Source organism: Nycticebus coucang, chromosome 4 (genome assembly GCF_027406575.1).
Source record: "Nycticebus coucang isolate mNycCou1 chromosome 4, mNycCou1.pri, whole genome shotgun sequence".
Classification (NCBI taxonomy): domain Eukaryota; kingdom Metazoa; phylum Chordata; class Mammalia; order Primates; family Lorisidae; genus Nycticebus; species Nycticebus coucang.
In genome coordinates, this window is record NC_069783.1 from 23,301,827 (window position 1) to 23,445,207 (window position 143,381).

Consider the following 143,381-nt stretch of genomic DNA (forward strand, 5'->3'; position numbering starts at 1 on the left):
CCTGACCAAAGAGTGGCTGAGAGGATTGCAGCTGAGGGCTGGAGGGCTTCAATAGAGAATGGGGTTTAGGGAGGGGAGCCACGGGAGGGCAGAGATTGTTCCCCAATTCCTAGTCCTTGCGTCCCCCGCTCAGCAGACTCAGACTGGACAAAGTCAAGGAAGGGTACACCTGCAGCTTCAGTTCCCCTGCTGACCTCGGGGCCTGCAGATCGGGGCCTGTGAGCAGGGAGATCCGGTGGGTGCCCCTCTGGTGAACGATGCACCCCAGACGACGCCTTGGGGGTTGGGAGTTTCGCTGGGGGCTGGAGCGGGGCGGGGCGCTCGGAGCGGCCGCGCGTTGGCCGCGCGGGGAGGGCGGGGCGCCAGATTAGCATATCCCCGCCCCTGCCCGCAGCCCGCCGGGGAGCCCGAGCTCAGGCGGCCGCAGGCAGCCGGCGCTGAATGGGCTCGCGGCACCCGGCTCCGTCCCGCCCGCGGCCGGCCCCAGCCCCTGCTCCCGCCCCGCCCGGCCCCCCGCCGGCTGCCGCCAGCCCCCGCCCCGGCTGTGAATGAAAGACAGGCGCCGCCGGGGGCTGGCTGGAAACGACGCGGCGACGCCGGCCTCCGGGAGGCGCGCGCCCTGCCGAGATGTACGGTAAGGAGGGCTCCGCGCCCGGGCTCCGGCCCGCGGGGCCGACTCCGCAAACTTCCAGGGCGCGGACCATTGTCCGCCTGCGTGGCCCCGGCGTGGGGCGAGGGCGCCGGCTCGGAGCCCGGCTGGGCTGTTTCGGCCGCTCTGTGAGGGCGCGTCTGTGCCGAGAGGACAAAGATGCCCGGAGCCCGGGGGCCCTGGGATCCTCCTTCGGCCCGTCGTGTGCAGGCGCTGGGAGCGGTGGGCGGTGGTCCGTCGGGGGCCGGGGACCCTGGGGGAAGCCGATCTCCCATGGAGCCGAGCAGACGGGGAGTGTCGTGTGACTACATTTGCAGAATTGACAAAAGCGGTTTGTGCTGGGGAGTTTTATGCGGGAAGCTGGTCTAGGGCAGAGGGCAGACGCTCGCTGCCGGCCTTGTGCCCGGCTCCGAGGATGCGGGAGGCGGCGGCAGCCGTGCATAGGGCGGGAGAGCGAGCTGGTGCCAGCAGCCTCATCTCGCCTCCCTGGATGGACCTGGCCTCTGCCTGCCTCTACCGCCTGGCCAGGGGATCCAGGTTCCCTAACTTCCAGATTTGCTCTCCGCAATGATGGAGGGAGGAGCCGCTGCTGAGAGGGCGCAGCTGGGCTCTGACCTCTCTCCCCCTAGTCCGCAGCCATCCCCTCAGTTGCTGTGCAACAGTTAGCCAGACAGACCCTCAGGATGCACTGCTCTGCTTGATAATTTGCCAGGAATTCTGGTTTTGCAGGTGGTGTGGGTGAAAACAAAGCAAAACAAAACAACACGTTGCCCAGTGGAGTACTGGAGACCCAGACCAGTCCAGGAATGGACTGCATTACCCAGCCCCCAGTCTCTCTAAGGACTTACGTGTGGTCCCAATGGACACGAGTCCATTATAACCCAGGCCTCTGGCAGCTATTCTAGGGACGGCCAAAATTGGAGCTGTGCTCGACTCACACCCCCACTGTGAGGTAGGGGGCTCAGCCTGCACCTGAGGGATGAGTGTCTGGAGAAGAGCAAATTCCCAATTTAACCCATCACTAAGGCTGCTCAGCTGCCTCACTCTGCGAACAGACTGTGAGTCACAAAGTTTGCTGGAGGCAGAGGAAACTGAGAGTGTGATGGAAAGATTCAGCAATTGGTGGGCCTCCCTATTTAGAAAGAGAGAGCAAGGGACTCAACTTTTTAACCTGTCTCCTTCCCTGCCCGGTTGACCATACATCAGCATTTCCCATTCAGGGTGAGACATCAGCAGGTCCCCTTGGCAAGTATTATTTCTCTTGGAAGGACCAGGTGGGTGGGGGAAGGGGACGGAGACTTCAGGCTGTGCTGCTGTCCGGTGCAGACTCTGGGGAGAGGTAACAAGGTGCCTATGCTTTATAAGCTGGGAGGTTGTGAGGTTTCCAGAAGAGAGCTATATATATATATAAGAGAGCTATATATATATATATATATATATATATATATATATATATATATATTTTAACTGTTTTTCCCTCTATTCTTTTCTGCAGAGGGAGCAGTCTGAAGCTGCAGATCTTTTGACAAAAGCATGTGACTGCAGGGGGACCCGCAGTGGGGAAGGAGTTAGGACAGGCTCATCAGAATGGGGCAGAACTGGGAACCCTGGTTCTGCCAGGCCCTCTCATTGCATTTAGACTGAGATAATTCGCTAACCTCTGAGATGCTGAGAGCTGAGGGTCCCAGCCTGCTTCCATTCTATGAAGCAAGACAAGCAAGAGCCAGATAGTACAGAAAGGTGAACTGGGAGGCCAACATATCTGGGTGCTATTTTTGGATATACCACAGATTTTCATTTCTCTTTTATGTTTTTATTTCCCCAGATGCAAACAGATGGTACTTACCCTGAATGATTCATAGAAAGATTATAATGAAGGAATCCTCTGGGCAGGTGCCTGCAGCAAAGGAAAGTCACAGGAGTGCTAGGTGGGAGATTAGTACTGAGGGCACCCAGCCTTGTCTTAGGAGGTGTGAGAGGGAGCCCACTCTCCCTGAAGATGTTAGGATGTTCTTGACTTTTATGAAAAGAAGGGTCTGTGGGATACTTAAAATCATTCTTTGCCCAGAAGTCAATGGAGTGGTGGAAAAAACGTGAGTAGGGAAGTAGGCCTGGGATCACAGACATGTTATAATTATTCTTAGTTTCCCCTCATTTTCCAAGAGATCTGTCTAATGTGAGTAGGGAGGTGGGCATAGGATCATAGACTTCTTATAATTGTCCTTGTTTTCCCTCATTTTCCAACAGATTTGTCTAAGATGACAGAGTTAGAGGGAATAGGGCAAAATGAAGACTGGGGGCTCCTGACATGGCGCTTCCCAGCCCTCTACTCATCACTCATCCCAATGCCTCAGGTGAACCCTCATTAGGAAAACATTACCAGGGGGGTTATTAATTAATAGTCAGTGACCACTGCACCTCCACCCCCATGAAGCTGGAAGTCCAGGAAGAGCTTTAGGTGAAGGTCCCTTGTCCATGCAGCTTGGTGACTTGATCTGTTATGAGTCCGTATACTCTGCCTCTGTCTTCCCGCCTTATCAGCTGAGGACAGTCCTCCCCTCCCCTCTGCTCCCTTCCTTACCTTACCTCTGCCCTCCACAGCTCAGACTTCTTCCTTCTACCTGTGGGAGGCTGAGCTCCTTGGCTTTTCCAGAGGGCACAGTGCTATCTGGGAGAGAAAGACTCTTAGATCTAGGGTCAGCCTGTCTCAAACCAAGAGCCATGTCACAGCTGTGTGACCTTAGGCATCTCTGAGAATTAAATCTCTGTGTAAGATGGTGAAAGCCCTTCTACCGCCCAGGTCTGTCATGAGGCTCAAAGCCAGGCAATGTTGTGATGACCCATCACTAGGGGTTCTGTGCTTACAAGACAGGTTGCTCGAGAGCTGGTCCCCTAGGTCCTCGTAGGCTTTTACTCTGTTGTCTCCTCTCTGCCAGCGCCTGCACCTGCCATTTATATCCTATTCCACTGATACATACAGATCACCTCGTTTTGCCAGCCGCCAAGCCTGTGAACTACATCTCTCTTTTCCTTCACCAAACTCCCCCCTGCTGTCTCCTCACTACTCAGTCATTCCTAAATCTCAGCCCCTTTCTGATATTGGCTCTCCAAGAGGACACAGCGACTTCCCACAATCTTGTGTGGGAATCCTAGGAACATGGATTGACAAGGGACGTGGGAAAATGAAAGTACTTTTTATTGGAGTGGGAAGATGATTGGCAAATTCTCTGCAAAATTAGATTCCTATTCGGTTTCCTTTTTGTTAGAATTATGTAATGAAGAGTTTCCCTGTTCTTCTCACCTGGGCTGGAGCCATCGGCCTTGCCCAAGAGCATCCAGTTTACCCACTGAGGTGACACAGCACTCTGAGAAATGGTGCCCTCCAGAATTAGAGCAGCCAGCCATGAAGAATGATGGGAAAGGATCACCCCAGCCACAGTCTGTGCACCCTGATCCCACTGAAACAAAAGATGTTCTAAAGATTCCCCCTCACCCCTGAGCGCTGCTCGTCCTCTGCACATATCCTTCAGCTTTGGGATTGAGAATATGGACTATCAGGAAATAGCAGTGGTGCACAATGTTTTGGACATGTGCTTGACAGAGCATCCTACTTGATGGGTGAGACTTTTGTGAGTGAAGTGGAGAAACTACAGGACCAGGCAGGCTGCAAAAGCTCACCTCTGCAGAACTCTCCAGAGACAGCTGCCCCATAAGCATCTGTCACAGCACAACATGTGCACACACACATGCTCTGAGCTCTCCCCCAAATCTTGAGGCTTCTGCAGCCCCATGGTGCTGTGTGCTTGTGTATGTGGGGGCTGCGTGGCCTGCCCTCTCTCACGCCCCCTGCCCTAGCTCCTTTATTCCCTATACCAGGGGGCCTGGGTGAGCAGAGCCTTTTTCTCTCTTGCTGCCCACAGCTCAGTGGATTCAAGTGGCTGAAGTGTTCTTCTTGCACATAAATAAAAAGTTTATATCATCTTACAGGAAATCTGGAGAAGGGAGGAGGAAAAAAAATCACCCACAATTCTGCCCACTAACACCAACCTTTTTTATTACAATATAAATTACTGGTGTGATTTTGAGCTCACCTCTTTTTGCCCTTTTCTTTCTCTTTCTTTTCAATCCTGGCTTTGGGGAGCACCAAGATCCCCACAGCTTGGATGTGAACCCCAACTCTGCTATGTGGGTAACCTTAGACCTGAGTATTTCTGAGCCCCTTTCTTGGCTCTAAAAAGATAATGATAGTGTCCACCTTATAGTAGACAATTAGGTTAAAAGAGCTGCTCCTACCTTCCTCCCTCCTTTCAACTCTCTCTTCTCTGTTTCTTGGGGTTTTTTTTCTTTATAAAAGCAAAAATAAAGCAACAACATAAAACTTACATTCTGTGAGATTAAGACCAGTGTCGGTGATACTGTTCCTTATATTAAACAAAGGAAAACTCCAATTTAAAAAATTCAATCCTTCTAGAAAATCTGCAAAATACTGTAAACTATAAACAAATATAATGACTTCTACTGTTTTAATATCTTTCCTTCCTTGCATTTGTTTATAAATCATTTATAAAATTTATAATCATTTATAAAATCATCCATTTTATATAATTTTGTATTCTATTTTTTAATTAGCATTTTATTTATTTATTTATATTTATTTATTTTTGAGACAGAATCTCAAGCTGTCGCCCTGGATAGAGTGTCCTGGCATCACAGCTCACAGCAACCTCTAACTCTTGGGCTTAAGCAATTCTCTTGCATCAGCCTCCCAAGTAGCTAGGACTACAGGCGCCCGCCACAATGCCCAGCTCTTTTTTGTTGCAGTTGTCACTGCTATTTTAGCTGGTTGGGGCTGGGTTTGAACCCACCGGCTCCTTGAAATAGCATTAAAAAAATTTTTTTTAATTAGCTTTAGAATATAAGCATGCACCTCAAGTTAATAAAAACTCCCTGGCTATTATTTTTAATGGTTATATAACAGTCCACTGAATGGATGTCTAATTTCCTAAGAGTACATTCAGGGGTACTCATAAAGTTTCTGTATTTTAGCCATTGGAGAAGTAACTGGTGCTTAACGCTTTCTCTAAACTTTGGAATTTTCCCCTGAATTTTTTTCCCTATGCTGTAGCCTTCCAAATGAATTGATCAAGGTATATAAACATTTTGAAGAACTATGAAGTATTGTCAAATTGCCTTCGATTTGTGTTGATTACAGTTCCACTAGCAGCTAGGAGAGTATATAGCTCCCTCTACTCTCAAGAGAGTTAAATATTGAGATTTTTTTTCTCTAATTTTTGCTAATTTAAAAGAAAATGTATATCACTTTTAACTTACGTTGTTTATTATTAGTGAAGCTAAATGCTTTGTTTTTAACCATTTGTATTTTAGTAACTTGCCATGGGCGTGTGAGTGCTCTATTAGTTGAAGATATTGAGTATTTGCTTGTTTGCTTTATGCTCTGTGTTTTGAAAAAAAGTAGACACAAGCTATTACATATTTGTGGAGTACCAGCTACGTGTGCTAATACATAGGGCTCCACAAGGATACAAAAACGTACGAAGGTCCTTTCCATCCAAAAGATTAGAATTTAATCTTGGGCATACAAGTTGTAAAACATGCAAAAAATTAAATGAGATAGTTGTTGCAGCCGCAGGTGGTGGAGTGAAGGCTGAGAAAGCTTTGAACTATGGGTTACTGTGCATCTGCAGTGGAAGATGTTGGCTGCTTTAAAAAGAACCTGCGCCTGGGTGTGCATGCAGACGTGCCTGCGTGCAGACGTGTGTGCACAACACACACCAGAAAGAGGAGGGATAAAGCCAATTGTATCTTTAAAAAAAAATTTTCCACGGTTCATAAATGTGGGTTATATAAGCAGATATAAAAAAAAAACAGTTGATTTTAAAATAGATACTAAATTACCTACAGCTATAAATTTATTATAATCTAACTTGTTCTAAAGATGATTTGGGGCATATGTTTTATACACACACATACCACAACAAATAGAGAGATTAAAGCTAAGAAAATCTTAAACAGAAAAAAAAGTCAAGAATAATCTTATTTCAGAAAAATAATACGTACAAGTGGGTCCTATTGCAAATTCAGTTTTGAGCTTCCTGTAGGCCGAAATTAAGAGAGGTGAGAGCCATTATTCATTGGCATCATTTTAGAGCCAAAATGTTTCTAATGCAATTGCCTGGGACAAATATTGCTTTTTGAGATGCTAAGACCTGAGAGGAGTTCATCCTGAAAGAGGCAATATTTCAGAAACCTTGTTCTAAATTAGATATTTCTTTTGAAAATGCAGTCACCTGAATCTGTTCTATATCCATTTGTAGGGTATTATGATTAGTTTAAATGTGAGTTTGCAGAGTTTAGTAAATGATTCCCCACAGTGAAATCGCCCCTGGTCCTGCCCCTGGTTCACCTTTGCCATAAGGTGAACTCACTGAGGGTCTTGGCTCCTTTGCAGCCATGGATGTTATTTCTTTTTGGATGGGTGATGTGGTCTGAGAGTCCATCCCCCGAGAAGCTGTCCCTGCCTTCACAGGAGTCCATCTGGGTGCTCTAATTTATGTACCTTGTTTTAATTCACTGCATGGCCATTCATCACTATCTAACATTTCTTTTGTCTGTTTCCCCCAGTGGACTATAAGGTCCTTGAAATCAGGGAACTCATCTCTCTTGTTCTCTCTGCAACTTTAGGGCCGAGAACACAGCCTGATACGGATACGCAGTAGGTGCTCAAAAACCTGTTGAATAAATGGATCCTGAGCTAGATGTTATCTTTTTAATTTGCTTCTTTGTAACTTCTTACCCTCTATACATTCCAGCCTCAGATATATTCTGAATAATGGTACAATTACTGTTACTGTACCTTCCATTCTCATTCTCGGGGCACATGCCCAGAACATCCTAACCAATTTAACGTCCCCCAAACACTGTGAGGAAGGATTATTTTTCCCACTTTAGAAATGAGAAAAACCGAGGTGTTGAGAGTTTTAATAACTTGCCTATGGCCACACAGTTATGTGAGAAGGCTGGGATTTGATTCTAGGCATTCTAGCTCCAGAGCATGAAAAACAAGGAAGCCTGGGCATATATTTCAGAGACAGACAGACAGACAGGCAGACAGAACAGATTAGGGCTGTCACAGGGCTGAGTCACACACATGCCTGGATTGGCAGTGTTCTTAAAGATGTGTTCCATGGTCAGTGTATGGCCTAGACAAGAGCAGCGTCCAGGAAATCTATGGCAGGAGGAGCTTCTGCTTCTGTGATAGTTTGGCTATGAATTAAAACTCCTTGCCTATGTTTTCAGGGCCCGGTGGTCTGAATGCAGCAACTGCTGCCTCTAAGGGGTAGAGTTGGGACTGGGCTGTATGGTGCAGGCCCTGTTCGGAGCGCATCTCTCATGCTTCAACAGTGAAGCTGTGTTGCATATGGGCCAGATTGGAACTGAGGGAGGGATGATGGTTCAAGTACCTGGTGACCATCTTTAAGCCATAGGTCTCTGGGCAGTTGGTTCGTCTTTCTATGAGCCCATTCTTTCCCCCAGAAAGGGGATAAATAGTCTGCCTCACTCACGAGGGTATAGTGAGGGGGTCAAATGACATGATGTCTCTCTCTGTGTACTTAGATTGCAGAATATTGCACCTAGCAAAGGTAATATTATTGCTGTCTAAGCAGTTCTTATGGATGCTTCTGAGACATAGCTATACCCTTTCCAGAAACTGACAATCCCTGCATATAAAGATGGATGTGTCATATTTAGACTATGTATGTTAAAATCCTTAGACAGAAGAGTCTTCTAGTAAGAATGTAAAAATAGAAGGCTCCTGCAATACTGGTAAGCCTGCCTCAGTGAGGTCTGACCACCAGACTGGTCTTCTGAGAAGGGACAGTCATGACACTGATTACCTTGCACACTTCCTTGTCTCCCAGAAGGCCACCCACAGATCAGTGGTCCATGACTGTGTACTTCTCAACATTGCACTGGGAAGACAAAAAATAATCTCTTAGGACACAAAGAGGACAGAGGTGACATCTTTATCTTCATTCTTACGTAATTTTAAATCTGCATGCATTACTAAAATTTGGCAATGTTTATTCTGTGTCATTCTATTCATTGTCTCCATGGAGGACAACCCTTTCAAGGGGGATGCCATTATTTTGGTGGTTGAGTGGAGAATGCTGAGATTCAGAAGTTCAATAACTAGCTCAAGGTCATGCAGTCTGTTCGAATCCATTCATTCCATTGCCTCCTGAGCAGGCATTCACCGAGCTCCATTTGAGATGAAAACACCGCATTTGTACCCGATGGCAATTACAAATGTCTTATGCCAGACAGCAAATTTCATTATAAAAGAATTCTAAACTGAATGTTTTGTTAGACTTGACATTGTTTACATCCAGGACTTGCGTTATACAGGCTCTCATCAGGCACACATGTAGACTTTTAAGCTCAGTACCCTAAAGGATGTCCATTAGCCTGACAGAGTAGTCTGTCTGTACAGGCAGTCCCCGGGTTACAAACAAGATAGGTTCTGTAGGTTTGTTATTAAGCTGAATTTGTATGTAAGTCGGAACAGGTACATTTGCCTATTGCCTGTAATAGCCCCTGTTCATAATTGCAAGTCATATGTCAGTTGGATGTTTGTAACTTGGGGACTCACACAAATGCAAGTTGGATGTCAGTTGGATGTTGTTTGTAACTTGGGGCTGCCTGTTTAACTGAGATTCCTGGATTTAAATGCTGACTTTCTCAGTACTGTGTATGAAGGATAAACCCTGAATTACAAAAATGTTTATAAAGATCCTGCCTGACGATCTCTTAGAAAGAACGATTCACAGTAAAGTGCTGCGTTCCCAGCACCTCATAAGCTCCGCGACACTGCACAGGAGGGCTGCTTCTAGAGCAGAAGCAGACAGCACAGATGCTAGAAAAATCCAGAACTCTGCAGCTTCCACCTAGCCTCCTTCCTGTCCCCACTGGATCTTATACTTCACTGGTTTTTTTGTCATTTATTTCTCACGCCGGATGTTATTTACTCTCTACACAGTAGATCTGTGAACCTCTTGAGGATGCAATCTCGATCTTAATGGCCTTTGTTTTCCCTAGCATCTAGCAGAGAACTTTGGCGTATAGTAGTAAGAGCTCAAATGTTTACCTTGAACCGTAAAATAATTATATATCATCCATTTTATACCTACCTACATAGCTGCCTGTATTTTCAGGCTGTAGTGAGGGTGGGCTGGGGATTTTTTTAAGGTCAAAGAGAGTCCTGTAGTGATAGCAGCAATATTTTATCATCTTATTTGCCTTCCCACATTGATCATAATCCCATAGAAATAAAGAACATGCCAGAATATAGCATTTGACTTTTCCTCCACACTTTGAGGGTTAGTTGTGAGAAACAGCCCCGTGGCCTACCTTCTGAAATGGGTAAGGCAGTTAGAGACTCCTCCCATACTTGGTTTGTGGAGCTCAGGATATATGACAATCTTTTCTTCAGAAAGGAAGGTTATTTAATGGTATAACTATAAGTAAATATTTATTTTGATTTCCATTCATATCGTTTGTGCATTATTCTTTCACAAAACAAGACAGATGAAATGGCCCTTTAACACAAAGTCAATAAATGTCTGTTTCTCGTTGCCTGGAAGCGCCTGGCCAGGCTGTTCCTGATAAGCCACACGCAGCCTTGTGCACCGTCTGTTGGAGTGTGGAGCACTGCTCAGAAAAGCAGGTCTGCGCACCTCTGCTGCAGGCCGTGTACAGACAAAGCAAAAAGACGAAAAAAACAGCATGTCTTCCTGTTACTGTCACCCAACTCTTAACTGTGCCTGCTCCTACCAGCAGGTCTGGGCCCAGTGGCTGGTAAATACGATGAACACGTCTGACTGTGAAAAAGCTATGCCTTGGGACTGCTGAAAGCATCCTCTTCTCCCCCTGTTCTCAGAGAACAGGGCTGAGTGTTCCAGAGAGGTGTAGGCAGCACTGGGAGGCAGCCACACTGTCCTGCTGCTTTCTCAAGGACATTTCTGGACTGGGGGATGGGGGAGAGTTGGCCCTGGCCTTCAGAGCTGACTCAGGCTTCATTACTCTGTGAACTGGGGCAAGATTCTCAACCTTTCTCAGTTTTGATCCACCATCCCTAAATTGGTAGAGCTGGACTGAATAAACTTGGAAGGTTTCCCAGCTCTTACAGTCCGTGAAGGGGCTAGGGCAGCTGGGCTGCCCCATGGCTAAGGCAGCAGGAGCTTGTGGTGCCCCCAAAGATGAGTTATCCAAAGGTCCCTGGGGGATGTAAGCACTGCCATCTCGGTTTCTTTATGTAAGCTGGCTACGCATCAGCTTCCTCACTGGGAAGACAGGGATGATGCTCCCTTTGCTCACTCAGTGCCTGTCCCAGGGTCCTTGCCGATGGCATGACCCATGCTGACAAGTATGTTAGAGTAGGGGTTGGGTGAAAGTCACGTGTCTTCCAAGTACCAGGTATTACCATTCTTGCTTTACATACATTCGGGTTTCACAAAAATCCCGTGTGGTGGGTATTCCTTTCCCCATTCTTCTCCCATTTTCAGGTAAGAAAAATAAGGTTCAGAGAACATAAATGTTTTATCCAAGATCACCCAGCTCCATAAGTGGCATGGCTAAGAAAAGAACCAGATCTGTTTTATTCTAACACTACTCTCTTCTATTCCACCTGGATGCTTATTTAGAACACCATTATCAATTGGGCTACATCAAAATTTAAAACTTTTCTGTAGCGAATCACACTATCAACAGAATGAAAAGGCCACCCACAGAATAGGAGAAAATATTTGCATATGATATATTGGATAAAAGCTAAACCTCGAATACATAGGGAACACCTATAACTCAACAAATCCAAACAACTTTAATGAAAATATGGGCAAAGCAGGCGCCTATAGTCCCAGCTACTTGGGAGGCTGAGGTAAGAGAATCGCTTAAGCCCAGGAGTTGGAGGTTGCTGTGAGCTGTGATGCAACGGCACTCTACCCAGGGTGACAGCTTGTGGCTCTGTCTCAAAAAATAAATAAATAATAAAAAGAAAATGAAAAAATATGGGCAAAGGACTTGACTAGACATTTCATTAAAAAAGATACACAGCTGTGTGTAGTGGTGCACACCTGTAGTCCCAGCTACTCAGGAGCTTGGGACCCTGAGGCAGGAGGATCTCCTGAGCCCAAGAGTTTGAGTCTAGCCTGGGCAAAATAGTGAGGTTTCATCTCTTTAAAAAAGAAAAAAAGAAGAAGAAACACTAGGCTCTGGGCATGGTGGCTAACACCTGTAATCCTAGCATTCTGGGAAGGTGAGGCAGGAGGATTGCTTGAGCTCCCTCTCTACTAAAACTAGAAAAATTAACCAAGCATCTGTAGTGCTAGCTACTTGGAAGGCTGAGGCGGGAGAAGTGCTTGAACCCAGTCTGAAGTTGCTGTGAGCTAGTCAGACATCACGGCACTGTAGCCTGGGCAACAGAGTGAGACTTGGTCTCCAAAAAACAAAAACCCACCAAGGATGATGGCTCAAACCTATAATCCTAGCACTTTGAGAGGCCAAGACAGGAGGATTGCTTGAGCCTAGGAATTTGAGACCAATCTGGGCAACATAGTGAGATCCTATCTCTATAAAAAAATTAAACATTAACCAGGCATGGTGGCAAATACCTAAAGTCCCAGCTACTCCAGAGGCTGAAGCTGGAGGATGGCTTGAGCCCAAGAGTTTGAGGTTGCTGTGAGCTAGGCTGATGCCACAGCACTCTAGACTGGACAACAGAGCAAGACCTTGACTCCAATTAAAAAAAAAAAAAAAAAAAAAAGGGCAGTGTCTGTGGCTCAAAGGAGTAGGGAGCTGGCCCCATATGCTGGAGGTGGTGGGTTCAAACACAGCCTGGCCAAAACTGCAAAAAAAAGATACACAAATGGCCAAGCTACACATGAAAGATGTTCAACATCACTAATAATTAAGAAATACAAATCAAAACATTTCACACCCATTAGGATGGCTACTATCAAAAAGCAGGAAATAGCAAGTGCTGGTGAGAAGATGGAGAAATTGGAACCTGCTAATGGGAATATAAAATGATGCAGCTGGAAAACAGTATGGTGCTTCTCAAAGAATTAAAAGTTGAACTATCATATGTTCCAGCAGTTCCATTTTTTTTTTTTTTTGAGACAGTTGTACTATATCACCCTAGGTAGAGTTCTGTGGCATCACAGCTCACAGCAACCTCAAATTCTTGGGCTTAAGCAATTCTCTTGCCTCAGCTCCCAAGTAACTGAGACTACAGGTGCCTGCACAATGCCCGGCTATATTTTTGCTGCAGTTGTCATTGTTGTTTAGCTGGACTGGGCCAGGTTTGAACCCGCCACCCTCAGTGCATGTGGCTGGCGCTGTAACCACTGTGCTACGGGCACCAAGCCAAGCAGTTCCACTTCCTAATGTATACCCAAAAGAAGTGAGAGCAGGGAGTTGAAGAGATATTTTTACCCAAGTGTCCATGACAGATGAATGAATAAACAAAATGTGGAATAATCCTACAGTGGAACATTATTACTCAGTGTTAAAAAGGAAGGAAATTCTGATGCATGATACAACTGGATTGAACCCTGAGGACATTATGCTAAGTGAAAAAGCCAGTCACAGAAGGACAAATACTATATGATTTTGCTGGTATGAGACAGCTAGAATAGTCAGATTCATAGAGACAGAATGTGGACCAGAGGTTACAAGGAGCCGAAGGAGAGAGGATAATGGCGAATTGTTGTTTAATGGGTGGAGTTTTAGTTTTGTAAGATGAAAAGGGTCCTGAAGATAAATGCCAGTTATGGTTGTACAATGTAGATGTACTTAACGCCATTGAACTGTGCAATTAAAGATGGCTAAAATGGGCCGGGTGCAGTGGCTCATGCCTGCAATCTCCACTCTGGGATACCAAGGTGAGAGAATTACTTGGGACCAGGAGATCAACAACAGCCTGAGCAAGACCCCCGCCCTGCCCCCCCCATCTCTACAAAAACTAGAAAAATTAGCTGGGCTTAGTTGTGCCCACTTATAGTCCCAGCTACTTGATAGGCTAAGGCAGGAAGATAGCTTGAGCCCAGGAGTTTGAGGTTGCAATGAGCTACGATGATGCCAGTACACTCTAGCCTGGACAACAGAGTGAGACCCTATCTGAAAAAAAGAAAGAACCTTTACATAAATAAGGCTAAGGATGTGTCTGTTCTTTATGGGTGAAAGTGGCTAAATGGATGCTGATCAAATGTGAGGTACAAGGTGCATGTGAGGGGCAGTTTGAGTTAATGGGGGTAGATAGGCTTCAGCTTGGGAGGGGGTGGTTCCAAAAAGCAAGCCTTGTCCTCTTAGCAGTAAAACTGAGGCACCAAGAGAGTCCTGTGTGGCTGCAGGGAGGAGAAGAGAGCAACACAGATTCCACAGAAGAAAATAAATGTCTATTCAAATGTTGGCTCCACCTGAGCCACAGGGCTGGCAGCCTGAGTCGTAGGTTTGTTTTTGACTAAGCTGCCTCTCACACGGGCAACTCTGCATGGCTTATTCTGAAGTGAGCAATAGCAAGCTTTATGTATTTAATTTAAAAAAAAGCTAATGTCACACGGGGAGCCAGCCTGTAATACATACATATGTACTAGCCCCGAAAGAAACTGGAACAGTACCAGGTGGTAGTTTCTGGGTGATAGGATCACACATGATTTTAATTTTCTTTTAAAAAATGTTTTTCACACTTTGTATAGTGTTTTTCTTCATCAGAGGCCTTGTGGGTAGTTGTTATCTAGACTCTTCTAATTATGTTTTAGAAATGATTACGTAAGAATGCATGCAAAAACAAGTCTGTGATGATAGAGTGGTTGGGCCAGTGGATTCCCTGGAAAGGGGAACTGTGTGAGGGGATCAGAAACATTCAAGGTGCTGAACTCTTAAGATCTGTGCGTTTTACTGTATGTAACTTACAATGCAACAGAGCAGTAAGAAACCCAGAAAGAGAAGAAAATATGCATGCAAACAACCCCAGGCTGTCTTGTGGTGCTGGCAGAGGGTAAACTAGGAGGCAGTCCAGGGCCTGTGCCAGCCCACACCAAGGCTTTGACCCACAGCCTAAGATGCTCCCCGGCACCCCAGTGAAAGGGCTCATTGAGAGCTGCTTGGCAAGGCCACATGTTACAGGGCGGCTTACTGCTAAGCAGCAAGTGGAGGGAATGGCCCAGGGAAGTCCAGCCCGTGGCAGCTGGGAGGCTGATGGTGCCAGCAGGGCAGTGGGCAAAGAGCTCATAAGGCAGGGCCATCGGGGGTAAGGCCTGTCTTTTGAGCACTGCCCTTGACATTGCTGACTCACAGGGGACCTTAAATGACAAAACAAAGCCCTACTCTACCAGGCCTCCGACATTGCCTCAGCACAATGGCAGGCAGAGCTGGGCGTGTGTGAAGGATTGATTTTTCCGTTTCCTCCTTGGGGCGTCTGCGCCCTTGCAGCCCACAGTCCAGTCGTTCTTCTAAGAACACCAAGCCTTTAATGGCCTTATTATGCACTTGTTTCTTAATGATGTGCTGCTGGCTGTGCGACATCTCTGCACTCTCTGGCTGAAAACGGATTTCATTTTTCCTAATGACATACTGAAATGAATAAATCTCAGTGTCTCCTTTGCAAGGGGTAAGTGTGAAGATTCTGTCAGTTTGAAGCAGTTATGTGATTTTTGGAACAGTTACTCAGCTGTCCTAAGCCTCATTGTCCTCTTCTGTAAAATGGGGACAGACAGACCCCCACCTCAACCTTGTTGGGAGGATTAAATAAAAATGCATTCAAACATCCTAACAGTTCCTGACCCATAGCGAGAGCTTAATAAATGTCAGCTGATGTTGATGTTAATTGGAGATACAGTAATACAAATTTTACAATCAACCAATGCTTTCTGATGACAACATAGCAGGAACAGAGCCACGCTCTCCAGAGGCCGGAGGCTCTGCTTTGGAGGACGGATTCTCCACTCCTGCTTCTCGTGCACAGCCTTTAGAAGAGCTGTCCTTTTCCAGCTGCTTTCTCTCTCCGCCTGCCCTTTGCTTGTCACGGTGGGCAGAATCTGCTTCAGGGACTTTTCATCCTGGTGCAGGTGTGTCCAGAATGCGCGTGCGCACTAGAGCTGCCTCGTTAAAAATGGGTCTTGGCTCCGTTTGGGCCGCTGCTTACTTGGCATTTTTAGTAGGGCTTAACCTAGAACTTGTTTGCATTTTTAAACAATTCTGGTGCCTGCTACTGATTCTGTTTTGCATTTCAAAAGCGTTGCTTCTGAAATTTCCCTCTGGAGCCACGACCACCCTGGTCCTGGCTCTACATTTTAGCCGCTCTGGGCACAGAGCCTGTTGTGTTCTGGCGCCCGGTACACGCTGCGACTGTCTCTCTGATGAGACATTTGGGCGTTCGAATGACTGATCTTGGATTCTTAGCCTTTAAGAGTCTGCGTCTTAAGTCTGTGAGTCTGTATATTTAAAGCCCTTACGTTTGCTCCCAATCACTTTGGCTCCATAACAATGAAGCTTCCTCTGTTTCTATATTTGCTACTGTGTGTTCATTTGGAAACATAGAGGTGAGTAACCCTGCTTTTTATAGGCTGCCTGTTGACCACAATAGGAAACTGGGCATATTTTGGGAAAGGGGAAAGCATAAGTGTATTGTGAATCCCAAATCCTGATCTCTAGTTCTTAGCCCCAAACTTAAGCCAAATCACTGCTGAAATTTCTAACACTGTCTTGTTTTCAGTGATAAGATTCTACTGTCTAGGCGATAGATTCTGTGCTGGAAGGGCTTTGAGAGTAGGAGTTATTTATTGGAATGTTTCTTACCCCCATAGTTCACTTAAAGAAAAAATAGAATGCCTCAGAGTGCCAAGTAGTAGGTATTCAGATGAATGAATTCCCCCGAGGAGCTCAGATCACCTTAAACAGAGACACACACATAAGCAGTAACTTTTTAAAATTCCTTTTCTCTCATTTATTGGGATTCCTGGAGCAGAAAAACCCACAAAGCACTTTCGTCCATAAGTGTAACCAATACATTACTTATACTGATAAATAATTTTTTTTTTTATTTTTTGGTTTTAGATTTTTTTCTTTTTTTTTTTTTTTTTTTGAGATAGGGTCTTATTCAGTGGTGTAGTGGCACAGCCATAGCTCACTGCAACTTCAAACTCCTGATCTCAAGTGATCCTCCCACCTTATTATAGGCATGTGCCACCTACCCCACTAATTTTTTTAATTTTTTTTTTTTTTTTTATTGTTGGGGATTCATTGAATTTTTTTAATTTTTGATAGAGACAAGGTCTCACACACTACACTGCCCACACTGGTCTTAAACTCCTTCCAAAGCCCTGGCCTCCCAAACTGCTTTGATCACAGGCATGAGCCACTGTGCTTGGTTTAACCTGCCTTCTTGTGAGTTGATTTTTTTTTTTTTTTTTTTTCAGCAAACCTTCAGGAGGGCCGAGGGCCTTGACTCCCACACGTAAGGCACCAAGTGGGGTTGCAGTGGGTTGTGATGCACTCTGTACTCTAGCCTGGGCAACAGAGTGAGACCTTGTCTCCAAAAAAAAAAAAAAAACAAACACAAAGATTAATAAGAGAAAAGGGATACGAATTTTTTAACCATGTGCTTGAGGAGAAGCATAGAGCTATTGTCCAGTATCTCAATGGATCCAGAAGGTTCTATACCATCTCAAGTTTACAACAAGAGTAGGGGCTTGGAATCCTGGTAAAATAGGCTATGGGAGAGGGAAAAGAAGAATTCTATTGAGGGGGAATAAATAATTATTTAGAATGATTGGATCAGGGTACAGAAATTGTAAATAGTTTTCAAGGAATTTATTGGAGACAGTCATTATCTTATAAAGGGTCTGTTCAGATATGGTTACATTTTGGATTTTCTTTCCTGTAATGGATAATGAGATAACAGGGATGGGAATAAGAACAATTATTCTTGGAGGGTCTATCCTATCTTTATGCAGATAGGGGAAAAGTCTATTCCAAAGCCTGTTGATCTCTAAGGGATTTTAATTCAAAATATTCATTTTCCCAGGAAGCCATATTGTGGGGTGAACTTTCCTTCCCTTCTTCACATGAATAAATGAAATGACTTCTGGATCTTTAATCAGCTCCTTGGCATCAAAAGCCCAGCAAGAACAGAGCTAAAAGAAAAAAAGAACAGAGCTAAGCAAGTGCAGAAAACAGTCTCTGTGTGTGTATAACTCTAGGATTCCAAATCTTTGAACTAAAAAATTTTCCATCAGATTTTATGAGGAGTTTTGGCCTGAAGAAAAAAATGGGGAAAACATTAAAAATTATGCTTATTTAAAATTAAATGAGTAATACATAAAACATTTTTTGGGGGGGAGAAATTAACCTAAAACTAAAAGTCTAAAGTCAGAGCTATACAAGAGGATCTTCTGCAGTGATGTTAATGCTCTATATCCGTGCTGTTCAAAATGGTAGCCACCAGCCGCATGTGGCTGTTGAACACATAGAATCTCCTAGTGGCTACCATATTGGGTGGTGCAGCCTAAGTCCCTTCTTACCTCCTCTCCCTCAGCCCTGGGCCCCAGCCCCGGTTGGTAACACTGTACCGTGTATCCCTGCAGATCTTTCTTTATGCACGACAGCCTGTTTTACACACATATTTACATATGGGCCAAATTTGTTTGGCCTGTGAGTGCCGCAGACAAATGGTATCATAGCATGCGTGTTCTGCAGCCTCCTTTTTTATTTTTACTTTTTTTTTTTAATTTTTTTTTAGAGACAGAGTCTTACTTTATCGCCCTGGGTAGAGTGCCGTGGCCTCACAGCTCACAGCAGCGTCCAACTCCTGGGCTTAGGCAATTCTCTTGCCTCAGCCTCCCGAGTAGCTGGGACTACAGGCACCCGGCTATTTTTTTTTTGTTATTGCAGTTTGGCCAGGGCTGGGTTTGAACCCAACACCCTCCGTATATGGGGCTGACGCCCTACCCACTGAACTACAGGCGCCTCCTTTCTAATTTACAGTATGTTTGGAGAGCTGTCTGGGGCAGTGCTCATAGGTCTCCTTCATTCATTTCAGTTGCTGCCTAGTGTCCATTGCATGGATGTTCCCTGGTTTATTTCGGTTCTCTGTTGATGAATATGTAGGCTGTTTCCGAACAAAGGCACCAGATCCATCTCTTACCTTTTTCCTCATGCATATGAGCAGGTGCAGACACAGAGACATGGATCTTCCCAGCGAGGGGAGGAATACTATCCGTATTCTGCCTGTGGTTCTCCGATCCCTGGTTCTCCTGGACTGTGTGTGCAGGGGCAGGGCTGCCGTGAGTGTGAGCCCCTATGTCTGAGACCCTGCCCAGGAGCCTTTATTTATTTTTTCGGAGGAAGCTGACAGCCATGTCCTACTCTGCCCACGCTGAGAAGCTGAAACTTAGATTTTATCAAACAGGCTGTAATGAGTCCTGAAAATACTGAGATATTAATAACAATTTGAAGATGACAGACACAGACAGCACTCATCTGCAAGCTGCGACAAATGCAGACTGGAGGAAAATCTGGAAGGCTCAGAGCCTCATTTTTTAAGTTAGAGTTCTCAAACCATGCTCATTATTGCTCATCGTGGTGCTCTACTATAAGATAACTGGGTTTAAAGGCCCATGTATTTGCTGGCATTTGAATATTAGGTGTTGAGCAGTGAATAAAACAAAGATTCACCAGCGGAGTCCCTTTCTTTCTTTCTTTTTTTTTTTTGAGACAGAGTCTCACTATGTTGCCCTCGGTAGAGTGCTGTCGCATCACAGCTCACAGCAACCTCAAACTCTTGGGCTTAAGTTATTCCCTTGCCTCAGCCTCCCAAGTAGCTGGGACTACAGGTGCCCACCACAACACCCAGCTATTTTTTCATTGCAGTAGTCATTGTTGTTTAGTAGGCCTGGGCCGGGTTCGAACCGCCAGCCTGGGTGTATGTGGCTGGCACTGTAACCACTATGCTACAGGTGCCAAGCCAGAGTTACTTTCTACACAAGGCAAGGGAGGTGCATTAATTAAAACTGTCACCTGGTTCTGGTGGCTACAGTGTGCCTTGTCTAATGCTTTATTTCCCTCTCGATTTCAAACCATGCCGAAATAAAGATTATTAAATATTCCATTCCAAGTTTTTTTCCCCATGATTATCAGGGGCTTCTGATGATTTCAAAATTGAAACTGGAGGAGTTATGATGGCTGGTAAAATATAAAAGAAAGACGTGAACAGCCAGTAGCATTCTTTTAATTAGAAATGTCCCCCCAGCAGCAGGGTGCCGGAGACATTTGGCAGGAATGGGCCATTGTGCAACAAAGCTCCGAGGAAGGAAGAAAGGGGGGAGCAGGAGGAGGTGAAGGGAGTGGAGGCTCAGAGGGACAGAGCCCACTAATCAGGCTCAGGGACAGTCTGCGAGGGCGTCACACAAAGTTGGGGGAAAGTGCAGATATCCACACAGCATTAATGGAAATTGGGACAAAGAAGAAGATTCTCTGTGGTTTGATCCTCCACAGGCCAAGCCATTTCCTTCTCTGCACATCCCTGTCCCTGTCCTAACGTAATCACGACTTCCATAGTTTGGGCCCTTCTGTGGATACAGCTTAGCACACACCTTTCTCATTAAACACTCTGGTCTAGGAATTTTTCCATATTGTCACTTAGTCTCTAAAACATGCCATGAGGCTTGCGCTCAAATTATCTATTCAATACATTTCAGCCAGCTGGCTAAATTTTACTCCAAGTTCCTTTGTTTACAAACATCACAGAGAAGTGTATCCTGTGCCTGTAGTTAGTAGACATGTGGAAAATAGAGTGCTGATTCTGGAAGGCACCTGTCTTGCTGTCCATCTCCAGAATAATTTTTTTGGTATTTTTTTAGTTGACATGTGATAATTGTACATATTTATGGGGTACACAGCGATGTTTGGATATGAATAATGTATAGTGATCTGATCAGGGTAATCCACATATTCATTGTCCAAACTTTTGTCATGGTTTTAGGAACACCCAATATCCTTCTGGCTACTTGAAACTATTTAATATATTGTTACTGATAACTACAGTCATCCTACAGTGGATGACTACATCCTACAGTTCCTGGAACTTACTCCTCCTGCCTAGCTGTAATCTTGTGTCCTTAACAAATCTTCAGATTTTTGATCAGCTTCTCAGTGGGTTGATTTTCATGGGCAGTTTTCAGACTCTGGCCCTAGTCGGTCTGGTTCCTTGTGGTTGATCCGTTTCAAACCTTGCACATCCCTCTGGTGATGTGATGTTATTGATACCCACATTCCTCAGTGGTGATGTGAGTTTCTAATCCCGTTTCCAGGACCAATGTGTCTACTGAAGCACCACTGAAGTGGGGTCCACATTTCTGTCACAAGTCCAAGTGTTTCGTGTCTCCTTCTGGTTTCTGTCAGTGGTGACTGTGGGTGGTTCTTACTCAGCATTCAGCCCATCTGGCCCTTTCTTTCTGTTCTTTTTGGCCACCACCTGGCTCTGGCCCATATTTTCTTATGCCTTGATTTCTGCTTTTCTATTGATGGTTCCCCTTTCTCTGATGTCTCTAAACTCAAATTCAATTAGCCAGACCCTTAACTACCTATCCTAACACACTATTGTCATCCTCTCTTCCCTCTTTTCCAAAAAGCCCGTGAGTAACTCTTCTCACCTGCAGGATGAAGGGTGAGCTCCTTACCTGGGCAGCCAGAGCTTCTCGAAGCCTTGAGACCTCCCACAAGCCTGCTACTTGGAGCCCCCCTCCAGTGTGCTCAGGCATTTCCTGTCCCTGAACATTGACCTTTCAAATTCTTGAGTCTTAAAAATAGCTGTACTGTTTGACTCTGTTTCCGAAAATCCATCCTAAGGAAATAATCCAGAAAACAAAAAAAGCTGTAATGTACATATGTTCTTTCCAATTTTATTTTAATAGCATGAAAGTGTAAACAAGATAAATGTCAAATAATATGAAAAAGGTTCTGTAAATTATTGTGGATCTTCTCACTGGAATTTTCAGCACACATTCGAAATGATAATTATGATGACAGTTAAACAACAGGAAAAATACTTCCGAAATAGGATGAGGAGGACCGGAGCGCTCCCCTTGGTGGAGCTTACTGGGTGCCAGCTTGTGCTAGGCAAGACATCTCCCAAGACAAGGAAACCGGCTTGGAAGACCTTGCTGAGGTCATGTAGCTCACAGACCCAGTTTGGCTGAACTCCAAGGTGTGTTCTTTCTATGCTATAAAATATGATCTACATTTTGGTATGATTCCTATTTGGAGTGACAATATTGAGGATCACTCTTTAAAAGTTGCCTCTGTGAATATTACTTAAGCCCTTTAACAAATGTTATTGAATGCCTACTCTACACTGGGGCCGAGGTGCCAGGTGCCTGCAAGGAGGTCCTAACAAGCTTAGCTCCTGAAAACACTTCCACGTGTGGCCCTTGGCCCAACTGTTCCTCTTGCTAGGACTGCGTCTCCTCTCCCCTTCTGCCAGGCCCATGTCCTCCAAGGCTCAGCCTAAATTCTGTCTCACCTGGGAAGTCTTCCTTGACCAACTCAGTCTAAGGACAAGCGCCCTCCTTTGGCTCTCTGTAACACGTGAAACTTTTTGTAAGAAACATCAGTAGACCCAGACCACTGTTCTATGTATTGATTGTGCCTTCCCTTCCAACTAGACTGTGAGAGCCCCCCAAACCAGACCTGTGTCTTCTTGATGTTTCATATACCCAGGTAGCCCTTGGCACAGTGTGGGGGGCCATGGTGAATACTCAGAGTATGAGTTTGTACACATCTACTTCTCCCTCTAGCTGTGGCCAACCTAACGTGGGAAGGGGTTGGCAGGAGAGGCTCTGGCATGATGCTGGCACACTCTTGTGCCCTGTGAACAGATCGGGGTCCTCCACCAATCATCACCTCAACTTAAAAGGAAGCATCTTTGCCATCATCATATGCCAACTTTTAGAAATCCTTTTATTTTGAAATACAGATTCATAGGTAGTTTTGCAAAGAAACGCACAGAGAGGTCCCATGTACCTTTCACCCAGCCTTCCCCAGTGCTAACATAACTATGGCTCAGTACCAATATCAGGAACTTGGCATGGATACAATCTGCAGAGCTAATTCTGATTTCACCAGTTAGACATGACTTTTTAAAAATAATCCATCCTGGAAATTGTCTTTCTCTACTTGAGCACATTTTCTTCCTGTCCCTACCTGACATATTTATTCCCACTTCAGATCTATGCACGGTTGCTCTAGAGTTGGAGGGTTTCCCTTGCTCTGTTCCTGGCTCTGTTCCTCGCTTCTTTGTGACGTTGGGCACATTAGCCAGCTTCTCTGAGCTCTGGTTTTCTCATGTGAAGAGTGATAATACTAACCTCATGTTTTGTTTTTAAAGTAAAATGCTCGAGTTAGGCACATATAATAATAGTCTCTAAAGCCCTGTTTTTCATTCAATGGAATCCTTCTGTTTTAAATAATGTTCAAAAATTAATCTCCTCTGACACCTTCCCATCCCATCTCCAGTGTCCTCAGCCACTCTGCTCTGTGTGTAGCATTTAATTTATATGATCCTGATTGTGTGTTCCGTGTTGCTCTTGAATATATTCTCATTTTTATTTTTACCTATCAACAATACAAGGTACTCGAAGGCACAGACCTCAGTTCTTTAGTTTCTATAAGTCAACATATTGGAAACAAACTAGGTTTGGCGCCATCTATAAAACAGTGATATTTGTTTTTTTTTTTTTTTTTATTTTTTTGATTTTGGCCAGGGCTAGGCTTGAACCCGCCACCTCTGGCATATGGGACCGGCACCCTACTCCTTGAGCCACAGGCACCACCCAAAAACAGTGATATTTGTATCAACAGCTTCGACTTTTGTAAAGGTTAAAGGAAAGAATTCACAATGCCTGGCACAGGCAAGCTCAAAACACTTCAGCCGCTCTCAGTGGTCACGATGACGCCCTTTATGTGGGTTTTCCCAAGGAGCTTTGTTCTTGGGCACCTGAGAGGTGATGGTGTGTCTGTTCCCATGTGGATTTAGATTTCTTAATAGCTATTCGTGCTTTGCTTTCCAAGTATAACATAAAGTTGAAAGACTTTAAGATCCATTCTTGTTCTGACACACCATTTTATTTTATTACTTTTATTTAATTCTTTTTTTTTTTTTTTTTTGAGACAGAGTGTCACTCTCCCTGGGTAGAGTGCCGTGGCATTATCACAGCTCACAGCAACTTCAAACTCTTTGGCTCAAGCAATCCTCATGCCTCAGCTTCCCGAATAGCTGGGACTACAGGTACCCATCATAATATCTGGCTAGTTTTTCTATTTTTAGTAGAAACAGGGTCTTGCTCTTGCTCAAGGTTGGTCTTCAACTCCTCAGCTCAAGCAATCCACCTGCCTTAGCCTCCCAGAGTGCTAGGATTACAGGCGTGACCCACCGTGCCTGGCCCTGACACTCCTTGTTATTCTATCTTGCTTTCTTTCTCCTAAGTTGGGAAAGAGATTTCAATAATAATTACCACAGTAATACTGATGATGGTGGTGGTGATGATGATGATGAAAGCTAACCATTATTGAGGGCTTATTATGTGCCAGGAAATTCTAAAAACCTTGCCTCGTGTTAATTTATCTAGTCTTCACCACGACCCTATGGACCAGATCCTCTTATTCCCATTTTGCAGATGAGGAGGGAGAGCTTGTGTGCTTTGCCTAAGTTTGTACAGCTTGTCAGAGTAGGAACTGGTGTTTGAAGCCAGGCTTTCTGGCTCCTGGAGATGGTGAAATTTTTCCTGCTGTTAGTGGTCCCAAGAGAGAAAATGAAAAAAACATTCTATTTATTTTTACCTATTATTTGGTTGAAGAGCTGTTACCAAAGCCCAGGGAAGCCTACAGTTAGTAAAAAATTGAAGCCCTGACATTAAATCAATCGGACACCCTTTCTCGCTTTTTAAATCCCCCATCCTCAATTAAGGTGGAAATCAGATTAACCAAGATTGGCTGGAAAGTAGTGAGCGTCTTAGAAGCTCACAAGCTCAGAAAGGTCAGACTACTGACAGCTACTGGCTTGTCTGTGATTCAGATAAATCTCACCCAAACCATCTCCCTGGGGAGAATCCAGCTGCTATTTGATTCTACTCCTAGTCAGATCTGTCTGGAAACTTGAACCCTGCCTCCTTCCCAAATTCATTTTCATCAGCAACTCCTCTTGATCTCTTCAATCCTGAATCTTCCCCAGACAAAAAGAGATGGCTCCTAGCCCCTGTCGACGTGCCACTCTGCTGCATACCAGTCCTGCAGCCACCCGGCAGCTGCCATTTGATTTCCTTATCACCAGTAAAACAAAACCAGGCCCTGCCTGTATGATTCCCAGCTTTAATTACTGAAGGCAAATTGCTGCGTCACTCAGAATAATGAGAAATTGGAAGCAACAGGGAATGCTTACATAAATCAGGGTTTAGTCAAAAGATAGAATAATAAGTCGCCATTAAAATGAAGTTTTAAAAAATATTTCATAAAAAAGTAAATGCCCACAATATAAGAAGAAAATAGCTTTTAATACTATGCTGTAGGATCCCAATTTTATGCATATATTTCAAAAATATGCATAAACACAGAAACAAAAACTAGAACAAATACACTAACATTTTAATGGTTGTCTCCAAGTTATGTGATTACAAGCGATGTTTATATTCATTTTCATTTTGTCCTGTTTTATGACTATACCCATGAGCATGTATGTATTCCTATTAAAATCAGAAGCAAAGAAAAAGGGAAGAAAGAGAAGAGGGAAACTCTTTGGTTTTCTTAAGTTTGTCCTTGTTGAAGAGCTGTTGGTTCTTTACAGGTTCTCCAGTACTCACCAGCTCTCTCCACCCCTAGGGGTCCAGCTCAGGTCCTACTTCTTCCAGGAAGTCTTCCTGGACTCATTGAGCTCAGAGACTTCTTCAGTTTTATGGGCTCCTTAGTCTCATTGTGACACACCATCGACTTTAAATTAGTGTAGGTCTTGTGTCCCCAATTACAGAGTAGGTTCCTCGATGGCAGAACCTGTATGTTTTAAACTTCCTTCTCTTCCCCACACCACCCAGCAAGTCCTGTACAAACTGTTAGAGTTCAGTTGATGTCAGTTGAACACAAGGCCTGCTCCTCATGGGAGGCACATGAGTTGGACGCACCTCTCTGTCTGAACTTTGTTCCATTTCCTCCAATTCTTCTAAAAGGGGTGTCTGTGCCATTAGCCCTGAGTTAAACTGTATTGTAAATTGTTTAAAAATAATTCCATTCGAAAAAAGAAAAAAATAATAATTCCATTAGCGTAGGAACGATCAAGTCCAGTCCTTGTCTTCACAAGGAAACTGTAAAGCAGAGAAAATAAATATGGTCTATTTTGAGCAAAAAGGCATTTTTCTTGGTGAATGGGGATAATGGAGTTGATGTTTATAAAAAGGAAACCAAGGGCAGGGAGAGGCGCTGACTTCCCTCAGTTTCATGCTGATCAAAGGCAGGTGAAGTCACATGTCACACAAGCTTTCCTCGGGTCCTGCTGGGCTCAGGATACCATATCGAGGTCAGGAGAAAATGAGACCCAAGGAATTTACAGTTTATCTGGAGGGAAGAGAAGATGAGTCATGGAAATAACTTGGCCTGAACAAGCAGTGGCAGAAGATTACATAAGGAATACAGTGCAAAGGGCATCCCGGGGTGCAGCTGGCAGAGGGTGAGTGATGTGTGTTCATGGAGGGTTTCCGTTAACACAGCAGGTGTCAGGGTCCAACAGGCCCCCACGTGCATGGCTCTGACTCTCCTGCCCCTTCACCATCTCCAGTTTGTGCCCAGTCCCTGTCACCCAAACATCCTCTAACCGATAGCTGTGGGGCTCTGCCATTCTGCTCCTCTAAAGACTTCCCAGCCCTTCTCACTCTGGACTCTGAGGTGGCCCTTGACTGTTGGACAAGGGCTGGCTGTTCTAGGAGGCAGAGCATGGGCAAGAGGACCGCCTACACTGAGGGGAGACTTAAAAAGACTGGAACAATACAGAGAAGATTAGCATGGCCCATGCACAGGGATGACATGCAAATTAGTGAAGTGTTCCATATTTTAAAAAAATAAATAAAATAAATAAATAAAAGTCTATTGGGACATCCATTGTTAAATATTAAGTTGAAGGGTTGGCATTTAATGCATGGTGAACCACACTCCCGCTTGACAGTGAAGCACACTAAACCAAGGATTTGCCCTAAAGCTACATATAGCATGAATTGAAGCTGGCCAGGTTTACAAGGACTGAGCATCAGGTGTGGAGGAGGCTTCCAGCTCAGTGGCTGTGGCAAAGGAGAGCACAGGATGGACTTGAGATATTGTTGGAGATATATTTTGGTGCAACAGACAGGAGAATTAGGGGAGCCTCATGGCAGTCAAATGCTGTGTGACTTTGGACAGGCCACACAACCTCTCTGATCCTGCCTCTTTTTCTGTAAAATGAGAGTGATAGAACCCAGGTAACCGGGTTGTTGCAAGTATTATATGAAATATTTGAAAGGCACATGGCCTAGTAGTGCTTGGCACAGAGCAGGTAGTAAACCTGAGTTTTTTTTAGATGTTTAAAGATCAGCACAAGGAAAGGAAGGAATCCAAAAGATAACATCATATCTCAATGGGTGGGGCTGGCAGGCAATGCTGGGATAGTAATGGGGAATTTAGGGAAAGGGGCCTAGAGTTTTAAATGCATGACATGTCTGGCTTTTGAGGCCACCAAAAGGGGCCTAGAGTTTTGAATGCATGATATGTCTGGCTTTTCAAACCACCAATCGCCTTGGGTGGTAGGGAACTCTGATCAAGGGGACCACTCAGTTAAGGGAACATGATCAGGCGAGAAGAGCAAAGAGAAACAGGGCTGCAGTGCATAGGAGTCACAGGGACATACTAGTGCTGGCAGCCCAGGATAGAGGTCCTGAGTCCTCCATGGGGAGCTGCCAGCAACTGTGAGATCTGCTATCACATGCTGGGCAGCCAAAGAGCTAGGCCAGTGCTTCTCACCCTGGCTGTACAGTGGAGCATTTTAAACCCCTCTGGCCCATCTTCAGGACACAAGGGCCACTCTGATAAAGTCAGGATTAGGACCACTGGCCAAGCCAAGAGCCAGCAAGGGGGCTGGGAGAGTCGGGACAAGGCAGGCAAAGGGCAGTATGTGGCATGGGAGGAGTAGAAGGAACCCTGACCCCAGGCTCCCTGCTGTCAGACATGTCTACCCTGGAGAAAGACTGGCCTCAGGGAGCTGGGGCTTGGGTTACAGGCGGTGGCAGCCCTAGCAGATGGGCTGGCACCAGGTTCAGGAGTGGGAACCAAGGATTCTACAACAGGAACTTTTCCCTGAGGTTGCCCTAGGTGCACTCTCTTGCAAGTACCAGAGATCTTTTGCTAAATGCCTTGAAATTCATGATTGTTTTTCAGTTCAATCACACTGTCATTCCTTCATTCAACAAATATGTGTGAGCACGACCTACCACCACCACCCCTGGGTTGGACCCTGTTCCAGCCCTGGCATGCAGCTCGGACAAGCAGAGGTCCCACTCTCGAGGAGCTCACTTTCACGTAGGGAGGCAGTATCTACAGAGGAAATGTGTCAGTTGGTGGAAAGTGCTGTGAAAAGGAATAAATCAGGCCAGAAAATTAAAGAGAAGTGCTGGTTAGGGAAACTCTTTCCAGCTAGGTGGAAGTTGGGCAGAGACAGTAGGGAAATAAGAGTGGAAGCCCAGAAGATATTGGGAAGAACATTCTGGAAGAACATTCAGTGCAAAGGCCCTGAGGCAGGGTCCTGCAGGGAGGTCCCTATGGTCAGGGCAAAATGAGCCATACAGGAATCACATACTGGTGAAGGTAGCACATCACTTTTCCCTGTCTTAAAATAGCTATAAAAATGTCAGGTAAGGCAGGTCCTTGTGGCAGAAGAGGATTCTTTATAAATCTGCCCTCAAGTTTCTGGGATTGGATATGCCAGTTGTGATCCCCAGAGAAAAAGAGAAGACTATGGTGGGAAGCGCGTCTCTCTTAGAAATAAAATGGCTCAGAATTAAATGAGTCTGTTATAGGCATATAGCTATGAGTAGCACCTGCTGCTTCTGTGTACTAACATTAAGAATAAATACCCTCGGGCGGCGCCTATGGCTCAGTGAGTAGGGCGCCAGCCCCATATGCCGAGGGTGGCGGGTTCAAACCCAGCCCCGGCCAAACTGCAACAAAAAAATAGCCGGGCGTTGTGGCGGGCACCTGTAGTCCCAGCTGCTCGGGAGGCTGAGGTAAGAGAATCGCTTAAGCCCAGGAGCTGGAGGTTGCTATGAGCTATGTGATGCCACGGCACTCTACCAAGGGCCATAAAATGAGACTCTGTCTCTACAAAAAAAAAAAAAAAAAGAATAAATACCCTCAAAAGCAAGATTAAAGGAATACATATGTAAAAATATGTTCCTTAATCTCATTACAATGAACTGTTTTTGATTTCTTTTTTATGTTTTCTGGGTTTCTTCCTCGCTAGGTTTTATAGCTACTTTGGATTCACCTTCTTTGGGTTGGAAGCTTTCCAAAGGTGCTTGTGGGTCCCAGCACCCCAGAGGCTGGGTGCTGTGCTCCCGACCGAAGCCCTCCCCACTCTTTGGCTAATCTGAGAGGGGAATTTTTATCACCTGCTCTCAGTTCGGATTACCCGTCCGGGAAGTGTGGATGGGCCTTTCTGTCCTCTGGCTGAGATTCCAAAAAAATCTCTTTTACTATGCAGTAGAAAGTTCCTTTCTAAAGCAGAGCAAATGAGATGGTAAAGTAATAGTTTTAGGTTTGTTTTTCCTAGTGATTTTTTCCTGTATTTCTTTCCTCCAGTAGGGATATAATCTGCTCTGTGGCTCTATAGTTACCCACCACATCCTCTTTTGAAATAGACTCTGTGGTATATTGCTTCAAACAAACAAACAAAAAACTATTAATTTTTTTCTATACCTCCCCTCCCGAAAAGAAGGCTATTATTTTTTTCCTCTCTACCTTATTTTCCTCAAAACTAGGTTTGTAAAGGGTTAAAAACAAGCAAACAATACTCCAGAGCCCAATATAGTATCATAGAACAGTTTGTAGACACTTGTATACTGGTTTCCTCAAATAAACAGCCTGACACCCAAGTGTCTTTAAGGTTTTACTGTTAGGGATTATTTTCTTTGGCATCAAGACTTATTTAAAAAATGCATATACCCTGCAGAAACTATCAGCTTCCAGCATCTCAAGGGTTAGATAATCAGATCACTAAAGTAGGGGATTTGGGTTTTTAAGGAAGTGCTAATAAGAACATGTTTCCTAACCAAAGTAAGCACCCTGGAGGCTCCAAATATCTTCTCTTAAAGGACCTTGGTGGGAAAGAAATAAGGACAAAGGTGAAAAGCTTTACAAGAAAGCAGCTGGCAGAGGGAAAGGAATAGACAACCATCTGGGAGGCTCTGCCTTTTGTCCCTCCTTCCTGTTGTCCCTGAGCAGGTGGACCCTCTCTCACAGCCTCAGTGGTCCTATCCAGACAGGGGACCTTCAGAGCTTCAGCCCTGGTCTTTCTCTCGAGCCTTCGCCCTCCTCACCAATCACCTGCCGGATGATCCCATCCAGATGTTCCCACTGCTCCTCCCCAGCCGCCTCTATGTCCCCATGCTGCTCTCTGGATACTGCCCGAAGACCCACACGCGTCTGTCCTCCTCTTGCTCCCTACAGGCTACTCAAGTCTCACTTGATTCTGCCCCTTCTTTTCCTAACAACATCGCCTGGTCCAGACCTTTGTTCCCCAGCCTTGAGTGATTCACTCAGACTTCCCTCAGCCTGAAATCCCTGAGTCTGGTCCCGTCTTACCTGCCACTTCTGGATGGGTTGATACTGTCAGCCTCTGCTCAGGAGGCTCCCAGAACTCCCTGCTCATTTGTGCAAAACTGAACTCTTCAGCCTGTTTGAAGCTGTCCTTAGTCCGGCCCCACCCTGGTCTTCGGTGTCTTTCCTTCGTGGTGTGGGGAAAGGAGGAGGCGGCAATGGGATGCATTATCCCATTCAACCCTCACCACAGCCCCCTGGGCAGGAACCTATATCACCTTCATTTTTTTTTTTTTTTTGCATGAGGAAACTTGAATTTGGGTTAAGTAACTTATTCAAAATCATACAGTAAGAAATTAGAAGACCTGGGATTTCATCCTAAGCTTGTTTGACCTCTGATCCCAACTTCTTAGCCACCTTGCTTTGGTGGTTTGCAGACTCACAGTGGATCACCTGGGGGCCTGGAGGACACACAGAGTCAGGCCACACCCCAACCTGCTCAATCAGAATTTGCATTTTAACCTGATCCCCAAGAGCCCCACAGGTACCTCTCTTTCCATGTGTTCCTTTAGCCTTTAGTTCCCTAGCTCTGTGACAATGACAGTGGTAACCCATCTTTTCCCTAGTTATTAAGAAAATGGCCTAACTTCTCCATGTCTTAATTTCCTCACTCCCTTAAAATGCAAAGGACCATGTTCCTGTTCTAGAGAGGTTGACGAAGGAGGTTGCTGGGAGAGTGTAGACTGTGTCCTGCCTAGCAGTTTGGGAAGAAGCATCCTGACAGCCACTCCAGGCAGAGGACAGGGACAGCCCAAGGTTTAAACCATGGGCTTCAAGGCCCAAGGGGAAAGTGTCCCTCGGGAGCTGTCCCTTCTGGAGAAATAACCCCAAGAGCTGACTTGCCAGAGCCCAACACCTCCTTCCTGGCAGGGGCAGGGCAGGGGTGCAGAGATGCCAGCAGTGAGGTGGGGTGGCCAGATTGAGCCTGGGGAGCCCGAGCTTGCAGCTGGCCCACTCACTGGCCTGTTCTCTGCCGGGTGACAGGCGCTGGTGGCTGAGGGTCACACAGCTACCCCTGCAGGGGAGGGTATCACAAATCAGTTACCTGACACCCACGCTCTGGTGCCCACTGCCCTCCTGCCGCCCTTTGGCTTTGCCAAAGAACACATTCCCCAGTACCCACACCAATCCTAGAACAAAAATCTCTTCTCTTGCCTCCTCCCGGTGGTGCCCGCTCCACACCCCTCTCAGAGAGCTGCTTTTCTTACCCTGCCTAAGCCTCTTTGTGTGATTAAAGTAATTCCCACTAAAGGAATTCATTCTTTTCTGAATGACCCTTAGGCTTACTCTTCCTAAGATGCATTTGCATTTCAAGTAGAGAAGTGCTCTTAGAAACAGAAGTAATTTTTAATTGATAGAATGAAGGAGCACTGGTTTGGGGGAGGGCTTTCTTCAGGCCCCTCCCTGCCAGCCTCCTCTCCCCACTTCACCCTGCGGATGAGGGGTAGAGCTGGGATGTGTAGAGTAATGGTTCTCATTCCTTTTTAATGAAAACTTTTTCTGGCAGGACCCAGAGTCATCAACTTTTAATTTTGCCAAAGTTGTGTTATCATTGATTTCCTAAAACCAATGCTTCGCAGCACCAAAAGATGAAGAAAGACGTCTTCTCCATGGAATACAATTACTTTTATAAAATCGTACCCCATGGTTCTTAGTTTTATCACTTTGCCACAGATTGGTGAAAACCTTACCAGGAGGCTGGCATTTGAGAACCACAAACTGGCTGGCCCTTAGGGGCCTGCCCAACTCTAAAATGCTGTTTTCAAATACCAGGTCATACTACATTAAAGATGCATTTTCAACTCTTAATAATTAATGGTGACGTTAATTTATCATAGTTGCACGTAACATCCTATAATGGAAGTGGCCCCAGGAGACAGGCTGGTAGAAGGAGATTGAGGAGCAGAGAAGAAAGTTGGGAGTGAATGAAGGAGGTGGGTAGGGAAGAGCAGCTGCTCCTGGCAGTTGTGTCCATCCAATAGTCCTGTCCCAGAAGTGTGCACTGTGCAGTGTGTGCGTGCACGTGTGTGTCTATGTGCGTGTGTAGCGGTGGAATGTGAGGGCGGCCCCGGACCTGATGTCTGCTCCCACACACAAAACCTCAAGATGCTCTGTGGCCTGGCTTCACCCTGGCATGTGTATCTGTGCTTGACTCCCAAGCAAGAGACGTGAAACAAGATGGCAAATGTCTGGAATGTGGGGGTAGGGAAGCAATGAGAGATGCCAGCTCCAGGGGACCACGAGGCCTTGGCACTTCGAGGGGGACCATAAGCTACCCTCCTTGTTCCCAGGTCTCCCTAGGCTGACCAGGAGATGCTTGGGTTTGCTCATAGGCTTGTAAAGGGTTAAAAACAAATGATACTCCAGAGCCCGATATAGTATCTATCATAGCACAGTTTGCAGACACTTGTATACTGGTTTCCTCAAATAAACGCCCTGACACCCAAGTGTCTTTGAGGTTCTACTGTTAGGGATTATTTTCTTTGGCATCAAGATGTATTTAAAAGATGAATATACCCTGCAGAAGACTATCAGCTGCCTACATCTCAAGGGTTAGGCTTTGCTCATGGGTTTCTCTCATTCCCATTCCAGGTGTGTGTGGCTGCTGCGGCGCTTTACGCCCCAGGTACAAAAGGCTGGTTGACAACATCTTCCCTGAGGATCCAGAGGTGGGTCTCATCTCTGGCAGATGTCCCTGAAACCTACATGTGTCTGGCACGTGCATAATGGGCACTCTGTAAATGCTGATTAGATGGGATTATTATTTACCTCTAGACTTGAACTTGCCTCGCCCTGCTCTTCACATCATGGCTCTTCACATCTAGGCTGGGCCTCTGAGGGCTGCTGGGTGGGGAAGGCAGGCTCTCAGGGCCCCGGCCACTGGGCCCTTTCAGACAAACTGAGACATCAGCCACAGCCCTGGGTAGCGGTGAGAGGCTACCAGGGGACACGAGGGATGAGGAAGATGTTTGGATCCCTCTGAACTCAGGATCTCCAGGAGGTAGTTGGAAGTTGGGTTTGGCCTGCTTTGGGCTATTACAGCCCAACTGAGACATCTTTCCCACACACATCTCTCTGGGTGATGGTGCCTTGAGCTGCAGACACTCTGGATGGTGAGACTTCCCTCCTGTTTAGTGTGAGCGCTCTCCTGTCCTGGGTTTGCTCAGGAGCCTACAGCTCTCCCCAGATCCCTCTGGAGTCTGCCAGTGTCTGGGGTGCACAGACCATGGGAGGCCCAGCTCCTTGGGTTCCGTGCCGCCACTCTACCCACCAGGCTGCTTCCTGGGTTGTGGTCTGAGAAACATCAGGGTCTGATGTAACTTGACTTCTTCTCTGGGAATCAATGGACGCTTCTTGATGGGCAGGCAAAGGATCTTGTTACCAGCATCCTCTGGAGAATTCCCTAAAAGCTACAGAGCTGCCTTCTTCCTGTGTGTGTCTTGGTGCCTAGAATGTTTTAATTCTGAGTCATTTTTAATGAAGCCCTGTCATTCATTCATACACACGAACACACGAACACACTCATGTATGTATATGCACATATATATCCACACACGTGCACACACATATATACATTTATAGCATTTGCTATTATAGCGAGCACATTTTAGGTTAGATTGGGAGTCCCTAGACAGCAGGAACTATGTTTTAATCACTTCTGTGTCCCTGAAACCTACATGTGTCTGGCACATGCATAATGGGCACTCTATAAATATTGATTAGATGGGATTATTATTTACCTCTAGACTTGAACTTGCCTCGCCCTGCTATGGCCACAGTGAGCATGAACTGTCATCTCTTGTAGGATGGCCTAGTGAAGACCAACATGGAGAAGCTGACCTTCTATGCTCTCTCAGCTCCAGAAAAGCTAGATCGCATCGGTGCCTACCTCTCTGAGAGGCTCATCCGTGATGTGGGTCGTCATCGATACGGGTAAGTAGTATGGGAAGGAGGGAGAGAGATTTTCAGCAACTACGTTATTAGGTTAAACAAGGGGTCCTTTTAAGAAAATAACAGTAAACTGGATTATGGAACAGAGCAAGACATTGGTGACTGGGATGAAGAGTGTGTTCCGTGTGCTAGTCCAAGGGCGGGGTAAAGTTTGGTGCTACTGCCAAGGTTTAGGGAGAAGGGGATGCTGGCTTCCCAGGAGCTCCTCTTTTCACACCCATTCACCCCTTGTGTTTCTGTCCAGAAGCCCTCACCCCAGAGGCTGGGGCCTTGAAAGTTAGTGCAGCCCAGAATGTGAGGCTGTCTTTATCAAATGTTTCCTGCCTCCTTCCACTTACTGCTCTAAAAGGTGAGGAGAACCTGTCTAGTTCTAGTCAGTAAGCAAGGTTGGGGCAATTTCTGCCTTAAAAATACACCGAAGTGAAATATTTATCAATCTCTTGAGAGGAAGGTCTTTCTATGTTTAGAAGAGAGAAGAAATCCTAAAGAAAGTGACTGATCAATAGATTTAAGGGCTTAAAAATGTAAGTATTTTGATGTCGAGAAACACTCAAAATTTTAAAAGACAAACAATGAAAAAGTACTTTCAAAAAAGAAGACAAACAATTCAAACTTAGATATTTGTAGCTCATAACAAACCGTGAGAAATAGTGGGGCAATCGAGACACCAGAAGGCTGAGGCAGGGCCCTTAACAAGCAACTGACGGTAGAGGAGACAGGACTTGTTGTGAACGCGATATGACCGTCAACAGGCTTGTAACCAAAGATGTGTGTTGAAGTACTAAGATACTGTCATATCAAATTAATAAAAAAGTATTCATGTGGTATTTCTGGTATTAGCCAAGAGATGATAAACTGGGAGGCATTTTCATACGTTTGTAGAAAGAGGGCAAATGGGTTAAAACTTTCTAGAAAATAATGTTGAAATATGTGTCAAGAGCTTCAAAAACCCTGACGCTCTTTGATTCAGTCATTTCATTTCTATTTGTGTATCCTAAGGAATCAGTCTTAATATATACGCTACCTTTATACATAAAAACGTTCATTATGGTGTTTTTTTTTTATAAAAATGGAAATAACTTATATATCCAGCCAGAGGAGAATGGTTCAGGAAATTATAGTGTGTGTATCATTTGATAAAATGTGATCTAGTCAATAAATACGGTGTTTATAAAGTTGCTTTTCATATAATACGGAATACGCCTTAAGTAAATGAAAAATAAAATATACAATTAAACAACAAAAAATTTCAATGGCTAGAAATGACAGTAAATACAAATATATACAAATAAGAATATTCATTTTATGAGCAGTTTAAAAGACTGAGGTTTTTTCGTTTTGTTTTCTATCTACTTTTTCCTGCGTGTTTTCCAAATATTCTCTTTTGAGCATGTGTTACTTTCACAATACAAAAAAGGAAAATTGAGTGGCGGAGCACACCGTGCTTGCCTCCTACCATCATGCCAGGATCGGGAGAGACTGAGTGTGAGAACGCTGAGATGTCCCTGGTGGCATTGCTAATGGGGCTGAGGGTTAGGAGATTCGGGGCAGCTGTTCCCAAGTCCAGTTGGTTCTATTCTCCACAGAGTCTTTTATATCCTTCCTCCATTTGGCTCAGCTCCCGCCTTCCTCCTGCTCACACTCTCATTCTTTTAGTTCGGATTGTGGCAATAGCCTTGGAAATTGTCTCCTCCCATCTTTCCTGGGCTGGTCCTTCCAGCTTAATACTGCTAGACATGATCTTCACACACAGATCCCCAGCCGTACCTCCTGTCTCCTTTAGAATAGAATCTAGGCTCCTCAGCTTGACTTTTAGGGTCTTCCACAACCTGCCTCTGACCCAGCCAAGCCCACCACTCCCACCATGTCTGTCGTGAACCAGCTCCAGATGGACTGGCTGACCCAGCCTACCCCAGGCTCTGGGCCTCCTGCCCCTGGGCCTTTGTGGCACTCTCTCACCTTGACCTCCCTTGATAAACCCTCTCACCAGTGCCCATCATCCTCCAAGACCGTTTCCTCCTGGTGGGAAAGACAGAGTGAGACTTTTAAGTAGAGCGAGTAGGTTTGCATGGTGCTGACAAGGTGTAAAGTTCCATGAAGCACAAGCCCCACCAACTAATCTTAAATCAAGCTGTCCCTGGTGTAAAAGTAAGACCCAAACCAATACGTTCCCATGATCATTTCATATGATAAATTTAGGTTACATGCTCAATAAGAGAAGTATGAATATACTACACGTGTAGATTATACAAAAGGACTTGATACATGATTGCAAGGCAAACAAGTAAAAATGGCTTTATCCTAGGTTGAACCTAAAACTAATCTGCTAGCTCTAACATTAAACATTTAATACTAATTTTGCCTGCTGTCATTGCAGTGATGGTTCACTCTGTAAAAATGTCCTATCGCCGGCAGAGCCACTAAGAATCATTCTGCTGCCCTTAGAACTGCAATTCAAAATTAGTATCATTCTGTTAAAAATAGCCATTGCCGCATCTCAGTATTTAAAACCTAAAGGCCTCACTGAGGACTTTATTCATAAACATTTGGAGAAGAAAAATCTGTTCGATCTAATCTCTTGTTCTCTCTGCCTGCCCTCCCTGTCTTTCCCTACCCAGTGCCACATACGTCATCATTGTCTTCCTAGTCATTGGTGGCAGCAAAATATTCACACACAGACAGGGTGAGGAGCTGTGTCTGCCTGCTGTGAGGCAGGGGTCTGAGTTTGTGGTTTGACTGCATGGACATGAACTTTGGACCCAGTAGAAGAACCACCCTCCTCCAGCCCTCTGCCTTCCTGCACTGTTACCTCATTCCTGTCGTGTGTGGACTCGGGTGTTTAGTCCTGGGGGCTGGCGGGGAGGGAATATGGGCAGAGAAGTGAATTTCAAGGTGTTGTTCCATGGCGTGGAATATGATGGGCATTGTATACAGAGCAGCAATAAGCAAGCAGTCCTTATATTCTTCTCCTTCCCTTTTGTACATTTCCTTTCCAGGTCAGCCCAAATGCTAGCATACCCCTAAAAGCTGGAGATCAGAGGGGGAAACAGCAGTGCTGGGTAAGATCAGGGTCAGTTGACAAGTGCAGAATGCTGTGTTAGATGATGCCAGGATCCCCAGTGCCTGAGGCTCTCATCCAGCCCAGGGCCACGCCCTGGAGGACAGAGATGCGCATGCCAAAGATAGTCGGGCTACTCTAACCTGAAGACCCCGGCCTAAGAGATACACCTTCCCCAAAGGACCCTGAACCTTATGGGAGGACAGGCTGACCTTCAGTGTACCGCAGACTCCTAGATGAGGAGGCTCATCCTTCCCTTCCTTAGCTGATGTCAACCCCCTCCTCCTACTCCTGGGCTCCTGAACAGGCTGACCAAATACAACCAAACTGCCCAGAATAAGAGGTTCTTTGTCAAGGCCACTGCTCTTTGTGTGACTGCTGGGCAATAACTGGCCCTACTAAAGCTGCCTCCTTCTTCCTGCCGATCCTCATCCCTGACCCTGGATCTGCCTGTCCTAAGTCTGGCTCCCATATTTCCCATCCTGCTCCTCCTTCCATGGAGGCTCAGGGCCTCCCCTGGTTTCTACGGCCACTCCTGACTGAGTACAAGGTGTTCAAGCAGAGCCAGCCACCTGTCCTGGGACTCAATACAAGGTACTTCTCACCACTCTCCTAAGCACCAGGACCCCTGTGTCTTTTCCTCAGTTGTGACTTACCTTCTGTCTTGGTCCCTGACCCTGAGTTCTTCTTGATGTAACCTGCCATGTGTCCTCTCCTGGACTCCATTGCTGCCCGTGAACCTCTGTCCATCCCAGATCCCTAGAGTTCTGACCTCTTCACCTTCTGGGAAAACCCACAGTTGCCCCCGGGACCCTTGTTGTCAGCTGCTGCTGTGGTCTGTAACCTGCTCTCCCCCTTGCCAGCAGGCTGAGCTCCTTCCTACCCGATCCTGCTTCAAGTACCCAGTTAGGCTACTTCAGATTCCCAGACCTTTTACTATTTGGACCCTTACAGGACCCAGCCCCATATAGGAAAGTTCCGAGCCTAACCCCATTGAGTGGACATCCCCGTGGGCATCCCTTGCTCTATTCCTTGTGAAAGTGTAGGACTAACAGAGAGGACGTGCTTGGGAAGGTTATGGCCAAATAGCACACAGAGAGCATTGAACTGGGGGCTCCCAAGGTCCCGTTGACTCCTAATTTTCTAGGATTTTTGAAAAGCTCAAGTTCATAATTACAAACATTCCGTCTGTAGTATGGGCTCAGAGGTGGGAACAAAGGATACTAGTGTATTCAAAGAACTAGGCCTTATACGTCTTTACTTTTCAGTTTCACTTCTACCATAATGTTCACCTTCCACCAAAATGGAAACTTTCCACTTTCTGCTCCTGGTAAGTAGCCAATTTTTTTTTTTTCCTAGCAAAGGATGGTTTTTCCATATCAGGATTTTCTGGAATTTTTTTGCAGGAAAAGGAAAAGCAGTAATCTCAGCTCTGGGTTATGGGAGGCCTTCTCATTTCTTCTCTTGCCTAGCCCCACCCCACCCCTTCCTTGACGTCACTTAAACCTGTAATAATAGTGAAATGCTGCAGACCCCTCCATACAGAAGGATACCAGGGTGATTCATAAGGGAAGAGAATCCCGCTCCACCTGCTCACATTTCCTGCCCACCGGGTCTGGCTGCCTGAATGCATCCAGGGGGTTGCATCCAGGTCTCTCTTCAGGACAAGTTTGTCCCCTTTGGAAGGGCTCCAGTCCAGTCTGCTTCCCCTACCCCACAGGATTCAGTCTCTGCCTCACGGCTGTACAGTGGACCTAAAACATGCCAGGACTAGGTCTGCAGGGCACAGCAGGATTCCTGGCCTGTGATTGCGCCCTTTTCTGAAGGGCAAGGTTGCAGAGCCAGGAATGGCTGCCCCTACCCCGGCGGGGAGGGACAGTGGGTGTGGCTCCAGCTCTGGGCTCACGGATTGCTTACCAAAGGAACTCAAAGACCCAAGGCTGCCTTTGTACTTGGAAGCTGTATTGTAGAGAGAGCTTGACATGATTCATTTGTGACTGTGCCAGAAACAACTATTTACTTCTTATTAATTAATTAATTAGTTTATTTTTCATCCTTCGCTTTTAATCTGTGTGTGTCCTTATAGGTGAGATGAATTTCTTATGGACAGCATATAGCTGGGCCTAGATTCTTTTTTTTTTTAATTTCAGATTAATATGAAGGTATAAACGATTAACTTACAATGTTTGCATTTGTTAGGTAAGGTCCCTGTTGTAGTTGTGTCCCTTACCCCGGAGGTGTGCCATATACCCATAGTGCCCATTAGGAGCTTACCATTTCCCTCCCCCCTCTCCCCCCTCCTTCCTTCCTTCCCCCTCCCCCCAGATTGAATTAAACTGAGTTTTTCTCTTGTGTGGGTGTGTTTTAGTTTGTCTACTGACTTCTTATTAGTATTGAGTACACTGGATACTTGCTTTTCCATTCTTGTGATCCTTTACTAAAGAGAATTTTCTTCAATTCCATCCAGATTAATACAAAAGATGTCAAGTTTCCATCTTTTTATGGATGAATTATATTCCATGTTATACATATACAACAGTTTACTAATCTATTCATAATTTGATGGGCACGTGGGTTGATTCCACATCTTGGCAATCAAAAATTGAAAACTAGATTATAAACAATCTAGTGCAAATGTCCTTATGATAAAATCTTTTTTTTTCTTCTGGGTAGATACCTAGTAATAGGATTGTGTGATCAATGGAAGGTCTATTCTTAGTTCTTTGAGGATTCTCCATACTTCTGTCCAAAGAGAGACAACTATTTAATATTTAATCATATTTTTATTTAACTTAGTATTATTAAATAATAATTTACTAAGAGTTGATGCAACTTATCTAAAAGGAAAAATTCAGAGTATAAAAGCCATTTTTAAATTATGGTTACTTGGAATAGAAGTTAGCTTAAGGGTACCTAAGAAATAATATTTGATGTCTTTACAAACAAACAAACAAACAAACAAAGAACATTTAGAGGAAATTGTGACTTCAGTTACTTTATTTATCTGGATTTCGCAAAGCCCGCAGCTCATGTCTGAAGCAGTTTGGCTCATGTCTGAGGCAGCTGGACCATGTGATATCTGGAATTGGGCTGATATCCCAAGAAGTATTGTGGAGTCTCATATTGTGGCCTCATGATAGCTCCAGAAAATGTCCTATAGTTATTCTTCCCCAGCTTTCTTTTTTCTTTTTTTTTTTTGTAGAGACAGAGTCTCACTTTATGGCCCTCGGTAGAGTGCCGTGGCCTCACGCAGCTCACAGTAACCTCTAACTCCTGGGCTTAAGCGATTCTCTTGCCTCAGCCTCCCGAGTAGCCGGGACTACAGGCGCCTGCCACAACGCCCGGCTATTTTTTGGTTGCAGTTTGGCCGGGGCTGGGTTTGAACCCGCCACCCTCGGTATATGGGGCCGGCGCCTTACCCGCTGAGCCATAGGCGCCGCCCCCCAGCTTTCTTTTTGTTTGTCCAAACTTTGTTTTGTAAAAAAGAGACAAAGACTAGCTAGTCAAGAATTTTTAATATCTTTCCAACATTCAGTGATGGATGTAATTTAAATCAAGGCATAAAGAAGAACAATCTTTCAACTCATCCTGTATTGCATTTACAGCACGTGAACCTGACTTTAGAGCTTCAGGCAACTGTAACATCTTAAAAGCCTGTGATGATAGCTTTACTACCATCTTATAAGAGAAGCCTTTGCTACATGCTCTTGACTTATCCCTAACCTGATTGTTCGGTGCCCCAACAAGGTTTTGGAGTTCTCAGGAAGTACTTTTCTATTCCACATAATTTGACTTTACAAGTAGAAGGATCACTATCTTGTAAGGGGCACAGAAGTCAAAACTCTGCATTCATGAAGTCTAGCACTAATCTCACCCTAGCACAGTAGAAAACATTTCCAACTCTTGCTTCTCGTTCCTATGACATCAGTCACTTGATCTGCTTTGGATTTCTCAGGATTCACCTTTATTTGAATCACCAGTCACTAAAGCACCCCTAAACCTGAGTATTAGGTGCCTGTACTATTTATGGTACAAGGAGACCCAAAAAGACAGTGGCTCCAGCAATGTGGAATAGTTTTTCCTTTCTTTCCCATCACAGTCTGGCGTGGGGTGGTGGGCTGTGCTCCATATGGTCATTCGCATGTGGCTTTCCTGTCCGGGTCTCCAGTTGTTGCCACTTCCCAGCTTTCAGGAAGAGGGAAAGAGAGGACACCAAAGGCAATTCTGTCTCAGAAGCAGGAGATGCTGACAGTGTTCCCATCGCTGCCCCTCACTTTCACAGCATTGTTTTCATCATGGGGCCTCACCTACAGCAGGAGAGACTCGGAAATGTGGTCTCTAGTGAGCAGCCACATGCACAGGAAAAATTCTAACTTACTGGGGAGAAAGGGGGCAGCAGATGGTAGGGGGGACATTAGCATCCTGCCCCAGAAACCTACCTCTTAAAGAAAACCATGAAGATTTTAACCAAAAGAATTTGTGACAGATTTGCCACAGCTTCCTCCTTAGCAAGTTGTTAAAAAAAAGAAATACATCTCTTTTTTATGACCATCTACCTTGGTTTTTTTTTTAGCATGCAAATGCTTTCTAAGTGAGAGATGTATCTTTTATGATGCAGACCTTACTGGTTATGTTATTACCATGGAGCAAGTGTTGAGTTTGAGCTCAGAGGCGCCTTTCTAATTCTCATTAGGAAGGAGAATGATTCGTGACATTTTTCTTGGAACTTAGGAGAAGCACTGAGGATGAGGACAACCAGGATAATTAGGGGTTGTCCTGTGAGGACTAGTTCAGGAGGGATTGGATTGGAAATATTTCACATGGAGAAGAAAAGAGCAAGAATCTGCAATCCCAGACTCTGGGAGGCTGAGGCAGGTGGATTGCTTGATCTTAGGTGTTTGAGACCAACCTGAGCAAGAGTGAGACACCATCTCTACTAAAAATAGAAAAATTAGCTGGACATCATGACGGGTGTGTATAGTCCTAGCTACGTAGGAGGCTGAGGCAGGAGCATCGCTTGAGCTGAAGAGTTTGTGGTTGAGCTATGATGACACCATGGCACTCACCCAGATGAGTTAGACTGTATCTCAAAAAAAAAAAAAAAGAAAGAAAGAGAAGAATAAGAATCATAAACAAGATTGTTATTTTCTGGTGTTTGAAGAGCCAGCGGGTAAGAGACGATGTAGCCCTTTTTTTGCTGCTCTTCAGAATAAATTTATGAATACAGGATAGAAGTTATCATGCTTTTGCTCAGCGCTCGTAGCTCAGTGAGTAGGATGCCGGCCATATACACCAGGGCTGGCGGGTTTGAGCCCGGCCTGGGCCTGCTAACCAACAATGACAACTGCAACAAAAAAATAGCCAGGGGTTGTGGTGGGCGCCTGTAGTCCCAGCTACTTGGGAGGCTGAGGCAAGAGAATAGCTTAAACCCAAGAATTTGAGGTTGCTGTAAGCTGTGACGCTATGGCACTCTACCAAGGGTGACATAGACGCTGTCTCAAAAAAAAAAAAAAGTTATGCTTTAAATTGAAATATAAAAAAGTTTTTAGTTGGTTGTCAAAAATCTAATGGGCTGACTTAACTAGTAAACTATCCACCATCTGATGCCACATATCCCTAGTTACTGAAGGTTTTCACTCAGGTTTTAGACTTCAAAGGAATTATTTATGTGCTTATAGTTCACACAGATCATCTTCTTCATAATGAGAAAATCAAATTTATTCTGTGTCTGTCTTGTCTTTCTTGTTCCCTAGGTAGGGTATGTCATCTAAGTATGGTACTATTGTCAGCCGTATTGTTTGCACAGTGTTTCATCCGAGATCTTCCATGATTTTCAAACACAAAACTTGCGAACTTTCTATTCTTTAATCTTTGCAGTAGCTGGCCCTCAGGCCAATCTCAGATACTTCATAAAGTTCTGGACTCCTCCCCTCTGGAGCTGTCTCACTCCATCTTTGGAAGCCTCATGGGACATCATGCATGATTTTCTTGTATCGTTTATTTTCTCTTTGAAGGAAGTACCTGTGTATTTATCTCATCCACCAACCTCTTTACTCGTTAAGCTGAAGGACTGCCTTCTTCGACCTTGCACCTCCTGCACTGATTAGGACAGAGTCTTTCCTCAGCTGGTGCCCAATAAACACATCTTGACTCTAGGCTCACAGGGGCTAGATTCAGAATTTGCTTTTCTGAGCATCTGTCCTTCTGCTTGTGTTTACTCATGAAATGGTACATTTCTGTTCTTAATCTATAACATGAGGGGCTGGACGAGTTGACCTCTAGGCTCCCTTTCAGTTCTGATTCATTCCAACTCCCAGCTCTGAGGCCCAACAGTGGCAGCCAATGGAGGAGCCTCTTCTCTAGATGCTGCTCAGGAGGGCACCATACTGACACCCAGCTTGGCCCCGTCAGGCTGTGGGGGTGGAAGGGCTGCGAGGCCCAGTGAAGGCCATGCTGCTGCTTCCCTAGGTATGTGTGCATCGCCATGGAGGCCCTGGACCAGCTGCTCATGGCCTGCCACTGCCAGAGCATCAACCTCTTCGTAGAGAGTTTCCTCAAGATGGTGGCCAAGCTGCTGGAGTCAGAGAAGCCCAACCTTCAGATCCTCGGCACCAACTCGGTAAGGAGCCCCAGGGGCTCTGGGTCTCCCACCGGGATCCTGGGGGTGGGGGCACAGGCTTGGGAGACCTGTGGGTCAGCGTTTGTCGTGTTCTGTTCCTGTGTGGTTTCCAACCCTAACTACAACACACTGCGTGTTTTAGTTCCTGCCTTTGTGTGAATAAAGGAGTATTTCATTTCCTAATTTAAATAAATAAAATACAAGTTATATGTTGTGCCTTATATAAATAGATAATAAAATGGAAGTTGCCATTTTAGAGCACATGATCTATTTATTTTTTTATAGAGCATATGATTTAAAAACCTAATGGATTTAGTATATTTACAATGTCGTGCAACCAGCAACACTCTCTAATGTTTAGAAAGGTCATCGTTAGACTGATTATCTTCAGACTTGACTGATGATGTTCAAACTTTTTTTACTAATCCTTTTTCCCCTTAAATGATTTTAAGTGGGGCCTCAATAAATATAAAAAGCAATTGAAACAGAGGTATTCCTTTGAGAGCAAGGGGGTACCTAGGGCCTTCACAACTCAGCACTCCATGGGGCAGTCTTTGAAAGCTGATCCAGGGTAGCCCTCTTTCAGAGGTAGAGTAAACTGATGTCCACAGGACAAGGGCAGCAGGTCAGTGGAGACACAACGGGGAAGCAGGAAACAGGGCTTCTGGCTCAGTTCTGCACCTCCCTAGCTGTGTAACCCTGAGCACATTACCTTTTACAGGCCTCGGTCTTTTCATCTATACCATGAGCAGGTTGAATTTGTTGTAATGCTGGTCTCAGTATAAATACCTGCAACCATGAGCAGTTACATTTTGTGAAAGAAGAGCCATCAGATATGTCAAGAACTTCCAGCGCCACCCGTGTATCTACATGCGAATGTCCTGTTTGCTTTCTCTAATTTCTCGCCTTCTCTCCCTTTCCAAGCATACTTTAAGCGCCAGGTCTTCAAGCAGCTTAGATGCACAAGTCTCAGGCAAAGGCTTTATCTATCTGCAGATATCACAAGAGAAAAGTTGAAAGCCTGCCCCTTGGCATTCCCACCCTGAACTTCTATTGCACAGGTTACTTTGGTTTCCTATTCTACCTAAGTGGATTTGATCAGAGGAGTGTCTTCCAACTTCTCTTTCCAGGACCAAGAAGACCAGCCGGTTCCACTCTCTGTCCTGTCCCTGTGAGCTGGCTGCCTTTGACAAATTACACACCCTGGGGCTGGGGGTGGGGGAGCCCTCTGTCAGGTTGCCCTGGCAACAGCTTCAGATACTGTTTTAGTTGTCCTGTTTGAGATAATTACAGTCTAGAAGAGAACATCTGAATGAAAAATAAACCAGTCATCGTGTATCTGTGGGGGACACAGAAGCAGGTGGCTGCCAGCTTTAGCTTTTCCCACAGCAAATCCTAGCCAGGGGTAGGTGTTTCGTTAGCTATAGCTCCAAGATTCAGTGTCCTGCAAATTCCCTGTCAGGGTGAATCATTACATCAGCCACAGAGCAAGTCGCCTGGTGACAATGAAGGCTAGACAAGGACAGGCCGTCATGAGCAAGTTCGGTCAAATCCTCGCAGTAGATTCAGAGTCCAGCCTCGGAGGCAGCCTCTCCTGGCATTGCCCCTCATCCGGGTGCCCTTCCCAGCTCCCTAAGCCGCAGACCTTCTCGAGCCTTCCTGAGCCGGGTGTGTTCTTTTGCTCTTCATCGTTTCAGACTGGCTAGACTTGACGCTGTCTCTGCAAGTCTAGCCTGGGAGTTCCAAGCTGATCTTCACAGGGACTCAGGGCTTTGCAGGGACAAAGGGGGCCTATAGGGACAAAGGGGGCCTGGGGGAGGAGAAACAGAAGGCTCTGGGTCTTTTATTCCTGCTTTATCCAGCAGCCAGCTCCTGTGTACAGTTTGTGTAGAAATTGGCAGTGTTTTATTTGGATAAAAGTTTTGCTGCCAGGAAATTGAAAGAAAGAGGAGAGAAAGAGAAAAAAAGAAAAAAGGGAAAGAGAGAGAAAATGAGAATCCTCGTTTTGCTGGATTTCATTACCTGGAAATGGGCTATGAGAAGTGAAGTAACTTGTCTGTGCCTGCACAGCCTGGGCACTAGATTTAGGCAGTGATTCATTCAGCCCCGGTATGTCTTGTTCTCCCTGGAATCTGACAGTTGACAAGTTCAGAGGCCTCTCTGGGCCACGCCCACCGTGGGGTCCTCTCCCTGGATCCCACCGTGGCACCCAGCCTCTGCAGATGCCCTCTGCAAGCAGGCTCTATCACAGGCACCCACAGCCTCAGGGGTGAGAAGGTAGGAAAAAACCTCACCCCGAGCCATCTCTCCGTCCCAGCAACTTTCTCCTCTGACCTGGTTTTGCTCTTTGAAGCTTAGAACAAATCTCTCTTCTGCAGAGTCTCTCTTCAGAATCCCTACCCTCTTCAAGGTTTCCAAACCTGACAATGATATAGTCCCCCAAAGAGCTTTGGAAAACCACAAATTCCCAGGTCTCAAGCAGACCCCACTGATCAGCATCTCTGGATGGGAGACCCGGGAGTCTCTAAGTTTTAGTTTCCCATGTGATGCTGTTGACCGAGTTTGGGAACCACTGACCTCCTACAGTGTTGTGTTTTGGAGGTGTTTTTTCTTTCTTTCTTCTTTCTTTCTTTCTTTCTTTCTTTCTTTCTTTCTTTCTTTCTTTCTTTCTTTCTTTCTTTCTTTCTTTCTTTCTTTCTTTCTTTCTTTCTTTTCTTTCTTTCTTTCTTTCTTTCTTTCTTTCTTTCTTTCTCTCTCTCTCTCTCTCTCTATCTTTCTCTCTCTCTCTCTTTCTCTCTCTCTCTCTCTTTCTTTCTTTCTTTCCTTCTCTCTCTCTCTCTCTCTTTCTGATAGGGTGTCACTCTGTCTCCCAACCTGGAGTGAGGTGGCATAGTCATAGCTCACTGCAGCCTTGAACTCTTGGGTTCAAGTGATCCTCCCATCTCAGCCCCCTGAAGCTAGGACTACAAGCACATGCCACCACATCTGGCTATCTTTTTTTTTTTTTTTTTAGAGATGGGGTCTTGCTATGTTGCCCAGGATGATCTTGTAGTCTTGAATTCCTGACCTCAAGCAATCTGTCCCTTCAGCTCCCAAAGCACTGGGACTATAAGTGTCAGCCACCGTGCCCAGCCCCCACTCTAGACTTAGCCTGCACAGGATTTCTTCCTTTTTCCCCTCCTTCTACTTCTCACAAAATCCAAATTTGTTAATATCACTCCTACACATTACGTGCAGCAAAGTATAATTTTAATAATTTAAGTGATGTTTTCAAGCCCTTAATAAGAATACCTCAGCTCTGGATGATGGTGAGGGGCTGGAAAATCCAGGAGAAGGTGGGAGCCAGGGCCAGCTAAGCTCACGTATTGCACAGGATTTGTTTCTGCACACCTGCCTCATGCACGCTGGGTCCACATATGGGTCTTGGGGACTGTGTAAGTGACCATGTGTCCTGACATTTTAAGGGAATGCACTAAAGATAAACTGAAAATATTCAATTTGATGGCTCCATGGTCCTTCACATAAATGATGTAATGTATTAGCCTACTGTATACAAGTAGTAAAGTAGGATAAAGATTCATAGATTTAAAGTTTGTACTTCTACCCCTACCTCACACCACATGTAAAAATTAACTCAAAAGTGATCAAAGGCCTAAATGTAAAAGCTAAAACTATACAATTCTTTTTTTTTTTTTTAATTTCAACTTCCTTGTTCATTCTTCTTCATTTGAAGTACTCTTTTTTGTCTTCCTCTGGTGATGTTCTTGATGTTAGTAGAGATGGGGTCTTATTCTGGCTCACTGCTGTTCTTACTGGTCTCGAACCTCTGAGCTCAGGCAATCCACCCGCCTCGGCCTCCCACAGCTCTGGGACTACAGGCGTGAGCCACCACGCCCGGCCAAAACTATACAATTCTTTATCGGGTTAAATCATTATGATTCTGGATTCGGCAATGAACTCTTATATGACATAAAAGGTAAAGCAACTAAAGAAAAAAATATAGATAAATTTAAAACTTTGTACATCCAAGGGTATGATGAAGGAAGTAGAAAGATAACCCAAAGAGTGGGAGAAAATATTGACAAATCATAAAACTGATAATAGCCCACTAACCAGAATATATAAAGAATTCTTACAACTCAACAGAAAAAAGACAACCCAACTAAATATGGCCAAAGGACTTGATATACAAATGGCCAATAAGCACATGAAAAGGTGGTTAAAGCACAATGAGGTACCACCTCTCACCCACAGGATGGCTATTAGAAACACTCACGTCAGAAGATGACAAGTGTTAGCAAGGATGGGTAGAAACTAGAACTTGCATACTTTGTTGGCAGAAAGGTAAAATGGTGCCCCTCCTATGGAAAACAGTTTGGTGGTTCCTCAAACAGTTAAAAAAAAAAATTTTTTTTTTTTTTTTGAGACAGAGTCTTATTTTGTTGCCCTCAGTAGAGTGCCATGGAAGCACAGCTCACAGCAACCTCAAAATATTGGGCTCAAGCAATTATTTTGCCTCAGCCTCCTGAGAAGCTGGGACTACAGGCACCTGCTGCAACACCTGGCTATTTTTAGGGATGGGTCTCACTTTTGTTCAGGCTGGTCTCGAACTGCTGAGCTCAGGCAATTCACTGCCTTGGCCTCCCAGAGTTCTAGAATTATAGGCATGAGCCACCGTGCCTGGCCTATAGAGTTAAACATTATTCTAAATAATAGAAATTATTCTAATTTCTCAAATCAACCAGGCCTAGTAATTCCTCAAATACTTATACACAAATGTTCATAGCGGTACTCTTCATAGTTGCCAAAAGGCAGAAATAACCCCCCCAAAATCACATATTCTATGATTCTACTTATATGGAATATTCTGACTAGATGAATCTATGGAGAGACAATCGATTGGTATTTGCTAAGAGCAGGGGCAGAGAGGAATGAAGAGTGACTCTATGGATACAGGGTTTCCTTTATGAAAGGAAACTGATGAAAATGTTTTGGGTGCAAAACATTGTGAATGTATCAAATGCCACTGAATTGGGTTCTTTAAAATGGTTAATTTTATGCCACGTGAATGGCACAAAATTACCACAACCTTAAATCAAGCATACTCCAAGGCTGGGACAAAGATGAGTGACTTAGCTGGCTTAGGGAAGGGCAGCTTCCCCACAACACGTAAGAATGAGACGGGACCCTGGAGACAGGCTGGGCAGTGCTCTGTCCTTCCCTGTCTCACTCTCTCCTCACCCCCCACACCTCATTGAGATCTCTCCTCCACCAATCTCTTTGTTTCTCTCTGAGGTTCAGCTCTTGCCAGCCTCTTGGACCCAGCGGGACCACTGTCTGCCTTGCCCTCCATGGTCCCGTGCAGCTACCCCCACCTTCTCTACCCAAGTGTCCCCAGCTCAGAAAAACACATGACCTGTGGGTCAGGGCCTCAGATATACGTGCCATGCAATGTTACCGGGGCCTTACGCCAGTTCCTTAGCCCATTTTTGGCCACCTCCCTCCCGCATCCTCAAGGTAGTTGTTACAATCTCCCATTTTCCCCTTGAGTCCCTTCCCAAATCTGCCAGTTCAGCCTCAGAGATGGCTTTGCCCTCTTCTCCCACTGAGGAAATAAGGGCTGTCCCAGGGGTTCGCTCTACTTCCCATGGCCATCTTTCTCCTCTCCAAGGGGAGGGTGGCCTTCAGGAACCTCCTCGCTACATCCATTTTTCCCGTCACTCTCTGTCTCTAAGTTCCAATCTCCTTCAGTGTAGGAACAAATAAATAAGAATAAAAAAACCCAAATAACATTCTCCTGAATAACCACCAAGCACCTTTAGCTCACCTAACAAAATTGACAACCATCCCTGAACATTATTTTAATCTGTAGCCCGAAATTCAATTGTCTCTATTGCTGTCCTTTTCCAAATCAGGGCCCCATGAGGACTGTGCGTTTACTTTGTTTTCCATGTCCCTTCCCTCTCTCTGCCCCCCTTTTTGATGACACTGATACTTGGAAGACAGCAGGTCAGGTGCCCTGTCGGATGCCCCACATCCTGCTCTTGTCTGCTTGTTTCCTGTGGTGTCATTTATCTCACTCCTGTCTCTTGTATTTCCTGCAAACTGGAATTAGATCTGAAGGTTTGATCAGTTGCAGGAGACTACTTTTGGCCACAGTACTTCATGGGGGATGCTGGGACCTGCCATGCGTACAACAGCAGGCACGGATGTCTGGTGTCCCACTTTTATGGGTGCTAATTGTGTCCTGGGTTAGGGAGGTGCCAGCCCACCTTCTCCATTATAAAAGCATGCTTTTGTCTTTGCAGTTAGAAATCTGTGGGAAGTAACCCACTCCCCACCCACCTGTCACCTGATGTTTTTCTCTTTTGGTGGTATTTCTCCCTGTGACTGCATCCTTCATGCTCCCTCAACTTCCATGGCCTGTTGCTCCAACTCTTGACTCTTCCCACCTCCCCTACTGTATAATGCCTCCTCTCCCCCTCGCCCAGGATGTCTATATTCTAATCCCTGGACCCTGTGATGCTACCCTATATCGCAAAGGTGACTCTGTAAGTTAAAGATCTTGAGCGGGGTGAGGAGATTATCCTGAATAACCCAGGTGGCCATGATGCAATTACAGGGTTACCATAATGAGGGACACAGGGGATCAGAGTCAGGAGAAGGTGATGTGATGATGCAAGCAGAGGCACAGAGAGAAAGAGATCTGAAGATGCTATGCTGCGGGGCCTGAAGGTGGAGGAAGGGGACATAAGCCAAAGGAAGTAGGTGTCTTCTGGCAACTGGAGAAGACGAGGAAACAGTTACTCCCCTGGAGCCTCCAGAAGGAACGCAGCCCTGCAAACCCATTTTAGACTTCTGAGCTCCAGAACTGTGAGATAATAAATTTGTGTTATTTTAAACCACTGCATTGTGGTGATTTGTTACAGCGGCCACAGGAAACTAAGTCAGTTTCCTTTAATGATCCTCTTCCTCATGCCCTGAACTGGCTGCAGTCTCCAAGGCTCTGCACTCGACCCTCTCCCACTCCATATGCTCCCCCTGGACAATTCCGTCAATGCTTGTGGTTGTAACTGTCACCTAGACACCAGAAATGCTGCGGTCTCCATCAGCAGTCCAGAAGTCAGCACCGCTGGAGACCGGCAGGCTGGGGGCAGATTCCATAAAGACTGGCCAGAGCGGGACAGCTAGGCCCATGAGGCAGCTTGGGTGTGGCACTCAGCACCAGCAGAGGCTCAGAGAGCACAGGCAGCTGGTGCTTCCTGGGTGCAGTCCTTGGGGGCCAGAAGGGATGGCTTTTCAGGGCCATCAAGGACTAGACTCTCCCAGAAATCCCTAAAACCACAGCGAGATTTGGAAAGAAGGACAGCATAATGTGGGTGGCTGGGAGAGGATGGCAGAGGTGCAGAGAGTTACTGTGCCTTGGCTGGTAATCAGGAGGTTTGCAGGGCATGGTCAGGTCAGGTTACTGTGGTGCTGTTCCCCTGGCTGTAGTGAAAACCGCTCCAGGGAGTGGCAGTAAACAAGGGCAGCAGTGAGAAAGGGGCTGGCAGTGCTATGGCCAAAGCCCCGTGGCTTGGAAGATCTGCATTCCCACTAGGATTTGTTGTTCCCATTTCTCCTTGTGCAGGGAAACACAGCAAAAAGCCCTGCAGTCCTCAAGCTGCGAGAGTCGGGAGTCTACCTATGCCCAGTATTTTGAACCGCTGTTCTGCTGTTGACAGCAGGAGGTTGTCTGGCTCAGATGCTATAGAAGGGGAAGGGTTGCCTTCTGCCTGGGGAGGCTTGGCTGGTGCTAAAAGCCAGCTCAGCCTGCCTTCCCCACCAGGAGAGCTCTCTTGGCAGTGTCAGGAAAACAAGGTTCTTTGGAGCTTGTTTTCTCTTTACTGACCCTTAGTAACCCTGGTTCTCACACAACTGTGGCCCCTGCCTGCCTCCATGGGAGGTCGGGTGACCTGTTCCAGCAAATTTGGCACCCTTTGTTATGTTTAAAGAGCTGCAACTTTGATCTTGAAAAGGTGGCCCTGGCAGTGCCCCTGGCCTTTGAAATGTCACATGTTCAGAATCACCAATTTGTTGCTATGGAGACTGCTATCTCTTAAAAAATGAGACAAAACCCCCAGCTTTATTCTTTCAAGACCTTGCACATTAGCAACTAGCATTTTGATAAAAGCCATTGATGATGTAGAATTAGCAATGATAGGAGTGAGGCAGACAGGAAGTTCCTTCTGTATCACGCATTTTAAAAATGGTGACCTGAGTGTGGTGGCCCTGCACCTCTAATCCCAGCCTCTTGAGACGCTGAGGCTGGAGGATTGTTTGAGCCCAAGAGTTAATTCCAGTCTTGGCAACATAACAAGATCCTGTTTCTATTAAAAAAAAAAAAAATAGTGACCAGTTACACAGGTAAATAGGCCTGGTAAAAACTCATAGTGTATTGACAGCAAGCCAAAAATGCACTGGGGGAAAGAAATGAGGAGGCAGCTATTAATTGTGATAGGCAGGGCAGGTAGAGTTCTGGTCATACCAAGCCTATAAGGCAGGTGCTTGCATTATATTATTCCCACTTTACAGATGGAGCAACTGAGACACAGAGTGCTTAAGTAACTTGGCCCAAGACACCCAACCTCATGTATGTGTGGAAGCTAGAAAATGCAAACACACAGAGATCGAGAGTGGAAAAATAAATAATAGAGCCAGGGAAGGGTGAGTGGGGAGGGGCGTGGGGAGTGCTGAAGAGAAGTTAAAGGGTACAAACACACAGCAAGATGGAATCAATTCAGTGTTTGATAGCAGAGTAGAGTGACCATACTTAACAAAAGTATACGGTACTTAGTTGATGGACAACCTAAATGCTCTGACTCAATCACTACACATTATATACTTGCAACAAAATTTCTCATGCATCCCATAAATTTGTACCCTCTGCCCCCCAAAGCTATCAAACCAGGGGTCCTTAAGGATGTTCATAGATCCTAGTACTCAAAAGGTGCTTATTTTATTAGATAGCCCTGTTGTCACCCAAAGTTTATAAATGGGGTGCTCGCCCTCTGCATGAGAGGTCCAAGGTTGACATTAAGTTCAGTCTTATTAGAGCCCAAGACAGAGCAAGAGTCATAATAAAATGAAGGGATGGAACAGGCAATGCCAGCGTCCCATGCAATCCTGGGCTCCACGGGGGAGACAGTGTCTTCAGAGATGGCGCTGTGCTGGGTCATCCATCCAACCCTGAACCACTCCAGTCCTCCCCTTCTAAGGACATGGCCATCTATCTACCCAGCCTTCACTGACTTCCATCACCAAGGACACAGAGAAATTTGCATTTTAACCAGCTCCCCAGGTAGTTTTGATACATGTTAAAATTTAAAGAGCAAAGAGCAACAGACCTGGTGTCATAATTCCCAAGTTTGTGCCTGGTGTGGTGGCTTAGGTCTATAATCCTAGGACTCTGGGAGGCTGAGGCAGGTGGATTGCTTGACCTCAGGAGTCTGAGACCAGCCTGAGCAAGAGCAAGCTACTCTACTCTACTAAAAATAGAAAAACTAGCCAGGTATCATGGTGGGTGCCTGTAATCCCAGATACTGGGGAGGCTGAGGCAGGAGGATGTCATGAGCCCTGGATTTGAGGTTGCAATGAACTATGATGATGCCACTGCACTCTACCCAGAGGGACAGAGTGAGACTCTGTCTCAAAAAAAAAAAAGAAAGAAAGAAAGAAAGAAAGAATTCCTAAGTTTGAGACTCAGTTCTACCTATCACAAGCTGTCAGTCCTCAAATAATTCACTTACTCCCTTAGAGACTCCATTTCCTCATCTCTACAATGGGAACAATATATGTCCTGCTAAACCTATTTGCTGAAAATTATATGAGATAATGGATGCTATAATAGGCTGAAAATAGTACTCCAAAAGATGCCTGCGTCCTAATTCCTGGAACCTGTAAATGTTACCTTATGTGGAAACAAGGTCTATGTAGGTGTGATTAAGTTAAGGATCTTGAGATTAGGAGATTATCCAGGATTATCCTGGTGACCATAAAGAGATAAGCAGAGGGAAATTTGACAGACAGAAGATGGTGTGAAGGTGGAGGGAGAGATAACACAGTTGCAGACAACTAACACAGACATGTAAGCAGCAAGTGCCATGGAAATATGTGATGTTCTTATTCCTCAGAATGTAGGTGTTAACTGGGCCTGGTGTGGCCACTCCTGATAAAAACCCCTGGTCTATGAACAGCTTCTTCAAGGGCTCACGCCTTTTGGTACCTTTTAGATATTTCAAGAACTTGCATCATAACTAGGGAGGGCACGAGCTTTCCTACAACCGTATTTGAAGTGTGTTTTTCTGATCCAGTGGGGAGGGAAAGCACAACATGTGGAGTGCCGTCAAGTTAAGAGTAGATTGCTGGTTTGAGCTGTGCTGGGAGCGTGTTTGCAGGTTGTCCCTGAGAACACAGGTTACTCAGAGATTGCGCGGTGCTGAATCCTGGGGGGGCCAGAAAAAGTTTAAGCTTCTTAGAATTAGAACCTTTCTAATGCCGGGTGTGGTGGCTCGCACCTGTAATCCTAGCACTCTGGGAAGCCAAGGTGGGTGGATTGTCTGAGCTCAGGAGTTTGAGACCAACCTGAACAAGAGAGAGACCCTGTCTCTAAAAATATCCGGGCACTGTGGTGGGCACCTGTAGTACCAGCTACTCGGGAGACTGAGGCAAGAGGATGGCTTGAGCCCAACAGTTTGAGGTTGCTGTGAGCTATCACACCACAGAACTCTACCAAGGGTGACAAAGTGAGGCTCTGTCTCAAAAAAAAAGAACCTTACTAATTCTATTCCTTGAATTCCCAGAGTTCCTGTTACTCCAGGCGCTGTTGGGGCAGGAGCTCTTCTGAATCTTCTCTACTTTAGTCCTAAGAAGGAGGTAACATGTACATTTTAAAGAAAAGAAAAACAATGTTCAGCCCTCTTCCTCCCAGCTGTGGGGGGTCTCCCCTCCTCCTGCCCTGGGGCTGGGCACTGGCCCACCCTGTCACTCCTGGGACCCCCCCAGCCCCTGAATGGCACTTGAGGGCGCTTGGCTGTCATCTTCCAGCTCCTGCTGCCTGTCTTCCCCTCCCCTACTCCCACCCTCAACCACCTGGAACTCCTTTCCTGTTCCCTACACAACCCCAGACCATGTGTGAGGTGTGTCTCCTGTCACAGTCCATGCTACCCACCTGGGCTCCTGCTGGGCCCATATCGGTGCTATGAAAAGGACAAGGGTCAAACTGCCTATAAGCCCAGCCCAGAGTGGATGGAGCTGACCATAAGTGACCACTGCTACCATGGCTTTGGTGGTGCTGCTTCCTGAGCAGACCTTAGTCACTCTGCATGCATCCCCCCCATTGAGTCCCAGTGACCACCTGTGACACAGATCCTAGTGTCCCCATTTTACAGATGAGGGAGCTGTAACACAGATGTTACCTAGCTTGTCCACAGTTGCATGGATGATGAGAGAGAGTGAGGAGACAAGTGTCTGACATGGGCCCAGCAGATGTGGAGGGAGCCCTGTCTGGGTAAATGGGTGAACAACTAGGTCAGCAGAAATATTGGGAAAAACTCAAAACTGTCTATTACAATTTGTAAAAGGAAACAAAAAGGAGACTCAAAAGTAAATGTACAGAGAAGAAGAGTACAGAAGAGCAAAAGCCCAGGGATGAATAGAGTCACAGAAGAAGAGAAAGAAGGAATGTTCAGTGAGGTTGGCATGGAGGCTGGCCAGGCTGGGACAGTGTCAGAAGAAACTGCTGATCCCATCTGCAACAAGCTCTGGATGGTTTTAGAAAAGGGATTCCCGTGCATGTTTCCTACCCTGCAATACCTCAGGGACTGTCACCGAATTTTCTTTCTTTTTTTTTTTTTTGTAGAGACAGAGTCTCACTGTACCGCCCTCGGGTAGAGTGCCGTGGCGTCACACGGCTCACAGCAACCTCCAACTCCTGGGCTTAAGTGATTCTCTTGCCTCAGCCTCCGGAGCAGCTGGGACTACAGGCGCCCGCCACAACGCCCGGCTATTTTTTTGGTTGCAGTTTGGCCGGGGCTGGATTTGAACCCGCCACCCTCGGCATATGGGGCCGGCGCCCTACTCACTGAGCCACAGGCGCCGCCCTGTCACTGAATTTTCAATTACAAAAAGATTGATTTTAATCTGTTCTGATCTTATAGCCAGGGTGTAATAGTCTAAATATTTAACAGCAGATAATATAATGACCTTACGGCCGGGGCGGGGTATTAGTCTAAATATTTAACAGCAGGACAGTGCAGATAATGGTCAGCCAGGACAAGTACTGGATGGGAACAGCTGTGATACCACAGTCCTGCTATGTCCTGAGGAAGATCTGGTGTCACAGTCCCACCTGTGATCTGGGGCTGGGGACAGAAAACAGAGTGGATAACAACCCCCCACTGACTCTGCTGTCTGGTAGTGTTTGAAAACCAGAGTCCTGAGGGAGCAGCAAGATGGCGGCCGAGTAACAGCTTTCCTTGCAACTGGGCATGGTGAGACTGGGGAGAGAAGACTCAAGGCATCTCTGGCTGGTAGGATCTGCCCAGAAATATCCTTTGGGGGATACAGGGAGTCAGTGAGAAACTTCTGGACCCCATGAGGAGGACAAAAGCAGTGTATAACTGGCAAGTGGTTGTCTGTGTTCGTTCAGTCTAATCCCGCCAGCAGCTGACTCATGGAAACCCTAGGCCAGAGGCATGCTAATTTAAAGAGGAAGAGGAAGTGAAAGGAAAATTAGGGCAAGGAAACAGGTAAAAAAAAAAAACACTCATGAGGAAGAATCAGCAGAAAAATCCTAGCAACATGAAAAACCAGTTCAGAGCACCACCACCCCCAAGGGACTGTGAGGTAGCTACTGCAGAGAATTCACCTACAAAGAAATGTTAGAAATGACAGAAAGGGAATTTAGAATACAGATGATGAGAACAATGAAGGAAATAATGGAAACAGTGAAGGAAACTGCTGATAAAGTGGAAAACAACCAAAAGGAAATCCAAAAACAGAATCAAATAAGAGATGATATGAAGAATATAGAAAGGATATAGCAGAGCTGAAGGAACTGAAGCAGTCTATTAGGGAACTCAAAGATGCAATAGAAAGTATCAACAACAGATTAGACCATGCAGAAGAAAGAATCTCAGAGGTAGAGGACCAAGCTCTTGAGATAACTCAGATAGTTAAAGAGGCAGAAAAGAGGAGAGAGAAAGCAGAACATTCACTGACAGAATTATGGGACTATATGAAGCATTCAAACATTCGAGTTATTAGTATCCCAGAAGGGGAAGAAGAATGCCCCAGGGGAATGGAAGCCATACTAGAGAATATTATAAATGAAAATTTCCCACACAGCACCAAAGATTCTGACACACTCCTTTCAGAGGGATATCAGACCCCAGGTCACCTCAACTCTAACAGAGCTTCTCCAAGATACATTGTGATGAACCTGTCCAAAGTCAAGACAAAGAAAAGATTCTTCAAGCTGCCAGGAGGAAGCACCAGTTGACCTACAGGGGCAAATTCATCAGGATGACCGCAGACTTCTCTAATGAAACTTTTCAAGCAAGAAAACAATAGTCATCTACCTTTAATCTACTTAAATAGAACAATTTCCAGCCCAGAATTCTATATCCTGCTAAGCTAAGCTTTAAAATTGACAGAGAAATCAAATCATTTACTGATATGCAAACATTAAGGAAATTCGTCACAACAAGACCAGTTCTACAGGAAATACTTCAACCTGTTCTACACACTGACCATCATAATGGATCAACAGCAAAGTGAGATCAGAAATTAAAGGTCAGAACCTAACTTCCACACTGATGCAAAAGATAAAATTAAGCAATGGACTGACACAAAATAAGATGAATAGAACACTACCACACTTACCAATTATCTCAATAAATGTTAATGGCTTGCATTCCCCACTGAAGAGGCATAGATTGATTGGATTAAAAAACACAAGCCATCCATTTGCTGTCTGCAGGAAACACACTTAGCTTCAAAAGACAAATTAAAACTCTGAGTTAAGGGTTGGAAGGCAATTTTTCAGGCAAACGGAATTCAGAAGAAAAGAGGGTTTGCGATCTTATTTTCAGATACATGTGGATTTAAAGCAACTAAAGTCAAAAAAGACAAAGATGGTAACTTTATATTGGTCAAAGGAAAAATACAACAAGAAGACGTTTCAATTCTAATATTTATGCACCCAACTTAAATGCTCCCAGATTCTTGAAACAGACCTTATTCAGTCTGAGCAATATGATATCCTATACCACCATAATAACTGGGGACTTTAACACTCCTCTTACAGAGCTGGACAGATCCTCTAAACAGAAATTAAATAAAGATGTAAGAGACTTAAATGAGACCCTAGAACAACTGCGTTTGATAGACACATATAGAACACTGCATCCCAAAGATAAAGAATATACATTCTTCTCATCGCCCCATGGAACATTCTCCAAAATCGATCATACTCTAGGACACAAAACAAACATCAACAGAATCAAAAGAATTGAAATTTTACCTTGTATCTTCTCAGACCACAAGGCACTAAAAGTGGAACTCAACTCCAACAAAAATGTTCAACCCCACACAAAGGCATGGAAATTAAACAACCTTCTGTTGAATGACAGTTGGGAGTAGGAAGAAATAAAAGAGGAAACCATTAACTTCCTTGAGCATAACAACAATGAAGACACAAGCTACCAAAACCTGTGGGATACTCAAAACCTGTGAGAGGAAAATTTATTGCTTTAGATGCCTACATTTAAAAAAACAGAAAGAGAGCGCATCAACAAACTTACAAGCCATCTTATGGAATTGGAAAAAGAAGAACAATCTAAGCCTAAACCCAGCAGAAGAAAAGAAATATACAAAATTAAACCAGAGATCAATGAAATTGAAAACAAAAGAATCATTCAGAAAATTAACGAAACAAGGAGTTGGTTTTTTGAAAAAAATAAATTAAAAAAGGATAAATAAATAAATAAATAAAATAGATAAACCTTTGGCCAGACTAACTAGAATTAGAAAAGTAAAATTTCTAGTAACCTCAATCAGAAATGATAAAGGGGAAATAACAACTGGTGCTACAGAGATACAAGAGATCATCTATGAATACTACCAGAAACTCTATGCCCAGAAATTTGACAATGTGAAGGAAATGGATCAATATTTGGAATCACACCCTCTCCCTAGACTTAGTCAGGAAGAAATAGAGCTCCTAAACAGACCCATTTCAAGCACTGAGATCAAAGAAACAATAAAAAATCTTCCAACAAAAAAATGCCTTGGTCTGGATGGCTTCACACCAAAATTCTGTCAAACCCTCAAAGAAGAGCTTATTCTTGTACTGCAGAAATTATTCCCAAAAATTGAGGAGGAAGGACTCATCCCCAACATGTTCTATGAAGCAAACATCACCCTGGTATCAAAACCAGGGTTCTGGAAAAGACCCATCTAAAAAGGAGAATTTCAGATCAATTTTACTAATGAATATAGGAGCAAAAATTCTCAAAAAAATCCTAGATGATAGATTACAGTTTATCATTAAAAAAGTCATACATTATGATCAAGTAGGTTTCATCCCAGGGATGCAAGGCTGGTTTAGCATACTCAAGTCCATAGACGTTATTCACTGTATTAATAGAAGCAAAAACAAAGACCATGATACTCTCAATAGATGCAGAAAAAGCATTTGATAAAATCCAGCATCCTTTTCTAATTAGACCACTGAAGAATATAGGCATAGGTGGCATATTTGTTAAACTCATCGAAGCTATCTATGACAAACCCACAGCTAATATTTTACTGAATGGAGTAAAACTGAAAGCTTTTCCTCTTAGAACTGGAACCAGACAAGGTTGTTCTTTGTCACCATTACTTCAACATAGTGCTGGAAGTTCTAGCCAATACAATTAGGCAAGACAAAGAAATAAAGGGCATCCAAATGGGAGCAGAGGAGGTCAAACTGTCCCTCTTTGCTGACGATATGATTTTATACTTTGAGAACCTCAAAGATTCAACCATAAGACTCGTGGAAGTCATCAAAAAATACAGTAATGTTTCAGGATATAAAATCTATGTCCACAAGTCAGTAGCCTTTGTTTATGCCAATAACAGCCAAGATGAGAGGCTAATTAAGGACACAAATTCCTTCACCATAGCTTCAAGAAAATGAAATACCTAGGAATATACCTAACAAAAGAGGTGAAGGACCTCTATAAAGAAAATTACAAAACGCGAAGAAAAGAAATAGCAAAGGATATTAACATGGAAGAACATACCATGCTCACCGCTAGGAAGAATCGATATTGTTAAAGTGTCTATACTTCCCAAAGCAATCTACTGAATCAATGCCATCCCGATTAAAATAGCAACATCGTACTTTCAAGACTTGGAAAAAATGATTCTGCGTTTTGTATGGAACCAGAAAAAAAAAAACCTCTATCGCTAAGGCAGTTCTTAGTAATAAAAACAAAGCAGGGGTCATCAGCATACCAGATTTTAGGCTGTATTACAAAGCCACAGTGGTCAAGATAGCATGGTACTGGCACAAAACCAGAATCATAGACATTTGGAATAGAAAACCAGGAAATGAAACTAACATCTTACAACCAACTAATTTTCCATGAACCATATAAAAACATACACTGGGGGAAAGACTCCCTATTTAATAAATGGTGCTGGGAGAACTGGATATCCACATGTAAAAGACTGAAGCTGGACCCACATCATTCTCCACCCACAAAAATTGACTCAAGATGGTTAAAGAACTTACATTTAAGGCATGAAACAAAAATCCTCAAAGAAAGACTAGGAAAAACATTGGAAGATATCGGCCTGGGGAAAGACTTCATGAAGAAGACTGCTGTGGTAATTGCAACAACAACAAAAATAAATAAATGGGACTTAATTAAACTGAAAAGCTTCTGTACACCTAAGGAGACAACAACCAAATAGACAACCTACACAATGGGAAAGGATATTTGCATATTTTCAATTAGACAAAAGCTTGATAACTAGGATCTATAGAGAACTCAAATTAATCCACATGAAAAAAGCCAACAATCCCATATATCAATGGGCAAGAGACATGAATAGAATCTTCTTTGAAGAAGACAGACGAATGGCTAACAAACATATGAAAAAATGCTCATCATCCCTAATTATTAGAGAAATGCAAATCAAAACCACCTTGGGATACCATCTAACCCCAGCGAGAATGGCCCACATCACAAAATCTCAAAACTGAAGATGCTGGCATGGATGTGGAGAGAAGGGAACACTTTTACACTGCTGGTGGGACTGCAAACTAATACAACCTTTTGGGAAGGAAGTATGGAGAAACCTCAAAGAACTCAAGCTAGACCTCCCATTTGATCCTGCAGTCCCATTACTGGGAATCTACCCAGAAGGAAAAAAATCCTTTTATCATAAGGACACTTGCACTAGACTGTTTATTGCAGCTCAGTTTACAATTGCCAAAATGTGGAAACAGCCAAAATGCCTACCAACCCAGGAATGGATTAACAAGCTGTGGTATATGTACACCATGGAATACTATTCAGCCATTTAAAAAAATGGAGAGTTTATAGCCTTTGTATTAACCTGGATGGAAGTGGAACACATTATTCTTAGTAAAGCATCACAAGAATGGAGAAGCATGAATCCTATGTACTCAATTTTGATATGAGGACAATTAATGACATGGTGGAGGTGGGAGAAGGGGAGAGCAAAGAGAGAAAGAAGGAGGGAGGGGTGGGCAAAAGGAAGAGCAGAGAAAGGGAAGGAGGGAGGGGGTGGAGCCTTGGTGCATAACACACCTTTGGGGGGGCAGACACATTGTAAGAGGGACTTTACCTAACAAATGCAATCAGTATAACCTTGTTTCTTATACCCTGGATTCTGGTTTTAATGAATCACCAACAATTAAAGAAAAAAAAGAAAGAGGGTTTCCCGAAGATGGCTGACTGAAGCCAGCTTTCCACAGAGGCTCCCGTCCAGAAGGACAGTTAAAGGACAGAAATTTAGCAAGTAACCTGGCGGATTAGAGCTGCACCAAGAGAGAAGGTTGAAGAACGCACATCAACCCTGCTGAGGCAAGCTGCAACCCCAAGCATACAAACAAAAGGTACAAAATCCATCACCAAGTGGACAGGAGTCCCCTCCCCCATGAGAATGGCTCGGAGTACCCCATAAACAAATGAGCAGAGTTCAAAAGTCCTCCCATTATACTCCACGGGAGAGACCCTCTAAAAACTGGACCTACTTCCCCTTCTAGGATGCCATGGTGCTCTCCTGCCAGGCATAAAACTGTGTAAAACTGTATATATTCTCTACCTGCAATCTGAGCTTCCAGCACTCCCCTCTACTCTCACTCTGAGGTCTGGAGGCCTGTCCCCCAGGAGTCCAGATTCTTGGGTGATTTCTCAAGGGGTGTGGACAGGGCCTGGACTGCAGCTGGTCAGTGCTGATTCTGTGGCACGGGAGTGAGGAGAGGACGGTCAGCTGAGAGGGAACCACCCGGGTACAGCAGTGCCCCGAGGCGCAGAGCAGCAGCCGTTTTTGGCAACAATAGGGCTCACCCCTGGATATTCTGGAGTCACCCCCCCTGTCTCTCTGGACAACCAGAGGAGGCCAGGCATCTTCTCAGGTGGCAACCACTGGTGGAAGATCAGGGACAGAAATGCAGGCCCCATGAGTAAAGGATTTGCCTGAGGCAGTACTGGCCTGGGTGGAGTGCAGGGACTAGAAAATGCATGCTCAGTGCCGGCTGACTCCCAAGGCTGCCCTGACCCAGAGGACCGCTTTACTGAGCCTAAGACGCACCCGGCCCCCAGGAGATCATCAGCCTAGACAAAGGAGGGCAGGAGGCTAGAACTGACAGCTAACCGTGCTACGAATACAAACCTTTGCAGCAGCAAAGACAGGGCCTTAGGTGCAGGTTCTGTGAACTCAAAACAGCTTCTCTTCTGCAGGAGAATTTAGCCGGGACAGAAACAAATTCCGCAAAGTTGTTCTGTTCGGTCAGTAACATCAATCAGGGGTGCGGCTGGAACTGAGTGAACAATCCCCAGCCTCCATCAAGCCTCTGAGATTGTCAGACCTCACCTCCCCCTGCCAGATATAGGCAGAGAGCAGTGGCCTGGCTGAGGAGACATAGAGTTCCTTGTGATTCAGGCAGGTGCAAACCCCTGGAGTATCTGCTCATTGGAGGCAACTGGGTCACAGTCCTGTGGGGTTATCAGTGACTGGGTGTGACAGAGGTGCAAGGTGGGGTGTGACAGAGATGCATCAACTTTCCCAGACTAATCTATTTGCTGCATGGGTCCTCCTGACCTCACAGAGCACCAGAGCAAGTCATATTTGAGTTGTTAGCAGACCCCTGCGATCTAGTTGCCAGAGACCTTTTAAACTCTTCCACCTGAAACAATTGATTTGGACCCTTTGAACTGAGCCAATTGCCCGAGGACTATCCAAGTGGTGTCCTGGGTGTGTGGTTGTAGGAAGATTTGATTTTCCGTTTACAATTGTAGGAAGTGGTTGTAGGAAAGTTTGATTTTCCTTTTACAATTGCTGCTGTAAATACCCAGGGTGACTTAACTGCTGGTATTTCTCCACAGCTGAGACTTCAACCCACAGTAACTGTTTCACTAGGGTTGGACAAGAGAAAACAAGACAGAGCCACTTAGCCCCACCACACCAAACAGGTCCCCAGTTTCTCAGGCCATAGCACTGTATGGGTCCTCAGCAAAGCTCCAGGGGAAAAGTCAAACCGTGTAAAATAATCATGGGGTGGAATCAGTGGAAAAACTCTGGTAACATGAATAACCAGAGTAGATCAACCCCCCCCCCAAGGAAAGATATGACAGATGTAACTGAAGATCCCATTCATAAACAGACAGCTGAGATGTCAGAAATCGAATTCAGAATTTGTATTGCAAACAAGATTAATAGAATATATGAAAATTTGGAATTAGAAATTCGAGGAGCAATTCAAAAGTTGCAATTAGAAATTCGAGGAGAAATTCAAAAGTTGTCTCAAGAATTCAATGAATTTAAAGACAAAACCACCAAAGATTTTGACACATTGAAGCGAGAATTTGCAGTCCTCAAAGATCTGAAAAATACAGTAGAATCCCTCAGTAACAGAGTGGAGCAAGCAGAAGAAATTATTTCTGACATTAAAGACAAAGCTTTTGAATGCTCCCAAAAAGGAAGAGGAAAAGACTCTCAAAGAGGAAGAGAAATGGAGAGCAAAAATGGATCATTCTCTCAGACAGCTCTGGGATAATTCAAAGAAGGTTAATATCCGCCTCATTGGAATCCCTGAAAACGATGAAGTAGCTTCGCAAGGCACAGAGGCCCTTCTCCATGAAATTATGAAAGAGAATTTTCCAGACATGCCAAGAGATTCTGAAATTCAGATAGCAGACAGTTTCAGAACCCCAACATGACTCAACCCAAATAAGACATCCCCCAGGCACATCATAATTAACTTCACTAAAGTTAATAAGAAGGAAAAAATTCTGAAAGTAGCCAGATGTAAGAAAACCATTACCTACAAAGGGAAGAATATTAGAATGACTGCAGATCTCTCTGCTGAAACTTTTCAAGCCAGAAGAGGGTGGTCATTGACTTTTAATCTCCTAAAACAAAATAACTTTCAACCCAGGATCCTGTATCCAGCTAAGCTAAGTTTCATTTATAATGTAGAAATTAAATACTTTAATGACATTCACATGTTGAAGAAATTTGCCATAACCAAACCAGCTCTTCAGGATATTCTCAGACCTATCCTCCAGCCCAATCTTCTACCACAAAAGTAAACTCACTCAGAAACTTTTGATCAAACTCCAACTTCCACAGTGGCGAAAGGATAAAATGTCCATTGGACTTTCGAAAAACTCAATACCCAAAATTTTACCAGACTTATCTATAGTCTCCATTAATGTGAACGGCTTAAACTGTCCTGTAAAGAGGCACAGGTTAGCTGACTGGATACCAAAACTCAGGCCAGATATTTGCTGCATACAAGAGTCACATCTTACCTTAAAAGACAAATATAGACTCAGGGTGAAAGGATGATCGTCCATATTTCAGGCAAATGGTAATAAGAAAAAAGCAGGTGTTGCAATTCTATTTGCAGATACAATAGGCTTTAAACCAACAAAAGTAAGAAAGGATAAGAATGGTCACTTCACATTTGTTACGGGTAATACTCAATATGATGAGATTTCAATTATTAATATTTATGCACCCAACCAGAATGTGCCTCAATTTATAAGAGAAACTCTAACATACATGAGCAACATGATTTCCTCCAGCTCCATAATAGTCGGAGATTTTAACACTCCTTTGGCAGTGTTGGATAGATCCTCCAAGGAGAAGCTGAGCAAAGAAATTTTAGATTTAAACCTAACCATCCAACATTTGGATTTAGCAGACATCTACAGAACATTGCATCCCAACAAAACTGAATACACATACTTCTCATCAGCCCACGGAACATACTCCAAAATTGATCACATCTTAGGTCACAAGTCTAACCTCAGTAAATTTAAAGGAATAGAAATTATTCCTTGCATCTTCTCGGACCACCATGGAATAAAAGTTGAGCTCAGTAACAACAGGAATCTGCATACTCATACAAAAACATGGAAGCTAAATAACCTTATGCTGAATGATAGCTGGGTCATAGATGAGATTAAGAAGGAAATTGCCAAATTTTTGGAACAAAACAACAATAAAGACACAAATTATCAGAACCTCTGGGATACCGCAAAGGCAGTCCTAAGAGGGAAATTTATAGCACTGCAAGCCTTCCTCAAGAGAATGGAAAGAGAGGAAGTTAACAACTGAATGGGACATCTCAAGCAACTGAAAAGGAAGAACATTCCAACCCCAAACCCAGTAGAAGAAAAGAAATAACCAAAACTAGAGCAGAATTAAATGAAATTGAAAACAAAAGAACTTTATCTAACAAAGGACATGAAAGATCTCTATAAAGAGAACTATGAAACTCTAAGAAAAGAAATGGCTGAAAATGTTAACAAATGGAAAAACATACCATGCTCATGGCTGGGAAGAATCAACATTGTTAAAATGTCCATACTACCCTATTTTAATGCAATCCCTATTTTAATGCAATCCCTATTAAAGCCCCACTGTCATACTTTAAAGATCTTGAAAAAATAATACTTCGTTTTATATGGAATCAGAAAAAACCTCGAATAGCCAGGACATAACTCAAAAATAAAAATAAAGCAGGAGGAATCATGCTACTGGACCTCAGACTATACTATAAATCAGTAGTGATCAAAAGAGCATGGTACTGGCACAAAAACAAAGTAGATGAGAACAGAATAGAGAACCAAGAGATGGATCCAGCTACTTACTGTTATTTGATCTTTGACAAACCAATTAAAAATATTCAGTGGGGAAAAGATTCCCTGTTTAACAAATGGTGCTGGGTGAACTAGCTGGCAACCTGTAGAAGACTGAAACTGGACACACACCTTTAACCCACACCATTAACTAAGACTCTCACTGGATTAAAGATTTAAACTTAAGACATGAAACTATAAAAATAGTAGAAGAGAATGCAGGGAAAACTCTTGAAATCGATCTGAGCGAGTATTTTATGAGGAGGACCCCCCGGTCAATTGAAGGAGCTTCAAAAATACACTACTGGGACCTGATCAAACTAAAAAACTTCTGCACAGCCAAGAACACAGTAAGTAAAGCAAGCAGATAGCCCTCAGAATGGGAGAAGATATTTGCAGGTTATGTCTCCGACAAAGGTTGAATAACCAGAATCCACAGAGAACTCAAACGTATAAGCAAGAAAAGAACAAGTGATCCCACCACAGGCTGGGCAAGGGACTTGATGAGAAACTTCTCTGAAGAAGACAGGTTCACAGCCTACAGACATATGAAAAAATGCTCATCATCTTTAATCATCAGAGAAATGCAAATCAAAACTACTTTGCGATATCATCTAACTCCAGTAAGATTAGCCCATATCACAAAATCCCAAGACCAGAGATGTTGGCATGGATGTGGAGAAAAGGGAACACTTCTACACTGCTGGTGGAAATTAATACATTCCTTTTGGAAAGATGTTTGGAGAACACTTAGAGATCTAAAAATAGATCTGCCATTCAATCCTATAATTCCTCTACTAGATATATACCCAGAAGACCAAAAATCACATTATAAAAAAGCTATTTGTACCAGAATGTTTATTGCAGCCCAATTCGTAATTGCTAAGTCATGGAAAAAGCCCAAGTGCCCATCGATCCACAAATGGATTAATAAATTGTGGTATATGTACACTGTAGAATATTATGCAGCCTTAAAGAAAGATGGAGACTTTACCTCTTTCATGTTTACATGGATGGAGCTGGAACATGTTCTTTTTTTTTTTTTTTTTTTGTAGAGACAGAGCTTCACTTTATTGCCCTCGGTAGAGTGCCGTGGCGTCACACAGCTCACAGCAACCTCCAACTCCTGGGCTTAGGCGATTCTCCTGCCTCAGCCTCTCGAGTAGCTGGGACTACAGGTGCCCGCCACAACGCCCGGCTATTTTTTTGTTGCAGTTTGGCCCGGGCTGGGTTTGAACCCGCCACCCTCGGTATATGGGGCCGGCACCCTGCTCACTGAGCCACATTCCTCTTAGTAAAGTATCTCAAGAATGGAAGAAAAAGTATCCAATGTACTCAGCCCTATTATGAAACTAATTTATGGCTTTCACATGAAAGCTATAACCCAGTTATAACCTAAGAATATGGGGAAAAGGGAGAGGGAGGGGAGGGAGAGGGGAGAATGGGCGGAGGGAGAGTGATTGGTGGGATTACACCTACGGTGCGTCTTACAAGGGTACATGTGAAACTTAGTAAATGTAGAATATAAATGTCTTAACACAGTAACTAAGAAAATGCCAGGAAGGCTATGTTAACCAATGTGATGAAAATATGTCGAATGGTCTATAAAACCAGTGTATGGTGCCCCATGACCGCATTAATGTACACAGCTATGATTTAATTAAAGAAAAAGAAAAGAAAAGAAAACTAGAATCCTCAGTCCTGCAGCTCCACTGCCCTGTCCCACCTGCCCCTGTTAATAAAATAAAACTAAGGTCCCCACTGGATACTGCTGTATCCTCCTCTTGTTCTTCCCTAATAATATCACACCCCCCAACCCCCACTCCAAGCAACTGTCAGGGGTCCTTTGGCCTTAGACTAGAGGAAGCAGAAGTCTGGATAAAAACCCAGAGACCCGTGTACCTTTGACCACCACCTCCCTTTTCCCTTCCCTCGGTCCCTGGCAACCACCCTTCTCTCGGCTTCCGAGTTTGCGTATTTTAGACTCCACGCACAAGTGAGTTTGTCTGTGTCTGGTTCATGTCACTTAGCATATGTCTTTCAAGTTCATCCACTTGGCTGTCAAAAGGGCAGGATTTCCTTCTTGTTAAAGACTAATATTCTTCTGTGAGAGAGTGTGTGTGTTTGTGTTTTATGTATACACCATGTTTTCTTGACCCACGTGTCATCAGACATTTAGATTTATTCCATATCTTGGCCATCTTAAATGTTCTCCCCACAAAAAGCTGGGGATGGTAACCATGTGAGGGGTATGTTAATTAGCCTAATTGTGCGGATTACTTCACAGTGTAGAACTGAAACATCACACTGTACACATTAAATATATAAACATGCACGCTTTTTATTTGTCAGTTATGCCTTAATAAAGCTGAAAACACAACCCCAAGGTTTCCAGGCCAGAGGTCTGCTGGAGAAGCCAGCCCTCCGCAGGGCCTTGGTCAGTCACTTAACTTCTGTGGGTCTCAGTCTCTTTGTACAATTAAAATAATAATTTTTACTTTAGAGTTGTTTTAAAATAGTTGAGGTATGCAAAGTGTTTAGGGGAGCACCTGCCATTATCTGGGCTTCTAAAACCTCTAAATGTTTTACCTGTTTGCCCACAAAGTCCTGAACCAGTGGGGACTTTAAGTGAGAACTTAAATGTTTGCTCACTCTTTCTCCTGATGGACACGTGTGTCTACGCAGTCCCTACATGTTCAGGACAAAGTATTTGATGGTTTCTCCTTCTTTCTTACTGGTCTCTCTCTCTCTTTTTTTTTTTTTTGCAGTTTTAATTATTCTAAAATGCACATACTCATACACAGTCTTATTTTAATCCATCTCATCGGATTTGGAGTAAATACAGTATAAATTTTAAAAACCTTAAAATGGGTGGCGCCTGTGGCTCAGTGGGTAGGGCGCTAGACCCATATACCAAAGGTGGCAGGTTCGAACCCGGCCCCAGCCAAACTGCAACAAAAAATAGCTGGGCCTTGTGGTGGGCGCTTGTAGTCCCAGTTACTCGGGAGGCTGAGGCAAGAGAATCGCCTAAGCCCAGGAGTTGGAGGCTGCTACAGCACTCTACCCAGGGTGACAAGGTGAGACTCTGTCTCTAAAAAAATAAATAAATAAATAAACTTAAAATATCCTTAGTGACAACTGGGTTGCTTATTTTACATAGAGAAAAGACAAAACATAAAAAGAAGTTAAATGTCGTCCCCCCCACACCCCACCAAAGGTCACACTCACACTGCCAGTTAAGAGCTAGACCCACAGTTAGAATGTGCTATAACCATTCCTTTCAATGGACGGACATCTTGACAGGCCAGCCTCTGCCAGTGACGAGTGTGGCCTGGGAACTTTCTGTCGGGGGTTATGAGCACCGCGACGCACCCAGATTTAGCTTCACCAAACCTAGGTTCAGTCTCTGTGTCAGCCCACATCTGTGTTCTGGCCTTGGGGGCTGAGGAAGGCTGGGCCTTCTTTAGCTGTGTTTCTGGAACTCCCCAGTGTTTCTGGAACTCCCAGGATTCCCCTGGGATCCCCACCATGTCTCTTCCGTATCACCACACCACTGTTCTGGGTTATTGCTAACGTCAGAAAATTCATTCCCAAATCTATGTACACATTTTAGATAGCACTTAGAAGGAACAATTTCCCTATCTGCTTTGTATTTTTCAGTGCTAGGTACATATTAGTCAGCAGAAAATAACCATATATTTATTAATGTGAGAACAAAACACTATAAGAATTAATTGCGTGTGTGGAAGCTGCTAATGTTCATCCAAAAAAAGTGACTAACAACTTTTAAGTAGTTCGATAGAAACATAGATTGACAGCTAACATTGAATATTATCAGAGTACACCAACTAGAGACTTTTAGGAAGAATAGTGTTTCCAGCAAATGTTTGTAAAAAACACAAGGAAGAAAACAGAGCATAGATTTTATTATAAATCTAATCTTTTTAGAGTTGTTTGGGGTACTCAATTTATAACATCGAATGAAATAACTTACAGGAATTATATAAAACTTTTGGTGATTTGACTGCATTTAGTCTGTGATTCTCACTTCCCTGCAGGACTCAGTTGAAGTCCTTATTTAGAATCGCAGGGGTGCAGCACAGTGGTGCAGAAGGGATCCAGCAGCTGAGAAGGCTGATCAACACTTACTGAACTCAAACGGCAAACTTTCAAAATTTACCCACATTTTTAACAATAAAATGTAATTATGTCCTTAAATTACATTTCAAATGTGGTCTTGGGTCCCAGATTTGTTCAAGGGTGGTGCCACATGCTTTGACAGTAGCAGTCCCTCAGGGTTAGGATTATTCCCACACCCCTTGAGCCCCATGTTTGCATAGCTCTGGATAGAGGGGTGACAGCAGGCACTTACCTGAGCCCCTTGGTGTTCCCTCCTCTACTGTCCTCCGCTGTCCCCAGCAGGGAAGGCCCGAGAAGGGCCATGGTTTCCAGTCTCATGTAGTGGACAGGAGAGGTAAGCAGGCCTGGGAACTCACATCTCCCAAACGTGCTCCGGGAGGCAGCCCAGGGCCTGTCCGAGATGCCTGGTCCCTGTGGCTTTACCACAGCTGGGGGTCTGGGGATGCTCAGAAGTGAGGACAGCAGGTGACTGCTCATGTGTTTCTCCCTTCCTTCCTGATAGTTTGTGAAGTTTGCCAACATCGAGGAGGACACCCCGTCCTATCATCGGAGTTATGACTTCTTTGTGTCCCGATTCAGTGAAATGTGCCACTCGAGCCATGATGACTTGGAAATCAAGACTAAGTGAGTAGGGGGCCTGCTTGGCTTGCGCCAGAGGCACTGCTGGGTTTCATGGCATTTACTACTGCTCTGATGTCGCTGGATAGGAAAAGCACCGGCTGGATGTGGTGGGGAAGGGACAGCTCTGGAGTCCCCGTGTGCAGTTTCTAAAGCAAAAACAGCTTGGGCCAGAACACAGGGCTAAATGTAAGTTAATGGGCTGTGAGCTCAACTTGAGAGCAGTGACGAAACACACACATGCACACACCCGTCCACACACACTTTTGCTCAGAATGAGATGCATTGATACTCTAGAAATACCATAATCCATCAAAACCTACACCCACCAATAAAGAGCCGAAGTCCTGGCTCTGGTTGATCCTGGCTGCCTTCCTCACTTCATTCCCTCTGTTCTCCCACTGGCTCATTCCCCACCCACCCAGACCATGCTGGCCTCTTTGCTGTTCCTCAAGCACACCAGGGCATTCCTGCCCCAGGGCCTTTGCACAGACTGTGTCCTGCCTGGAATGCTTCACCTCTGTGGAGCTTTTGCTCAATTGTCCCCTTATCAGCAAAGCTGCCCCTGTACACCCCCCACACACACCCACTCCCTTCTTCCTTACCCTGCTCTGGCTTTTTCTGTAGTACTCATCCCTTTTGAACATGTTTCATCATTTACTTACTATGCTTCCTATTGTCTGTGTCTGCCCATGGGAACGTACCTGTATCCAACAATGCAGGTCATTGTTTTGTTCCCTGAGGCATCCCAAGTGCCAAAACAGTGCCCAGAGAGCAGTGGGCACTTGAGAAATATTGACCAGATGAATGACAGAATGAATGGATGCTTTCAGATAAACACTGTGAATTAGAGAATACACTTTTACGTACACATACACAAATTTATAAAAATACTTAACTCGCAGAAACATACTCATTTGAATGCAATCAAGTACTGAAAAAAATAGAAACATACTCACAGGCATAAAAGTATTATAAGACCTCTCAAAACCACACAGAAATTAAGACGAAAACATACTGACACGAACAATGGAGCAGGACGCAGAGTCAGATGGATGAGTCAGTCAGGATGGGAGGAAGCGGGAAATAGGTGCTTGGTGTTGAGCCTTGTCCTTGGAACTATTATGTAAGGCGCCAAAGAGCCAGAAGCAGGTGTCTGCCTTCAGAGAGTATCCTCGCCTCAGGAAGAGTCTATGAAACTAGAGACTATGATTAAAGAAAGAAAAGCTGTCCCAGCCCAGCAAAGCCGCAGGAGGTGTTGGAGAAGGCGGAGGCGATAGGGGACTGTCTCCATTAGTTGCTGCTGGAACCGGGGTGTCCCTCATGATAGCCAGTGGTCTGGTCTGGAGCAACAGGAAGTGAATCCTCCATTCCCTGGGCTGCTGGTTCCTTCCAAGGCAGTGGACGGGCTACGGGCGGGAAGCCCAGTGCAGCTGGATGGCAGCTTCTGGGCCTCCCCAGTCCCAGACACTTCTCTCCATCCCCTGCAGCTGTGCTGGGCTAATGGCTCTGATGAGGCCAGCAGGAGGTCCAGGCAGAAGAAGCTCCTTGCCCAGGGTTGGCTTCCCAAAAAGGCCATGAGGAGGGGGAGGAGAAGGGACTGGAGCAGTTGGGACCCATCCAGGAGCAGGTGTTAGAGGAGGAGCTGGCGTGGTCGTAACTAGTGCTGCCCACTCAGGCTGGACCTCACTGTCCAGAGGCAGAGCTGCAGGGTCACTCCTGTGACATTACACATGCGCACACACAATTGCTGCTCAGCATGTGACATGGTCAGCAGCATGTGGCATGGTCAGCACTGCATCCCAGCAGCAGCTGAGGTTCCCGAACACCAGGACGACGACTGCTGAGGTTGCCCCTGGCCCTGGCCCCACCATTACACCCACAGATCAGCACTGACCACTCATGAAGGAAAGCCCGCGGGTGAGAGGGGAGGGACTGTCTGGGGTCAGTCTTCCTTATGCCTGCTCCTTTTGCTTCTCCCCTCCGTCACCGCCCTCCCGCTGTTCCCTGGATCCCTCCCTGTTGTTCATTCCAGTCTGCCCAGCGTCCAGAGTAGTAGCAGACGGGCTGGGCTTTCTGTGCCCACAGTAGCACTTTGCTCTAGGAGCCTGGAGGGGGCCTCTGAATGCTTTTGGCTACCCTTGGATCCCCACAGTGGAGAGAGAGAGAGAGAGAGAGAGTGTGTGTGTGTGTGATGCATGAATTGTGTGAACCATCAGGCCCGGCAGATCAGTACTCTCTGAGCTCCACTTGGGTTCAGAGACTTTGCAACCGCTGGTCCTGGGTAGCGCTCTGCTGAGCATCACTGAGAAGAGGAACATCGAGGAGTCTCCTGCTCTCCAGGTTCTGATCTCACTGTGAAAGGGTCAGCCAGCTCTGAGTGTCCTGGAATGAAATGAGCACATATCTAGGAAGGACTCTGGGGAGACTGAAGGAGCGCAAGGTTGTTAGAAAAAGAAGGAAAATTAATTCACATTCACACACAAGGAAGCCCTGGGCAGAAGTTTTTTGTTTTTTGTTTTTTGCAGTTTTTGGCCGGGGCTGGGTTTGAACCCGCCACCTCCGGCATATGGGACAGTGCCCTACTCCTTTGAGCCATAGGCACCGCCCTGGGCAGAAGTTTTTCTGCCAACCAAGGTTGGATCTTGCCAGCCAGGCCCTCCTGGGTGGGACACATGAGCCCAGCACATTTGGAGTGTGTTTCAATTATGCATAGGGTGGGGGTCAGAGGCAAGCCCAGAGGCAAGACCTGTAAGAGCCAGTCTATTCTCAAGCCCGTTCAGCCTCTGACTCAGGATCTTGAGTGGGAGTCAGGGTCAGAGTGGCCAAGAGTTTCCCCAGGGACTCCCAAAGGATCCTCTGGTGCTGCTAAACTGCCGCCCCTCAGTGATGGTCACCTAGTAAGGCCCAGGGTCATAACCTCATAGCCCGACTTAAAACTAACACTGAAAATACAACTATCAACTAAACATTTAGAAAAAAATGCTGCTCCGCTCCAACAACCATCAAAAGGAGGCAAACTGAAATAGCTACAAGATGTGTGGATTTTTCTGAGCCATAAAATTAGAACAGATGTTTCGAGTGAGATCGTCAGTGCTGGTGGGGCGCAGGGAGAATGGCCTTCCCTGGCAGCCTGCACAGGGGCGGGCGAGGGGCTAGCAATTTGGTAATATTGGGAGCCTATCTTTCATTTCTTACCTTGTGATTCATTGATTCCACTCATGGCAATGACTTGAAACGTAGTGAAATATTTTATACAATGATATCCATAATAGCATTATTGTAATAGCAAAAAATCTGGAAATAACTTAAATGACCAGTGGGGCACTAGTTTCTTAACAATAGCCGGGCGTTGTGGCGCGCGCCTGTAGTCCCAGCTGCTCGGGAGGCTGAGGCAAGAGAATCGCTTAAGCCCAGAAGTTGGAGGTTGCTGTGAGCTGTGTGAGGCCACGGCACTCTACCGAGGGCCATAAAGTGGGACTCTGTCTCTACAAAAAAAAAAAGAAAGTTCTTAACAGTATATCATGTATTCATTCAACATGTTTTGAAGAGTTAATGATATAGGAAAATGATTATAACTGAATGTTATGTGACAAAAAGCGAATATATGGCTGGGTAAGGTGGCTCATGCCTATAATTCCAGCGCTTAGAAAGGCTGAGGTATGGGCAGCGCCTGTGGCTCAGTGAGTAGGGCGCTGGCCCCATATGCTGAGGGTGGCAGGTTCAAACCCAGCCCCGGCCAAACTGCAACGAAAAAATAACCGGGCGTTGTGGCGGGCGCCTGTAGTCCCAGCTGCTTGGGAGGCTGAGGCAAGAGAATCGCTTAAGCCCAGGAGTTGGAGGTTGCTGTGAGCCATGTGACTGCCATGGCACTCTACCGAGGGCAATAAAGTGAAACTCTGTCTCTACAAAAATAAATAAATAAAATAAAATAAAAAAGAAAGGCTGAGGTAGGATTGCTTGAGGCTAGGAGTTCAAGACCAGCCTGGGCAACACAGTGAGACTCCAAAAATGCCACCACACTGGGCTAATTTGTTTTGTATTTCTAAAAACATTCAAAACAAATTAGCCCAGGGTGGTAACATGTGCCAGTAGTCCTAGCTACTTGGGGAGGCTGAAGCAGGAGGATCACTTGAGCCTATGAGTTGGAGGCTGCAGTGAGCTATGATTGCCGCACTGCGCTGCAGCCTGGGTAACAGACTGAGACCCTATCCCTTAAAAAAAAAAGGCACAATACAAATGAAATATGCAATAGGTTCTTAGTTCTATTATATACTATGGATAGAAGAAAGAAAAAACACCAAAATGCCCAATAATGGTTATCTTTGGGTGATGATGGTATCACCCAAATCTCCTCTTCTCTATACTTTTTTATAATTAGCATGTATTATTTTAAAATCAGGAAAAAAAGTTTGACATAAAAAGAAAAAGAAAAGAACTTCAGGCTGAACCATTGGCCTTTATTAATGGCCAGTAAAGAGGGGACCCTCCTACAAGGCTGTGCTGACCTTGGGTTTGCACAGTGGGGACTGGAGGTGTGCAAAACGGGCCCCCTGGTGCTGCTACTTAGTTTCCCCTCTGGCTTCTCAGCCAGCTTAGCCCCAGTGGGAACCCCGCTGCGCCTGAAAGCCTTCAGCTCTGGGCTTTTCCCACCTGATCCACCATCCTCTACCCCATAAGTTCCTCAGAGCCCTGGATTCTGCCTCTTCAGTCCTTGGCAGTGCTTTGAGCTCTTATATCTTTTGCCTAAGCTGGAACACACCCAGCTAAATGCTAAAGGGGGAGAGCTGGAGTGGTCAGCACCTTGGGATGCAGCCTGAGTGGTACCTGAGCAAGGACAGCCTGGGAGTCTCCGAGACCACCCAGAAGACATGGCTTCCTGGCCTCATGTCCACCAGCACAAGAAGCCGGCCGGCTAGGACCTCAGGTCACAGGCAGTCTCCATTCTGCCTTCCCAGGGATGACTGTATCCCCCGCCCCCAAACTGTGTTCCTTTCTTTGCCAGAGAAGCTGGACTTCTCAGGGCTTGAGGGCTTCAGAATCCCATTTCATCCTGTTCCCTACAGAATTCGAATGTCAGGCATCAAAGGTCTGCAAGGGGTGGTGAGGAAGACAGTGAATGATGAATTGCAGGCCAATATCTGGGACCCACAGCACATGGACAAGATCGTCCCGTCGCTGCTTTTCAATCTGCAGCATGTAGAGGAAGCAGAGAGGTAAGCTGACCAGGGCGGGGCCCTCTGAGTTGTCCTCCCAGGCTGCTTGAGAGCCATGTGGCTTGGGCACAGAGATAATGGCTTTGTGGCTTGTTCTGCGGTGAGTCCAGAGCTGGCTCCCTGGGAGCCTTATGTCTGGCCTTGTGCCAACCCACTGTACCCTAACATCTGCCCCGATTAAAGGAGGGGCAGCCTTGGTGCCAGGCTCCCTTACAAGTGGGTACTTGTAAGAGCGCAAAGAGCCAAGAGTCAGGTTACCTTTGTCTCCCTGGAAGCAGTGGGGCAAGGAGGTTCTAGAATCTCTCCCTGGCTCTGATTACTGAGGACTTCCCCTCTGGACCTTCCTTCCTCCCTCGCTTCCTGATGCTACTTTGGGCCCTTAAAAAACATGCATTTTGAGCAGCCAGCAGGCACGCAGCAAGACTTGCAGATATTGGCTTTTAATCATGGAGCCCCTACGCATGGGATTCATTCCTATCCCTGCCCCTCACTTTTCCCCTCTGTGAAATGGGACAGTAGGGAAGGTTCATGTTGCTGTCCCACCTTGGGGTGGGTGTGTGATGCTGTTTCTGACACTGGGTTTCTCCCTGTCAGTCTGGAGTGGAGGCTGCTAGGACTGGCCAGCAGGCGCTTTTGCCCTCTGGTGGCTATTTCTGGAATAGCAGCTCACTGATGGACTCCCACTGGGGTATCCGGAGTCTAAGCCCCAAGCCTGGGGCTCCTGGTTCTGTCCCTATCTGGGCCTACTCCTGTGTCTTGGGTACCACTGAGTCAAGCCCAAGCCAACTACCATGTCTTTCCTTTTCTCTGCCTCTCCTTCTTCTCTCTCCTTTCTCCTACATCCTTCTGCTTTCTCTCCCTGTTCTGCCTGCCCTTTCCCTCTCTCAGATCCCTACTCCTTTTCCTTCTGAAGCTTTGGGAGCGTCAGGACACTCACCAGGCCCAGAGCCTCAGAGAGCTCTTCCCATACAGGCATGTCAGGCCTACCCTTAAGGATTTCCAGAAAGGGACCTTTATCTCTTCTCTGGGAACTTTCCTCTTCTTCTCCACCAACCTTCTGTCTCTTCCCCCAAAGAAGTGGAGACTTCTTTGCCCCGTTTCCTTTCTGATCCCTCAGCATCTCCTCTGTTGCCTAATGCAGCCCATGTCAAATACCTTCCTGCCTGACTGTCACCATTGGCCTGGATGAAGCCTAGAAACTCAGGGTTGGGGTGGGCACAGTGGCTCACAACCGTAATCCTATCACTCTGGGAGGCCCAGATGTGCATCACCTGAGCTCAGGAGTTTGAGGCCATTCTGAGCAAGGCCCTGTCTCTACTAAAAATCGAAAAATAGCTGAGTGTGGCGGCGGGCGCCTGTAGTCCCAGCTACTTGGGAAGCTGAGACATGAGGATCACTTGAGCCCAAGAGTTTGAGGTTGTTGTGAGTTATGATACCATGGCACTAACCACAGGGTGACAAAGTAAGACTCTACCTCCACACAGCCTGGCTCCTAACTTTGCACTTGCCCTTTACCATGTGCCTCTGTTTCCCCAGCCGGTCTCCCTCACCTCTCCAAGCACCAGAGAAGGAAAAGGAGAACCCAGCAGAGCTGGCTGAGAGGTGCCTTCGGGAGCTGCTGGGCAGGGCTGCCTTTGGCAACATCAAAAACGCCATCAAGCCGGTCCTCATGTGAGTGCCCCCACCCTAGCCCTCAGCCTTAAAATGTTGCAGGTCCCTGGTGTCCCCTTGCTGGGTTGGGGAGAGGGAGTGGAATACGGCAGTTGTGGTGCTGTGGCCAAGCAGGTCCCTTCTGTGTGCCTGTACTCCCTGCAAAATGACAGCAAGAGCCACCACACAGTGACCAAATGCAGTGTGAAGAAAGGAGCTGGGACGAGGGCACCAAAACTAAGCAAAAGCTTCCGGCCTCATTCCACGTCATGCCGCAGAGCCCTGTTCCTGGGCCTCTCTTCTTGGCTAGAGATGCCCCAGGGTCCTTCATGATTCTCTTCTTGGCGGCACCTGTAAGCCCTTCCTCACCTGGCTACTGTGCGAGGGTTCCCAGGAGGCGTCACTCTCCCCCCAAGAGAATCTCTCCTTCCAACCATGACTTGGCATTTCACAGTCTTCCCCTGTACTTTCTCTCCCCTCACAGCCATCTGGATAACCATTCTCTCTGGGAGCCCAAGGTGTTCGCCATCCGTTGCTTTAAAATCATCATGTACTCAATTCAGGTACTATAGCTTTCCCGGTCCAGCTCTTCGCCCACGGACAGCAGCTCTAGGAGCAGGACTTTAAAGCATAAAGCCAGATGTCCTCTGTGACTCCTAAGTCCCTTGCCTAAACCAGTGCTGGTTACCTTAGCTGTGGAGAAAGGCCACTTTAGTTTTATTCCAGCACATCACACCAATACTTTAATAAAATACAATTAAGACACATTCCTAGAAAATTACATTAAAAACTCATGCAAATGGTGAGCCCACAGACCAGACCTTTGGCTGCTGCTGTGGCGTGACTGACGCTCCGTTACTGTAATTATCACCTCTGTGTACACCAGAGTCGCACAGATCTTGAACTGGCCCCAACCAGCAGGCCACACTTTGAGCAGCACTGGACTAAGCCATCTGCCCTCTGGTGGGAAAACATGAAAAGGAAGACACTACTTTAAGACGGGCTTTTGACCCATGTGAAGTAAAAGGGCCCAGGAAAAACGTGGAAACCCAGGTCTTCACTGGGGTTTGGCCCTTTGTTTGACCAAGGTTGGGGGGAACTCCAGAAGGGGTGCTGGGTGTGGCCTTGGGGTCCCGCGTGAGGGTTGCGGATCCGGCAGCAGCGCGTCTCCCTCCCGCAGCCGCAGCACTCCCACCTGGTTATCCAGCAGCTCCTGGGCCACCTGGACGCCAACAGCCGCAGTGCCGCCACCGTGCGCGCTGGCATCGTGGAGGTGCTGTCAGAAGCTTCAGTCATCGCGGCCACCGGCTCTGTGGGTGAGTAAGGGAGCCCTGGGCGAGGGGATGAGGGCCGCGGAACCCCGGGGCCGGAGAGCTGCTCCGGCACTGTAGGGTCCTCTCAAGAGAAGTCTGCGGGGAAACTGGGGGGCAGAAGAAGCCCCCTAACTGGAATGGAGCCGGGTCTTGCCTTGGACGCAGCCCGGGGGCGGGGGGATGAGAGAGCGGTGCCAGCCCCGACGTGGGTTCTGCGCCCGCTGCGCTCAGGGCCCACGGTGCTGGAGATGTTCAACACGCTGCTGAGGCAGCTTCGGCTCAGCATCGACTACGCCCTGACCGGGAGCTACGACGGGGCCATCAGCCTGGGCACCAAGATCATCAAGGAGCACGAGGAGCGCATGTTCCAGGAGGCGGTGATCAAGACCATCGGTGGGCACAGCGGCTGGGCGGCGGGGCGGGCGGCCGGGAGGAGTCCCGGGGGAGGGGCCGGCTGGGGAGCCGCAGCCAGGTCAGGGGAGGGGCGTGGGGACACGAGAGCGTGGTCCCGGGGTCGCAGGGTCGTCAAACACCGTGCCATGCTGTTCCTGGACATTGGAGAAATAGGGTCGGTCCGCAGGGCGCAGGGACTGGCCCGGGCAGGGCCTGGGTGAGAACACAAAACGTTCGCCCGGGTTCTCAGCCAGGCCTTGGCGTCAAAGGCTATCTCCTCCTGAGCCCCGCTCCCCTTCAGGCCCCCACCCCTCCGGGGATTGCAGGGGAGAGGGAATGAGGAAGAGGAAACCGGGAAAGGCTGCAAGCAGTGGAGAAATGTCCACCCCCCACCCAGCCCTGGGCGTGGAGGACTGTGAAGCCACCTGCTCAGCTCTCAGAGCCTCCGCTCGGCTTGGAGGGCGGGCAAGACAGGAACCAGGGAGCCGATGCCCTTGGTGACTGCCCACCGGCGCGCGCCGGGCGGCTGGTGAAAACCTCGTGGGAACCAGGACTGTCCTGGGGCCCAGCGTTCTCCATCCCACCCTCCTCTGGTCAAGGAGCCGCGACCTTAACCACGACCGCGGTAATAACAAGAGAAGGGACCAGAGACCGGCAGAGTCCTCTGGAGTTACCCAATGCCGCCTCCTCCAGCACAGGCAGAATCCCACCCCGACTGTCCCTGCAGGTTTCTGTCTCTGGGTTTGAACTGACTCGCAGAGCCGCAGCCACCACTTGCTGCCGCGGTGTGTTCAGCTGGGAGGCGGAGGCAGGCGACGCCCTGGGGGCTGCTGGCCTCATCTGGGCCAACCCTGTCCGGCGTTTCCGCAGGCTCCTTCGCCAGCACGCTGCCCACTTACCAGCGCTCCGAGGTGATCCTCTTCATCATGAGCAAGGTCCCGCTGCCTTCCCTGCACCACCCGGTGGAGGCGGGGAGGACAGGGTGAGTCCCCGGCGGCCGGCCCTGCCCAGGCTCCTCTCCACGTCTCCGTCCCACGGTCCTGCTCTCTCAGCTCTGCCCTCTCCTCTCCTTTTGCCACCCAGTCCTTCAGCAGCCTTTCTGGGAGCTGATGAATCCCACCGCAATTTCCCACGCTGCCCCACCAATAACCACTCCCCACGGGGGTAGGTCATTAATTCCCTGGTCTGCTTCCCGTCTCTGGAAGTTACTGTCCCGGGTAACCCACGAGGTAAGCCCCGTGGAGAAACTGGTCAGAGGGACAGCAGGCAGGTGAGTGGGAACTGCGCCCACACTGCCCTCTTGGTGAGTGAGTGTGTCTCTCCCCTACAGGGAGAACAGGAGCCGTCTGACCCAGATTATGCTGCTGAAATCCCTCCTTCAGGTGAGCCTCCTGTGTCCCCATTCCTGCTCTCCCTCTGCAGGATGCAGCTCCTCCCAAAGGATCAAGCAAAGGCCGCCACCACACAGTCGTGCAGGCTGCATACTGCACAGATATGCCGGCCGAAGGATGAGCAGGGGCTGAAATCCAGCCTGCCCTCCGAACCAGGGGCCATCCAAAGCAGGCAGGGCATCTCTTTCTAATTTTCCCAAAGGTTCCTTATGCTACTGATGGCTTTGTTGTCAAACATCACCTGTTTTGAGACAGAATCTGTTGCTTCCTGCTCCTGTTGCCCTCTAGGTGCCCTCCCCAGGTCCTTTCCCCTCTGTTTCTCCATTTTGCCCTCTTCTTTACATCTCTGTGGTCATCACTGGAGTCTAGATCCCTTGCTCTCAAACACCATTCCTATGACCAACTTGTTAAAATACATAGATTCCTTCAAGATTTGGAGCTGTTGGTGTGAGTGAAGGCCCAGGTCTTCTCACGCACAGCCTGAACCATAGTTGGTCTCTTCTCATCTGTCATAACTCAGCCACAGGAAGAATTGTCTGGAAAGGCTGTTCTCCATGTGTTGCCTCTTATTTCAGAATCGATCTCAGCTTCCAATTGATGTACATCTGGATTTTGAACAGACTGAAACTGGAAGGTCCCCAGCCCCCTTTCCTATACTAGACTCCATGTCTCACCTCTCAGTCTGTCTCTGTAGTGGCCGTGCCAGTCCGCACCGACCTCATCACACCCACTTATGCCTCCCCTTCCCTCCTGTCCAGCCCTCATCCTTCCTGGCGCTATGTTTTTATAAGTCCCCTTTGCTCTGACCCTGCCCACATCTAGTTATCTCCTTTTCCTGCCATTTCTTTGCTGAGTTTACTCTCATTCATTTGTACCCAGTGTCTTACTAAGGTGACAGTTTAGGGTTCCCTTGCATACATCCTTCTTTGATGAACTATTGATGTCCCTGGGCTGTGCTAGATCCTCAGTGACCTTTTGAATCATCACAGGCATTGTTTGCAGTGTGAACTTAACAGTGACCCTGCTGCTTGTGAATGCTTTGACCATGTCATATGTAGATATGTCCACTTATGCCGAGTAGCTTTAATCAGAAGGCCCCAATGTCACCATGCTGGACAAGATGTGACCAAATGCTATATGGGTGTGCTCTTTGATTGTGGCCACATGTGTGAGTTCTGCTTCTTCAGCCCAGATGGAAGTTCCTCCACATCCAGTTCTTCATGACTGCCATGCTCTCAATGACACATGGTGTTCATGGTGGGTGTTCATCAGCTGTGTCTGGACGGGATGGAACGTTATGTTCAGAGGCTTACTGGCTCCTGCTTCCCTGGTGCTTGCCCCTTGCTTGCTTTTAACACCTTACTGTCCCTGTCCACTCACAGTCTACTGAGCTGAGCTGAGTGGATTGATAGGTGGGTGGTATAGTGTTCAAAATGTTGCCTGTGGCACCCAGGGCCTGGGTGGAGGCTGAAGAGGCTGGATTGGGAGCTGCTGGGAGAGGATGGATTTAGGTTCCACTTCTGCTGTCTGCTCCTCTATCTCCTCCCTTGCCCCTGAAAAGGACAGTGTTCTAAGCACCCCTGACCTGGGCTCCCTTGCAGGTATCCACAGGTTTCCAGTGCAACAACATGATGTCAGCGCTGCCCAGCAACTTCCTCGACCGCCTTCTCTCCACTGCCCTCATGGAGGACGCAGAAATCCGTCTCTTCGTTCTAGAGATTCTCATCAGTTTCATTGATCGTCATGGCAACCGCCACAAGTTCTCTACCATCAGGTGACCATAGGGTGTCGTGGATCTTCTAGCTGATGTGGGGTGGGAGGACTCCCAACAGGGCCTGTCTTCTTGGCCAGTGGCCTCACACCAGGTAGGGGGACAATTCACATATTCAGTGAGCCCGACCAGGGAGCTGATCATGACTGACCACGGAGTGCCTCAGGGGGCAGGCAAAGGGCATTTGTGCCTGGGGGTGGGGTAGAGATTTGGGAGGTAGAGATTTGAAAAGGAGGTTTCAGCTGGAAGAAAGGAAGGAGCTATCAGTAGAAACCAAGAGGATTTGGGGGGAATAAGAGGAGGAAAAGAATAATCAGGAAATGGGCAGGCACTGGAGAACACGGGAAAAAATAGAGATTGGCAAAGAACCAGAGCCGGGGGAGCCCTGGGAGGCTTTAGTACTGACTAAGAGTGTTGGGGGTGAAGCTCAGTAGCATCACATGAGCTCAGGCTGGCCCTACACAAGACTAAGGAGGCCCTTTGCATCCCTTCCCAGCACTCTCAGTGATATCTCTGTCCTGAAGCTGAAAGTGGACAAGTGCTCCCGACAGGACACCGTCTTCATGAAGAAGGTGAGCAAGTACAACCTCAGGGCACAGTGACCCCAGATGGGCCAGGACTCAAGTCACTTCTGACCCTGACTGCCCCGCAGAGACTGTCCCTGCCCTCCAAGGGTCTGCGTGGTCAGGCTGGCCAGCTGGCCCCTCTGGGTGGTCAGGCCCAGGTCAATGACCCAGTCCAGGGCCGTTGACTATGCTCTGCTCCAAAAACTGGCTTTGGGCAGCAGTGTTTATTGCTGGTTTCATTGGCATGCACCCTTCCCTGCACAAGCACTCATGTGTGTCCTCTCCCAGGGGAGTCTGCTCCAAAGGCGTCACCCCTGAAAGTAGGAGTTGGGGTGAGGTACGCACAGTCACCTGCCCCCTTCAGATTGGTCCTCCTCCCTCTTCTCCTCACTCCTCCTTACACTTCACCCCCCCACCCCCTCTACTCCCAGCACTCCCAGCAGCTCTACAGACACATCTACCTTAGCTGCAAGGAGGACACCAACACGCAGAAGCACTACGAGGCCCTGTACGGCCTGCTGGCGCTCATCAGCATCGAGCTGGCCAACGAGGAGGTGGTGGTGGACCTCATCCGCCTGGTGCTGGCTGTCCAGGTAGGCTTGGGGTGTAGAGGGGTCCATCTGGGTCAAGGGCTGCTAAGAGTAGCAAGTGGCAGCTACGTGATGATTGTCCTGGAGCCCAGGAGTGTTGCACTCTTGGTTGGTCCTTCTTCTGTAAAGACTCCAAACCATGGTCCTGTTTGTCCGTGGCTTTGACCCATTCTCAAGCTAAAGGCATTCAGATGTACTCCTGTGCCCTTAGTATTTCAAGTCTCCTGCAGGGTCTAAGCGAGACCCCAAGGATTCCTCAGTGATGGAGAAGCTGCCTGCTTGATGGTTCTGAATCCTGCAGGGCTGACCTAGACGCTACAATTTTTTTAATTCTTTTTACCCTTGAGAGCTAGAATTGGGATTCCTCTGTGTCCCAATCCCTCCGGGACTCCCTCATCCTGCTCAGTATAACATACTAACCCAGTTTAGAGAGCCATCCCATTCTCCAGAATCAGCTACAGTGGAGGAGCCAGATCCCTGCAGCGGGATTAATGATGAGGGTTTAAACAGGAAAGGACATGAAAGCTCCAGCAGAGTGGGGCACTGAGTTCATTGCCTTGATGCTCATGAGTATTTCAGAGCCTCCCAACTCAGAGATTGTTCCAGAGACAATTCCCATCAGCTTGAATGAGGATGACCAGAAAGTTATGGATCAAATGGTGGGAAAGGCTTAGTTTAGACAAGAGAGCCATTGCTAAAGAAGATTGGGGGCTGGGTGCAGTGGCTCATGCTTGTAATCCCAGCACTCTGGGAGCCTGAAGCAGGTGGATTGCCTGAGCTCAGAAGTTCCAGACCAGACCAGCTTGAGCAAGAGTGAGACCCCATCTCTACTAAACAGAAAAACTAAGCTGGATGTGGTGGCAGGTGCCTGTAGTCCCAGCTACTCAGAAGGCTGAGGCAAGAGGATCACTTAAACCCAAGAATCTGAGCTCGCTGTGAGTTACAATGCCACAGCACTCTACCCAGAGCGACAGAGTGACACTCGGTCTCAAATAAACAAAATTAGGGAGAGGTTGGGTGGAGGGTTGGGGGCACCAGTGAGCTTATCATTGAAAACTGGAGGCCTCTCTGTGTTGCCACAGGACGCGGCCCAGGTCAATGAGGAGAACTTGCCTGTGTACCACCGTTGTGCCCTGTATGCCCTGGGTGCCGCCTACCTGAACCTCATCAGCCAGCTCACCACGGTGCCTGCCTTCTGCCGGCACATCCACGAGGTTGGTGTCCCACGATCCAGAGAGCTCAGAGGGGCCCTCAGCTTGGGGTTTCCTGGGAATAGCTTCTCCTTAACTGCACAAGTCCTGGACTGGCTCGGGCGGTGAAGAGAGGGTTGAAGTAAGAACTAATAATAGTGAGCAGTTACTTGCAGCTGCTTTTCCTGCCGTAGGACATGACAGAGCAGGGCTAGGCATAGCAGTGTCCTATCCCCCTTCCTAACTTACTCCCTGCCCCCTCCACTTCCTACCCCTCTGTCCTCCCCGACTCACACTGGCCCACCTGCATACGCCCCTCATCATGTGGACTAAAGCCACTTAGAGCTTTTGCTATAAACATTCACAAATACCGCAAAAGCGCTGTGAGTAGAACCATGAACACCCATTAGCTTATGTAGATTAAATAAATAGTTATGAAGGTTTCTCCCTATTTGCTTCATCATTATATAGCCTTTCCTTTTCCTTTGCTAAAATATTTTAAAGCAAATCCCAGCTATCCTGTCCTTTCACCTTACATGTGTAACTGGGCATGTCTATAAATGGGCACCTCCCTACTTGATTGCCATGCTGGTAACGTAGCAAATTAAACTACCAGTAATTCCTTGGTATTACCTAATACCCAGACTGTAGTCAAATGTTCTCCGTTGCTACATGAAGATCTTTTAAAACACACTAAAGTATGTACATCATACAATGGTGGAATCATGCAATGTCTATCATTTAAAATATATTAACAGAACATAAGAAGACACCCCAGGTTTCGGCCAGCCTGGGCTGGCTGGGGTCTGTGGGGGAGGGTGCTGTGTTACTGTGCTAGAGTACAGTAAGGACTTCTTGGGCTGATGTGAGGGTCACGGTTGATCAGGGTTTCTCACTCTAGAAGATACCAAGGAGGCAGTGGGAGGGACAGACACTGAAACAGGGGCGGGAGCCCTTTTTGTTGCTGGTTTCAAGTTCTCTCTCCCTGCTGAACCCAGCCCTTATCATCCGATTCCTCCCAAACTCCAGGTGATAGAGACCAGGAAGAAAGAGGCTCCATACATGCTCCCAGAGGATGTGTTTGTGGAGAGGCCCAGGTGAGAGAGGGGGACACGGTTGGGGGGACACCGTTGGGGATCCCCAGGGCAGCTGAATAAGCAGATTGGCAGTCTAAGGCTAGGAGAGGTCAATGCCAGGGATGCCGGCTCCTATGGAATCAAGCGCAGAAAGCGAACCCTGCCTGTGGTCCCGAAGTCCCAGGTGAAGTTGACCCCATCATGTCATCGTAATCCGCACATCGAGTACGTGATGTTGAGCCCTGTGGGCGTATGTGATGCAGACTCTGCCAAGCCCGTGGGAAACACAGCCTAGAGCAGTTGTTCCCAACAGGACACTGCTGTCAGTCCAAGTGACATTTCAGACTGTAGACCATGTGTAGGCCAGTATCACTTCAGCACCAGAGGCACTCAAAGGAAAGATATTTTGAAAAAACGATATTTTCCATAGAGGATGGCTTTGTAAATTATGGCCCATCTATATAATAAATAACTGGGAAACAGTAGCAGCAATTATTTATTTACTTTTTTTTTTAGAGACAGAGTCTCACTTTGTCGCCCTCAGTAGAGTGCTGTGGCGTCACAGCTCACAGCAACTTCCAACTCCTGGGCTTAGGCAATTCTCTTGCCTCAGCCTCCCGAGCAGCTGGGACTACAGGCGCCCGCCACAACGCCCGGCTATTTTTTTGTTGCAGTTTCGCCGGGGCCGGGTTTGAACCCGCCACCCTCAGTATATGGGACAAGTGCCATACTCACTGAGCCACAGGGCCACCCCAGGAGCAGCAACGTTTTAGAAAGATATTTCATGTAAAATACTGTATAATAAGTAAATAAAATAAATCACAGAACAGCGTGTGAGAGGGGGATCTTTGTATACATAAAACTAAACCAGATGCAGTGGCACACACCTGTAGTCTACACACCTGTAGCCGGGAGGCTGAAAGAGGAGGACCACTTGAGCCCGCGAGTTCCAGACTGTAGTATGCTATGATCACACCTGTGAATAGCCTCTGCATTCCGGCCAGGGTGATTTTCTTTTCCTTTTGCTTCTCTGTCATCTTATATAGTGAACATATTTTAGGGTTTTTTTTTTTTGAGGCAGAATCTCACTGTGTCACCCTCGGTAGAGTGCCGTGGCGTCACAGCTCATAGCAACCTCTAACTCCTGGGCTTAAGCATTCTCTTGCCTCAGCCTCCCGAGCAGCTGGACTACAGGCGCCCGCCATAATGCTCAGCTATTTTTGTTGTTGTTGCTGCAGTTGTCATTGTTGTTTAGCAGGCCCAGGCTGGACTCAAACCCACCAGCCTCGGTGTACGTGGCCAGCGCCCTACTCACAGAGCTACGGTGCCAAGCCATATATATATATTTTTTTTGTTTTTTTGAGCCAAAGTCTCACTGTATTGCCCATCTCTATTGCTGGTCTCTAACTCCCAGGCTCAAGCACCTTGGCCACCCAAGTAGCTGAGACTGCAGACACGAGTCACTGCACCCAGCTTCCTTTGATAATGAGGAAAGTTATTAGGAAATCATTCTAGATACCCACAGTTCTAATGTGCCTCCTCCATTCTTTGTACTCCAGGCTGTCTCCAAATCTTGACGGAGTGGTGATTGAGTTCCTCTTCCGCCAGAGCAAGATCAGCGAAGTCCTGGGGGGCAGCGGCTATAATTCAGACAGGCTCTGCCTGCCCTACATCCCTCAGCTGACAGGTAGGAGCTCTGTGCAGGGACTCCAAGCCTGCCTCTATCTTTTCTTGGCCTGGTAAGGGCCTGAGTGTGAGGGACTTCTGGTCCCTCGATTGCCCTCCATGGCACCTTGGGTGTTGCACAAGAGCTGAAAAACACAGGGGGAGCTTATGGTGAGGGCCTCTTGCTCTCCCCCCTCCTCTCCTCCATGTAGATCCTCAGAAGATAGCCTGGCCTGTGAATGGGAGAGGCTCCCTTAGGCTGGAAAGAGCACGCATGGGCCATGGAACCAGAGAACCAGTTTGAGACCTCTATGCAACTTAAAAGCCCGAAAAATCATAGATGAGTCCCTTGGCATCTCTGAACTTCGGTTTCCTTGGCCGTAAAATAGGGATATTAGCAATACCTGCCTTAGAGGGTCAATGTGAAAGGTAGATGAAAAATGTACCTGTATTAAGGCAAATGTACTTAGAAAAAATGCTACAGGAGTGACGGCTACTGGTGCTGGCAGCAAGCGATGCTTACACAAGTTGAGATGCACATTCTGGTCAGAAGCAGCTTCCTTGTGCTCATCAAAGCTTTCAAAATAAATCTTAACCCTAAAGAGCAAGACTAGCTGGGCATAGTGGCTCAACCCTGTAATCTTAGCACCTAGGCTGAGGTGGGTGGACTGCCTGAGCTCAGGAGTTCAAGACCAGCCTGAGCAAGAGCGAGACCCCATCTCTACTAAAAATAGAAAAAATAGACTATAGCTGGGGGCTTATAGTCTCAGCTACTCAGGAGGCTGAGGCAAGAGGATCCCTTGAGCCCGGGGGTTTGAGGTTGCTATGAACCATGATGCCACAGCATTCTGCCCAGGGCTACAGAGTGAGACTCTGTCTTAAAAAAAAAGCAAGACTGACTACCCTAAGATGGGTGGAGGAGAAGGCCCACAGCAATTGGAAGCTTCTGTAAGCTCCAGTGTCACCTGATTGTGCACTGAGCCTTAGAGGACTGTGGACCCAGCGGTGGCGGGGGGACGGGGGGCGGTTGGTCCTGGAGTCTCCAGCCTCTGGCTGCTTCTTTTCTAGATGAGGATCGCTTATCCAAGAGGAGGAGCATTGGAGAGACCATCTCGCTGCAGGTGGAGGTGGAATCGAGGAACAGCCCAGAGAAGGAGGAGGTGAGTGTTCCTGCCACTGTCCTGCCGAAGCTCCCACCTCCAACGGGTTGGGTGCTTGGCCCCAGGCTCGCTCACTGCACAGTGTGCATTAGGTCACGTGCAAAGCAGGTTTCTCAGGCGCATCCCTGTTCTTACAGACTCTCACCATGTGGATATAGACTGTAAATGCTTCCATCCGGAGAAATTAGCTAGAGTCCCCCTACTCCCAGGACAGTATCATAAAAGTTGCTCCTGGAAGGCTCTCTGGTCATCATCCCTTGCTCCCATGGGAGCAGGTGTGCTCCATGTTGGAAATTGGAAGGCTTAACAGGAGAGATGACGGTGGGAACAGCTTTCATAGTGTTTCTCCCACATGTATCAATGAAGATTCTTTTATTTTTATTAAGATCATGTTTTAAAGCATTTTAGGTCACAGTAAAATTGAGAGGGAGGTACAGAGATTTCCCATATGCCCCCTGTCTCCCCTCACACCCAGCCTTTCCCAATATGAACATCCCTCACCAGAGCGGCACATCTGTGACAGGGATGAACCTACATGACACGGCTGTCACCCAAAGTCTGCAGTTTACACTGGGCTGCTCTTGGCATTGCAAATCCTGTGGGGTTGGGACAGATGTACCCGCCACTGCAGCCTCCATCACAGTGTCACGCAGAGGATCTTCACTGCCCTAGGAATCCTGTGTGCTCAACCTACCCCGCACCCCACTCTTGACAACCAAGATTCCTTAAGAGAAAGCTGCAGCAGTGCCTTGAAGATCTCTCTTCCTTCCACCCTCGCATGAGGACTCAGAATATCTCATTTCTGTTCAAATTAACATGTGATGTCTCCCCTAATGTTACCTCTTTTCTTCTACCTCAGTGAGGAAAGCAGATGTACCATGAGTAAGGGAGAATAAGGGATCAAAATAGAAACACCAAGTGGCACCTGTGGCTCAACAAGTAGGGTGCCGGCCTCATATGCCAGAGGTGGTGGGTTCAAACCCAGCCCTGGACAAAAACTGCACAACAATAACAAAATAGAAACACCAGTTTACCCACCAAATAAGAAAGCAATGGGGCGAGGGGCAGAGAGGTGGGAGAAGGACCCATGAGGGAGCTGAATCCACAGGGACGTCACACTTGAGTTTAATTCTGACCACCTCACTTAAGGGAATGGACTAGGGCAGGGGAAACCTCAAAAAAAGTACGGAGGACACATGGGGTGGGGGCAGGACAGGAAGACCCTGGGCCTCGCAGGCTGGCCTTCCCCACTCTGTGCCCATCAGGGCTGAGGTGGACGTGGAGGATGCTGAGCCTTTCCCCAGATGGGATCAGAGCTAGGAGAGGTCTTTGAGGGCCTCTTGAACCCTGCCTTTGGCCACTTCATTCTTGGGGGCAGACCTCCAGTGCAGGCCTTCCACAGCTCATCTGGAACCTTCCTGTGGAAGGAAGGTAACTCTGATCTGGGCTAACTAGATAAGTAGAATGAAGAGGTTGAGCTGGGTGTCCTCTAAGGCCTTCAGCTCCAAAGACTGGAGGCTCCAGGGTATTAGGCCTCAGGTAGGTCAACTGCCATCTCCCCTGCAGTGGTGACTCTCCCTTCCCAGGAGGTGAGAGAACTGAGGGGTAAAGTGACACAGAAGGAGGAGGAGGAATGCTTAGCTGGCTATGGAGCCGCTACTCAAATGTCAGGTCCTTCCTCTATTCAAGATTCAGCTCTGCCCGGAGGTGACTTGGTAGCAAAGCAGAGTACAGGGGCCTCTGTCCCATCACAGACCCCAGCACCTGGCAGGCATCAGTTGGTGCCGACAGCAGATGGTGGGTGGATGCACAGAGGATGGGTGACTCCTCAGTGAGGCTCAGCATGCCTCTCCTGTGTGTAATTCCCCTACTAACAAACTTTGCCATTCCTACTGACTCTCCCAGAGTTCTATGGGTAATTGGTGCCCACTTGATATTTGTTGAATGACTTGTCCCATATCCACACATCTGTCCTTTCCTGCTCAAACAAGAATTTGCTGAACGCCAAACAAGTTGAAAAGAGTACTGCTCAAGGAATTTTCACACAATGCGGATACCCACATGATCACACCTGGGCCAGTGAATGGATGGAACATTGTCATTGCCCCAGGGGTGGGGGGCTCCCCGCGAGAGCCGCTGGCCTGCATTGTGTCACTTCTTGAACTTCATGTCAATGAAATTCTTTCTGTGGCTGCTTCTGTTGCTTAATATCATGTTTAAGTGGCAGAACGAGAGTTCGTTGGGCGTCTTGCCTCACGCAGTTCATCGTCTAGTGGGGAATTCCTGAAATTTGCTCCACATGCCTTCTCTGTTTTCAGCATCTGACCTACAGCCATGCATCCATGCAGTGCCCTTCTTTGGGTTTTAGTATTTCCCGCCTTTCTTATAGGCTCTGTAGAGAACAGAGATCCCGTGACCCAGGTCTTGGACCAACCTCAGTGGGGACCTGGGGTGGGGTAGGGATCAGTGCTAATCTTTTATTTCTTGCCTTTATTAAATGCTCAGATCACATTGATAGGTAATTTAATATCATAAGTCTTCAAAATGTTATTTAGTTCTTGAAATTTACATCTGAGATGATATTTGCCAACTGTCTCCCGTTTCTTCCAATATTTTCTATGTCCTCTGAGGATTTTAAAAAATTGCATCATTTCCTTCCCGTGGGGCTTGATGAGACAGACTTGGGTAGGGGGAAGGAGACCATGGATTCCTTTAGGTGAGACTTGGGACTCCCCTCTGAGTCTGAATCTGATGAGCAATTAGCTTCTCCACCAACATCTCACTTGCTCTCTCCTGTGTCTGCTCAGGGGGCTTCCAGAGTCCCTGGTGGGAACATGGGTGTCCAAGGGACTTTCTGCCTATTGGGACATTCTTCTAAGCAGCAAAGGGGCTACCAGGTAGCTGAGGAAGCCGGGCTGCCACCTCCCCCCTTGCCCCATCTCACTGAACATCTCTGTCCCTTCTCCTCCAGCGAGTGCCTGCTGAAGAGATCACCTATGAGACGCTGAAGAAGGCCATTGGTAAGCCAGGGGCTCTGAGGGGCTCTGGTTAGAGGGTGGGGTCCTGGGACCTGCCCCCAGGCAAATGCAGCAGGATCTGCTACCCTCCAAGGTGTGATCCAGCACCGAGGTGGGGGGAGAGAGGCTGATGCTTTCTGACAAACTTGTCACAGCTGCCAAAGTTGCCATTGAAAGCACTTGGTCTCCTGATGAGGTTCCCTGGTGTGGCCCTGTGTGTCCATATCAGAAAACGCTTTTTCTAGAAATGACAGCTGCCCTTAAAAGTAATCAATTAAGGCTACAAGTAAAAAGCAATTTGGAGTAATTATTTTGACTCATTTTTGGCAGTGTATAATTACAAAACAAGGTGATCAGTAGAAGATATTAAGAACAAATCATTTTATTGATTTAATAAGGGCAATAGACTTTAAAATGCATTTCCCCTCATCTGTCTGGATTTTTAGTCAATGAAGTATTCAAAATAAGAGAATTTTTCTGTTGAAAAATTATTCCTTTAGTCTCGGCGCCCATAGCTCAGTGAGTAGGGTGCTGGCCACATACACTGAAGCTGGCAGGTTCAAGCCCGGCTCGGGCCAACAATGACAACTGCAACCAAAAAATAGCCAGGCGATGTGGCAGGCACCTGTAGTCCCAGCTACTTGGGAGGCTGAAGCAAAAGAGTCACTTAAGCCCAAGAGTTTGAGGTTGTTGTGACCTGTAACACCATGGCACTCTACCAAGGGCGACATAGTAAGACTCTGTCTCAAAAAAAAAAAAGGGGGAAAGAAAAAGAAAGAAAAATTATTCCTTTAAATGCCAAATCTTTTTTTCTTTCTGTTGTCGTTAATGGTACCTCGCTGAGTGCACACACAGCTTTGCCTTCCTAAACTGAGTACGCTGAACATTTTTGACACCCTTCCCCCTTTTTCTTTTTGGTGCCAACTCCTTTGGGGTGCCAAGTACCATGTACAGAAACCTTAAACTACCCAGCATCAGACTGCTCTGCCACAGGGCTTCTGTGCTGGCTTTCATGGTCTATCTGGCTTCTTCATTGCTGATGTCCCTTTTCCAATTATCCTCAGAGTACCCAAAGGATCAACTGTTGTAGTACCTTCTATTTAACAGTACTAGTGGCAGACCAGCTACTTGGGGCTTTGACAGCCCAGCAAAGGGTCCACTTGACTAGATCTCAAACATTTATATGAAGACAAAGATGAACCCTCAGATAGAATCAGGAAAAGGGCTAGCTTTGCCGAGGCCAGGTGAAGGTGAGGACACTACACCTGCTTGCCACTGTCCCTACAGTGACAGTGAAGAGGAAGAGCCCAAACAGCCCTCATGGACAGTGGCTTTCTGGAGGAGTCCACCTGTCTTTACACCATTTAAGTTCCTCCCCTTCCCCATCAGTGGGCAGGGCCTGGTGCTAACCCATTTCTCTGTCACAGTGGACAGTGTAGCGGTCGAGGAGCAGGAACGTGAGCGACGGCGACAGGTGGTAGAGAAGTTCCAGAAGGCCCCCTTTGAGGAGATCGCAGCACACTGCGGGGCCCGGGTGAGTGAGGATAACAAGTGGGAGTCCTTGGGGGCCAGAAAGAAACAGGATCTTGGTCCAGGGCAGGATTCAGTTTGCAGGAGATCTCTGCTCTTTGACCATGAAGGTAAGGTTTATGCTCCAACACCAAGAGCTTCTGCTGTGCCCACCAGGTTTTTCCCAACACCTTGGTGCCACATTGCTCCCCTGTGAACCAAAAGATTTGGGAACTTGGTCAGGTGGCTTGTTCAGACCTCACAATTTTCATGTAAGGAAGAAGTCCTGACCTCAGGAGCATCTGTTTCGGACATTCAGCTCATACTCTTATAACAGCAGGTGTGAAAAGAGCGCCTACTGTGTGCCAGGATGTCTTTCTGTGTTCACTTATTTCATCCTCCTGATGATTCTGAAGCTGTGGCCATAATGGTCCCCACCTTACAGAGTGATGAGGAAAGGATGTGTGCAAAGGAAGGAGGGTCAGCATTTGTGGCAGGGCCCTCTTCGCATCAGGGGACCCTGGCAGGGGCGTGGAACAGCCAGGCCTTGGAAAGGAGATTTGAGGGAGACAGCCAGACAAGAGAAATGAGGCCTGTGTCTGGCCTTAGGGAAGAGCTCACAGTTCTTGAAACTAATTGCATGCCAGGATTTGTTAGTGGGGATCTTAATAACAACAAAACAATTGTAAACATTCAAAATCTACAAATAACTATTCCTCTCAATAAAAACACAATCTCAATAACAATACCTGGCTGGGCACAGTGGCTCATGCTTGTACAGCTAGCACTCTGGGAGGCTGAGGTGGATGGATTGCTTGAGCTCAGGAGTTCGAAACCAGCATAACCAAGAACGAGACCCCATCTTTACTAAAAATAGAAAAACTAGCCTGGTGTGGTGACAGGTGCCTGTAGTCCCAGATACTTGGAAGGCTGAGGTCAGAGGGTCGCTTGAGCCCAAGAGTTTGAGGTTGCTGTGAGCTATGAAATTGCATTACTCCACACAGGGTGATAAGAGTAAAACTCTCAAAAAAAATAAATAAAAATATAATACGTGTAATTTTCTATTTTATGTATTATGTTTTACATATAATATTTACATATATGTAAGTACATAGATAACATACAGCTTTCCCTGGGCCCACGTGTCCTAACGTCACATCCCACCTCAAGAGGGAGATGTGGCCCACTTCATGAGCCAGCAGTTGGGACACAGTTTAGCAGTTGGGGCCTGGTTCCTGAACACACGCAGCTCACTCTGCACCCAGACACTCAGTGGGGGCTGGAAGGGACCAGAGAGATCATCTCTAACCCCCCCTCCTTCTGAGTTAGGGAAAGAGCTGGTAATTGCTCCGAGTCTCCCAGCTCCAGGCCCCGCATTGAGGAGCAAAAGCTTCTGAGAACTGCCTGCCGATATCCTCCCTAGTGGAGGATCTGACCCTCTGTCCTATCCCCAGTCAGCCTGCAGTGGGTGACTCTCTGTCCTATCCCCAGTCAGCCTGCAGTGGGTGACTCTTCCTGCTATGAATCTACAGTCAGGGCCCAAGGCGCTCTCCCCCGCTTGCCCTGCACCTCCAGCATGTGCTCTGGACAGGTGGGCCAGTGACAGCTGGCAGAGGTTCTGTGGGCCCCAGCTCACTTAACCCTCTGTTTGTGTCTAGGCTTCACTGCTCCAGAGCAAACTCAATCAGATCTTTGAAATCACCATCCGGTAAGTGGCAGCCATGGCCAGGGGACCCCTACTTCTGTGGCCCAGTGATAGAGCCCCTTGTCCCGAGTTTTCCTCCCTCACAGCTATCTCCAGTTCTCCCCTCCAACCCACCCCCTCTAGCATCTATCCCCAGGGATGGCTGGAATTTAGCCACCAATTCTTCCTAGACAGGCAAATAGGGAGTAGGGAGAGAAAAGGCCAGCTCAGTGAAACCTGGAATGAGCCAGCAGTTCCTAGTGTCCCAGGCTGGTGCCTTACTTTCTAAAGCAGCAACAGAGCCTGCAGAGAAGCTTGACTTCAAGCTGTAGATTCTAGAACAATTTGAAAACCTGGGAACCTATGGAGTGAGGTCTCTGGTCCCTGGGCAAGGAGAAACCCAAGTCACCTGCTCCGTTCAGCTGCACGGGGGTGTGACCCCGGAATTCCCTCTTCATGCCTTCCTTCTCCATGTGTTCCTGCCCCCAGGCCTCCTCCAAGTCCTTCGGGAACCATCACCGCAGCCTACGGTCAACCGCAGAACCATTCCATCCCCGTCTATGAGATGAAGTTTCCCGATCTGTGCGTTTACTGAATTCCAAGAGGGAGAGCTCCTCAGGGGGATGGAGTCTGAGGAAGAGGCTCCCCCTCACGCCCACCCGACCACCTGGAAATCTAGCTGGGATCTCTGAGAAAAAGCCACTGGAGGCAGTGGCTGCCCCCCAGCTGAGCAAAGGTGGAGATGCTCTGATCCTTGTTGGCCCTCGGACCCCCCCATTGCCCGCCCAGAGGGAGATCCAGCCACCTGCCCCTGCGCGGCCAATAAGCATCTCACCTGTGCCCTTTGTCTTCTCTTTTGTGTCCCCGGGGCAGGGAAACATGGGGTGACTCCGGACAGCAGTGAGGGACTGAGAAGCTCCTGCCTGGGGTGCTGAATCAGGGGTGCATCTGCCACTCCCCGGAAGAGGGGACTAGATGGGGACTTGTTGATGGAAGGATGCTGTAGGCTGAGGTCAGGAGGAAGCAAGGAAAGCTCACCTAGGAAAGGCCTGGCACCTGAGCATCCCCTCCCACCCGTGCTGTGTCTCCCACTCCCTCGCTCCCTCTCCAGTCACCTGTTTGTGTTTCTTTTTCCTGTTATAATAGGAGCTGGGGTAGAGAGAGCATGGGGGGGACTGCACGGGACGGGATGCCGGTGGCCGTGGATAGAGCGAGTCCCTGCCCTGCTGCAGCATCTTGTCACCTCCATTGTTCAGAGGGAGCTTTTACAGCCCCCCACACCCCTGTCAATCTGTGTCTTCTGGGTGTTTTTCTGAGTGGGCTTCTTTCGGGTCTCTTTTTTCTGAGAGTCCCGAGGTATTCCTAGAGCCTCTGGGTTGAGGCAAGGCAGAACAAGAAAACTCAGGTGCAAAAAGGGAGGCACTTCGGGACCTGAGGGCTGTTCGCATCCCCTCCCATGGAGGAGGCCCCAGCAGGTTGGGGGGCCTCTGGGGCTCAAGGATGTCTGAAGTCAAAGTCACCTTTTGGATATTCCATCTGAGGAAAGAAGGATCTAGCACCTGCTATTGGAATGATGTCTTCACTCTGGATGAAGTCTGGGACATCGATACCATCTGGCAACTTCTGTGGCCTGGAAGAGGCAGTAGAGACCCCCATGAGTTCTGAGTTTCCATCGTCCCTGTCTCTGTATGTAACTGACAAGTACAGAAAGGAGCTGACACACAGCCAATGCCTCCCAGAACCTCACCTGGGCCCCCTCCTGTGGCAGGGCACTGTGGTCCAAAATAATCTTTCTTTCTCCTCCAATCAAACTCCCCATAAGTTTTCTGACCCTATATAACTCACAGTAAGGTGTGAATGGTCAAATGTTCCCTCCCTGGAGAGCTTGCTTTTTAAAAGACACAGAGTAAATAGATTTCTTAACTCAAAGGAATTTTTTATTTTTTAATTTTTAGAGATGGGGGTCTTGCTATGTTGCTCAGGCTGGCCTTGAACTCCTGGGCTCTAGCAATCCTCCCACCTCAGCCTCTTGAGTAGTTGAGAATTTCCTTTTAGGGCACAATTTCAGGCATTTCTTAGGACACCCTTAAATTACACTCCTATACATGGTAGATTCAGCCCCCCACAATGCACAGGTAGAACGTGGTTACCGGGATAGATGGATGTATTTTCCACCTTCAAGGAGAATCTTAACACATGCACTTCCCATGATATGTGCAATAAATTTCTTGGGGAGAGGTCTACTGACCCTCACTGCTGTTGTTTCCACACTTCAGATGAAGCTCTTCGCCTGGTCACCATCTTGGTGCTGAGGGCACGTGGCTTCCAGGTGGCCTGTGTGATTGCAGGGCTCAGGCACGGAGGCTCCTGCCCACCCCCATGGCTTTCGGCTATGCTTCATGGCATTTTGGCTTATGCTCAACCCAAATTTACAAGCATGAGCTTAGATTTCTCTTTAGTATTTTCATATTAAGAAACCAAGTTTAAAATAACACACTTGAAGGCAAATAACCTTTGGAAGAAACTGTAAAGAAAATCTAAATCTTGAGCCACAGACACGTCTCTCCTCACTGGGCCCTCCCATGTCTCATCGTATGCTTGCTTTGATGCCAGACCTGTCTCTTCATCGTGTCCACGTGATGTCAAGCTCCACTGCCATGGCATCTTCACCCTAAGCACTACCTGTGGGGCCCTGGAACTTGGGAGTCACTTTCCTGGAGTGTCTTTCTATAGAATCAGAGACTGTAGGAATCTTCAGCTGTCTCTATTCCTCCAGGGAAGAGAGAGAGAGAGAAAGTACAGGTTCCCATTCTACATAGATTTGACCACTATTTCCTCTCCATCAACCCATGAGAGGCTTTCCTTTGCATCACCACTGTTTAGCAAGGATGAGCTTCTTTTGGAGGACTGGCCTTTTTTTTTTTGAGTTTCGGTTTAAACTTACACTCAGTAGCATACCAGGCTGCCCGCTGACATGGCATGAAACCTGGATTCTGGCCATACCTCAGAATCAGAAAGGTTAAGTTGGGTGTTGACTGGAATGAAAAATTAAATGGTAAATTCAATAATCTCCTTTACCACACCACCACGAGCCCTGGGACAGTGACGAAGCAGAGTTTGATGGTATCTAGAGGGGAAGAAGGTGCCCGGGCTGCTGGCATCCCTGTGTCCTGCCTTCCGAGCCTCCTGACATCTGTGGTGCCCTTCTCTGTTGTCACTTGGAGCCAAGAGGAGCCATTGAGCTGCTCCCAAAGCCGCTGGGGACTCTGGCTTTGCAGGGCGGGGGCAGGGTGGTGAGCAGCTGGCCGACAGAACCCAGCAGGCAGGAATGTGCTGGAGATTCCAAGTTCCCTCCATGTGGTTGAGTCCGCAGATGCATGAGCGTTGGGTCAGCGAAGGCACCAACAAGGGCTGCCGTGGTTTTTCTTGCAGTGGGGCTCCCAGGGCCCCGTGCCTGTTTCCATTTTCCTCTCTCTTTATAAAGCAGAAATAAGTGTTTTCTTGTCTCATATACAGCCTTCTCACCAGAGAGGGAGACCCAGCAGGTCAGAAGAAGAACCAGAAAAGTCCTCCAGTTATGCCCCTCTAGCCAGCCCCTGGCCCTGTACACAGATGTAAATGGACGAGCAGGAGAGGGTGGGCCTGGGACCCTCTGAAGCACTTGAAGAAGCACAAATGTTGTGTCTGTGCTTCCCCTTTGCCTTGCACATTCTGGATCCCATAGAACAGGTTTCAAATGGACTAGGAATCAAACAGCTCTGAGGTTCCTCTGAATGGCTCAAAGGCCAAACCTCTGGGCTCCTCTGAGGCCCTGGGTCCGATGCTTTGCAGTTGCTTTCCAATCTGGCTGCAGAGAGTGCAGCTGAGAAGCAAGACTGTTTTTCCCAGTTTCTCTTTATGACCAGAAAATGGCAGCTGGCCAGTTGGGGGGGCCCATGGGAAAAGACTAGACTTAATGCTGTTAGGCTGAGTATTAGGTTTAAAGGTAGACAGGGAGATGCCCAGCATCTCACGTGGGCAGTCTGTGCCCACTTTCTGCGACCCCAGGCCCTGGCAAGCAGGCTGTGCTGACAAGGCATCCTCCTTACAGCTAGGGAGAAGATTTAGGGCGGCTTGTGTTTCGTTATCCCCTTCTGGCCTAGGTCTGAAGAGGGATGGTCGTGGTGGGCTTGCCTAGAGTCTGGCTAGCTGGGGAAGTGGGAAGGGATAGGGGCAGCGGAAGGGCTTTGTGGCCCTGCTGGGACCAGAAGGCAGTTTTCTGTGCTGTCCTTTAGCACCACTGGGCTGACCAGGTCTCCTCCCCTGCAGGGACCACAGGGCTTCACAAGCCCATCTCGTGCCCCTTTGAGCTCTTCCTCCATGACTGTAGATCCAGGCACATGGAGTGCAGAGTTGTAAATCCGCAAATGCTGCAGCCCAGACGTCGGCACGTGTTTGTGTGCATTAAGACTCCATGACTGAGTGGGTGCGCCCGTGTTTGTAATGTAGTTTGTTGTCGACCGTATATGTATATAGTAGCTGGCGTGTTTATACGTGAGTGCAGAATTAGTGCCTGTGGCAGTTTTCTGTATTTTAAACTCATTGAATCATATTCATTTTCTTTTAGGGGAAGGGAAAGAGGGGAATGGGAAGAAGTGTAGGTAGAAGGACTCTTAGCACACTCATTCTTTAGGACTATTAGTCGGAATTTCCCAATGAGCCTCTGTGATGCCCTTTTCAAATAAATGTTAATGTTATCACCACATGGCTTTCTATTTTGATTTCTTTAAAGTAAATGGTTTTTTAAGAGGCAAATGGAATCTGAAAATACCAACAGGGTACCACTGACATTTAGCCACCCCCACCGACCATTACTCTACCTGTCTCAGAAGTAAAGAGGTGGAGGGGAAAGGCTGCTGTGGAGATGGAAACCTAAGAAGCAGGATACCCAGCAGGGGAGCATCCTCCGTTAGGAAGGCCTGGGCCTGGTTTCATTCTAGCCCGGTTCATGTAACCTCCCTAGGGAGATCTTGTCAAAAGAAATCTGCCTTTCTGACTCCCCTCAAATCAGGATGTCCCAGGATACATTCCAATTTTCTTTCACTGTGAACTCCTAGAGCACCAAAAAAAAATTTTTTTTTGAGCACCAAAATTTTACATGTATAAGGGCTATACACAAATACTCCCCAGCTGGCTTTGATCTGTACCATCCACCGGTATGTCTAATGCAGTTGACATCTACATGTGAATCTCTGAATCTGTGACTCTCTTGTGAAGTGTAAATGTGTGCAAACGTGCAAACCTGTGGCCCCAGCATTGTTAAAACACCATGGGGACATAAAGAAGAAACACAACACCTGACTTCTGCCCTTGTGGAGCTTGGCGATTCCCAGAGAGGAGAGGATAAGACATGCATGCAGCAAGGAGTTTGTCACCCAGTGCAGAGGGGGCTGACTGCAGAAACACTGCCCAAGGAGGTTGACCTGAGAGCCTGGGCTCATAATGAAAAAAGGATAGCATCCAAACAGCAGAGGTACATGGAGGGGTCCAGGCAGAGGGTGAAGAAGGCTGGGAGAACAATGAAAAGACCAATAGGTGAAAGGTAGAAATTTCATTTGGGCAAAATGTGGGCAACGAACTTTGGTTTGTGAGCCCTGTTGATAAGGACTCTGCAAGCCATGCCTAGTAATAGTTTGTTAATTGATGGAAAACTGGGGTGAGGGCACTGTTTTGACTTCTGAACCAGGGAATGTGCAAAAACCAAGATTTTGTATACATTAATATGAAGAATGTGCAATGATGGGCTGTGGAGGAGAGTGACTGGAGATGAGGAGAGCAGTTATGAGTGTGGAGGCAGCTGGACCATGTGGGAAGGGCGGAGCTTGGGTACAGCAGGGGTAGTCAGAGGACCTCAATCAGGGGTTGAGCCTGAGGGGCTGGAAGAAGTACCTGTCTATTGTGTTGTATTTAAACAAGTGTGTGTGTGTTTCCATTTGGGAGTGGGGAAGAGGTGATGAAAGACAGACACCATACTTGTGTTTGAGAGCATCTGTAAGCATCCCAGGAGTGCAGTCAAATTGATACCAACCCTCACCTCAAATGATCACATCCATTTTCTCCTGTAATCCTCACATTACCCCCCACACTAGGAAGAGTAAATGAGAGAACTAAATGGTGGAGAAATTCAGGGACTTGCCTGTGGTCACATCAATTGCTAAAAGAACAGTGAGGACTTAGATCAAAGGAGGCAGTTACCACAGCTTCCCACCTGACAACCCAGAGCCCTCCCAAGCCTGGGTCGGCCTCGGCAGACATCCCACACACAGGATTCTGGAGCTGCACAGGGAGCCGGGGGAGCCTGAGCCCTCTGGTAGGAATCCTGTCTTTCAGCGTGTCTGTCAGCGGTGTGGTCTTTCCACTCAAGGAGGGTGGATAATCCTGGGCCATCACCCAAACTATTTGGTCCCCTGAAGATCCACTTATGGGGCAAGGGAAGGATGCACATTTTCTTTCCATTTGCACCATCTATCAGAGGTCCTCAACCTTTTTAAACAGGGGGCCAGTTCACTGTCCCTCAGACGGTTGGAGGGCCAGACTATAGTTTAAAAAAAAAAAAACTATGAACAAATTCCTATGCACACTGCACATATCTTATTTTGAAGTAAAAAAACAAAACGGGAACAAATACAATCACACCGCCTCATGTGGCCCGCTAGACGTAGTTTGAGGACTCCTGATTCTTGTGAAATATTCTACAACTTGATCGCATGGAAACCATTATTTTCCTGCTCCAATATTTTGATCGCTATGTATTTTTAATTTATTCATAATCTACAAAGTCAGAGTCTGATGCGAAACTTGAAAGGTTTTTATTTCCTATCTACAGACAGCTTTAAGAGGCTGAAGGCCCGCGGCAGCAGGGCGGGTGAGGGCAGGGTGCTTTAGGTACTACTTCCCCGAGAGAGAAGCCTTAGTGAGCCTCCTAGTCCTCACTGGCCCTTCTTGTGCGCGTTCTTGACAATGGCGTTTTTGAAGAGCGTCACCAGGGGCGTCTGGCTCTTCTCCGAGGTCATGAAGCCGCCGTAGCGCTTGTCCTTGGGCGGGCTGCCCCAGCGGAAGTGCTCCATCCTGTAGGGCCCCTCGTCCTTCTTCCCGACTGCCACCTCCAGGCCTTGCTCCAGGTCGTGCTCCATGTCGGCCGGCGCCCCCGCGCCCTCGGCAGGGCCGGCGGGGTCGAGCGCCTCCTCGGGCCGCCGGCCGGCCAGCTCCCGCTTGAACTCGACGGGGAAGGCCTCGGCGGCCTCGTCCTCGGCGCCGTTGGGGTACACCTTCACCGGGCGCCGCTTCTTGCCCACCGGCTTGTTCCAGCGGAAGTGCTCCATGGAATAGGAGCGTTTGCCCGCGCGCGGGCCCGGCTCGGCGCCATCGCCGCGGGGCTCGGGGCGGCCGGCGGGTTCCGGGGCGCGGCCCTCGCCTGCCGCCGCCACCTCCTCCTCCTCGCGCTTCCTCTGCCCCGAGCCGGCGCTGCCGTTGCGGCGGCCGAAGCGGTCCCAGCGGAAGTGGCCCATGACGTACTTCCGGGGGTTCTCGGTCAGCGGCTGCTGGTCACCATTGCCCGGGAACACGGGCGTCTCAGACGAGAGGTCGGCCTTGCAGGCCTGGATGCACTCCTGGAGGAAGACGCCAGGGCGTGAGGGAGAGGGAGCCTGGGCCCAGGGCGCCATGGTGCCTCGCGAGGACCCCAGGCCAAGCCTGTGGGTCCATCAGGTCTTCCTGGCGCTCACAGACATCGCCTAAAACGCACCTGGGCACATCTCTCTTGTTCCCTGTACCCTCTGCATGCTTCTGGCTGGCAACTATAACATCCCCCATCCCAATTGGAAGTCTGCTGGCCTATCCCCCCATAGCTTTTGTCAGCAGGGTCAGTGTCTTGCCATTATATGACTGATAGGTAGGAATTGCTCCCAGAAGGTCGGATAAATATTGAATAAACAAACGTGGTTTAATTCAAGTCCAGGGAGGGGTGGGACTGAAATTTGGGGGAGAATCTCTCCAGGTGACAGAAGTCTGGCTTCTAGGGCCTGTATAATGCCTCAGTCTTACCTGGGGATCTGCACACCCACTTTATGCCCTACCCCGGCCCTTTTCCTGCACTATGCCTCAAAACTTTGCTGCACTTACCAAGCACTTTCTCTGGTTCTTTCAAGTTTTGGGAACTAACATCCCTTTACTGTTTCCCAATCGGTAGGCTTTCGGCTGGGAGGGCTCATTTCCCTGTCTCATTCTGATCTGAGGAAGAGATGGAAAGCCAGAGCCATTTCCATTACATGCCCTGGAGCCCATATCACTGCTCCCTGTCTCTAGAGGACTCAACTGCCATACATATTTGCTTAGGACAGTGACCTAAGCCTTGAGTTTTCAGTTACTTAAGAAATGTGGAGAAGAAAGCAAAAGGATCCCACACACTGTTGAGTTGGAAACTTCCTACTCCAGGAATTTAGAATTATAATACTGTGGAATGTTAACAGTGGAAAGTAAGAATTATCTAATTTACACTCCCCTTCTTGAGATAGATAATGAAACTGGAGGCTCAGAGGGGTGAAAGGACCTGATTATGGTCACTAATCTGTCAGCTGATTAGTGGCAGAACTGGAACTAGCACTCATGGCCTCTGTGTGTACTGCTCCTTCCCAGGTGAGCTCTCACCAGGACAGGCTGTGCAGTGGATGTCTCAAATCATCCAGGGGATTCTGTTCTCCTGGGTTCTCTGTTTCTATTTTACACATAAAACCTGCTCTGTGTCTTTGAGGAAGTCTCCCGCTTCACCTCAGCTCAGCTTCTCCATTGGCAAGACATACAGGCAATGATGTGTATTCCCTTACCTGGCAGGTGCTGGCATCAGGATAAAATCTCAGTCACTAACATCAGTAGTATGTCTTTTAATCTTTGGACTTGGTGTCATTTCTTGTTTATGCCACCCAACACACACACACATACACACACACTCCCTGTGGTGACCTGAAATAAGCTCCAGCCTGGCACAAAGGCCCTTTACATGCTTCTGGAAAGACTGCAAAAGAACTTGACAGGAGGCCCGAAGCATAAGACATTTAGCATCAGTTACAGAAAAACAGTGCCTTGGATTTTCCTTCTTCTCTAGAGATAATTCGTGAAACTACTGAGCAGACTTCGCAACTGGTAGTAAATAATAGAGGAAGAAATATAGAGTGAAAATGTCAAGTGATACGAGGTTGTTTAAAAAAGTGATTTGGGGACGAAAAGATTGAAAATACAGGATTGATGGATCAATTATTATGCTTCTGTCTCTAAATACTTTAAATGGTGTGGGGGCTCTGTGGAAGATAGGCCAGGGAGCAAGGATACTCCCGCAGAAATTATGAATCTCCCTGAAGCTGCTTCCTCCCCTCAGTGGCCTAGTTTTGACTTTGCTACAAAGTTTTGCTCCTGGCCTGGGTTGAATCACCCCATCACTGGAAATGAATTTCCTTTTCTCCATAGCCCTCCCCTTTGAGCTGTCCCAGCCCCAGTCTCATCTGATGTCCAAACCAAGATGGCAGCCATAGCCCACGTACCAGCAGGTTGCTTTCCGTGGTGAGGTCCTGACACTGGCTACTCTCCAGACACCAGCTACGTACTTCCATGGAGGCCTGAAGCAGCAAGGCCAGCAGCAGGGCCCCTGAGCGGCTGTAGCACAACCTCGGCATCTTCCAGACAGGCTGAGGCTCTGCAGAAGCAAACAAGATTGGAGGGACCCCTGCAAGGAGCAGAACAATGTTGGCCACTCATCAGGAAGGACCTTGAGCCAACATTAACAAACTCACTTGCGGAGTTTAAGGCTTTTTGAGGACAGGAGCAGTGCTGAGCAGAAGGGAGGTAAGCAGGGTGGTGTGAGTTGTGATAGGGAAAGGGACCTGGGTAAACTGTAGGTAGTTTTCCCATTATGTCTGGTTAAAATCAGTCCCCTAAGGAAGTTAGGGCTGGTAGCTATTTTGGGGATCGCTTGGTTCAGCCCCTCATTTAGGAGATGGGGAAATTGAAGCCCATTTGGTTTTCATGATATGGTAAGGCTAAATTCTCCTGCTCCCAGCACAGAGCTTTTTCCTTCACTACCTATATGAAGCAATTGTTCAAATGCTTCAGATCCAAGGGAGGGTAGTTACTTGGGAAAGACACATGAACTGAAATTCCAGCTCAAGGTGATCTTTTTCCCTTTTTTTTCACCAGGATCCTATTATTCTTCTGAAACTGTTTCCTGTGAATATTAGATTTACATAAAAGCAAATAAAACCACTGGCCAGTTTAGTCAAGACTTCAGGCAACCTAATTTGATGTCCCAAACACAAATCAGTCAAGTGATCTCTTTTACCCAGACCCCAGTAAATTTGCATTTTAAAGCAGATATCAATTATTTTTAAATTGTCTCATCTTCTGAACACATTATATATCATGCCTCTTGTTCTCTAGGTCTCTCAAATGTGGTCTAAAATAGCTGGATTTGAAGGGGATATATAGGTCTAGAGGGGAAAAATGAAACTACCTTCTACCTTCCGGTGTGAGCAGACACCACAGATACATTCAGAGAATACAGGAAGCATCTTTGGGTACATGCTGAGGGCAAGAGGCCACAGGGCAGTAAGTAAGGTGGCCCCTGTGTCCACCACCCCCTTGCCCAACACAGCTAACGCTCATGCTTCTGAGTTCCCCTATTCAGGTCAGCACCCTGAAGCCACCCCAAGGTCTGTGCTCAGCTCACCAACCCCACAATCATTCTAGATTTCAGACCTTCTCAGCCAGCTGCTGGAAGAAACCTAATTACATGGGAAAAGTAATCCTCATTAAAGTGTGGGTGACTAAATGTCTTGTCTCCTAATTAACATTTGCATTTTAAAATAAGTTTGCCTAAAAGAAATCTTTCATGTGGGAAGGTGAGGGCCAAATCTTTTTTATGGGGGAGGCTTTGGAAGTGAAAGTCCTCTTGGCCCTCATTGTCTGCTGCAGGGAGCCACTTCCTTCTCTCTGCCCCACCCCCATCCCGTCCCCGTGAGCTCTGCCAGCTCCAGGCCGGCTTCCGAAAGGTTGCCAGGCACTGCTGAGCGTTCTCTGAGTAGCCATCAGGTGGCGCTAGCAGTCACTGACTGGCCCTGCGCGCCTCTGCAGAAGGGGCAACGTGGAAACAGCACTGGTCCACGTTGGGGTCTCCACGTGACACCAAGGGACTTGCTGCTACTGTTGTAGACTGCTGATGCTCCAATTCAAATACACAGCCCGCACTTGGCAGAGAAGACAATTGGATTAAAGCTCTGAGACCATATAGCACATCCAGGTCCTCAAAATGCCCAGATGTTACAGAAGCAGAAAAAATGGTAGTTATGTCACTAAGGGCAAGTGTAAAATAACATATTAGTAGAGAAAAGAAGTCCTGCAGGTCTGACAGTTCCTTCAGCTATATTTCAATTCTCAAAGATGGCATTCTGCAATGATGTGCATTTGCTAAAAGCCTCCCTCATAATAATTTCAGACCTTAGCAGAAGGCCCCCAGGCAGCACGTCCTCTCCGTCTGCCCTACTGACTATGTTGTACAACAGGGTAACATTTTCCCTCCCCATCCCCTCAGAGCTCTTATTCTACTGCTAAAATATTAGACGGATTCCTGAAAGCAATTTGGTTTTGCTTGTGTGTATTTCCCATTATTCTACAATGAACAAATATTACCTTATTTGTGTCATTTTTTTAAAGGAATGTCAAGTACTGTGGTTTTTGTAAGTAGGAAAAGTGCCATAATCCAATATTGAAGCCCCTGGAAAAATAGCAGCTTGCAGTTTGTTAATCCTTACATTAACTTTATGATAGAAGTACACTTATCAGAACTTCGCGTGCGTGAGGGAACTCTCTATGAACCAAACAAAACATTCTGTTACTCTAAAACTGCACATTGGTCATGCCCTCCCGTAAAGATCGGAGGATCAGAGATGTAGAATGTTGTCCTTGGACCATGACACACGTGTGTGGAGTCCTATAACAAAAATGTCAAAGGAATATTGTTATTAAATTACCTATCATCTGTATGTATCTTATAAACCTACAAAATAAAACCGTGCTTGTATTTTCTTTGTCTCCTTCCAGCCACACAATGAGAACCACCCCACCCCTACTTATATATGAAGAATATGGGGAAGTCGAAGGCCCAGGGGACTGGTCTTCCTTCACTGGAAACTCACTGTGGTTAGTTCAAACTCATCAAGATTTGCGGGAAGAACGGCCTAGGCTATGGTCCTCTGAGGGATTCCGAAAACTAGACAGCTTTTCAGGACCTTGGATAGTTCCCGGTCACCTGTGTTTAGCCCGGTCTAGGTCTTGGAGAGGAGGGACTTGACTGTCTTGTAATGGACCTAAGAATCATGAAATCATCCCGCAGCCACCTCGGGTGCGCTAAGGTGGGCAGAAAAACAGGGATTCAGCGGTCTGAATCCAAAAAAGTCTGGAATGCAGGGAGTTTGTTGTGAATTTTAGCCTTTCTTTCCCGGTCCCATTTCCAACGTTAATTTGCCATTAATTTGTGGTATCCGACTTGGAAGAAGCGACCCCTCTCCCGAATATCTGTAGGGAGAGGGGTCAGAGGACGCGGATCTGCGGGGACCTCCCTAGAAGGCTTTCGTCGTCTCGGGGCTCCTAGCAGCCCGCCGCCCGGTTTCCACACCCGAGCGTGGCGATCCCCGGGGAAGCGCGGACCCCGGGGGCAGCCGAGGCCGCGGCTCCCTGGAAGGCACGGGACGCTGGCCCTCACCGCAGGCAGCACAGAAAGTTCGCAAAGAACTCAGGACACGGCGAGCCGGAGGCGCCCAAGTTCGCCTTCCTAGCCCTCAAGAGCATCCCGAAGATGGGGCCAGGGTCCGGGGAAGAGCACGGTTCAGCGCCGCCGCGTCCTCACCTGTAGCCGTCGGCAGGTTGCTCCCCGGGGGCAAGGCTGGCCGGCTGCCTCTGCCGGTCACTTCTCTTCCCCTCTTTCTCCTCCTCGCCGCCGCGTGGTCGGCCTCTCTCCTTCGCCCTTATATACCCGCAGGGCTCTCCGGGTGGGCGTTTAGACGTGACCTTTCTGGCAGCGCTCCGCAGCTCAGCTGGCAAGGGAAGGGGGGCGGCGGCCGCGGCGGAGCTTCCCGAAAGGGGCTGAGCCCGCAAAGGGGGCTGGAATTAGCACCGTCCAGCGAAAGGCGCACCTGGCGGCCAGCGGGCAGGAAGAACTTAATTAGGGATGGATCTTCACCAGGACGGGGAGGCTTAGCACCCCGGGGCGGGCCGGGCACTGGAGGGAGGGTCGGTACCTGCGTGCGCGCTCAGGTTGGCATCCGCCGAGTTCGCATTCGCAGGTAACTATCACCACAAGGGGAATGCGTCTGCAATGCCTCACCCAACGCTCAGAAACTGTGATGGCGGTGTACAAGGAGGGAGTACAGAAGGTCAGGATCACTCACCTGAGGCCCAGGACTGGTTGCCCCCTTGAAGGGAGGAAGATGAGTTGCACTGCCCCTCTCCCAGAGCCCGCTCCCGGTCCTGGGCCCCCGGCAGGCTCCCCTCCGTGTCCCAGACTCCACAAAATTCTTTTTTTTTTTTTTTTGGCCGGGGCTGGGTTTGAACCCGCCACCTCTGGCATATGGGACCTGCGCCCTACTCCTTGAGCCACAGGCGTCGCCCCACAAAATTCTTTTGCCTCATGAATTGGGAAGGGAGGAGGAATGTTCTGTGAAAAGCAGCTGGAGTACTTTCCCTACAGCCTCTGATCCCTCCCTGAGGCCAGGAGCTGGCAGACTGATCTCGGGACTCTCGCACAGTTTTTTTTTTTTGTTTGTTTGTTGTTTTTGTAGAGACAGAGTCTCACTTTATGGCCCTCGGTAGAGTGCCGTGGCCTCACACAGCTCACAGCAACCTCCAACTCCTGGGCTTAAGCGATTCTCTTGCCTCAGCCTCCCGAGTAGCTGGGACTACAGGTGCCCGCCACAACGCCCGGCTATTTTTTGGTTTTGCAGTTTGGCCGGGGCGGGTTTGAACCCGCCACCCTCGGCATATGGGGCCGGCGCCCTACCGACTGAGCCACAGGCGCCGCCCTCTCGCACAGTTTTAAACATCCAGCCTAGCCCTGGAGTTTTGAGCGTCAGGCTAGGGAGACAAGGACAGCACCCGCCCCTGCAGTGGAGGAGACGCCACCTTAGCCTAGAGAAGCAAAACCAAATCCTGAGATATGGGGATTTGGGAAGGAGCGCTAGGTCTAAACTGACCTTCAAGGTGCTTGTTAAATCTGGAACTTTCATTTTTCCTGTTAGATGCTCTTTTGAACATCCTTTTGCAAATTCAGCTTTTCTGTTTGATGACATTAAATTTACATTCAGCAAACCTTTCCTTTTGGGCTACAAGAGAGATTCAGCCTCCTTAACAGTAAACAGGGCGGTTTGTTGCCTGTCTTTCTGGGATCATCTCCCTTTGTTGCCCTTGGGAGAGTGCCCTGGAGTCAACATAGCTCACAGCAACCTCAAACTCTTGGACTTGAGTGATCCCCTTGCCTCAGCCTCCCAAGTAGCTGGAACTACAGGCACCTGCCACAACACCCAGCTAGTTTTATTTTTGTTTTTTTCTATTTTTAGTACAGATGGGGTCTCCAGCTAGCTCAGGCTGGTCTCGAACTCCTGAGCACAAGTGATCCACCCACCTGGGCCTCACAGACCGCTAAGATTACCAGCCCAGGCGTTTAATTACATGCAGCAGAAACTGCCAGTGTGAACTGAAAGGCCACTGAGCCACAGTTAGAATCACTGGGCAGGTTGGGGAAACAGAATCTAAAATTGGGAGGGAACAAAGGGCAGCTAGACTGATAGCCAAAGTCAGACCACTGGATCCAGTGGAGGAAGAACACCAAACTGAGAGCCATGTGCTGACAATCAGATGGAGTTAGTCAGGCTACGGCCAAGACCACACAGCTGGTCTGGTCACAGCTGGTCTGGTCAGTTTAGGTCCTACGTGACCTTTAACTCATTTCTTCCATTCTTATTGTTTTGTAAATTTAGCTCCCACCTAAAGATCCTATCTTGAGTAGTTCAGGAGGATTGATTTAAGAGATTAAATTTTGAACTGGAAATGTTGTAATAGGTCACTGAGTTATGCTGATTTTTTTTAAAATAAGGGTTAATGTGGTCTCTGCTTTGAACTTTTATGCATAAAATTGTGATTTTGGAAATGGGAGAACCGAACAGACTTGGAGAGGCTACTCCATTGTTCTCCAGAATAATTGGCCTTCTGACAAATGAAGTTTGGTGGACCTATTCCCAGCTCTGCATATTGGCTAACAGTGACAGGTGGCTGGACCCTCTTCGTCTGGTAACAGAGGGACCCCTAGACTGCTTGGGTAAGTCCTGATCCAAGGGAAGCCTAGTGGTTGCCTGGACAGGCAGGCTGGGGGCGCAGTGCTCAAACAATCCTAGCAGCACAGCTGCCAGGAGATTTCTCCTGGGAGTCTTTGGATTCTGCTGTCACACACCTGCTGATGTCATCATGCTTTATTCTGGTTGCACACTGAGAACTTTAGTTCTTGTCAGTTCTGGTTTCATTTTCCAGAAACCTGGTGTTTCTTTACCTGGTCTGTATTATGGAAGCTGGGGCCTCAATCCCAAATCACAGCCCATTGGGGTGTATTCTGTCTGATTGGTCTCAGTATGGGTATATACCTATAACTAAAAATGTAGGCTGGGCACAGTGGCTCATGCCTATAATCCTAGCACTCTGGGAGGCCAAGGCAGGTGGATTGCTTGAACTCAGGAGTTCCGGGCCAGCCTGAGCAAGAGCATGACCATGTCTCTAAAAATAGTCAGGCATGTGGCAAGGAGTCCCAGCTACTCGGGAGGCTGAGGCAAGAGGATCACTTGAGCCCAAGAGTTTGAGGTTGCTGTGAGCTGTGACACTACAGCACTCTACCTAGGGTGTCAAAGTGAGACTTCGTTTCAAAAAAAGAAAATAAAAATAAAAAGGCAATGAAATTTTACTATAACATAGCCTGGTTGACGTTATCATCCTGACTGGAAGAAAGCTGGCTTTGAATGGATCCTTGATTATAATGTCACATTGCTTAAAATAACAAGTCTGGTTAAAATACTTATGCTTGTTCTTTTTCTTGGTAGGATTTATGAGTTTAAAAGTAATAATTAAACTTTATTTATATATCTAATTTATAGGATATAAAAATGGTTAACAGAAAAATAACTTAAAATGATAACTAAAACCTAGGTAAACTGCTAAGATAAATAAATTAAGTAATTAAAAGATTAATAGTCTGAATACGAATATACGTTTAAAAGCTGGAAAATATAAATTCTGCTTCTGTCTGTAATGTTTGTGTGTCTGTGTATGTCATATGCCTGTGATATTTCACTATCAAAATATGCAAAAGAACTCTTATTAATTGGCTTTAAAAAAAGAAAGAAAAAATAAGTGTATAAATCAAATATTTTATCAGGAAGCAGAAAAGAACCCAAATGTCTTTTTGTTCAGGTGACTTTGGTGTTCTTTGATACATAAAACTGTTTTAAAGTTCAGATGTTTAAAGATTATAGAACTACCACCTCTATGATATTTCTAAACTTTGCTGGATTTGACTATGAGCTTATGTTCTTGATTTTGAGCCTCTGAACAGGTGGCTGTGGTGAGGACTAGGGACATGTTCTCCTTGCCTAGGCCAGCAGCTAGCAGTTTAGCCCACGTGTTCCAGCTTTCCTTGTTCCAGCTTTGCCTCTTGGCTATTCTGGGAGAAACTGAACCCTCCCATATTCCTGCTTTCTGTCTTGAACTCTGATCCTGGTAAATGAATTAAGGACACAGATAAGTCCTGCCCTTTGCAGCCATCTTTGATGCCACGTGGCCACATAAGACTTTGGGGAACCAGGAAAGACATCACGGATGGTACCTATCTATGTTGTGGTTTCAGAACACTTTTCAGTAACTTAAAACCTTAAAGTCAAGTTATGTTTCATAAAATGTCTGAGTCATTTGTAAGATATAATACTTGGGCTGCTTAGATTGTTTGAGAAACTGAGTCTTTGTCAAAGAATAAGATTTTTGCCTTTTAAAATCAAATTACCAGTTTATCTAAGTGAATAATTAACTTTATACCCTGTTTCCCCAAAAATAAGACAATGTCTTATTTTAAGATGTCTTATTTTCAGGGGACATCTTATCTTTCCTGTAAGTAGGTCTTATTTTTGGAGGATGTCTTATTTTTGGGAAAACAGGGTAGTAAACTGTGATTCTGTTTAAGGAATACTGGCTTTTAGGGGTAAGCAAGATTAAATAGAAAGGAAAATAACATTGTGTAAAAAGGAATCTTGTGTGGTAAACTTTTGTCCTAAAATAGAATGACCGGTTATTTAAGAAAAAAGAAAAGGGGTGGCGCCTGTGGCTCAAAGAGTAGGGCGCCAGTCCCATATGCAGGAGGTGGCAGGTTCAAACCCAGGCCCAGCCAAAAAAAAAAAAACACACACAAAAAAAAGAAAGAAAAGAAAAAAGAAAGGGAGGACAAAACAGAAAGTTTACCATGCTTGTAGATTGTCTGTGCAGGTTAAATAGAACTCATAAGAGAGAATTTATGAAGGAATTTGCATGTGATCCAACTGACTATGATTTATAAAATTTGGTTACTTATTTCCCTTTAATTTAAAAATCACACTATAGGAGGGTTTTGGGTATTTTTTTGTTTGTTTGTTTGTTTGTTTGTTTGTTTGTTTGTTTTTTGCAGTTTTTGGCCAGGGCTGGGTTTGAACCTACCACCTCTGGCATATGGGGCTGGCACCCTATTCCTTTGCGCCACAGGCGCCTCCCAGAAGGATTTTTTTTTTTTAACCTCTTTAATAACTGGCCTGAAAGAAACAGTCTCTCCCTGTGTTGCCTATATTAGGATTTCAGCTAACTGGAGAAGACTGAACTTTAAAAGGGTTAAGGTTTACACCAACATAACATCCTGTATTGCCTTCAGAATCTTTTGACTTGTAATCCTATTTGAACAAATGTTTTAAGCCTTTAATATTTGACAAACCTTCTAAAAATCAAAATTCTAAAATTGGCTTTCTTTTTGTAGAGACAGAGTCTCACATTATCACCCTGGGTAGAGTGCCATGGCATGACATAGCTCACAGCAACCTCCAGCTCCTGGGCTTAGGTGATTCTCTTGCCTCAGCCTCCCGAGTAGCTGGGACTACAGGTGCCCACCACAATGCCCAGCTATTGTTTGTTGCAGTTTTGGATGGGCCTGGGTTTGAACCTGCCACCCTTGGTATATGGGGCTGGCGCCCTGCCCACTGAGCCATAGGCACCACCCTAAAATTGGCCTTTTTGACCTCAAATTAGCTTTTTTAATATTAAGACCACTGAAAGTCTAAAAGAGATATATTGGGCTTATTTGGTGTATTAAAACTACCCTGTTTCCCTGAAAATAAGACATCCTCTGAAAATAAGACCTATTTACAGGAAAGATAAGACGTCCCCTGAAAATAAGACCTAGCGCATCTTTGGGAGCACACCTTAAAATAAGACACTGTCTTATTTTCGGGGAAACAGGGTATATAGGAAACATTGTCAAATAGGAAATGGCATTTAATTTTCTGTGGATTATGTTCATGTATATATGTTTTAATATTGTAGAATATTGGTTCCTCTTAGTGTTTGTTATCAGTAATGATTATTTTTATCGTGTTAAATTGTTTCGTACCACAAAAACGACCAGCTTTGTTTGCCAGTTGTCTCTTTAATCATGGCTATACTTTATCTTCCATAGACAATTATTTTATTTTGATTCATCTCAGAAAAAAAAGATTTTTTAATTGGCTAAGTCCAAAGTTGTCCTTCAATGAAAATAGAAAGGTTGACAGGTCCTCTTAAATACAAATTTCTGATAGCTTTAGAGATTATATACCATGAGACTAAAAGCAAACTTCCAGGACTTTAATTAGAAAGCTAACATGTTCATAAATATTGCTAACCTAACCTCAAACAGAACAATTTAATTACATGGGACTGAGCTAATTTGGTATGACTTTTGTTTGAAACTTTGTTGATTCTTTCTGTGTTCTGTTTTCCAAAAGTCAAGAAAACCCTTTTCTATCTTTAAAGCTATTTATAGCTTTCAGCAATGTATGTACTGATAAGCAAAATTTGAAACACTTATTTTTTTCTCTCTCCTTGATTTCTCCAGAATTGAAAATCATGTGTAAATATTCTTAATTTCTGAAATTGCATAAATTCTGAATTTGCATAAATTCAACAAGAATATGTTTTCATCTCTAGGACACAATGAAAAACATTGGGTATTTTGCCAAAGTTTTGACTAGAATGTCAGTTTCAGAGATGTTCAAACTGCATTAAAGAATGAAGGTTGGCTTTATAATAAGGCCAATAGGAAGTCTATTGGGAAAACTGGCCAGATACCTCATTAATAACATTTCCTAATCTGTGGTGAGTAAAGAAAGTCACTTTTTGACAGGTCCAGGAATTCTAAGTTGCTTTGGGACCTCAAAAGGAGAGGAATTTACCCAACAAATATAGGTCTCTAATGGCACAGATGAAAACCTTGGCTTGTGAGAGGCTTTCAAGTCGAACCTGAGATTCCTTATAAAAAGGTTCTAGCAAAATCAATTTTTAAACAAAGAAAGGCCTAGATGACTAATAATTATTCTTTCATCACTTTATAGAAATAATCAGACCCAGACTATGAGAGAACAGTTTCTTTTGGCAAATAAATTAATCCTGCTGTGATTTGTCTTTGATAAAATGGGAAACTAGAGAGAGAGAAATATGATTCAAAAATAAGAAACCATGGCCCACCTATATTAGATTCCAGCCTTGTTAGCTGGGCGTTGCGGCGGTCGCCTGTAGTCCCAGCTACTTGGGAGGCTGAGTCAAGAGAATCGCTTAAGCCCAAGGATTTGGAGGTTGCTGTGAGCTGTGTGACGCCACGGCACTCTACCGAGGGCGATAAAGTGAGACTCTGTCTCTACAAAAAAAAAAAAAAAGATTCCAGCCTTGTCTGCAATGCCAGCTTATGAAATGACACATAACTGTTTAACTGAACTGATCCGCTGAAAAGACCAAGAGACTGGCCAAAGGATATAGAATTATATACAGTGGTCAGATTTGCTCCAATTTTTTTTTTTTTTTTTTTTGAAACAGAGCCTTAAGTTGTTGCCCTGGGTAGGGTGCCGTGGCATCGTAGCTCACAGCAACCTCCAAGTCCTGGGCTTAAGTGATTCTCTTGCCTCAGCCTCCCAAGTAGCTGGGACTACAGATGCCCACCACAACGCCTGGCTATTTTTTGGTTGTAGTTGTCATTGTTGTTTGGCAGGCCTGGGCTGGATTCAAACCCGCCAGCTCTGTTGTATTTGACTTAGCCGCCTGAGCTACAGGTGCCACCAACTTACTGGATTTTAATATGAAAAACCTTTTCATTGGCGGCGCCTATGGCTCGGTGAGTAGGGTGCCGGCCCCATATGCCGAGGGTGGCGGGTTCAAACCCAGCCCCGGCCAAACTGCAACAAAAAAATAGCCGGGTGTTATGGCGGGCACCTGTAGTCCCAGCTGCTCAGGAGGCTGAGGCAAGAGAATCGCTTAAGCCCAGGAGCTGGAGGTTGCTGTGAGCTGTGTGATGCCACGGCACTCTACCAAGGGCCATAAAGTGAGACTCTGTCTCTATAAAAAAAAAAAAGAAAAAGAAAAACCTTTTCATTTCAAAGCGGCACTGAAGAAAGTATTTACCCAAAGTGCATGTCTCTGACATATTTGGGGATGGCTGCCTCAGAAGTAACATTACAAAAGTGTGCTAAAGTGCTTGTCCCAATCTATAGACTATATGCCAAAAAGAAGTGTGATTGGAGACTTGTCTCTAATTTTAAGACTGATGGGGAAAATCACAAAAGCCATAAGGCTCCACAAAGATTGCTCAACTCACTAGCCCAGATGATCGTGAAGCAGCTTTACGACCCTGACTTCCTCCACATCTGTTTGAAGAGGCCACGTTAGGCCTCTGTTTACTTCTTCACTCTGGAGTAGTTTCTGAGACCTCTTCCAAGCTCTGTATTACAGAAACAGACCCACCAGACCAAGGAACTGACTCAACTGGCCTTGGACCCACCACTTAAAGATGGCCCTCCCTCCTGTTCAGGGCCTCCAGCAGATAACCTTTGATCTGTCAGGGCACACCCCCTCCGCCTTCTAAGCTATGTTATACACTCTGAGTTGCTTAAGAAGAGGCTCCTTGCCCTGCTTCTTGAAACCTGCATACCTCGTAGCCAGTGACCAGGTTATCCTCAGGACTTGGAGGGAAAGACCTAAGGAATAATGCAAGGGAATGTGGATTGGCCCCCGGGATGTCCTGTTCTCAACTCCTATAGTGGTTAAGTTGTCTAGATGACATCATTTCCACATCAAGCCTTATCCCCCTGAGAAAACCAATGAACTCAAGCCCAACCGATAGACTGCAGAACCGTGCAGAGGGTTAAGGGAGTTAGTTGTCAGGATGCGAAGCATACTATTCTCAGACACCCGTGTTTTGTTATTACATTTAGCATGCCTCTCGTTGTCTTTTGTTAATTGTGCTGCATATTGTTCCCAGCATAACCTAACCCTTGCCCGAGTAAGTTCAATGCCTGGACAAATGCAGTAAATCGTAGTAATTTTTCCATTTAAAATCTGTTTCATAGATGTGAAGTATAATAAAAGGAGTGGAGAATGTGAGCACATGTAGTGAGAATAAGATGGAGTCAGGCAGGCTGTGGCCAAGACCACACAGCTGGTCAGGTCGGTTTAGGTCCCACATGACCTTCACCTCATTTCTTCCATTCTTGTTGTTTTGTCCCATAACAAAACCACTACTGGGAAGAAGCCACAAGTGGTCCTGTCAACACCATGAACACTGGACATAAATGTTCTGTTCCCAGATGGGAAGTTGCTGTTCTCACTTTAGCTGATGCCACCAGAAAGGAGTTACCCTGCCCTTATACCCTTGAATCACACTAGCTTCTCTTTGAAAGCTGGGAGCATAGCCGGGCGTTGTGGCAGGTGCCTGTAGTCCCAGCTACTCGGGAGGCTGAGGCAGGAGAATCGCTTGGGCCCAGGAGTTGGAGGTTGCTGTGAGCTGTGTGAGGCCACAGCACTCTACTGAGGGCCATAAAGTGAGACTCTGTCTCTACAAAAAAAAAAAAAAAAAAAAAGCTGGGAGCAGGTGCCTCTGATTGTCTGAAGTAATAATATTCCCAATAGTCCCCTTTTTTCCAGGGAATGCAGTAAATTATTATATATTTTTTTCAGTGTTAAACCTACTGTGTTTTCCTAGATCAATGGTTCTCAACCTTCCTAATGCAGCAATGTATTTTCATTGTTAAAAAGGGGTCGCAACCCACAGGTTGAGAACCGCTGTCCTTGATTAAACTCAAATTGATGATGATATTGGTAATTCATGTTCTCATTTTTCTTGATTAATTTTCTTAGGAGTTTATGGATTTTATTAGTCTTTTTAAAGAATTAATTTTGATTTAGTTGGCTTCCTTTGCCGTATGTATTCTTTTTTCTATTTCTTAAATTTCTACTTTTTTATTTCTTGCCTTTTACATTCTGTGGGTTTAATTAGATATGTGAACTAAAAATCTTAAGTCCCCCAGTGGACTGAATGGACCCCCTCTTGGCCAAGAGGATCCCCAAAATATCCTAAAGCTGAGTCCCTGACTATTAGAAGTACAATCTGCCTCCTTTGTAACTCTTTCTTTTGTTTTTTTCTTTGCAGTTTTTGGCCGGGGCTGGGTTTGAACCCACCATCTCTGGCATATGGGGCCAGCACCCTACTCCTTTGAGCCACAGGTGCCGCCCATCCTTTGTAACTCTTTATTTATTTTTTTTTTTTGTAGAGACAGAGTCTCACTTTATGGCCCTTGGCCCTTGGTAGAGTGCCGTGGCCTCACACAGCTCACAGCAACCTCCAACTCCTGGGCTTAAGCGATTCTCTTGCCTCAGCCTCCCGAGTAGCTGGGACCACAGGCGCCCGCCACAGCGCCCAGCCATTTTTTAGCTGCAGTTTGGCCGGGGTCGGGCCTGAACCCGCCACCCTCGGTATATGGGGCCGGAGCCCCACCGACTGAGCCACAGGCGCCGCCCCCCTTTGTAACTCTTTAACAGGCCTAAAGTTCTGCAAGAGAAAGCTTAAACCACACCTATAGGTCCTCAATTTACTTAACCAATCACTTAAATCTGAGTATATGTCCAGTGATTTGTCTCTAATTAGCAGACTTTTTTTTTTTTTTTTTTTTTTTTGCTGTTTTTGGCCAGGACTGGGTTTGAACTCACCACCTCCGGCATATGGGGCTGGCGCCCTACTCCTTTGAGCCACAGGCGCTGCCCTAATTAGCAGAATTTTAACTTATTAATAACTGAAAGCATTCCAAGCCTTCTGGGGGTATCCAAGCTGCAGCCCCGTGGTGCTACATGCAGATCATTTAAGGACTATTTTGCTTGCCTGTGTTGTGTATCACGAAAATCATGCACAGGCCTGTTTTTTGCTCATCAGCTTTCATTAGTGTTTGTGTCTTTAGTGTGTGGCCCAAGACAACTCTTCTTCCAATGTACAGCAGACAAGAAAAAATGTTGGACACTCCCACCAGCATTTCTTTAACCAATGACAAATCAAAGAATCTTTAAACCTACCTGTAACCTATAAGCCTCCACCTTTGGGTGCTAAACCAATATGTGCCTTCCATGTGTTGATTTTTATGACTTTATATATGAATTCTTGTCTCCCTGAAATGTATAAAACCAAACTTTAGCCCAATCACAATGAGACCATTTGCTCAAGGGTTCTTGGGCATGATTTCAGTCCATAGCCATTCATACTTGGCTCAAAATAAACCTCTTTAAATAATTAATATGGGCTCGGCGCCTGTGGCTCAAGCAGCTAAGGCGCCAGCCACATACACCTGACCTGAGGGGTTTGAATCCAGCCCAGGGCCTGCCAAACAACAATGACGGCTGTAACCAAAAAAATAGCCAGGCATTGTGGCGGGCGCCTATAGTCCCAGCTACTTGGGAGGCTGAGGCAAGAGAATCGCTTAAGCCCAGGAGTTGAAGGTTTGTGTGAGCTAAGATGCCATGGCACTCTACCCAGGGTGACAGCTTGAGGCTCTGTCTCAAAATAAATAAATAAATAAAAATAATTATACACGGATTGGGCTCTTCTGTTAAGAAGTATTTCAGGGATTCCAAAGCTTCTTTTCATTTTTGTACCCCAGCTCAGTCACTGCCTGTCATGTGGCTTTAATGTGGTCCATGCAGACCTCTTAGAGCACAGCCTGGGCCCCTGTTAACTCACACAAGTACTAGCCTTATCCTTAATATGATGAAAGTGCTGGCTGGAAAGGAGGAGGGAAGAGAGGGAAAAAGAAAGGGAAGGAGGAGAGACAGGAGCGGACACGGGCTCTTTTGGACAGGGGAGCTGCCGCTTCCCAGGGCCAGGGTGATGCACCTACACCTGGCCTTGGTCATGCCAGGTGGCTGCAGGTGCAGGGCCAGGGCTGCTCTCATCATCCCAGCTTTTCACCTTTGAGGATTTAATTGGAAATGAGATGTCACCAGGGTGTGAGTGTGTTACAAATGCAGGTGCAAAAGTGGCCTCCTGGGGAAGCCAAAAGGTCAGAAGAAAAACAACAGGGGTGGGTGGCAGAGAGCCCAAACCGGGGAGCATAGTGAGGAGGTACAAGGACAGTGGCCTCGCTTTCGGCCTCCAAGTACTGGGCAATGGGGGGCATTTTGATAATGACAAATTCTGTACTTGTCCCCCAGATGAGGACAAGTGGTTTGAGGAAAAGGAAAGAGAAGTATATTAATTTGCTGGCAAATGAGGAGCATGGTAGCCTCTTGCCTTAAAGGACCATCATCCCCTCTTAAGCAGAAAAGCAGGGCTTTTAAAGGGAGTTTTCAGCTTCGGACTATTGTTGTTTAACTATAGCATTTCTGGTGAAGACAATTGTAACCTCTGGATAATTCTGTTGAGTCATCTCTTGTGGTTTAAGATACTAAAAAACGAAGAAGAATAGGCCTCCACCCCTCTGGTTACTGGCCTTGGCAGGAAGGGTAAGGGGTTTTATTTATTTATTTTTTTTGTAGAGACAGAGTTTCACTCTATCGCCCTCGGTAGAGTGCCGTGGCGTCACACAGCTCACAGCAACCTCCAACTCCTGGGCCTAGGCGATTCTCCTGCCTCAGCCTCCCGAGCAGCTGGGACTACAGGCGCCCGCCACAACGCCCGGCTATTTTTTTGTTGCAGTTTGGCCGGGGCTGGGTTTGAACCCGCCACCCTCGGTATATGGGGCCGGTGCCCTGCTCACTGAGCCACAGGCGCCGCCCAGGGTAAGGGGTTTTAAAGAGACAACTCAAAATATTTTGCCCTTTTTCAGACCCCTTTGTTATAATTTCATTGGAGAAGACTTGGGGATGAGGCCCCTTCTGTCTGCGTTTGGTGGACAGATGTCTGAGCTGAACGAGCACCAGCTCAAGCTCTTCAGGGTCAGAGCACAGTCTCCCAGCTCTATCCTTCTCCACTCACTTCCCATAGTCTCTGTGGATAAGCTGGGGGTACTTGCCAGCCTGCCTCATGAGAGCAACTGGCCCTTCCCAGGGTTCCTTGGGCCCGGCTGGGGCCTCGGTCAGAAGGAGCCTTTCGTTCCTGCTGTCTTGGGCCCAGAGGGGCCTGTGGCTCCCCTTGCTGCAAGGACACAGCTCCCATAACCGGTATGTGGAAGTTCCTGGCAAGGTGCTTGGTAGAGAGTTGATGCTCAGGAAATAATTGCAAAGCTGGGGAAGAAGGACGTAAATGAGGAAGGGAGCTCCTTTTAAGTCTCAGTGTGTAGCAGCTCATGATTCTCTAAAACCTTCTCCAGACCTCCTCTGTGAGATTTGTGAACCTAAATAGGAAAGAGGTTTCTCCCCTCCCTTTCTATTTTTTTTTTTTTTTTGGCCGGGGCTGGGCTTGAACCCGCCACCTCCGGCATATGGGACCGGCGCCCTACACGTTGAGCCACAGGCGCCGCCCCCCTTTCTATTTTTTATATGTTTTAGAGGCAAATTCTCACTCTGTTGCCCAGGCTGGCGTGCCGTGGTGCCATCATAGCTCACTGCAGCCTCAAACTCCTGAACAGGTGATGCTCCTGTTTCAGCCTCTTGAGTAGCTGGGACTATCTATGTCATCCAGGCTGGTCTAGGTCTCCTGGATTCAAACAATCCTCCTGCCTCCCAAAGCACTGGGTGAATAGGCGTGAGCCAGGAGCTGCTGTGCCCAGCACCTTTCATCATGTCTGAATGAGAAATGGCCCAGCCCCTGCCCTTTTGTGCTCCCGTTCAAGACTCACAAGAACATTTAAGAAATCCTAACAACTGTTAAGCTTGTGCCAGGGCTCAGAAAATAATACCCCAAAACATGGAACCAAAGAAACAGCTTTAGTTCCTTTGGGGAATAAGCTTCAAAGTCTGTCTGGTCTTCCGCAGTTTCTCGCTCCTCTCTCTCTCATCCTCTTTCCTGAAGCACCAAGGGGACTCTGAAATTTCCTTACCTAAGAAAATGTCTTTCCAAAAGAAATTCAGTTGTCTTAGGCCCCCTCCCAGCAATCTCATTAAATAAGCAAGAAAAAAGGATTGGGTACCTGGAGAGAAGGCATCAGGAGTTAGCACCTGTCTGGAGGGCGTCCACTTATGCTCCTGGGGGCAGCTCCCAGAAATTACCTGTGGGCTCATCTGCATAATAACACAAACTTTGTTCTCACAGGCTTTCTGTCTCCCACCTCACACAATTTCCTTCAGGGGAATTCTGCCTAGGCCTTTGTTCTTTGGACTAATTTCCCCTGAAAATCACTTCCTTTAGCTCTCCCATCTCCCTTTCCCCTTGAAGAAGGGTAGATAAGCATCTCAGGCCAGGTGCAGGTGGCTCACATCTGTAATCCCAGCACTTTGAGAGGTTGAGGCAAGAGGCTCATTTAAAGCCAGGAGTTCAAGGCCAGCCTGGGCAACATAGCAAGGCCCCCATCTGTAAAATAATTAAAATAAAGTCTTAAGCATCTGGACCTCATTAGGTTACTGGGCGATCTTTCTCCGGCCATTTCTCATGCCATGTACATTTAAAAAACCTGTATAGGGCGGCACCTGGGGCTCGAAGGAGTAGGGCACTGGCCCCATATGCTGGAGGTGGTGGGTTCAAACCCAGCCCCAGCCAGAAACTGCAAAAAAAAAAAAAAAATCTGTATGCCTTTTTCTCCTATTAATCTATTATCATTCATTTTCAGTGAACCTTCAGAAGTGGAGAGGAAGCTTTCCCTTGACCCTCACAGGTGTTGGTAGTAACCCTAATTAAGGATTCCTCTGAGGGGGACCTGATGGGGTTTGGTGGCAGATGGGGTCTGGTCTGCAGAAAGGAGTCCTAAACCCTACAGCACAGCAGAGGAGAGGGTCCAGGGAATGGAGGAGAGTCCTTCTGACCCCTTCACCCCTGCAGCAACCACCCACCTGCAGCCCTTTTTCTGAGCTTCGCCCACTCAGCAGCAGCTGGGCCACTTCCTCAGCGTCATTTTGACCCCAGGCAAAGAAGAATCAATTTGTGCAGAGAACCAGGATGAAAGAGATTTCAATTGACCTTTGAATGAGGTTTTAATTTGCTTTATTACAGCCAAAGGGGCCTTGTGAAGAGACCCTTGAGACTGCTTTTATCCACTAATGTGCGCATTAGTGTAGCAGCCTGGGCCAGCTGTCTGGACTGTCTGGGTGCTGCCAGAGGGCCTGGAGTTGGTTTCCAGCCCCCTGAGGGTCCAATGCAGAGTCTAGAGTGAAGGAAGATGCAATGGAGGGGGGTGAGGCCACCTTGGTCCAAGCCCTAGCTCTCCTTCCAGGCCTGACATTCTGTGATTTAAGCTCAGATCTAAACTGAGCTCTGTGATAGGAAACTGGTCTTGCAGAATGTGACCCCTGTGGGCACAGCAGAGCCCTCTGAGCAGAGGAGCCAAGCCCTGTCCCTGTGTCCCTTGGGCCCTTCTCACATCCTGTTCCTCTCTGAATATCTGCTCAAGTCTCCCCACATGGGACAGCCTATTCTCTGTTCTCCCCACTCTAAGTCCCATTGGAAGCCAATTAGTCAACACCCAGCCGGACTAATCCATCACTCCCACTGCAGCAACGGCCTGTGGGCTTCAGGCAGCTGAGGGTGGCCGGCCCTGCTCAGAGAGCCTGGCATCTGCTCCTCCACCCAGGGCCTGCTTCAGGGCAACCCCCAGCACACAGGCCTATACACAGCCCCGCATTAGAAATGTCAGGTCCTTTTCCCCTAAGCTTGTGCTGGGTGCATTGCCCAGTGGAGCCCCAGATGTTCTTTCAGAACCACTCTTTTATTCAATCCCTTTTCCAAACTGAGGGTTTGTTTCTGTGCAATCGAAGTGGATGTTTGGAGGTGGGTCTTGGCCAAAGATATGGTGGACATTACAGACACACCAGGCTCTCCTAGATGACATCCTGCCACCCCAGTTTTTCCAGACGGAGCCCAGGTGGCAGCAGCCACTGTTCTGACTCAGTGGTGATCATAATGGTCCTTTTGTGGAGGAAGTGCCTTTGTTGGGCCTCAGGCATGACTGACTGGCTTTTCCTGAAGAAAGAAGAGTTCTCCAGCCCGGAGGGGTTGAGGTAGAGAAAGTGACGTGGTAGCCTGAGCGGACGTTGCTAATGCACATCCATTAGTGCTGCACTGGAGATGCATTCAGACCCTCAGAAGGGCCCCCTTCCTTCAGACCCAACAATGGCTGCATGGAGGGGGTTTGAAGTGGCCCTTTCACAGGCACTCAGCCCAGTCCTCATCTCTGAGCCCCGCCCGTTGGGTGCCTGTCTTCCATTTTCATCCCGAAGTTCAAAGGAACGGGGCAGCCAGGACCACGAGTCTGGATAGCCGGCCTGGGGCCTGGAGAGCCCACGCTGTGCCCTCACTGCTGTTGCCTTGGTGAGTGACACCAGGTCTGGGCAAAACTGGTGCACAATGACCTGCTCTGTAGCAGCTCAAAGAGCCAGTGACTCTGTGTGTGCACGTGTGTGTGATATGAGGGTGTGAGGACATCTGGAAGGTGGTGTTTAGTATGTTTTTAACAAACTGAGCAAAATTTTTCTGTCCTGTTGAAAGAGATTTCCTTCAAAACATGCCCCCCTGGGCAGCTGCCCTTGGTGCCAGTGGTGTGGCTGGGGCTAGAGCCTTCAGCAGACCTGTTTGGAGGCGATGCCTACGAAGGCAAACAAATACATCGACTGTGTTTCTTTTACTTCTCTTCTCAATTATACTTCAATGTTTATATTGAACTTTCTTTCTATTAATTATGGGCATGATAAGGTTATATCATCATTACATTTCATCTCAAGATAATAAATATAGGCTGAGGTCCTTGGCTCCCTTAGCACCCTGGGAGGCCAAGGTGGGTAGATTGCTTGAGCTCAGGAATTCAAGACCAGCCTGAGCAAGAGTGAGACACCATCTCTAAAAAACACCTCGGTGTTTTGGCAGCTGCTGTAGTCCCAGCTACTTGGGAGGCTGAGACAAGAGGACCGATTGAGCCCAAGAGTTTGAGGTTGCAGTGAACTATGGTGCCACAGCACTCTACCAAGGGTGACAAAATCAGATTCTGTCTCAAAAACAACAACAAAAATATAACAAATAAGATATCACTACTTACTTACTATTTATTTATTTATTTATTTTGAGACAGAGTCTCACTCTGTTACCCGCAGGTTGAGTGCCATAGCATCATAGCTCACAAGCTCACAAGCTCACAAGCTCACAAGCTCACATCATAGCTCAAACTCCTGGGCTCAAGCAATCCTCTTGCCTCAGCCTCCCGAGTAGCTGGGACTATAGGTGCCTACCACAATACCTGTCTAGTTTTTCTATTTTTAGTAGAGACAGGGTCTCACTCTGGTTCAGGCTGGTCCTGAGCTCAGGCAGTCCACCTGCCTTGGCCTCCCAGAGTGCTAGGATTACAGGCGTGAGCCACTGCACCCAGCCTACTTATTTACTTAATAAATGAGAATTTTGCTGCTGCTGCTGGGAATGTAAAATGATGCCACTGTGGCAAACAATTTGGCAATTTCTCAAAACGTTAAAGATAGAGTTGTCATGTCATAGGAATTCCATTCCTAGGTATATACTCAAACATTTGTTCACAAATTTCTATAAAATATAGCTATTCATAGCAGCATTGTTTATAATAGCCCCAAAGCAGAAACAATCCCAGCGCCTGAGGAATGGATAAATAAAATGTAGTGCCCCTATACCTATACAATGCAATATTATTTGGCAATAAAAAAAACTTCAGACAAAGCAGGGGACTTCCCCCACCACCACCACCACAGAGGCCTGTTGAGCCCTCCAAAAAATGGAAATTAAGGAAAATCTTGAGTCCCTTCAGGAAAAGTTCTGGGCACCTGACCTAGCCTTGAAAAGTGACAGGGAATAATAATGGCCCTTGAAGCCAGCCAGAGTCATGAGGTGTTTTTGTTCCCTGTTGATCACATTCCTAAAAGCTTGCATCTTAACATATGGTCTTGAGTTATTTTTCAGAAACCTCCATAAGATGGAAAACACAGATAAGGGGGAACTGAAGAACTGAAGAATTAAACTCTGACCTCCATTTCTTTTTTTTTTTTTTTGAGACAGTCTCACTATGTCGCCCTCAGTAGAGTGCCGTAGTGTCACAGCTCACAGCAACCTCAAACTCTTGGGCTTAAGCAATTCTCTTGCCTCAGCCTCCCAAGTAGCCGGGACTCCAGACGCCCACCACAATGCCAGGCTACTTTTGTTATTGTTTTTTTTAACAGGCCCAGGCCAGCTTTGAACCCACTAGCCCTGGTGCATGTGGCTGACGCCCTAACCTCTGAGCTGTAGGCGCGGAGCCTCGACCTCTATTCTTTAATCTAAATTTCCCCAGAGGGACCTGTCACACTCATCTTAACATTCCTTTCCACTGGGCGGCGCCTGTGGCTCAGTGAGTAGGGCGCCGGCCCCATATGCCGAGGGTGGCGGGTTCAAACCCAGCCCCGGCCAAACTGCAACCAAAAAATAGCCGGGCGTTGTGGCGGGCGCCTGTAGTCCCAGCTGCTCGGGAGGCTGAGGCAAGAGAATCGCTTTAGCCCAAGAGTTAGAGGTTGCTGTGAGCCGTGTGACGCCACAGCACTCTACCGAGGGCGGTAAAGTGAGACCCTGTCTCTACAAAAAAAATAAAAAATTCCTTTCCACTAATCCAAGAATCTCTGAATCCACCTATGTGCCCCCCACACACACACTTAAAGATATCCCACCTTTTGGAATAGGGGCCAGGCCAATGTATAACCTCCATACATTGATTTACAATTTTACCTGCCTGAAATGTACTCCTGCCTTTTAGAAACCCAGGCTTGGAAGCCACTGGGAGCTGGGGTCTCAAGCATTAAGCTTCTTGTTCTCCTTGCCTGGCACCCAGCAGATGCCTCTTCCTCCCTCTACAACTCTACGCTCTGAGTCTGGCTTTACTGAGCTGGGTGAGCTGACCCCAGTTTGGTAACAAAATGAAACGCTGACACATAGGTGAATATTAAAAACATGATGCTAATCGGAAGGAGTCAGACACAAAAGGCCACATGTTATACGATGCCACTTACGTGCAATGCCACACACAGGTGAGTCCACAGAGACAGAAAGTAGATTGGATGCCAGGGGCTGGGAGAGTCGGTGGGGAATGGGCAGTAACTGCTGATGGGTACAGGGATTCTTTGGGGGTGATGCAAATATTCTAGAATTGATTGTGGTGGCAGTCACACAGCTCTGTGAATATACTAAAATTCATTTTATTGTACTCTTTGTTACCTGTTCCATGAACCCCTGTATGTTTTTTATAATCTTCTCCTTTGACTAACGACTTGACCCTTTTAGTTTTCACCAGATAGGATGGACTGAAGCTCCTGGTCCCAAGTGATTCTTCCACCAACTTCCCAAAGTGCTGGAAGTATAGGTTAGAGCCACCAGCCCAGCCTGAAATGTTGGATTTTCTATAAGACAAAGGAGTTGAGATTCTGAAGGCCCCAGGACAGCCTTCCTGATGCAAGGATTCAGCTTCCTCTTCATCTGCTCACAAGCCCAGCTGGGCCCGTGGCCCTTCCTTAAAAAGCCCTGTGCTCTCCTTTAGCCTAATGGATTTGAGGCAGTTGCTCCCATTCTTCTGGAAAGCTGTCTCTCTATTAAAAATTCCTTTCTTTCTTGCCAGTCCTCATCGTCTCAATAATTGGCTCTTGGTATGATGAGCAACCAGACCTGGACCAAACCCTCTGTGGTTTCAACAACTTCAAACAGGTGAATTGTATGGTGTATGCATTATATCCCCAAACTGTTATTTAAAAACAGAGGAAAATGGACACAGAAATTGTGGTATATTCATAGAATGGAGTACTACTCAGCAACAGAAAGGAACTACCCATATGTGTAACATGGATGAATCTCAAAACATTATGTTGAATAAAAGAATCCAGACACAAAAGACAGCACAGCGTGTGGCTCCATTTTCATGACATAGAAAATGCTAAACATGGGGCGGCGCCTGTGGCTCAAGGAGTAGGGTGCGGTCCCATATGCCGGAGATGAAGATGACGGGTTCAAACCCAGCCCCGGCCAAAAACCACAAAAAAAAAAGAAAATGCTAAACATGAAGATCAGGCAAGAGGAGCCCATTCAAATGGGGAGGGAGGGAAGTGACTAGGAAAGCTCTGGGGACTTTCTGGGGGCATCGGAATGCTTTACATCTTGATGGACAGGTTGAAGCTGTGAGCTGAGACTGTGCCTTATAATATTTGTGATTACATCTTGATTACAAAAGGGAGAATACTCATCAAAGCTGAGAATCACTATTTTTTAGACATTTAATTTGAAGAATATGGAAAACCAAATTTCTCTCTTCAGAAATCAAATCCCCCTTTTGAGTATTTGCCCTTTCCTTTTTAAAATAATTTCTTTTTTTTTTTTGCAGTTTTTGGCCGGGACTGGGCTTGAACCTGCCACCTCCGGCATATGGGGCCAGTGCCCTACTCCTTTAAGCCACAGGCGCCACCCTTAAAATAATTTCTTATGATGGAATTTTCAGACACAAAATATACAGAGAGTCATGCAGGGAGCCCTCCTGTGCCAATCAGTCACCAACCTTTTGCTATTCTTGTTTTAACTATTTCCTCTAGTTTTTTTTTTCCTGGAAGATGTCAAACAAGCCCTAGACCTCACGTCATCATGCCTATAAATACTTCGTATTGCTAATGGAGAGGACTTTTATTATTAAAAAATAGCTACACTCTTCATGACCAAACTCAATGACGTCAATAAAATCTCCAAATCATCTAATATCCAGACTGTGTTCGATTTTTTCCAGTTGTCTTAAATGCCCTTTTACATTTGTTTTTGTTCTAATCTGGATCCAGACAAGATCCATACACTGTGTTAGGCTGATATGTTTCCAAGGTTTTTCTGGATCTGCAACAATTTCCTTTCTTTTTAAATGTCATTTATTCTGTTAGGAGTTCTTTTTTTTCCACAGCAGATGGATAATGTGCTGATGTGCTAACAAGGTTTGAGGGAGGCACCTTTCACACAATAGGGTGAAAACCCAATCACCAGGCTTATGAACCACAGAACGCTTGATTCAGATGAAACATTTTACTGACCTCTGTTCCCCTCTCACTCCCCCCAGCAAAACTTTGAGCCTCTGCAGGGTTAAGCTTGCTCCTGCGTGGCCCAGCAGCCTTCTACCTTAAAATTCCAGAAGTTGCTCAGAGAAACCATGGGTCTTCTCTGAGGGGCCACCACCCTGACAGGAAGCCGGTGGCTCCAATCCAAGTGCCTTCTGGATTCTCGGTGTGAGCTGAGGACATATAAGGGGACACGCCTGGGTTAGACTAGGGAGGCCTCTGACTTGAGAGTGAAACTGGACACTTAAAGTGGATGAGCCATCATGTTACGATCCCCGCAGTCATTCAGTCCCCATTCGACAAACATTTACAGTCTCTGACCTCCACTCGCCAGGCACTGCCTCAGGCAGCTTTCTGCAGGAAGCAAGATGGTAGAGAGGGGCCATGGCACAGGGTCAGGTGGCCTCACTAAGCCTGATGGGGAGCCATGCTTTGGAGAACCATAAAGCATTGTTAGGGGTGCAGAGAGGACTGGGTGTTAGGGATGGCCCCTGTGATAAGGAGGCACTGGGGCAGAGCCCTGAAGGAAGTGAGGGAGAAAGATCTTGGAGCAGGGACACTCCAGGCAGAACAAACAAAAGTACAAAGTTCTGCAGTGGCTGCAGCTTTGCGCATTTGAGCAACATCAAGTGTGTGGCTGGAATAGAGGGGGTGAGGCTGCTGAGATGCAGCAGGCTGTGGGGAGTAAGGAGAGCTCTGTGGTCTCAAGGATGGGAGCCACTGGCTACATGCTGGGCAGAAGAGTGGCCAGGCTGCTTATATCTTCTCAGGATCACTGTGGCTGAGGGAGGACCAGGAAACCACTGCTGACACCCAGGCAGCAGGTTGCAGTGACCAGGATGGGCAGGGGGATTATAGGAGGTTAGGGGTTATAGGGGTTATAGGAGGATCCATCGCCAAGGCAGGGCCTCTGGGATCCTGTGCCAATGGACAAATAAAGAAGAGTGAAGTGGGGCCAGGCACGGTGGCTCACGCTTGTAATCCCAGCACTTGGGAGGCTGAGGCGAGTGGATTGCCTGAACTCACAAGTTCAAGACCAGCCTGGCAAGAGCGAGACTCTGTCTCTAAAAAATAGCCAGGCTCTGAGGCAGGTGCCTGTAGTCCCAGCTACCTGGGAGGCTGAAGCAAGAGAATCACTTGAACCCAAGAGTTTGAGGTTGCTGTGAGCTAAGATGCCACAGCACTCTACCGAGGGTGACCAAGTGAGACTCTGTCTCAAAAAAAAAAAAAAAAAGATAGGACAAATCCAAGTTTATCGCCCCAATAACTGGAAAGACAAAGTTTCCATTACTGAAACGAGAAAGACAGGAGAGAGTTTGGGGTTAAGACCAGGAGCTCTGTTTTGGACATGCTGACTTAGTTCCTGTTAGACAACCAGTGAAGGTCAAGTGGGCAGGTGGATTTCTAAGTTGGGGGTGCAGGGAAGAGGCTCAGCCTGGAGATGTGAATTTGGAAGTTCTCAGTGTAAAGCTAAAACTGCAAACTGTAATTCAAAGCATTCTTACGAAAAATTCCCAAAGGGTTTTTTTTAATTCGTTTGTTTAAGTGGCAAACTGATTCTAAGACCCACTGGGAAGAACAAATACACTTTTTTGAAACAAACCCTCACTTTGACACCCTTGGTAGAGTGCCATAGCATCACAGCTCACAGCAACCTCAAACTCTCGGGCTCAAGCGATTCTCTTGCCTCAGCCTCCTAAGTAGCTGGGACTACGGGCACCCACCACAATGCACAGCTAGTTTCTTTTTTTGAGGCAGAGTCTCACTATGTTACCCTAGGTAGAGTGCTGTGGCGTCACAGCTCACAGTAATCTCAAACTCTTTGGCATAGCTATTCTCTTGCCTCAGACTCCCAAGTAGCTAGGACTACAGGCTCCTGCCACAAAGCCCAGCTATTTTTTTTTGTTGTTGTTGTTGTCATTGTTGTTTAGCTGGCCCAGGCCGGACTTGAATCCATCAGCCTTGGTGCATGTGGCTGACACGGTAACCACTGTACTACAGGCGCCAAGCTGCCTGGCTAGCATTTTTAGAGATGGGGTCTCACTCTTGTTCAGGCTGGTCTTAAACTCCTGAGCTCTGGCAGTTCACTCACCTCAGCTTCCCAGAGTACTAGGATTATAGGTGTGAGCCATTGCACTGGGCCTACAAATATACTTTTCTTAAAAGCCAAGAAAATTTTGAAAAAGAAAAATAACATCTGACCTCCATTAGAGGCTGGGGGTTTGTACCTGGCTCTGCTGAGGGTCAGGACAGAAGCTGCAGGGTTCCAGGGCTCCAAGACCCAGCAGACTTGCCCCTCCAGGGAAAGCAGGTTTCAAAGCCCACGGGCCTGACAGATTCCTGCTTTCACTCTGGCTTTGTCCTTGGATTTCTTTTTTCTTGCCACTTTGGCAATGCTTTATGAATGCTTATATACATCTGGATCTGTAATAATTTCCCTTCTTTTTAAATGTCATTTCTTAGGAGCACTTTATACACACACACACACACACACATATATTTTGAGACAGAGTTTCACTTTGTTGCCCTCAGTTAAGTACTGTAGCATCACAGCTCACAGCAACCTCAAACTCTTGGGCTTAAGTGATTTTCTTGCCTCAGCCTCCCAAGTAGCTGGGACCATAAGGCACCTGCCACAACGCCTGGCTCTTTTTAGAGACAAGGTCTCGCTCTGGCTCAGGCTGGTCTCAAACTCTAGAGCTCAGGCATCTACATACCTCAGCCTCCCAGAGTGCTAGGATAATAGGCATGAGCCACCTCGCCCGGCCTAAACATTAAATATGTTTTATTAGGGTTTTTCAGTCCTATTCATTGGGAAGAGTCTTCAAAGTACCTCATCTGCCATATCAATGGACAGAGAAGCTTCACAAGGAATCCTTCTGGCCAAAATACACATTCCTTGTTTCAGGCATGTTTATTGGTGGTTAGGAAGGTATTGATGAATGACTATTTTTGAGAGTCTGATATTTCTGAACTCCCAGGAGACTCTCAAAAATAGTCATTCATCAATTGGCCCCATGTGCTGGAGGTGGCAGGTTCAAAACCAGCCCCGGCCAAAAAAAAAAAAAACACTTATTAGCTTACAGCATATTTGGAGTAATCATTGATTCCAACAACACAGCCTCTTTTTCAGCAAGGGCAGGTCTTTGTCTATAAAAGAAAAAAGATTTAGTCACATGTCATTATTCTGGAAGAATCTTTGTTGTTGTTGCAGTTTGGCCGGGGCTGGTTTTAAACCTGCCACCCTTGGGATATGGGGCCGGCGCCCTGCCACTGAGCCACAGGTGCTGGAAGAATCTTTTGTTGTTGTTGTTTTCAGATTAATATGAGGGTGCAATGATTAGGTTACAACATTTGGATTTGTTAGGTAAAGTCCCTATTGTAGTTGTGTCGTGCACCCAGGAGGTGTGCCATATACGCTTACATTGTGCCATTAGGTGAGACACACAAATCTCCCTCCCGGCTTCTTTCTGTCCCCTTCCTCCTCCCCCTCCCCCATCTTGCATTGAATTGAGTTTTTCTCTTACCGCTGGCTTCATGTAGTGAATACATTGTATACTCACTTTTCCATTCTTGTGATACTTGACTAAGAAGCGTGTGTTTCAACTCCATCCAGGTTAACGCAAAAGATATAACCGCTCCATCTTTTTATGGCTGAGTAGTATTCCATGCTATACGATTATTAATCCATTCCTGGGTTGATGGGCACTTAGGTTGTTTCCACATCTTGGCAAATGTAAATCGAGCTGAAATAAACAATCCAGTGCGAATGTTCTTATGACAAAATGATGTTTTGCCTTCTGGGTAGATGCCTCGTAAGGGAATTGTGGATCAAACAGAAGGTCTATTTTGAGTTCTCTGAGGATGGAAGAATCTTTTTGATTTGCTGAAGCACACTGTGAATCCTCTGACATTCTTCCTTCAGGGCCGAGTGAACTGTGTCTGAGGGGATTTTTGTGTGAAGAGAAGAATCTCATTAGTTTGGGATTTGATCAGTATTCTGTGAATTAGAGTCTAGGTTTCTTTAAGCCTTTTAGACGTAACTTCAAAATCTTAAGTTTACTTGTAACTCAAATCATTACTCATTTTTACTTAATCTTGAATGAAGCCTGGATTTCGTTATAAATATGATAAGTTAAATCCCCTAAACATTGAACTGCATGTGTGCTTGATGAAATTCCCTTAGACACCTCAAACATTTGCAAATGTAATACAGCGGATTCTGTTAAACACTTCAAACATCAAGCCTTAGCAAATCCAGCAAGCAAAATTCTTCTAAGCTCTTAGGAAACTCTGAAGAGCTAATAAATCAATTTTATAATTCATTAAATTAGACTTCTTTAAGGGTTTGAAACATATTTTTTTAAGAATAGTGCAAGTGAAGTGATAGTGCAAGTGTGATGAGCAAATATGTCACCACACCGGTATAAATAGAACTTTTTAAAGTATCAGTACTCCCAGGCACAATGGCTCAAGCTTATAACCCCAAGAATTTAGGAGGCTGAGGTGGGAGGATTACTTGAGGCCAAGAGTTCAAAACCAATTTGGGAAATACAGTAAGACTCCGTCTCCGCAAAACTTTCCCAAGGCTGGCAGGTTTGAGCCTGGCCCCGGCCAGCTACAACAAAAAAATAGCCAGGCATTGTGGTGGGCACCTGTAGTCCCAGCTACTCGGGAGGCTGAGGCAAGAGAATCGCTTTAGCCCAAGAGTTTGAGGTTGCTGTGAGCTGTGACGCCACGTTCTACTGAGGGTGAAAAAGTGAAACTCTGTCTCCAAAAAAAAAAAAAATTTGTAAAAATTATCCAGATTCTGGACCAGGACCCAGGAGGAGTCTATTCAAGGCAGTGTTAATGACTCCAGCTCCCTTTTGATAGTTACAAGACCCCAGGCTTCATGGTTTTCTCAAGCACCCCTCAAGTTTCTGCCTTATCCAATTTTCTCCATAACCTCTAGCACAGGTATTCCTGTGACATCTTCAGCAACTTGAGTGCAGTGGCATCACGATAGCTCACTACAACCTCAAATTCCTGGGCTTAAGCAATCCTCCTGCCTCCCCAGTAGCTGGGACTGTAGCTCCTGCCACTATGCCTGGCTAATTTTTCAATTTTTTGCAGAGACGGAGTCTCACTGTGTTGCTCAGGCTGGAACTCCTGGCCTCAGGTGATTCTCACGTCTCAGCCTTCTGCAATGTTTCACTGTGACTTTTTGCATAGCTCTTTATCATTTGATTTGACCAACTGGAATTTAGCACTTCACATCCAATTCACAATTAACCTCAATCGCACTTTTAATTAACAAAATTCTGCCCTCTTTCTATAATTCCCCTTCTCTGGGTGTCTTTGTTCCCCATTCTGTCTAACTGTGATGGTAGGTAACCTAGGATAGAAGGGAAGAGTGTGGACACTTAATATGCTATTTTTCTGGGTTTTTTTGCAGTTTTTGTCCGGGGCTGGGCTTGAACCCGCCACCTCCAGCATGTGGGACCAGCGCCCTACCCCTTTGAGCCACAGGCGCCACCATAATATGCTATTTTTCTCTTCTGAGAATTAAATGAGGTAGTTTAGTAAAATTCCTGCTACACGATAAGCACTCGGTGAATTAAATGTTAGTTTTCTTCTCTCTCCAAAACTTCTCTGTCCTTTCTTCTTGCTCTGTTTCTTCAGCAGCTCAGAATGTTAGCCTGGCCCGTGTCCTTACCTTAACACTTCTGAAGTTCTTGTCAGGTATGTTTTTAAGGGATCCTGGGTTAGGACCAGAATTCCTTTCTAGGAAAAAATAAAAGCTATACCATGGGAATCAGGTTTGTGGTTAGTTTAGGCCGGGCATTTCTAGAAGGGCTTGTTGACCAGAGTCCAAGCTCCTTCAACCCCTGGAGCCTGCAATAACCTGGTAGTCTACACTGGGTGTCTGGCACCTGGCAGGCTCAGGGCTAGGATTCTGCTGCTGACCACAGTCCAAGATTCCACTCCCATCTTTTCCCTGGGCTGCAGATGAGCCTATTGTTACCTGGTGGCTGAGAACAGAATGCCTAGGCTTGAGCCCAGGAATTGGAGGTTGCTGTGAGCTGTGATGGTACAGCACTCTACCCAGGGCGATAGCTTGAGACTCTGTCTCAAAAAAAAAAAAAAAGTGAAAAAACAGCTCAGAAGGTGGAAGAAGGTATCATACAGCCAGTAAGAGTCTGGGTTCCAGAATATGTCAGCCATTCTTACAACTCACAATACAAAGACAGCCCAATTTTTTTAATGTGCAAAGGATCTAAATAGACGTTCTCCTGAAGAAGACAGACAGCTGGTCAGTAAGCACATGAACAGATGCTCAGTATCATCAATCGTTAGGGAAATGCAACTCAAAACCACAGTGAGGTGTAATTTACATCCACGAAGATGACAAGGGAAAAACCTCAAAACAAAAAAAACAAAGGACGGCTCGGCGCCTGTGGCTCAAGCAGCTAAGGCGCCAGCCACATACACCTGAGCTGGTGGGTTCGAATCCAGCCCAGGCTTGCCTAACAACAATGATGGCTGCAACCAAAAATTAGCCAGGCATGTGGGGGGCGCCTGTAGTCCCAGCTACTTGGGAGGTGGAGGCAAGAGAATTGCTTGAGCCCAGGAGTTGGAGGTTGCTGTGAGCTGTGATGCCACAGCACTCTACCCATGGTGACAGCTTGAGGCTCTGTCTTGAAAAAAAAAAAAAAAAAAAACCCGAAAGACAGAAAACAACAAGCGTGGGCAAAGGAGGTGGAGAAACTGACACCCTCATCGCATCCTGCTGGTTAAATGTGCAGCACCATGGACAACAGTTGGCAATTTCTTAAAAATTTAAATCTACTCTTATGCAATAAATTAGTCATTCTATTCCTAGGCATTTATTCAAGAGAAATGAAAACCTACATCAAATAAATAAATAATAAAAATTTAAAAAAGAAAGAAAACCTACATCCACAAAAATCCTTGTAGGGGAATGTTCATCGTGGCCTTAATCATAATAGTCATGAACTGGAAACAAAGGTCCAACAACAGATGAGTGGATGCACTGGCGGGTATTTAGACGTAGGATACTGCTCACCAATAAAAAGGAACAGCTACTCATGCAGAAGGTGACATAGATGAATTTCAGAGACATTATATTGATCAGACAGAAAGGGACTAAAAGGAAAAAAAACATTATATGGAGTGGAAGGAGTCGGAAGAATTCATGCTGTATGCTTCCATTGATACAAAGTCCTAAGACGGGCAAATCCTTCGATAGCGTGATGAAGGAGATCAGATAAGTGGCTGTCTCTCGGGATTCTGAGAAGGATTAACTGGAAAGAGATGTTAGGGAACTTTCTGGAGTCAGAAAAGTATTCTGTCCCTTTTGTTTTTTCCCATAGAGACAGGGTCTCACTGTGTCACCCAGGCTGTTCTCAATCTCCTGACCTGACGTGATCCTCTGGACTTGGCCTCGCAAAATGCGGGACTACAGGCACCACACCAAGCCAGATGTGCTGTACCTTGGTGTGGATCACACAGGTGTACATACTTGTCAAAAGTGAACAAAAGTACACATACCACATGTCCAATTTGCTGTATGTAAATTAGACCCTACTGTATGCAGTCAGACCCGCATGTTTGCCTCCGGGGGTCTCTGAATTCAGCAGCACCTGCCCAGTGGAGGAGCTTTGCCCACACACGCACAGCAGCCATCCTGGCAGGACATGGTGCCACCCCCACCTCTCTGTTCTTGGGTATCGGGTCCCCAGGGCACCTGGTGGCCTGGCCTGGAATTGTCACGGAGAGGGGACAATGCCTCAAGGGGGTCTGCCTTTTCTGCTGAAGCCAGGGGAGAGAGAAGGGGAGGCAATAGGAGGGAGGTAGAAGCAAAAGCCGTGGTTACATCTTCTGTCTTTGCTTTTAAAAAGCTTGAGGCTCTGAGAGGGGAAATGGTTTGTGCGGTGCTGGGTTGAAGAGGCAGATTTCCCTGATGGAGCTGGTGGGAGCTGAACTGGGGGTGGGGGGGTGGCTTTCAGGGAAGCGCAGGCCCCGGGCCATCAGCTTGGGTGGGGGAGCCATTTGCCATTGTGCCTGTGGCCTTCAGCACACTGCACTCCTAGTGAAGTGGGTGGAAGACAAAGGCCACAGAGCCCAGTGACTTGAAGCCCCACAATGTTTTAGAGGGTAATGACAGCTGCACCAGGGTAATGGGTTGAGAGGGAGGCTGCGGCTGGGGGTGCCTCCCAGAAGCTCTCAGGGGTCCTAGGGATGCTCTTCCACAGTCAAACTCCCTCCCCTGCTTCCCATTCAAGACCCTGCTGGGCCGTCTGGAATGACAAACAAATGGTCCCAAAGCTCACTCTTGGTTGGCAGGACTAGTCCTTTGAAGTTGGGATGGGCATGGATACACACATTCCTGATCCTGAGACTGGCCAGAGGCTGTGGCTTAGAGGGGTCAGCCCAGGCCAGGGCCAATATAGGTACCAAAATCTCTCCCTCAGGTGAATTAGATTAGGTGCCTCTGTGTTGTAGAAAAATACGTGATGTCGGGCGACGCCTGTGGCTCAGTGAGTAGGGCGCCAGCCCCATATGCCGAGGGTGGCGGGTTCAAACCCAGCCCCGGCCAAAACTGCAACAAAATAAAAAATAGCCGGGCGTTGTGGCGGGCACCTGTAGTCCCAGCTGCTTGGGAGGCTGAGGCAGGAGAATCGCGTAAGCCCAGGAGTTAGAGGTTGCTGTGAGCCGTGTGACGCCACGGCACTCTACCCGAGGGCGGTACAGTGAGACTCTGTCTCTACAAAAAAAAAAAAAAAGAAAAGAAAAATACGTAATGTCACAGAAAGAGGTTCACACTTTATAATAAGTGGTAAAAAGCAGGTCACAAATCAATATCTATAATACGATCTCATTTTGTATAAGACACTGGACAGTCCGGAGGAAGTAAGGCCACCATGTGACAACAATGCTTGTCCAGGGATCACTGAGGCTTCTTGTTTTCTTCTTCTCCTTTTTTTTTTTTTTTTTTTTTTGAGACAGAGTCTTAGTATGTCGCCCTCGGTTGAGTGCCATGGTGGTGTCACAGCTCACAGCAACCTCCAACTCTTGGGCTTAAGCGATTCTCTTGCCTCAGCCTCCTGAGTAGCTGGGAGTACAGGTGCCCACCACAATGCCCAGCTACTTTTTTTTTTGGTTATTGCAGTTGTTATTGTTTAGCGGGCCCGGCCTGGGTTCAAACCTGCCAGCCTTGGTGTATGTGGCCGGCCCCTAACCACTGTGCTATGGGCGCTGAGCCTTGTTTTCTTCTGTTTACTTGTCTCTATTGTCCAAATTTTCTGAAATAAGCATATAGTCCTTTGGGGATTTTTTTTTTTCATTTATTTTGAGACAGAGTCTCAACTATGTTGCCCTGGATAGAGCACTGTGGCGTCATAGCTCACAGCAACGTCAAACTCTTGGGCTCAAGTGATCTTCATTTATTTATTTATTTTTGTTGTTGCAGTTTGGCCGGGCCCAGGGTCGAACCCGCTACCCTCAGCATACAGGGCCAGCACCCTACTCCCTGAGCCACAGGCACCACCCTCAAGTGATCTTCTTGCCTCAACCCCTCAAGTAGCTAGGGCAACAGGCACCTGCCATAACACTTGGCTAATTTTTCTATTTTTAATAGAGATGGGGTCTCCTCTTACACAGGCTGGTCTCAAACTCCTGAGCTTAAGCAATCCACTGCAGCCTCCCAGGGTGCTAGGATTACAGGCATGAGCTCCTTCACCCAGCCTGCTGATAGATTTCTTATAGATTTGGAGATTACATACTATCAGATTAAAACAAAGCAAATTTTCAGGACTTTAATTAGAAAGTCAACATGTCTATTAGTAGTGCTAACTCAACCTCAAACAGAACAAAAGTTAATTACATGAGATGAACTGGTTTTTAGGACTTTTTGTTTAAAGCATCACTGATTTTCTTGCTTTGTTTTCCAGAGTTGTGATGAGTTTTGAGTAAATAGCAAGGGCCCAACCTAGTATTCAGGTGCCCTGCTGCTCAACATTCTCAAGGCCCAGGGACTATTACTGAAAAGGGGGAATGTGAGACTACGAGAACTGGAAGGGATGGAATCAGTTTAAACCCTCCAGATCAAGGATGGGCACACAGAGCCCTAAACAAACACTAAATGAGAGACTTTGCCTTTCTGGGCCTGGTGGTACAGACATCCATCCCAGTCATAAAAATATCCTGCTTCCCATAGACTTAAGAGTTTCTGAGTATAATTGTTCTCAGTTATGGGGTTTATGCAAAAGGCAATATAACAAGAAATTTATCAGCCACCTTAGGATAAATGACTAAATAGACTAAAATATCGTGACATAATAGAAGTCTCTAAATTTCTTAGCTTAAATGGTTAACAATGCTTATGTTTGCTACAAGCTTGCAACGAAACCCAGGAAATAGCAGCTCGGCGCTTAACAGATAAAACTAATTTTGTAGCCTTGCCTTTGACATTTTGGTTTTTACTCTTCTATTGCCTAGATTGTAAAGGGTTGATGAGTGCCTACCCACTTCCAGTCCCATCTGAGAGGTTCTGGCGTAGAACCAGTGTGAGGGCCCCCAAGAAAGGAGAGGAGGCCAGTCCAGGTACAAGGAAAAGACTTCAATAGAGGGGGAAAGGAGAATGGAGACAGACCAGATGGCAGCTCAGCTCCCACAGTTCCAAAAGGCTTTTATTAGCCTTACCGACACAGCTGAAATGGGGGGTTAGCCTGGAGTACGCCTGGGGCTCATTTCTAGTGTGGGCAGGATTACAGGTGCATCCTCAGGGACCGGATCTGGGTAGGGTGTTCTGGGAACTCTGGCCCTGAGGCACTCCAGGAATCTGGGTAGGGGATTGCTGTTTTCTAACCTGATTTTCTAAAAATGGCTGCACTCCTATCAGGGTTATGAGAAGTCCTTTTCCACGGCATTTAGTCTAAAATGATTAATCAGCTATAAGCCCATTTGGCTTTTAGTCCTCTTTGCCACAAGGGTTCCACTGAAGGACTAGATGGGCAGGGAGCCACACCACCCCCCACAATGCTTGGGACAAAAGAAGAGTTTGGTCATCGATACTGCCTCTGGCAGATCTTGACCAAAAGTGGGGGACTGTGAGCTAAAATAAAATCTTAAGTCTCCCCCGCAGCGACTGACCAGACCCCTCTTGGCCAAGGAGAGCCCTAGCACTAAGTTGCTACCCTGAGGAAGGAGATCAGACAGGCCTCATCCTGCTCCTCCTACTTAGACATGTCCTCAGTGACTCACTAACAGGCCTAAGGCTATGCAAGACTTACCTGCAGGTCCTCAATCTACAAAACAAACCACTTGAGTCCAGGCACATGACCCATAGTTTGTCTCTGCAACCCTTATCTTAACTCAGCATTCCTTTTCACTTACTTTGGTGTATTAGACAAAGCCTAACTCTTTCAGCCATTTGTCAGCTAAAGACTCTTTAAACCCACCTGTAACCTGTAAGCCTCGCTTTGGGTAGGACCCGCACCCCTGCTTTGGGATGTCCCACCTTTCCCACAGAACCAAAGTATGCCTTTCACCTATTGATTTATGACTGTCTCCCTGAAATGTACGAAAACACATTGTAACCCTACCACCTCAAGTCCACTTGCTCAAGGTTTGTTTGTTTTTTTTTGAGACAGAATCACTGTGTCAACCTCAGTTGAGTGCAATAATGTCACAGCTCACAGCAACCTCAATCTCTTAGGCTTAAGCATTGCTCTTGCCTCAGCCTCCCAAGTAGCTGCGACTACAGGCACCTGCCACGATGCCCGGCTATTTTGTTGTTGTTGTCACTGTTGTTTAGCAGGCCTGGCTGGGTTTGAACCACCAGCCCCGGAGCGTGTGGCCATTGCCCTAACCATTGAGCTATGGGTGCTCAAGGTTTCTTGAGAGACGTTCTGGCATAGAACCAGAGTGAGGGTCCCCAAGAAACCCCCTAAGGTTTCTTGGGTGTGGCTTTAGGGGGTCCTCAAACTTTTTAAACAGGGGGCCAGTTCACTGTCTCTCATACCGTTGGAGGGCCGGACTATAGTTAAAAATAAAAAAAAACTATGAACAAATTCCTATGCATACTGCACATATCTTATTTTGAAGTAAAAAAACAAAATGGGGAGCAAATACAATCACACTGCCTCATGTGGCCCAGGCCGCAGTTTGAGGACCCCTGCCTAGGTCATGATCCTTAAATTTGGCTCTGAATACAACCTCTTTAAATTAAAAAAGAAAGAAAGCATATGATTCCACTTACAGGAAATCCCTGGAGATGGGAAGTAGATGGATAGAGTCAAATGGAAGGACACTATCAGGTAGAAATAGCACCCAGGAAAGAGGAACGTGCCAGCCCCTACCCTTCCAACCCTTTCAATTTCCTTCCACCTTAACCCACGTGCGGACTTCCTTCTGGAACTCAAATCACCTGCACCCAACTGGGGATAAACACTGCAGTTGCCCACACAGAACTGGGACTCTGTTTCCTTTTGTTTCATGTTTCAGAATAATCTTTTATTTTTTGATCTTTGATCTCTCATTTTGGTGCCAAGAACCCGGGATGGGGAGAAGCCCCCTTAGGGGGCCAAAATACACCCTGTTGGATCCAACTAGACAGACTCGTTCTGACGAGACAAAGGGGGTCGGGACCCTACCAACCCCCGCCCAAAGTTCATCCATTTAATGATGAGGTGAGCATTTGTCTAGGGCCCCTTTCTGATCTTTTTAAACTTTTCTTTCCTTTTATCCACTCCAACACCTCTTTCCCTCTCCCTCCATCTCTGGGCCTCTTAAGCAGTCACATATAGCCCCTCTATCAGCTTTTTAATATTTTTCTTCCCTTTTCCTACTTCGGGCCAAAAAATTCTGGTGGTCCATGCCTATCTCTGGTGAGTCAGATTTGCCTGTCCAGTGCCTCGGGTGTGGGGATGCCCTCCTGTGGGCCTGGGCCGCTTTTTTCTGGCTGGTTTCACACAGGCCTGATAACCTCCCGGACCCAACCTGGGCCACCTCCTTCCTCCTCTTCCATTTCCCCCCACAGCTGGTTCAAGGTCACACATTGAGGGCAGCGCCTGTGGCTCAATGAGTGGGGTGCCGGCCCCATGTGCCGAGGGTGGCGGGTTCAGGCCCAGCCCCGGCCAAACTGCAACAAGAAAAATAGCCGGGCGTTGTGGTGGGCGCCTGTAGTCCCAGCTACTCGGGAGGCTGAGGCAGGAGAATCGCATGAGCCCAAGAGCTGGAGGTTGCTGTGAGCTGTGTGACGCCACGGCACTCTACCGAGGGCAGAAAAGTGAGACTCTGTCTCTACAGAAAAAAAAAAAAAAAAAAAAGAAAATCACACATTGAGGCCTAGTTACCGCCCTGACCCTAGCCCTCGGCCACCTCCTTCCTCCTCCTCCATTTTTTTCCCAGATGGTTCAAGGTCACACTCACACTCACACAAGGTAATCTCTCCAACCCTAGCCCTCACCTACATCCTTCCTCCTCCTCACAAGCTCTCTTTACATTGTCACTTTAGCCTCATTTATTTTTTTACCTCCAGTTTCTGATATAGGGACCACTCAGTCATGGATTTCCCCTTCTTCACCTTTAAGCTGCCTTTTAACTCACCTCAAGCCTCTGAGGCTCTATCCTGACCTTAAACCTAAATGACTCTTTTCTGTAATACTGCTTGGCCCATGTACAAACTAGATAATGGCTCCCAATGGCCTGAAGATGGTACATTTGACATCTCAGTCCTCACTGATCTCAATAATTACTGTCAGAGATTAGGCAAATGGTTGAAGATCCCCTACATCCAGGCCATTCTCCTCCTCTGAAACATTCCTTCTCTGTGTTCATCTGTGAACCCTCTTAGATTTTCCTTGCGTGGGTCAAATCGGCTCCCCTCACCCATCCAAATCTCCATTGTCTTCTTTCTTTTTTTTTTTGTGGTTTTTGGCCGGGGCTGGGTTTGAACCCGCCACCTCTGGCATATGGGACCGGCGCC

At 46.7% G+C, this 143,381-nt stretch overlaps 2 protein-coding genes and 2 non-coding genes across 5 annotated transcripts; 2 read left to right on the forward strand and 2 right to left on the reverse strand.

Moving 5' to 3' along the window:
* The first annotated feature begins 461 nt into the window (after positions 1-461).
* On the forward strand, positions 462-100,344 carry EFR3B (EFR3 homolog B). 2 transcript variants are annotated; one of them, XM_053589468.1, is made up of 23 exons: positions 462-634; positions 33,197-33,273; positions 34,410-34,537; positions 44,082-44,232; positions 71,302-71,423; positions 76,484-76,633; positions 78,170-78,304; positions 78,768-78,846; positions 79,464-79,599; positions 79,828-79,989; positions 80,860-80,971; positions 81,320-81,371; positions 82,982-83,154; positions 83,648-83,723; positions 84,149-84,310; positions 85,390-85,521; positions 86,527-86,594; positions 88,133-88,260; positions 89,307-89,398; positions 92,370-92,418; positions 93,843-93,949; positions 95,583-95,632; positions 96,098-100,344. In XM_053589468.1, exons 1-23 carry the CDS (start codon positions 628-630, stop codon positions 96,201-96,203), a joined length of 2,454 nt encoding a protein of 817 aa, XP_053445443.1. In that variant the 5' UTR covers positions 462-627; the 3' UTR covers positions 96,204-100,344. The 2 variants fall into 2 exon arrangements, with proteins under 2 accessions (XP_053445443.1, XP_053445444.1); XM_053589469.1 differs by lacking the exons at positions 462-634; positions 33,197-33,273; positions 44,082-44,232 and having other exon boundaries at positions 34,408-34,537.
* On the forward strand, positions 26,716-26,818 carry LOC128585155 (U6 spliceosomal RNA). The gene has a single exon (XR_008379897.1). It is a non-coding gene; the product is annotated as a U6 spliceosomal RNA (small nuclear RNA).
* A 2,100-nt stretch (positions 100,345-102,444) lies between the features above and the next one.
* On the reverse strand, positions 102,445-108,597 carry POMC (proopiomelanocortin). The gene is made up of 3 exons (XM_053589477.1): positions 108,537-108,597; positions 105,181-105,332; positions 102,445-103,257 (listed from the first exon to the last, which is right to left on the reverse strand). The coding sequence occupies exons 2-3, from the start codon at positions 105,310-105,312 to the stop codon at positions 102,577-102,579; spliced, it is 813 nt and encodes a 270-aa protein (XP_053445452.1). The 5' UTR covers positions 105,313-105,332; positions 108,537-108,597; the 3' UTR covers positions 102,445-102,576.
* A 20,637-nt stretch (positions 108,598-129,234) lies between these two features.
* On the reverse strand, positions 129,235-129,338 carry LOC128585292 (small nucleolar RNA U13). The gene has a single exon (XR_008380007.1). It is a non-coding gene; the product is annotated as a small nucleolar RNA U13 (small nucleolar RNA).
* Between the last annotated feature and the right edge of the window lie 14,043 nt (positions 129,339-143,381).

Coding starts and splice junctions, on each gene's coding strand:
- EFR3B (XM_053589468.1), top strand. Junction 33,274..34,409: donor TCTTCCCTGAGGATCCAGAG/GTGGGTCTCATC, acceptor CATCTCTTGTAG/GATGGCCTAGTGAAGACCAA. Junction 92,419..93,842: donor GACGCTGAAGAAGGCCATTG/GTAAGCCAGGGG, acceptor TCTCTGTCACAG/TGGACAGTGTAGCGGTCGAG.
- POMC (XM_053589477.1), bottom strand. CDS start 105,312: ATGCCGAGGTTGTGCTACAGCCGCTCAGGGGCCCTGCTGCTGGCCTTG. Junction 103,258..105,180: donor CCACGGAAAGCAACCTGCTG/GTACGTGGGCTA, acceptor GTCTTCCTCCAG/GAGTGCATCCAGGCCTGCAA.